Source organism: Perca flavescens, chromosome 4 (genome assembly GCF_004354835.1).
Source record: "Perca flavescens isolate YP-PL-M2 chromosome 4, PFLA_1.0, whole genome shotgun sequence".
NCBI classification, from domain to species: Eukaryota; Metazoa; Chordata; class Actinopteri; order Perciformes; family Percidae; genus Perca; species Perca flavescens.
The window spans coordinates 25,770,963-25,907,033 of NC_041334.1; the positions used below are offsets into that span (position 1 = coordinate 25,770,963).

A 136,071-nucleotide genomic window follows, 5' to 3' on the forward strand; every position below is an offset into this window, starting at 1 on the left:
AGTCAAGTCAAATCAACTTTATTGTCAATTCTGCAATGTGTGCCAGACATACAGATCAATTGAACATATGTTTCTCTCCGAATGACGGTGCAATAAGGACACGTACAACAAGTATAATATAAAAGATGAGTAATATATACAAATAAGATAAAAAGATAAGTAATATATACAATTAAAATGCACATGCAAGGCAAACCATTGCAATCCACACATCCGACACAGTGATTTCCTTAAAAGTGGACACAGGAGAGGTAAGTTGATATTAACCAACACTCCAGGCGGTTTCTGCAGGAATTTGTACTTCTACCCTGAAACACTAGAGGATCTCAGAGAGTTGTTGTGTTTATCCATTGGCTCTAACCCAGTTACACTGAAATGAGACATATGGGTTTCTCAGGAACTCCCGAAATGTTTGTTTGGGACACAGTGTGAGGATTTTCTTAGTCATCTGTCTGAAAATCAAAGAAGGAATTGTACATTCACTGCACACAACCCTTAAGCGTAACCTCAACATTTCCCACCTGTGACTATGAACGTTGATTTCCTTTGATGTTTCTGACTCAGTACAAGCTATTTTGCTTCAAGTTGCCCAAATCTACCATGTTCATTCACTTAATATTTGCTGAAATTTTACTTTTGCTGTATTGTTTACCACATCTACAGTCAACATTTTCTTTTTGATTTAAAGCTATAGTGTGTAGTTTCTGAGGCCCCCAAGTGGAATTCTAAGTAATGAACACCATTGTTGGAATGGAATGGAAAGGAAATGGAAATGTATTTATTTGAAACAGGGACAATGCACAAATAAACATTAAACTTGTAATACAAGAGGATATGTCTTGGGCCAGGTTATAGCAACAATTGCTAATTTCCACCTGTAGTTCCTGGGCAGGTATGACAATTATAAAAATAACAATTTAAAAAAGAAATTTAACAGGACTATAGATGACGTGGTGACCATAGCAATGAAAAACAAGCAGTCTAGCAAAAAACAGGAGCGCCAACAGCCCACTCACTTTCTCTCTCCCCCCTCACTAGCACACAGAAGCAGCAGCTTAGGCACATTTGAGTACAATCCAATTCTAGACACTCATACACACACGGACACACACGGACACACACACACACACACACACACACACAAACACACACATTCACATATACAGTATCTTATACAGTACAGGCCAAAAGTTTGGACACACCTTCTCATTCAATGCGTTTCCTTTTTATTTTCATGACTATTTACATCGTAGATTCTCACTGAAGGCATCAAAACTATGAATGAACACATATGGAATTATGTACTTAACAAAAAAGTGTGAAATAACTGAAAACATGTCTTATATTTCAGATTCTTTAAAGTAGCCACCCTTTGCTTTTTTATCAATAAGGGAAAAAATTCCACTAATTAACCCTGACAAAGCACACCTGTGAAGTGAAAACCATTTCAGGTGACTACCTCATGAAGCTCATTGAGAGAACACCAAGGGTTTGCAGCGTTATGAAAAAAAGCAAAGGGTGGCTACTTTGAAGAATCTAAAATATAAGACATATAGACAGTTAAATATAATACAGTTATTTCACACTTTTTTGTTAAGTACATAATTCCATATGTGTTCATTCATAGTTTTGATGCCTTCAGTGAGAATCTACAATGTAAATAGTCATGAAAATAAAGGAAACACATTGAATGAGAAGGTGTGTCCAAACTTTTGGCCTGTACTGTAGATGTGTGCAAACTTGCTTACTCAACAACCAACTCTTTGTTAGGCATGAGAAAGTGTGGGAATTTGTACATAAGATATATTCCATGGTGGTGGGGCAGCCTCTAGCTCACCCAGTAAGAGCATTTGCCCCATGTTGGCTGAGTCCTGCAGCGGCACAGGTTCAAAACTGACCTGCTGTCCTTTGCTGCGTGTCATTCCCCAGCTCTCTCTCCCCCTTTCATATATGTCCACTGTCACTTCATAATAAAAGGAAAAGCCCCTCCAAAAAAATCTTTAAAGATATATTCCGTGGGAAGGGCATTTCACTGCCTCATAGCCACACATTAGAAAGAGGAACTCCCAAATTGGGTTTTACGTTGGGATGCTACACTCCCCCCTTGTAACGCTTCGAGCTGTTATTTCTGAGCAGAGTGTTACAAACTTTTTCAGAGGGGGAGCAGTAGCACTGTATATGATTTTATGTAGTAAAGACACATTTGAGTGCATTATTAAATTATCAAAACTAAGTAGATCATATTTGGCAAGTATATGACAGTGATGATAATGACATGTTTTTTTTGTCAGGGATCTTGAGGCAGTTTTTATACAAAGATTCTAAGGGTTTTATGACTGTTTTACATGCCTGAGACCAGGATTTAATGCAGTATAGAAGGTGGGGAATGATCATTGCATTTAAGTATCCACATGACACAAGCCTTCCGTGACTGCGCAGGTGCCCTCACCTCTCCTCCACACAGTTACTTGTTGCCAAGGAGGACACGGAGGATTAAAAAAAACATGATGGACTCTTCAGAAGAGGTCATTATCTTTAAGTTTCTGCGCAAAAAAGTCACCGGACGACACATTGTTCTAAACATAGCCATACTAAGAAATACAGAGAGAGTTGTGTGAAGCTGATAGTCTTAATTAGCTTTGTATCAACTCATTTGGCAATGGCTTGAATGTAACTGACGTATACAAAAAGTTACGCACTAAAGCTTTAAGAAGGATACAGAGATTGATACAATTTGCAAGAAGATACATGTTCTGAAAAGTGTCTAATGCATACAGTACAATAACAGCAGTTCATATTCGATGAATACCTTTTTAAACTCTGGAACATTAGCCTTCACTATTATCAAGGACTTTCTATGATTGAACAAGATGATTTTTTCATTATTAAATAGTGTGTCTGTATAGCACAACAACAAATATACCGAGTGGAAAAGTTGAATAACATGCAACTAGGGTCACAGCTAGATTTGAACCTTATAACTTCCGGGGTCTCAGCTGGTTAGCTGGCAACTGTTCCCATCCAAGATATAGTCAGACAAATAACCACCTGTAAAGGACAAATGTTGTTTTTACACTTTTTGGTTGGATCAAACAAATGAGATTTGTGTTAATCAGTGAGTTATAGATGGGCTGAAATGTGGATTTTGTTACCTTTCAATAGAGCTTCCCCCTGTTTCCAGTCTTTGTGCTAAGCTAAGCTAACTAGCTGCTGACTGTAGCTTTATATTAACCGTACAGACATGAGAGAATCATCGATCTTTTCATCTAACTCTCAGCAAGAAAGTAAATATGTGAATAACCCAAAATGTCAAACAATTCCTTTCACTAAATTGATACTGAAAGACCCAATGGTAGGTTGTAAAATTAAAGGACGAAGTGGTGAACAGTCTACTGTAAGTATAGATAATAAGTTCATCTTTCATCCGAGAGACATCTGCATCTGCAGACACACACACACACACACACACACACACACACACACACACACATATATATACAAGCTCATCATTATGGTATTTGCAAGTCAACACTGACTTTAAAGCCTATGAACCCTGTTGTTATAGAGAGTTATGGAACGGTTTGAAAGGTAAAGTGGTATTGTTTAAAAAAGCTAAAGTAAAGTAAAAGCAGGACCACACCCAAAATGTGAAGGTATGCAATTCCCGAAAGAACAGAATAAAATGATGCACATGTTTATCCGTTATTAATGTTGTAAACATCTTCAACAAAATGTGAAAAGAGTTTTAAGGCTCAGTTATAAAGAGATTAAAGAGGAAAGGGAAGGTTGGTTATTTAACTTTTTCTTAAATTACAGTAAGGATGTATGGATTTGTCTAATCCTGAGGTTTGGCCTTTAAATCTTTTACTGTAAAATGTGTCAGATCTTCCAGCCAAGAGCAACAATGCTAAACTGGTGAATCAAAGATGGTGCCATTGTCTGCATCAGTTTGTCCAGACATGTTACTCTGTTATTAGAAACTCAGTATTAACATCAGCTGCAGCTTTCTGTCTGCTCCTCAAAGGTCAGTGAGGACATATCACAGAGTTGGGAAAGTCACGTTGTTACTGTAAATGAGCTGTGACCAGTGAAAAAATATCTTGATCTCTTAGATATCTAGCTTCAAAGCACAATGTGGTGTTTTGTAAACAATTTATTAAAACACAAGAGAGATCTATTATCAATTCATTGTTCTATTGCAAAATGCAGAGATTTTTTTTCATCTGAAATGGTTGCAAATGTTATTTTTAAATCCTAATGACTAGTACATGTATGCTGTATTTGTATTCCATTTGTAGTCTCAAGCTGGCATGTCAAGACTTTCTTACTGGCAATTTTTCAAATGCAATTTGGTGCGTGTGGGACTGTGTGTCACGCTGGTGCGAAGGTAGGCAAGGTTGGGACCCAAATGCAGTTTAAAGAGCTTTATTGACAGGAAACACTTACTGGGAGCAATAATCCAGGAAACAAGGACATCCACAACAGGGACCACAGGAACAGAACACACAGCAAACATAACTAAACAATCCAACAAGACAAGGGAAACACAAAGACTAAATACAGAGGGTAACGAGGTAACAAGAGACATGTGACACAAGGGCTGGGAAACAGGTGAACAACATCAGGCAATCATAAGAGCGGGAAAACACAAGACAGGAAGTAAAACCAGACAAGACTAGGGAGAAAAAATAAAACAGGAAGTCCAAACACAAAAAAACCCACAATAAAAGCGGGGCAGACATGACACTGTGAAGTTGGACATGGAAGAGCAGTTTGGTAACATAACATAAGTTGATTTGGTTTGAACCTGTATGTACACAGGCCTTATGCCAGGAGAGTAACATTTCTATTTCCAAAAGAAGATAACATAAAATATTGTAATAATGTAGTTTAGAATCATAAACAAGGATAAACATCAACATCTCCTGTACGATTTCTACATCTATATGATGCCACTCTGGTGTCTTGTGTATCCTATCAAATTTGAGATATTTGTAAGAAGGCCTTATCTTTCAAAGAATCAATATTTTCTTTATTATTAACAAACAAATCATTCTGCATTCTACAAAAAGTAGATGTACTTGGCCTAATAATAACCTTGACCTTAAAGGAACAAATCCACATTTTGCTTTCTTGCCAAGAATTAGATGAGAAGATTGAACCAATTAAGGGTTTATCCGCTAAGTACAAAGCTACTACTGGAAGCCGGCTAACTTAGCTTAGCATAAAGACTGGAAACAGGGAACCAGCTAGCCTGGCTCTGTCCAAAAGTAACATCGACCAACCAGCACCTCTAAAGCTAACTGATTAACAAGTCGTATCTCGTTTGTTTAATCCCTTAAAAAAACTAAGTGTAAAAACAACAATCAACCGTTTGATGGGGGATTATGTACTAAATTTATGTACTTACGTATTGACCTAAAGCCTGAGTTTACTGGAACTCAGGCAACTTTTGCGTGGCACATTATTGTGACTTTGAACAGTATAGCACTTACTTGGACTACCTGAATAAAGTGTGATGGACAGTTTGTGCACATTCACGGTACAAAGTGCAAGAAATAATTGAGGTCACGTCATGACCTCTCTTTCAGCTCCACCACCGAGCCAAAGTTTCAGTTTTAGACTCCCATAAACTTGCCTCATACACCACCATTGTGCCAACCTTTACATTTTTAAATGATAAATTAAATCCCCTAACCCCGTGGTTGTAAAAGCTCAACATTTTGCTGCACACATTGAAGATCCATACAGAAAGAAATCGCCACCAAACCACTCATATACTGTTTTCTTGGTAAATCTGTTAAATTGATCGAACATGTTTAATACATTCTTCTTGTCCAAGCATAACATTTTACATGCTTGGATAATTTCAGTTACTTTTTCTCTCCACTTTCCCCTATCACCTCTGTAATGAAGGCATGTGAGCAGGTCACTGGGCTATTTGTCACCTGGACAAGTGCTATTTGGAGAGAAAGCTGCAGGCAAAAACGTTTTTTTGCAGGATAAAAACAAGGGAGCGTAGCTGTTCATCCGCCTCTCTCTTCTCCAACTCTGCCTGAAAGACTGAGGTGAGAGCCTGTGAATTCCTGCCTTGTAATGAGATAAACCATCCCTCGTCATATCCCTGCAGCAGAAACACAGACAGATAACTCTAAGCAAACACACACTGAGCTTTGGTTCTGTCTCAGACGACATGAACGTAAGCCGATTTGTCTCTTGTCATCAGTCTGCACTCAAACATGTACACAGAATCACTGAAAAAACACCAAATCCACCCACACAATAGTATATTTATAAAGCTGACAGGGAAAATTACTCCCTAAAACTCTTCTGTAATCTCTCCTTTCCCCCGTGTTGTCACACTTCTTCAAATCCAGTTAAATCAGCTATACATGTAGAGCAACCAGTGATGGAGAAGAGAGAGAATGGGAAGATCAGTGCCAATCCCAAAAGAAAGCATGGAAGACAGACATCACGTCATCATTCAGTCCCTTTGCATTCCTCTCTCCAGCTTAAAAAAAAAACAGAACTCTAAAACAGCGAGAAAATGTGATAAATCCATTCATATATTTTCTGAACAACAAATAAATTTGAAGAAAACAGCAAATAAATTCACTCACTTTTCTAAATAATAATAATAATAATAATAATAATAAAGACTGCATATTAAAACAATGTTTTTGTTTTGAAGGACAGAAGATATTGTCAAAGAGATGACAATTATAAATGTCTGTGGGATATTGAGACATCTGCAATAAATTACGGAGTCTGAGAAGTATAGTGAAATTATTTCTTTTTCAACCCATTCCCTCACTAAAAAATGCTCACACCTGTTGAATGTTGATTGACAACAGCTTGCTGGTAGGGGGTTATTTTCACATATTACACCAAGCTTCACGCCATGCCTACTCTATCTTTTTTCATTATTTCTGGTTTGCTGGGACCTACTGCCTGCCTATCCACACTGAACCCTCGCATGAGAAGTGATAGTGCTGGCAGACAATGACAGATATTGCTCATTGTTGGCCTAAGTGTTTGTTGGAGATATTATGATATATTTTTACTGAAATCTTCTCCTGGCTACACATCTATGAAATAATACTGAGATAAGATACCCTAGAGATAGAGACAGAGATTTTTTCAGGTGGGTTTGCTGAGCATGCCAGTTGTCCAACTTGTCAGTTGTAGTAGTGGTAAAGCCATGGTCCCTATAACTACAGTATACAGCTGGCTACTGAAAAATCCATCAAAACAGTTGGGGATAACTGTGTTAAAGCAAAATGCAGCACACACTATCCTTCCTAACCTTCAGGCTGTTTGCTGTTATAGCTTGGCTGTGATTTCGACAGAGGGATGTCATGACATATGTGAAGGAGATTTGAATGTGGGAAATCGTGTGCAAAGTGCAAATTGAAGCAGTTTAAACCACAAGTCATCTTGTCTCTATTGTCCCTAGCCACACAGCAGAGAAAAAAGCAGAGTCGGGAGAAGACACATTCTAGTGCTGGAATGTTCTTTTATTAGTGTAGCATGCTGATGGTTATAGTTTTGTTGGTTCAAAAGATTGAGAGCTGCATGACACATCTGCCTTGCACAGATATCTTAAGAGCTTTTTCTGCCTGCCTGCCTGCCTGCCTGCCTGCCTGCCTGCGATATTTTCCGTGGCAATACTGTATCGATACACAGACACCAAGTATATCGATCTAATATTAATTAATTGGTCAGTGTCTGCTTGACAATCCCATTTTGCAGCAATAAAACTGAAGTGAGATGAACAAACAGAGAAATGTATCTTTTTAGATAAAACAGATGTTGACAAAGTTTTCCTTTGGGGACATCATTTGAAATTGGGAAAAATTTGAAGTTGTGAAAAAGGTAATAAATTGCAGTATATCGCAGAATATTATAAATATGTTTAAAATTGCAATAATATCGTATCGTGGCATAAATATTGATTATTGATGATATGTATTGTCAGGCCTCTGGTGATTCTCACCCCTACTATCTACTCTCTCTCTAAAAGTACAAACTTTAATTAATTCAGTGGCTTAGAAGCAATGGATGCCCAAAAAAATACACCATCCATCTGAACAGCAAGTGTGTTGTCAAGGCAGTTTCTAATCTTAAAATTGAGGGTATGAAGCATGATTGATAAAAGAATATTTTCAGTTCTACCTCTGACAAGCAGGACATAGCCATAGGAGAACATAAAGAAATACTAATGAAAGGTGGGAAAGTGTATGTTATTCATGTGACTTCACTTACAGAAGTTTTGCGCCAAAATGAATATTTTCATGAGAAAACTAAATGGCGCAGTAATCTAATCTCTAATGCTCGAGAGGCCTGAAGGAGCTCAGAAAACAGTCTGTGTCAAAATCTAAGACAGAGCTCAATCTAAATCATATTTTCATTTATCTACTACAATAAATGGTCACTGGTGGAGGCATATTAACGACCAACACAACCTCATAGCACAACGGACAGACACACAGCAAAACCCACAAAGAGTGCAAAATCGCAAGACAACGATACACAATATATAACACACAGACTAACAATCACATTCAGGCACAGTCTGGCATATAGCAGTTTGACACTGTTAACCTGAATAAAATGCATAAAATAAGAATCATACAATAGCCTACTAACATAGTACCACCATTGAGAGTAGAACAGGCCTGTGCGGGTATTACTATAGTAACATATGAATAGCAAACTAATTAGAGGTAACATTGGGAAGTAGTCTGTAAAGAATGGCGAGGAGTCTATATTTGTGTTGATTTAATTATAGAGGTTGAGCCTCAGAGAGGCTGGACAGTTTTTTGGAAAGAAGATAATAGAATCAAGGAGTGTATGTTGACTGACTCTGTCAGACTGATTCTTATCACAAACAGCAATATCTATATATTATATATTCATGAAGAATAGTTTTTCATAACCAGAAAACAGATTTTTTTTATAAACAAGAAGGATTCTACAGCCATACTAGCAGCTTTAGCATTTTAATGTTTAGCTGTATAATGTTTTATAATTAGTGAAGCACCAAATGAACAAATTAAGTGTTAAGAAAGGAGAAGTAGTATTTCCACTGTAACTGAGCTGATCCCACTCAACTCTAGCATTGCAATTTTGAAAAATAAAATGCAGCTTTAATTAATAAATAAAAACTTTTTTTTTTTTGAGAAATGTATGCATGCTAACCATAGACTGTGATGCTAACAGTGCAGTCATTTTTGGTATTTTAATTTTCAACCTCCAAGTTCCTGCTACTAAAAGTACTTGTGCTGACCATAGACAGTATATAAGAAGGTGCTGACCGTAAATAAAGGCAAGCTGCGTAAAATCATGTGACCCCGAGCGTCTTACCTGAAAAAAAGTAGCGGAATTATTCAGTTTCGCGCCACATGGTTAAATTGGTTGGTTGTTTCAGGGAGAAGCAGGGAGGGACAAGAGGCAAAGAGAATGAGGTGGGGAAAACAGCAGAAAGGGAGAGCTTAGGACTCCCACCCCTTCAGGCATCCGAACAAGTCTGGACTGTTCTGCTGCTGCTTGTGTTCAACTGGCAGCCTCGGGAATCAGAAGCAGCGTTACTGTCTCCTGCAGTGATGCAGCGTCAGGAGTTCAGTTATTAAGAGAACTGTACTGTACAGTGGATCATCGTGGAGTGTGTGCTTTTTGAAGCTGTGACACTGGACATCGGTGACTGGGAATACTACTGTCTGCACGGAGAGCTAGGGCTGGATATGCCACAGGTGGAAAGGTGAGAAGCGGCAGGCTGTGGCCCCGGTGCACGGTGCAGAGATCCCCAGGTAAGAGGAGGCAGAGGCGGAGAGATGAGGTCCTGCACCATGGGCTCTGTGGCGGCCCTTGTGTCTGGAGTGCATTGGCCTAATAAAGATACATGATACATGTATACATGTGGTACTCTGAGTTGGAGTTGTGCACAACTTGTAAGCTTAATTTCTGCATTAATTCTACAGGATCGAGACATAGCTTAATGATGTATGTCTGCGATATCATACATACATATATACATACATACATAAATTTACTCTGCATGTAGCCTACATGTGGGTAAACGATAACTCTTGTATGGAGAGCACTTATCTGAATTCCAGCCAATACACCACTCCTATTGCTTTCCCTGCAGCATAAGCCTTGATTTTGAACAAGACCGAGCAGAACCTACATCACCTCATTTTCACCCTTTCTGAAATTTAGTGTATCAGATGATTCCTCTGGGTGATTAGACCAAAAAAAAACACTCTGTCTGTGTCTGCATTAGTCTTCATTACAGTTGCACAGGACAACGGTGGGAGTATACAGCCACGTTGACCTCAGCTGAACTCATTTAGTTATAGGGCATTACTCCTGCTGCACATGTTGCAGCACAGAGGAAGACGCTCTCACTCCTCCGCTTCCTCCTCTGCCTTTGTGTCTAGATTGGTTTCAATAGTCTGTTCCTAAGCACATCCATGTCTTTGCTGTGGTTTGGCTCACGCAACTGAAAGAAATCCCCTATTGACATGGCATTTTTAATGTCTAGAAAAACCTTTTAGCAGGACTGATTAGACTCTTCCTCTCTGCCTCACCCTTACCCTCCTACGTTCTCACTCATCATTTTATCAACTGCATTGCTGCAGCCATACTTGGTTAAGTTCTGGCGTGCGACTGGTAGCGGATGGCTCTGGACTGATCCCAAGTGTGTCATCTATGGGGGACTGCTGCTAGTTACTGTGTGTTTGATGTGTTTATAAGGGAACCTTTTCTGTTGTTCTCAAGAGAACATTACTTTCAGATCTTTTTTTTTTAAAAGCAATACTTTAAATCATTTGATCAACAACAATGGGCCTTTTTGAGGAAAATCTCTGCAGCCAGAACTATTTTGAGTGTGCGTTTTTATTGTTGGTGCTTAAATGACTTTTAACTATGTTGGATTAAACTAGCTACAGGCTAGGGGATTTAAATTTTTTGTCTCCATTCATTCATATCTTTGAATGAGAATGAGATAACCCATTGGTGAATGCAGTTATTTCCCAGAGTTATTCCATCTGGCTTTTGTCAGTAATACAAAGCTTGTGAAATGCTTTAAAAGGTGGAAAAGATCAGTGCTTCTTCTGAAAGTTGTTTCAACAATGGGTCCCAGAAGATTTTCAAAATACTTTTGTTTATTTTAGATTAAGAAACAGAATCCATTATTGACGGATGTGCGACATGCTGTACTTGACCTGAGGGTAGAGGTCCAAGGTTTTTGACTCCCAGACAGCCTCAGAGTAAGGCTCGATCTGTTCTTGGCACCAGCAGCTTTTGGCATTTAAGTACACAAAATCATGGTGTCTGAGCAAATTTGCAGGAGACTTTGGTAATTTTCTGTGACACCCGCCCTCCTTTGACCCCTCCATCCCCTTGTCCACTTGTGTCACTGTCTGTCCCTGATGACTGATGTTCTACTGAGGGAGCCTGGCTCTTACACAATCCTGCACTCTGTCACATTGCAGTGGCCTGTGGCCTGCTGCCCCCCTGGGAGAATGGCATCTCTACTAAACCAAAACTCTGTGATCCTGCCTGAGCTAAGCTTTCAAAAAGCACAGCCCAGCCTCTGTACAACTCCTACCAGAAGCTCTGGGATGAGTCCTAATCTCTTTTTCTTCCTGTCCCTGAGAAGTCCTTTTCTTGTCTTGTCAATGCCGTTGCTTACAGGTTGTTGTTTTTCACACTAAGTCCACACTTTGTTCCTGTTGAGGATGGCTCTTAGCAGCACTTTACTACTAAGACATTGACCTTTTAACACATGTTTGGTTTGATTCCCAGGTGGCCTTTAGTGGGTGCGGCCATACCCATAAGCCACTTACTTCATCCTTAAAATTCCAGGTGTGGAGGACAAACAGGAATGTACTTGATGAATATCTTTACATACAGTATGCTGTAATAAAAAAGGAGTTTATTGGAGGAAGTGGGTTACTCCCAAAATTGGCATGTGATCTAACCCAGTGCATAATTTCCACAATTATTTGAAAATATATACCAGCAGGATTGTATGTAATAGGATTAGAATAGGGCCTGAAAATAGAGTCTGGTTGTGTTGTGGGAGTGGCAGGAAGAAGAAGAAGAAATCCGTTCTTTGTGATGCTTTCAACGTTTAACAACCACTTCTTTCAGTTCTGTCAGCTGGTGTTTTTAATTGCCCTCAAATCATTAATGCCTTTCAATTATGATCTGTTAAGTTAGCCAGAAACCAGAAATAAACATTGTTTCATTTGATTCTGTACAGGAAATGGAAAAAAACATCAAAAGCTAGCAAGCTGTGTCAGGTCTGGAGCTAATTGCACATCATTTAATTTTTATAGGTGTAAGTCTTACAATTCATACTTTGAATCTTGAAAAGGGAAAGAGGCATTACATTTGGAACATATTAAGCTTAATGTGGGAGTTTTTGGGTGGGACAAAAACTCTGAAACGGTTAGGTCTGTGGGCTCTGGATCGTACAGAGGGAACACACATTTATGGCTAATTATGAGCTTCTGGCTTTAGGATGAAGTTTTCATTCTTGAGCAAATTAAAAGAGGAAATGGCCAACAGATTTCAGTGTCTATTTTCAGTTATGCAAGTTTGGTTGCATCGTGTGTGCTATATACTCGGTATATATACCAGTGTATTAAAGTACTTAAGTATTGTTAAAGAAAGATCCAGTTCTCTTTAGCAAACTTTAAAAAACTTTAGCACCAATATTCTTAAAGGAATAGTTCAACGTTTTTGGAAATTGGCTCATTCCCTTTCTTACAGAGAGTTAGATTGGAAGATTGGTACCATTCTCATGTGTATAGGTAAATGTATAGCTAGACATTTAGCTTAGCTTAGCATATAGCCTGGAGACAGGGGGAACAGCTAGCTTGGTTCTGTCCTAAGGTAGCCTAACAAAATCTACTTGCCAGCATCTTGGGCCTAGGGCTGAAACAATTCCTTGAGTAACTTGAATAATTTGATTACTAAAAATCCTTTGTTTAAACAATGTTACAAACGTTGTATTGCTCACAGTGTTTCCACATGGATGATTATTACTGTTGCACACCGGTCTGACGCTGCTGGCGACACATGCCATGAAACTGATGCCGCAGTTTACAAAATGAACAAAGAGAGCGTAACTAGTGAGGGAAGAGACAGGCTGGAGAAAATGACAGAAAGTGTCCAAAGTTTGGAATCAGTTCAAATGTAGTTAAAACGAAAACTCTGTACTTTGTGTCTACTGCAAAATCAAACTAACTTACCACAATAATAACTCGACGTCAATGCTTCAGCATCTCAACAGAAAACATCAAGTCTAACTTAATCATCCATTCCACGAAGTGGACCAGACAAAAGTAAATCACAGAGACGTATGGACGATGAAACTACACCAAACACAACAACTACCAAATAAAGAAAAACATACGTAGTGGTGACCACAGTTTGATCTAAAGAGCCGACTTGTTGACTATCCCTTCGAAAAAACAGCTGATTGTTGTGCACCATTTTTTCTCTCTCTCTTCACGGAGAAACCGCTGATCAACGATCTACTAGCATAAGTGTAACAGAGCTGTGTGACATTGTAATCAAATATATAAATGAAAATAGGTTAAGTATAACTTATATATATAGTTATAGGCCTATATACAGATCAGTCTCAGGTTAAAACTTGTAGTTCTGAAAGTTAAGTTGCACATCTTAAGGTCATGTTTAATGTATGCCTTAGTTTGAGGTTGTTATTGCATTTCAGAAAATGTTTTCTTTAAAAACAGTGTAATATGGCACTTAAATGCATTTAACGTTTAGTTTTTTGAGAGATGATATTGTAAGCAATGTAGGGAATAAAAATGTTGCTTTTTGGGAAAATTAAACCAAACTATTGTATATTATTGCTCTTCAATAAAACAAAAGTATTTCTTATCCGATTACTTGATTAATCAATGGAATAATCTGTAGAATACTCGATTACTAAAATAATTGATAGCTGGAGCCGTATAATAAACATGTTATATCTTGTTTGTTTAATCCATACAAAAACTGAAGTGTGAAAATGACAAGTTGTGGTTTGGTGAGGGGTAAGGCCAACGGTGCAGGGATTAAAACTAAGGCTGGGTGTTGCCTACAACCTCACGATAAAGAGTCCATGATAGGATACGTAACGCAATACAAAAAAAATTTAAAATGGCCGTGTCCTTCGCAGAATTACTACAACAGCAGTTCTTTATTATTCTGTATAACAGCAATCGCACAACTTAAAACACTTAAAATCCTGGCCCACAGAGATCCTAAAAGTAAATTTAAATATTCTGTTTCTAATTGCAGAGTTATTAAAGGTGCTGTACTTGATATTAAACACATTACTATAGAAGAAACAATATGGTGAAATAATGGCGTCCTGAGCAAAGAATGGAATCGCACTCCCTTTTCTTTGTTTTGATAGCCACTCCAGCCGCGGGTCCATGTTAGTGTATGTGAGTGACAAACCGTCGGCATATGACGAGTTGGGGAACGGTCTGTTAGAGCCGTGTGGATGCAATTCAAGACCACTTTTATTTCTATAAACAGTCCCTATTTACAGTCCCTAAAAATAAATTATTCTTAAACTTATTAACTTATCATGCTTGAATAAATGTTTGAATTGAGACATGCACTGTTTGTGTAATGTGGATTGGCCTTGGCTGCCATCGGCTTTATTGTGCACTGCAGACAGGTGATGTTGCTTTTTCAAAACTGCTGACACAGCATTTGCTGCTTTATTGATTCAGTAGCGTCTGCATCAATACGCTCATCAGCAAGAAGTATGTTACAACATATTGCCGTATCGATGTTTCGAGCGAAGCCCTAATTAAAACCTGTTTCAAGTCGTTATGCTAAACCAAGCTAGACCAAGCTGGCTGGCTGTAGCCTTATATTTACCAGACCAATATGAGAGTGGTATTAATCTTCTCATCTAACTCGTAGCAAGAAGACAAATAAATATATCTCCCAAAATGTCAAACTATCTGTAATAGCTATTGTAATAGCCATACTAGTTGTAATACTACAGCAGAGTGGGAGCCCTTTAATGTAGTTTTCTGCCTGCGGGGAATGTTATCAAGCCTGTCTGCATGTATCAACTACAGCTGTCTGTAATGTGGGCTAGTTCTGGCGGAAACACTGTCAGCCGTTCTGGTTCAGGTCAGTCTTCTGAGTCCAACCAAATGCCAAGCAATAAAAACGACCAAATTCCAGATAATGTTCTTTGCATTCCTATACAGGCTCAGACAATCACTTCTGTCTGCTGTTGTCCTGCTGCTCTCACTTATGCATTTGGTTCCATCAACTTAAGTGGTTTGTTTTATGGCTTTGATCCCAACAATGTTTACTCTAGCTACTCTAGCTCTATAGCGTAGATCAGAGGTTTTGTTCGTTGGCTCAACATCTGTCAGCTATTTGCAGTAGCCGCTGTGTCGTGCATTACCTCTGTAAAAGTGAACGTGAATAGAGGTTTTCACGAAAAGAAGTGCTCCACATCCATATTGGATTTCTTTTATCATATGATGGCTGTCTCTGAAATTGGCTGAGAGTGATAGTTTTGTTCATAACTTGTGAGCAGCTGTTGGTGACATTGATGATGTGTAAAGGTGACACAAGCCAAAGATAAAATCTACAATGAGAAAGTCCTGCATGTCTCAAAGATGAGCAAAGATCTGCTGCATTTTTTTCAAAATGGTAGCTACATATTGTCCATAAAGTTCTGGCATCTGCATTCCAGACATACAGTAGTAAAGTTTGAGGGTGTTATGGGTCATGCTGTGGAGAGTGCAGCCCTGTTATAATGTAAATATCACATCAGTGGTGGTTAATGTTTGCATGCTTTCAACATAAGTTTAATGCAGGTTAGGACCAGCATTTGAGAAGTTTATCTTCAACATACACAAGTCTGCTATTTTTAGCAGTTTACAGTATCTTGTAATTTCAGTTTTGTCGGATTAACATGCACAGAGGTCACTGAAACACATCGGCTATTTTTCTTACCCCATTAATGCGTTCACCTTTTTTTAGTTAATTGAACTGCTTTTTATTGTTTTGTCAGAGATTGACTTCCATCTGTGGTTAAAATCATGGACCACACTTATTGAGAGAAAATGTTAAACATCCATTTAGTAACATGGCAGGGAGAATTTAATTTTCAATATTGTAAAGTGAAAACACTATACTATGTCTTAGGTATAAGCCACAAAGAGGCAGGATTTTGATTGACTCTTTTGTTTTATAATTCCACTTAATTCTAGTCAAAACAGGTTGGGCATGTGGGAAGAGATGTTCAAAACAAAACAAAAGTTCAGAAGTGCATAATTCTTTAGTTAGTACAAATGTAGGATTTTGTTTTTAGGAGGTTTCTGCAAGTAATGAATAGTAAAACATAAACAGATGATATATTAATCATGCCATTGCCCAATGTGTTTCCAATGTAGATTAATTACTATCAGGATGGACAGTAGAAAGGAATGAGCTCCAAAATGAACCAGAAATTTGATGTCATACTAGGAGTGTCTAATGATGTTTGCGCTGTTGTATTTTTTAAGTTACAGTGCTTGATAGATAATGTAATTATGTCTTCCCAGTTGCAGAAATATAATCTAATCACCATTAAAACAAAGTGTTAAGGGAGGAAAGGTCACCCAAAAATATGAGTGGTGCTGAGGATGTCCAATTTCCTGCTCATTACTCACAGACATGATTATTGAAGTAGGGAGACACAGGGCAGGAACATATTCTTCTGGGTTACACAATGTGGACTTGTTTTTACCATATTAAGACCATATTAGATCATAGTATAATTCACTTTATTAACTTGAGTTTCAGGGTTGCAGTTCAGGGAGAAGGAGCTGTTCTAAGTATTTGACAATCATTTTTGGAGTTTTGGAGAACATATTGTAGGTCCTGCATCCAATGTGGGTGTTGACACTGAGTTTTCACGATAAGAATTCATAGGTATTATAAGATTTTCTCTGACTTCAGTGTGTATATTGTGAGATCCTCATCCATGGTAATATTTAGGCCTTATAAAACACAACTCATTACATTTTAGCTTTCTAATTGCAGGAAATCAAACAGAACTTGGACCTTAGGAACAGTATGTAGGGATGATCTATTGGCAGAAATGGAATATAATATTCAGATAAGATTTCATTAGTGTACAATCACCTGAAACTAAGAAAGGTATTTTGGTTGGTTAGAATGTATCTACATAGGAAGCAGTCCTCTTCATGGATGTACAAAGAGAACTGGATACAGCGTTAGAGGCCGGGCCACAGTCTACGCATATGCGTAAACCAGGGTTTCTGGTATGTATCGGGCACCCACACGCAGCGCTGTTCCTGGGGGCTTGGTCCTCTACCATGTCGTTGTCCATGTTGCTACGCCATGTTTCTGCAGTAGCCCAGAACGAACAAACCAAACACTGGCCCTCATTTATGAAACGTGCGTACGACCTAAAACCTACGCAAAGCTCGGCATTTATCAATTTGGACGTGAGCTTAGGCTGCGATCAAATCTCACGTCTGGTCTGAACTCGTGTACGCAAGTTTTCAAGTCAGTGTGGACTTGCGGTGCAGCATATAATCAGTTTAACAGGAGAAGGAGAAGTCATCAGTTGATCACGTATCAGCAATGGCAGATCTGGCTCTTTTAGAAGACCTCTATGCGCTGGTCTGCAACATTGTTTTAGCCTGGGGGGTTCTGCACAACATCACACAGGAAAACACGGTGCCATAAATGTAGCGATGGAGCCAGATGACCCGATGCCCAGAGAGCAGTGTCCAGAACAGCCCCAACTGAGGGCTATATAAAGGAGACAGGATATTATTCCTCACTTTTAAAAGGTAGCCTATAGTGTTATGTTTGGCAATGATATTCAATACAGGAAACATGACAATGCACAACATTTTTATTTATTCTTCAGGTTTTTGTTTCTCTTTCAAGTGAATGATTTATTTCTGCCATTGACCAAGTTATTTTGGCTTGTTTTTCCAGCCAGTTATAAAAAGGAACGGTACAGCAGTAAGTTTACATTACCTGAAGGCCACTTTAGGTGGTTGATGCTAGAATGTAGTCACCGAAAGTCAACATGGGTATACTACCCAAATCCTACACACTTCTACTACTTCAAGCATGCCTGTGAAGCTTGACTGGTATATATAGACGCTAGGTGGTTCAGAACAGGTACAGGCAGGAACAATAGCTATAACTCCAAGGAAACCGAGAATCTGACAGATAGCAAGGCTGAACTACCCTCAACATATGGAATAAATGACTAATGGGATGCAGCTGAACAGAAAAGTGACAAGATCATCGGACTATCAGAAACGGGTAAATCGATGGGGATAAATAGTAAGTAGCTGAGGGATGGCAGCGTTTTATGTAACGGGATGCTTATAACACCAACTTAGATGACCTGAAGACACAAGAAAAGGAGGAGTAGTAGTCAAGACAAAAACAAGGCCCTTCACAGTCTGCAACCATGAATACTGAAAATGTAAACTACCAATGCTGTATAATATCACAATTTTGTAATGTGGTCAGACTGTTTTGTGGTGAGTTAAAATAGTTTTGGACATAATCAAAATATTGATCTGCTCTCTGTGTGCCCAGGTTGTGAAGATGTGGAGCTTGTTTTTCACTGTGACTGTCCTGCTGTCCTCCATGAAACGGACTGATGCTCAGGGTATTAATAACTTTAATTCTCCTCTGGACTACCACACCAGCCCCAAGTGTTCTCATGTGTTTGTGTGTTGGTTCAAATACAGAAAGTGTGTCTTTATGTGTTCACATGTATTATCCATCGCTTTGTATTTGCAGGCAGGTGTGATAACGTGCAAGCAGCAGATATTGTTTTCCTGGTTGATGGGTCTTCCAGTATTGGCCGAGCTAACTTTCTGCAGGTGAAGGGCTTTATGGCTGGTATCGTCAAGCCATTTGCCAGCTCTGTCAGCAATTCGGGGATACGGTTTGGGGCCATACAGTACAGCGACACCTCCAGGTGACTAATAGGATTAGATTTTTACCTCATTACTTTCCTGTGCAAGCGGTGGCAAAGGATCTTGCTGCAAGTGCAGAATTATGTATTTAATGCACATTTCTCTCCCTCCAGAGTTGAATTTACATTTACTACCTACGTGGTTGGCACTGAGCTGGTCAACGCTATAGAGAATCTGAACTATAAGGGGGGAAACACACGCACTGGTGCTGGTCTCAAGTTTGTCGCTGATAACTTCTTCAACCCTGCGTCCAGTCGTAATGTCCCAAAGGTCTGAGGAGCAGCCATTCTTTGGAGTTTCATAATTATAAAACATAACTTCACAACTTAACAACAACTTCATGTGTTTCTAATTCTACCTACTTTCAGATTACTATCCTGATCACAGACGGAAAGTCACAAGACAGTGTGCAGGAACCAGCACAGAAGCTGCGCAGTCAAGGAGTGCATGTTTTTGCCGTCGGTATGTGTCTTTCCTCTCTTACTCGCAGTATTTTGGATTTTTTCCCCCCTACTTCCTTATGAGACACTGATTTCTTTTTTGCTTTGCCAATTATGTGTTTTGATAGGTATAAAGAGTGCAGACAGGAATGAATTGGCTCAGATCTCCTCCCAGCCCAGTAGTGATTTCACCTCCTTTGTTGGGGACTTCAAAATGCTGAACACACTTCTTCCTCTTGTGAGCCCCCAAGTGTGTTCCAGAGCAGGAGGAGTCTATGCTAGTGATGGTATGTGGGTTACCTTAAATAACACAACATCAGTGTATTAAATACACACCGTAACAAATATGTGTCTGATATTATCTCAGACGTTGTTGTCAGACTGTAAACCTGCATTTAATTGTATTTATGTCTCATCTTGCTTCCATTCCTATTCTCTCCTTTTAGAGGCATTTTCTGGTCCGTCCAACATTCAGTTCACAGGCCAGACGTCTGATACTCTCAGGTTTCGCTGGAGTGCAGCAGGGGGGCCTTTGATTGGCTATGTGGTCCAGTATGTGCCACTTTCCGGCCTGGGTCAGCCAATCACAGCAGAACTGCGTCAGGTGAGTCCAAGTGTTCCTATTCATGACACATGGAGATGACCTAGATTGAAGTAGCTAATTGCTGTTTTAGGAGCCAAAGTCAATCCTGCTTTGCGAGAGAAACACATGCCTTCAGGCCGCGTAGAAACATGTCAAATGGGTGGATCTTCTCAGTGTAGATGTTGTAGAGATTAAAATTTGGCAGAACAAAGAGAAAAGTGAAATTCCCTTTCCTGTGGCAGACATGATGAAGATAGAAGAATGTCATGGCTCACCCATCTATTTCAGTCACTTGCAAAAACCTGTCTTAGGCTTTACTGTTTACAAAAATAACCTCTCCCCTGCAGGAGACCGTTCCTGTCACTCAGAGGACCTTTACCGCACAAGAGCTGAGGTCAGGAACCGACTACCTGGTGACTATTATCGCCCAATACCCCAACAGTGTGGGGGAGTCTGCTTCTGCCAAGCAACGAACCAGTGAGTAAAAAGTGAAGGATGCAAATGTTGGCAGAGAAACATCTGCCAAAAAGCTAACTCAACCTCTCTCACACAAGACAGATCCCTAAATGTTGAACTTCTCACAGCAATGTCTATTTTTTCCTCCTCATATAGGGTCATTGCCAGGGGTCACCAGTCTACGCCTGGTCCAGGCAGGCTTCTTCTCTCTCTCTGTGGGCTGGGATCAGCCTTCGTCTCCTGTGCAGGGCTACAGACTCACCTATGGACCACGAGGTCAGGCACACACACGCTAGGGCTGTCAACGAATATTCTAAATTCGAATATATATTCGAATAGTTTTAAAAAAACGAACTTCGAAGGTGAAAATTAATATTCGAATTAAAAACAACAAAAAACGCTTGCGGTAGCAGAGGCTGTCTGGCTGTCTGCTTTGCTAGCGTGCATGAAAGCCGTTACATACTGGATGCAGCCCAGCTGGCGCATACAAATGTGACATCATGAGATCGCCGTGACTATTTATAGCTGCGCTGGTGGTCGCGACACAACTGCAGTCTTCTCCTGAACCGCGGCGGCGCTAATGAGCAAAGGCTACCGACGTTGCCCTTTCTACGGACTAGAAGAAGAAGAAAAAGGTAAACAGAAGTGGCAGCAGCATTGCCGTCAATGGTTCGATTTGATTCAATGACCTACTTCGTCAAATCGAGCCTTTCATTCACCATAAAAGAACTCATCTTAACCCGGTAAGTTTACCAGAGAGACCTGCAGTCACTCTGAGAGTCCTGTTGTCTGCAAACTCAAAAAAAGAGACGTGCGCGACGTCGGCTCGGCCGGATATTGCATCATTTTGACGTCACGATGTCGCGCGCCACCTTGGATGCATGCGCAACCAGATGTTCGAATAGTTCGAATATTCGTTGTTATTTTAGAGGGAATATTTGAACGTAATTTTTAAGCAATTTTGACAGCCTTAACACACGCATACCTATTTCACTTATATCATATAATTATATCATTCAATATATATATATATATATATATATATATATATAATAAGTGTATACATATACTTATTATATTAGCAACTTGAAAAAAACAGATAATTCTGTGGCAGAATTATCTCGTCACAAAAACTAATTTTGGCTGAATGAATGATGATGGAGGAAAATAAGCTGCAGCTGTCAATTAAAGTTAACCTTTGGTGGCAAGTTAGAAACTTGTGGAATGTACAGCAGTCAAGGCTGAGTATGGGGAACATGAGCTTCTCTAACACCTCACCTCCCTCAGGCACTGGCTGTCAGTAAGGGTTTTTATTGCCCAATCATTGTCTAAAATATTAAATACATTGTATCATCACCAGACTTGAAATAAAAGTAGACAGTGAAAACCTTCAGTTATGTCACAGATTGTCAGTCATTTTGTCCTTACATTTCTAAAGACAGGGTGTGGTATGGCATCATAACAGTGTCAAGATGTTTGGTTAAGGAGAGAAAAGTGGCCCCTGAGGGCTGAACATGTGGCAGGAGTGCCAGTCTCACATGGAGCTCCTCTTCTGGGCTGGCACATGTGTGAGAGTATTTAAATGAGGCCAGTATGTATCCTGTAATGAGGGGTGTGATGTTTCTACCTGTTCCCATGTCTGCCGGTACTTACACTGATACTTCAAACAAAAAATACAGATAACTCTTGCTGCACATAATTTACGCAACACAGACACATGCACTTCTCTACTTTTGGCTTGCTGTCATACTCTGTGCTCCAAGGTCAAGTTAATGAAGTGAGGACACATCCTATATATATATTTTTTTTGTTTGTTGTCAGCTAATTTTCTAATGACATACTGTACAGTATAATTTGGGATTGCTATGAGAGCACTAATTGGTCATCTGATTGCCCTCCATGCCCCTGTTGCCTATTGTGTGGTTGGAAGAGCAGGTCAGCCAGCAGCTCAGCTGTCGGAGCAGTCTCTGTCTGCAGACTCCACATCGGTCACATTGGAGTCACTTCAGCCTGACACGGAGTACGTCGTCAGCCTCTTCCCCCTGTTCCCTCGAAACTCTGCATCCCCGTCCATCCTCAATGCCCGCACATGTGAGTCCACCCTGTGGCCCATTATTGGTACTGTGATATGATGATGGTAAATGCTTGTAGTTTGATCATAATCAGTAGACCCTATATAATACAGTTGTACATTTTGTAATAAAGTTACAAAATGAAGCCATATTAAAACAAGTCCTAGATACAGTATATGTATGTAGCACAGTGCAAATATAGTAATACTGTCTCCTTGTGGTTGGAATGGGTTTCAGTATATTCAGCCAATGTTATTTCAAAGTGTCTGTTCATGTTTTTGCATGTGTAAGTGCGCCTTGAGGCAGTGCAGCAGTTATCAGTGGAGACTGAGTCAGAGCGCAGTGTTCGCGTGGGGTGGAGAGGCGTCAGTGGTGCACGAGCCTATCGTCTGGTCTGGGGGCCATTTACAGGTCAGGACAAAGCAGACATCAATCAACATCTTACATTTCTGATGTCTATTTTTTTTTTAACGTACACATATCTTTGTTATTCTGTTCACAAAGGTCGAAATGTCGAGACGGTGGAGGTTGCTGGTGACAGAGAGTTTCACACGTTGTCCAAACTGCAGTTCGACACGGAGTACATCGTCACCATCATCCCGCTGTATGAGGGCAACACTGAGGGCCCTGTAGCAACGGCCAGGTTCAAGATAGGTAGGTGTGGTTTGAGTAGTTCATCACAACACCAAACCTCTCTCTGTGTTTATTGTACCCTTTTCCCTCTCAAAACTCACAGTTACACACACAACAAAAATGGCTAATTGCTACAATACACTAAATGACATTCTGTTTGTGCTTGTGCTTCTTAAATTAGTATTTGTAGTAACGTTCTTGTTGAATCGGTACTTGCCCTCTGTTGTGTCCTGCAAAGTACAGGGACAGGAGGCAGAGATGGAGAAGATGGCCTTCCAATCTTCTCTTGCTGTTTGTCTCTCTTCTGAAAACCTACACATGTAACTGTTTAGCTCTGTTCAAGGAACATTTCGAGTGCACCTACACACACACACACACACACACACACACACACACACACACACACACACACACACACACACACACACACACACACACACACACACACACACACACACACACACACACACACATACACACACACACACCATCTGTCTCTTGTGAGTAAGGCCATATGGTGTCATTTCAGTTGGCCAGTGTTATTTGAATGAAGACTGAGTCACTGTGCAGAGAGCTGGCAGAAAAGAAGGATTGAAAACCTTTGTGTGGCCTAGTTGCGTGAGATATATACACTGCTCTACATACTGTACACCAAAGTAAAACCATAGCTCAGCTTTTTCTCTCCTGTTTGTTCCTGTGTAAACCAGTAGAGTAACAACAATTTGTGATGTCTGGGGTTTGTGATGAGTTGTCCATTCCTTCTCATTAGGAAAAAATGTTGACTTTTTTGTTTTAGTGAGGACCACATTGAATGAAGCCTACATGTTTATTTGAAAATGAATCCTTATTATATTCAGCAATACTATTGCGTTTTCTACATGTAGGATGCTCGACATTAAGTTCTAAACAATATATAAAAGACTGCATTGCATTTAAATTTTAAGTTAAAAAAAAAAAATTGATTGAGTTCTGGTTATGTCTTCTTCCACATTTTGAACCACTTCAATGGCTTTGAGTGGCATTCAATCAAGCAAATATGGTATGGAGTAAAATGTTGAATTTGTTAGTGTATAGTCTGACTCTTGGGCTTAAAAGGGGACATCAGTGGGTGCCTCTTGCTCAGTAGACCTTGTTCTTTGACCCGTCTGCTCCCCACTGACACGTGGCACTTTCTTGTTGATTTGTTGACCTGTTCATCACACAAACAAGAAAAGACCTGTGGCCACATACAGAATCAGAGAGAAAGTGTTTGAGGGTCTTTGTCACAGAGCATTTCTTTGAACCAAGTCCATTACACATGTAGCCCGAGGGCATAGGTGTGAAATAAAAACTCAGAAACTGTAATTCATTTTGCTGTCAGTGATATAATATCGGCACCTTCTCAGAACAGTAGTTTTTGTATCATTTTGCAACAGATTCCTGGACCCCAAAGATAACCAAAGTTCTGGCATGAAAATGTGCAGCTTGTGTATGTGAATATGTTAAAATACTGCATCTGGCTGTTGTACAAATAAAATGTGGGTTTGGAAGGGTTTCAAAGTGGCATAGTCATGAGGACTTACTTGGTTTAGTTGTTCTCTGTTGGTTTGTACTGAGGCGAGTAAGATACTCAAACAGAAAAGCTCAGGTGCTTGAACCCCAATTCTCAAGATGAATCTCCACATCTCTTTACATATTGGCCAGTGACTGTTTCCCATCAGTCTTGTAATTGTCTACCTTCAGCGTAAGACATGATAACATACTAAGTTGGATGTGTCTGGGAGTGACATCTTTACGAATTACAGAAGGATGGGTATATGAGGATGTGAGGATGAGCCTCAATGAATGAAATCTAAAATTGTTAAGTAACTGCTCCTGTGACGTGTGTGGTGATTAAGTTACGTGTTTGCTTATGTTGGATGAGCCTAAAGAAGCCAGCAAAACAAAATGTCTTTATTATATACTACAATTAAATAAGTGATATGATATACATGCACTTTTTTCTGTTTGGTTTGAGAGCACATACTCATATTTCAGCCACATACAGTTTGTTGCAATTAGGACAATGCAATGAGTTCAGCAATGCAGTTCTATATTCAAAAGGATGGTTTAACATTTTCTCAAGTCCATCTTGACACAAAACTCTTATTCTTGCCCATACTGTATGCACTTTAAAAGTTATTCTTTTACTGCTCATTTCAGTCATTCCTCCTGTCCATACTGGCCACAAAAATATGCCTTTTGAAAGCAAAATTAATTTGTTGTGTTGTTATGAAGTGATTGGGGACAAAATGCACAGTCCTCAGTCTGTGTAGTTGTTGCCAAGTTCCCGCTTTGTGTTACTATGGATCAGCTTGGTAACCCTGCCTTTAAATCCTATACCGTAAATTTCATCAGTGTCAGTGAGCCAATAACCTGCTAACATAAGTTGTTTTTGGTCATTTCCATATGCACTATCAACATTCGCATTCTTAATGAAAAACCTTGTACATTACATTCAAATTAATTTATTGGTTATATTTTACTTCACTTAACCATGTTTGTTAATGAGCTCCCATCCACATTACCTGCTGGTCATCATGGATGCAAACTGGCAAACAGCCACTGAGAGCGTCTTATGGGCTTTATAGTATGGGGGTGGGGTTCTGTAAATGTAAATGAACTGTTCTTATATAGCGCTTTTCTAGTCTCAACAACTACTCAAAGCGCTTTTAACATTGTACAGGAACCATTCACCATTCACACACATTCATACACTGTGGCCGAGGCTGCCGTACAAGGTGCCACCTGCTCATCAGATAATCAGTCACACACATTTACACTTCGATGCACAGCATCGGGGGCAACTTGGGGTTCAGTGTCTTGCCCAAGGACACTTCGACACGGGACTGCAGGGCCAAGGATCGAACCACCAACCTTCCGATTGGCAGGCAACCGCTCTGAGCCACAGCCGCCTTTGTTAGGACAGTTACAATACTGCTTTAGAAATTGTTGTTGTTTTTAAAATTATTTGATTGTCTTGATTGATTAACTTTGATTTGTCTGTAGGAGGAGCTTTCAGTTTAAAAGCAAGGGGTAGAAGCTCCTCAGGGTTATAAAGTTAGTTAGTTCAGGTCAGGTGCAGACCTGCGGGAAGCTTGCTGCTAACTGCCCAATTGCCATGGGCCTAGCCTAACCTTTTGTTGTTGTTGGATTTCCTTATGTGCTTTTAAAATTTTATTTCTTTTGTATGTAGTTTTCACAACCTCACCAAAACCAGCCTGCTTGTTGGTGTTACGTAAACTACATCAGGTGAAGATCACTCTGGCCTCTGTGTGTTTTCCTTCACCACTTGGCCAGTCCTCACAATACCCAGTTGATTTAGTCTAAATAATAGACTGCGAAAGCCTCATTTTTTCCTTAGCTAAACTTTAGACTGAATTTTTGCTGCGAATGTGGATTCTGTCCCCTATCACTTACATTGAAACCACTCGAGGAAGGAATGTCTTTGTGGCCAGCGCAGAAAGAAGGAATGATAACAACAACCAATCAACCTTTTAGTATATCTATAGGCCTTTCAGTATTGTTTACAGACTTGAAACAATGTGAATATATCTAATCTTTAATATTTTTCATTAATGGGTTTATGGGAATAATAGAGTGTTACTTATGACATATTACATAATTGCAAACCGTACATATGATTGATAATGTCTTTCCCTCAGAGCGTCAGGAGCAGCAGTTGCTCAGAGCAGCTACCACCAGCCCCTCCACTATTCGCCTCACCTGGAGAATCATTCAGTCATCTCGAGGGTACCGCCTAGAGTGGAGAGAGGGGGAAGGTCAGATGTCCATGTCACGTGCACGCTCACACATTCTCTTGTCTCTTTTGTACTCTTTTTGTACATTACATGTAGCATTCTGTAGTTTTAAGATGGGCTTTGCAACATGGACAAGTTATTATGATCACAGGAAATTATTTTAAGATTTAATTTCAAATCTCACTTCGTGACGGATTTTAATTGACCTTATTTGTGTTAATAATATAGACAACAGTAATGTTATGTGTACTGTATCAGAATTACTTGTTTATTGTTTTATTATTATATGATTTGACTGACATATAGCCAAATAATGTATTAAATGCCATCCCCACTTTACGTTGCAGGTAGTAGGAAGTATATATTGATACTGTGACTATATTGAACATAAATCCAATGATTGTTGCTCTGTGTCCAGGAGGCCGTGTCCAGACCCTGACCTTTCCTAGAACCACTAGCAGCTATGAGCTAACAGGCCTTCAGCCCAACACAGAATATATCATCACTCTGTACACTCTGTTCGAAGGTCGGGAGGAGGCCACACCTGTCTCCACCACATCCAGAGGTCCGTAACTCAGCCTGGGGCCATGAAACTCGGTTGATTAATGGGTCATAAATGTGTTGTAAATTCCATCTGGTTCTCAATATTTTTTCCTGTAGATATGTTTAAAAATTGTTGTGCTTGTATCCATTTTTCATGAGTGTCCTAATCCTCTGGTGTTGCAGAGGAGCAGCCAGTGGGGAGGGTGTCCAACCTGAGAGTTGTGGAGTCTCTGGGCAGTACTGTGAGACTCGGCTGGACGGGTGTAGCCGGGGCCACACAGTACCGCATCATTATCCTGAACACAGAAGGTACACTGACTGATTTTTTTTTATTTAAATTTTTTTATTATCCACTGAGATTAATTGTGAATAACAATTATGAATGAAAACATGCTTGGGAAAATAGTGTCTCTGTTTGTTTCATGTCATGTCAGCGGGATCGGAGGAAATACGGATTATCCCCGGAAACCAGACAACCCTTGACCTCAGAGACCTGACAGTGGGAGTGTCTTATGGTGTCAGTGTCACAGCGCTGGTGGGAGAAAGTGAAGGAGACCCAGTTACTGTCTACATCAAACCAGGTGAGTTGGGCATTGAGACTGTGATGCTGTGAGCTTCATCCTGTCTGTCTGTCTGTCTATTGTTTCCCTAGAAGTGAAATACTCAGACTTGCTTTCTTGAATGAATGAATGAATAAATGCTTAATTTCGAACATTAAAAAAGAATAATAAAAAGTAAAAGAACAAAACAAAGAAACAAACAAAATATTAATTGAACATGTCCGAAAAGGAATAGAAAGAAGCAAAAGCTTATTTAATCCTACCCCCTTTTCTACTACTATATACTAATCCTCATTAATAGCTGCATGTTTAGATCATAAGTCAAGTATTTATATCATATTTAACACGTTCTTTACAATTTCCTACATATGTACACACCACAAAGAAAAGAAATGTGACCTATGTATATACTGACCATAAAAAATAAATAATGTAAGTAAACAAATAAATAAATCTGTGATAGTCAAAACCCTTCCTCCTCCCTGTATTTTGTGAAACCATATTTTTTTACTGCTTTTTAAACTGACTCATAAAGATTTATACATTGAATTTTGCCACACAAAGCCCTGTATGCTCTTCATTTCAGAGCAAGGTGCTGGCAGAGTGACTAACCTCAGAGTGACAAATGCAAACAGTCGGAGACTTCGAATTGCCTGGACAGGTGCTACTGGGGCAACGGGTTACAGAGTTTCTTGGAGACAAGGCAACAGTAAGTGTTATCTGTTGTAATGTGTTTGTGAGTTTATCCTTTTGAATCCTATATTATTGTATTCATCTTTTGCATCAAATTGAAGGTGTACGTTTAGATCTTATTTCATGATCCTTTTAAAAAACGGCAGCAGCAGACTTTGAAGCTAACTTTGTTTTATATCTTTAGTCAGTTTATCGTGTGCATTATTTCGGATTCCCTGACGTTCTACCTTGCAGAAGCAGAGCAGTTCCGTGATGTTGAGGCGGAGGTCACAGCCTTCACTATAGACGGCCTGCAACCAGATGAGGCGCTGGTTATTGGTGTTGCATCTGTGGTTGATCAACGTGTGGGAGAGGTGGTCACACTGTCTACTCGGACTAACCCCAATGGTGGATCAGTGTCTGGCCTTCGCATCGTTGAAGTCACATCTCAGAGGATACGCGTTGCATGGTCACAGTCTACTAGGGCAACTGGCTATAAGGTCACTTGGCGCCGTAATGATGGTAAGCAATGATTAGCATTAATACTAAGTATTTAACAGACACAGGATTCATCTAAATACATGATAACCGAGCAATATAAAGAATAGTAACAGTTTATCGTTTAGATTTGGGTAGTGATCTGGCCTCTTCTATCCTCGGGTATCTGTGGTTGGAGGAAGATACAAATTTCTATATTTCCATCTCTGCAATGTTTTGCTGGTGCAGGAGTTGAAACAACTCGTAACTTGCCCGCCGACGTCTCTTCCTTCACCATTGATGGACTACAGTCGGATTCAGCCTACAACATATTAGTTTCTTCCCTTATTGGCTCTCGAGAGGGAAGTCCGTCCACCCTGAGTGTCAGAACAGGTACCACACTGAATCTGTCAAATATACATTATTGCTGTTGTCTTTTGGGAGAACCTTGTCTATGAGTAGGGTTATACAAAATAGATTAACGGACTGATTTGTTTTCTGTCCCGACCTTAAGAGTCAGATCAGTCTGTGGTTGGGACTGTGACGTCACTGCAAGTCCAGGAGGCACGTGGAGAGGTTGTCCGTGTCACTTGGGTTGGTGTGCAAGGAGCAACGGCTTATCGTGTGTCTTGGAGGAGAACGGACGGTAGATCTATTGCTGGTCCATTTCTCTTTTGTGATAAAATCTTCTCATATACAGTAGATCTGACATCTCAGTGCAATGATCAAAGTTTCTTTCAAAGCTTTAATTTGCACTAAAAGGAGAAATACGTTTTTTTTTTTCTGTGATGAATTTTTTTATAGCAGCTAGACTGTGTTCCTCTACTCACTGTTGTGACTATGGCCTGCTGTAGGTGGTGAAGAGAGAAGTCAGCTGGTGGGGCGAGATGTGACCGCAGTGGATTTAGACCAGTTGGACCCTGGAGCCCAGTACGAGGTGCAGGTCATGGCTTTAGTTCAAAACCGAGAGGGACCCCCTGTGTCCGTCCGAGTCACCACACGTGAGTGCTGTCTTCCTATATTCTGACATTATTTAAGTATTAATAATCAAGTTTTAATAATCGTGGAGAAAATAATCAACGGATGTGAGGCTTAAAAAGTATTCTTAAAAGAATGGATGATTTAACAGTACTTGATGATTTAAAATAAAATGTTCACAAATGCTGAATATAGTAAATGCAATACTGCATATTGCATTATATCTAAGTAAGCATGGGAATAATGTCCTTCTTGTGCACAATAGTTTAGTATTGCACCATATACAAAACCTTATTTCAAAAAATATATTGGATAAAATATCAAATTTAATGTCAATGCTGTTTCTCTGTATCCATGTATGCAGCTGGTTCCCCCCCAGTACGTACGACAACTTTACAAGTGGCGGAGGTTACCCGGAATTCTGTGCGGCTTGGCTGGACTCCAGTACCAGGTGCCACAGGATATATTCTACGCTGGAGAGAGGAGATGGATAGAACAGGTGAAACATGTTATTATATGTGTTGCAATTTATTTCTTTAAGACTGCTTTACAGTCCTATAATTTTAACTGTTTATATCTCTCAGATGTTGGTCGAGGCTCATCTGTCACACTCCCTGCTGCGTCCAGCTCTTACCAGGTGACTGGGCTGCGTTTGGGCCATCGTTATCGCTTTATTGTGCAGCCCACCTTTGAAAGTGAATTGGGAACTGAGAGCTCTGTAGAGGAACGCACTGGTAACAAATCCTCTTTTTAATATATTTACCATACTTACAGTGTAAACACCTTTTTAAAATCGTACTTGCACCCACAAACTTCTCTGTCCGTAGTCTGTGTGGGCGGGCGTCTGGATGTGGTGTTTCTGGTGCCAGCATCTACCGATCGGATTAGCCTCGCAAGACCACTGCGCCAACTCCTCACAAGTGCAGTGGGGTCGCTCAATACTATCGGAGCCCGCGACTCTCAGGTACTGCTCTTGAAGAATAAGTGTCAAAACAGGGCGTGGAGAGGTACAAGGCTGTTGGCTCATTCTGGCACGGCCAGTTTTAGCTGTCTTCTGCCAAAGTTTTGATTATTTCCTGCCTGTTTCAGGTGGGAGTTGTTGTATACAGTTACAGACCCAAAGTATCGTTCCTGCTTAATCACCATGGCAGATCTGACACACTTCTTCAAGAGATCCGGTCCACACCGTTTGATGAAAGTCCCGGGAATAACATTGGTCAGTGTTTTCTCTCTGACAGATGTCTTAACTTACTGCTCGGTATGTGTCTGTGTGTGTGTTCGGAGTTGTGATATTGTCTGCCTCCCTCTGTAGGTGAGGCGGTGACATACACCAGGCAGTACCTTCTGACCCCCTCAGCTGGACGGAGACCGAGGGTTCCTGGGGCTGTCGTCATCATCGCTGACAAAAAATCAGCTGACAACCTGACTCTCGCAGCAAGCAGTCTCAGGGCTACAGGTGTGCTGGAGACAAGCAGTCATCTGTGAATGAAACTCAGGGTTTGCTTTAACATGGTTGGATATAACTACCTGCACCCTCCAGGTCAATATAGTTGGCTTCATCTGGACAATTTAGTCTCAAGATTTCAGCCACACAAGTATTTGTAAATTGATAGAAAAAATACTTTCCTATAAATTGTCTTAAGTCACTGGCCCTGTGACAGATGCCCCATCTGGAGCTAAAACAAGCTGAAAAACTTCGTATTACATTCTTTACACTGACAGTCTTCTTCGTATACTACACATACAAATTCTGTTCTGTTCTTTTTTGGTGCGTGTGTGTGTGTGTGTGTGTGTGTGTGTGTGTGTGTGTGTGTCTGTGTCTGCTAGGTGTGACAGTGTTAGCTGTGGGTATAGACGAAGCGAGTACCGAGGAGCTGCGCCGGGCAGTGACAGACGGCAGCACCCAAAACGTTCTGTACACTCGTGATGCATCACAGTTGGACACCGTACATACTGATCTGGCAGACTTGCTCTGTGGCATTGCCAGAATACCAGAGGTAAGAAGAAACCTGAAAAAAGCACGTTTTGTTTTATAATCTTGTTTTTTTCAAGCTAGGCGTGATATTCTGTATACAATTAAAATAACACAAATTTTTCCTATCTTAATTCAGCAAATTGACAAACAAATGTAACATTTGAACACTGGTTCCAACAAATGTTTTTCATGGTATTTTGTGACTTTTTTTATGGAAATGGCATGGCATGTAATTACTTTAATAAAGACGTATAAAATACAAAAACTCTCTCATCTCAGCCTAATGTTTCTGTCCTTGTTTTGTTAGGGTCCAGGTCCAGATCAGTGTATCATTCAATGCTCTGATGTGAGTTCTCTAACTGTACTTTCATACTGCTGTGAAACCTTTGAACCTGTGTTAATTATAACCGTTTATTGGACAGACTGGCTTTGATGAACGTACTCCTCCTCCTCCCTACTGTATGATTTCTAAGTTTAATCTTTCCAATTTCTTTTAGAGTCAGAAGGGAGATCGTGGAGAGAAGGTACAGTGCAGGAATTTGCTAAATGTTTTACCACTATCCTTGTAGTATGTATTTTCAGCTGTTAAGGTGCCATTTTTTTTTTTGTTTGACTCCACAGGGTGAGAGAGGTAGAGATGGTGTAGATGGACAAAAGGGAGATCCTGTGAGTCCTTCATTAACACTGACCTATTAACAGCAATGTACTGATTTTTCCAAATTCTATTGATTAGACATACAGTACTTGTCACATGATGAGAGGTGTGTGTGTGTGTGTGTGTGTGTGTGTGTGTGTGTGTGTGTGTGTGTGTGTGTGTGTGTGTGTGTGTGTGTGTGTGTGTGTGTGTGTGTTATAGGGTCGTGATGGTGTGCCTGGGAGGGAAGGCCCCAGAGGACCTGAAGGACGCCCAGGTCCACCAGGCCAAACTACCACTATTGACCCCGAATTGGGGGTGAAAGGAGAAAAGGGGGAGAGAGTGAGTACAGCTAAGGCCATACCAAAACTATACAAACTTCCCCAGTCAGGACTGAAGTAAGTTTGTTTCCCGTTTAGGGTTTTCCTGGCATTGATGGAAATCCAGGGTTGCCGGGACGACCAGGTTCCCCTGGAAATGCAGGAGTGCCGGTGAGTAGAGGGACCAGAACCCACCGGTGTTGAGAGCCACCGCCGCTGTGTCCGGAGCTTAGTGCAGCCCAAAACAATTGTGATTTGTTTAACGAAATGCAAACAACCCAGAATGTTTTTTTTTCTTCTCCTATCCCAGAATGTATGTGTTGTGTAGTCAGACCTTACTCCACAGCACTGTGGAGATAGCTCTTGCAATGTGAGACTAACATAGAGCCAACAGAATTATGTTTTTGTGTCTGCAGGGTTCACAGGGCCTACCTGGTATCAGAGGAGATCCAGTAAGTAACTCTGACCTGCAGAGTTGATTGGTGGATATTTGAATGTGAAGTACAATGCTTGTGTTTTTCTATTTTTCTAGGGTGAACCAGGTGTGACTGGGCTACAAGGGTCAAAGGGCAGTAAAGGTGAAAGGGTGAGCTAAGCGATCATTTCTAACCTTTTTCCTAACCCACCTCAGAGACAGAAAACAAAATGATATGGGAAGTGGGTTTGTGTGTTCATGGTGTTTTGCTGATGCTTCAGGGTGAACCAGGCTCAATATCAGGAGACGGTCTCCCAGGGAGGAAAGGAGAGGCAGGCATCCCGGGAATACCGGTAAGAAACAAACTGGAGTGACTTTGACCCCAATCCTAAATTTGCTGTATATGGCCATGTTTATCCTAAATCCCACAGTGGGACTTACTCGCAAAAACCCTGCACACTAACCCGTGTTTGTTTTGTGTACTAAGGGTACTCCTGGCCGGCCAGGCAGTGATGGGATGAAAGGTGCTGTTGGAGATCCAGGGACACCTGGTCAGGATGGTCGCCCAGGTTTACCAGGAACACCAGGATTCTCCACCAAGGTTAGCCTCCTCCCCTGCTTCTCCCCTTTCCACTTGATTAAGAAAGTAAATTTAGTATACAATACTATCAGCTCTTAAAGAGTTTCTTTTGAAAATACACCTGTCTCAAAGCCAAAAAGTGGGCCGGTAACAAAGGGCGTTCCATCACTCCTTATCTGAGATAAAATGTTTCACTCTACTAGCCCTGTTCTGATGTTGTGCAAGTGATGAATCAAAACTCACAATCAAAACACAAGCTGTTTTTGAAACTGCCGTGAGCATCTTTCTGTCCTGATAAAGCTGGATTTACCAATGTTAGATCAGTTGCTGCTGTCATCCCTTTGGCCTTTTTAGAGGGACATACGGACCAGCTGGGTAGGTAAACAGGAGTGTGCTGTGTTCAGTTTACTAATCTAATGATACATAATGGAAACAGAATTTTTAATTATTCACTGCCATTTGGTGCTAAAAACATGAAAACTTGCTTTGGCACCCTAAATATTCAGGTTTTATGCTAAAGTTTTTCCAGACATTAGATTTACAAGAACCCATTTTACAGTCTCAAACATAGACAATTCTGTTTAACATATTTTTTCGTCTCTCATTTTGTTATGTTAATGGTGTGATGTCCACTAGGCATCCACTGCACTCTAATCAGATTATTGTAGTAACTGATACAGTTGTGAAATCTTTGATAAAATTGCATCTCATTTAAAACTTTTAGAGACTTTAATGAAAGAGACTTTAATGAATTCTCAATGGAGTCTTTTGGCTCCAACCACTGCTCTAAAAGGAAACTGTAATTGTTAGACTAATGCACATGGTGGTAGCATTGAGCCACCTTGTTATTCCTTCAGTGGAGGCTCAATCATTTGCCATAAGTGCCAGAAAAGCTGAGATTTTAGGGGTAGTTTTTGTTACACAATATCATTTTTAGTGTATAATTTAAATTTCAAAAGGCATATTTTTCCTGTCAAATTTGAGAAAGAGGACTACATACAGACTTATCTCTTTCTATAGTTTCCACTGCATACACAAAATAAACAATTTTAATATTTAATAGTTGAGATGGATACTGATGGTATTTCTAGTACATATCTGTGAAGACAGATTATCTGGAAACTTGAATGAATCACAATTATTCTGAGTATTAATTGTCATTCCCAGCAAACAAGCATTACTTCAGTTTTTGAATTCCTCAGTAATGAAAGCAATTGTTTATGTGGATTAAAAAGAACGACCAATTACTTAGGTCTATCATGTGAATAATTTAGTTTTCCTCCTGGTACTGTGTTTTCATTGTGTTTTTCCTTTTCATTAATTTGCCTAGATGTTGAGATACTATATGGAGTAGCCGAGAGGCGGTTTGTTTGTGTATAAACCTGTGACTAAGCACAACAACGTCTTGGGTTATCATAAAGAGACCTTTCTCAACAACAATGTTCAGCATCTTCTCTCTCTCTCTCTCTCTCTATCTCTCTCTCTCTGTATCTCTCTTTCTTCAGGGAGACAAGGGCAGCCCAGGAGAGAGGGTTAGTCACACCATCGCCAGCTTGTCCTTTCACTGCAGAAATATCCCAAGAAGCACGCAAGCATAATGATTCTCAGCTCTTATCTCTCTCTGCCGACAGGGACCTCCAGGAGTCGGCAACGGGGAGGCAGTGAAGGGCGAGAAGGGTGCCCCAGTAAGCACTGTCAAACACTGCCAATGTGCTGACATGTTTAGTTTGCAGATGAATTCGTTGTGCATGTCGGGGGGGGGATGATTTTTGCATTTACTAATTGCATTTTTATTATCAGGGTCCTCCAGGGGCTCAGAGTCCTAGAGGGCTACCAGGACCACAGGGCAGCAAAGGAGACAAGGTAGCTGCAGATTGATCTAGTTTATTGAGTGTTTGAGCATGTGGGGTGTTTATCCCACAGTACTGTAATCACTTGTGGTTGTTTTTCAGGGCGCTAGTGGTGATGGGGCGCCAGGACCCCCAGGCAGGCAAGGAGAGCCTGGGGACAGGGTGGGTTGAACACACAGCAATTTTAGATTATTTCACGATAATGAAACAATTTTTTGCGCAATCTCAACTTCTGCTACGCTCGCACAATCCTCGTCGCACCCATCGCAATTTCAGAACTTTGGATGTGCGTCTGGATCCAGATCTGTATCGCGTACTAATGGTAGTTACGTTGTGGTCTTTTGAATTCATGATGCTGTAGCGCCACCTATAGGCGGAATGTCATCATTTTGCAGGATCTCACAAAGTTGCTTGATGTCAAATAGGCTATATAACCATTTGTCAAACAGTTACAGGAAAGTGCTGTGGAATAAAAAAAACACATTAATAACTTTTTCAGGGTCATGCACATAATGTATGCTATGTATTACATTTGTTAAATATAGATAAAGTGGCAGAATGCATGCTATAGGATCTGTGACCTATATGCATAGATACATACAGGCCAAGGGAAAAGAATTATGCTTCTTTTCCTCACAATTAAGGAGTTGTGAGCAAAGGTATTAAGTGCTTTTTAAATGCCCACATGGTGGCATGGTGGCTATCACAAGAAAAAAACATAAATTTCTTTTGTGGGCCATGGCCCAACTTTCCACCAGCTTGAACTGAAATCTGTCTTGTCACTGAATGTCATTTTTGAGATGTCCTGCTTACCGACACAGAAACACTAAAATAAACAAGACTAAAACATAACCTTGATGGAAGTAATACATTTATGATCAAGCATTTTGCTCATGTCTTTCAGGGTCCCCGTGGGCCTCCAGGAGAAATTGGTGGAAAGGTAAGATGAAGGTAAAAAAAAAAGTCACTTCTTTTGTAAGTTGTTAATAGAGGAATGACCTCTGTCACTCTCTATTCTGATAGGGTGACCGAGGACAGCCAGGTGAGCCTGGATCACAGGGAGACAGGGTGAGTTGTGTGTGTGTGTGTGTGTGTGTGTGTGTGTGTGTGTGTGTGTGTGTGTGTGTGTGTGTGTGTGTGTGTGTGTGTGTGTGTGTGTGTGTGAGAATAGTCTAAATGACTATGGTCCATATTTACAGGTATGGCACCAGTTTAAGTAGTACATTTTACCACAGGGAAGAGCACATGCAATTTCAACAAAATGAAAAGGTCAAAATGGAATGATATTAATAATCTTGCTGAGCCAAGTTTGCATCTCTTCAAGCTCACATAGGTCTGAAAAGTTTAAGTAAATAAATGTGGGTGGAGACACAGCAGGCTGATGATTTACTTTACTTTACTTTACTTTACTTTAATCCAATAAAGAATATACTGCAGAGAACTTGTTTTACTTGAACTGAAAAGCAGCTGTAATGTTTTTTTGGATGAGATGGATGTCTGTATGTACAAGAGTATGTTCATAGCTGTGCACGATGAGTGGTAATGGCTGGTATATACAAGGAATCCCTTGATTTTCCCGGCATAGCAGTTATTTGGAGAATACCCCATGCAAGTTGAGAAGCCCTAACAATCGCTAGCAACAAACCATCCCAAGTAACTATAGCACATTTACAGTGACACACATGATCATTTTACAAGCTACATACTGTACTATATATGCACTAAGATCAGTCACCCCTTTTCTGTAAGATTGAATGGAATAGAAAGCTTAAATACAGAATACAACGGAATTAGGAACGCTACTCCTGATCAGTGCAAGAAAAGACACTGGAAAAACATTGCAAAGACAAAAACTACTTAAGCAAACAAGCATCCATGGCCGACGCCACAGGTTTAAACATAATGAGTAAAATAAATAAATAAATCCAATGTCTTTGCACAGTAAGTCAGACAATCAAAGAAGGGAATTTTAGAATCTAGAACAAGACCTGTGGACAGACTCCAGTAAAACAACCACAGTCACAGAACATGCAATTTGACTTGAAAACAATCAGTGAATCTGGACATGTGTCTCTTTGCAGGGGGAGCGAGGACCAGCTGGTGAAACTGGGGAGAGAGTGAGTGGAGCAATGTTGGTTTAGTTTTTAATTGTAACGAGTTCAGCTGCTGACATCCTTTCCTTACAGTGGGATTGTGTGCTGTTATCTGAATAATGTTGTCTCGCAGGGGGACCCAGGGAAGCCGGGCCTCGCAGGAACACCAGGGTTGAGAGTGAGTGAAAGACTGCCATGCAGTAGTGGCCAATGACATCAGTGTGTCTTATTGTTTCATATTTGCTGCATGGTCTGACTGTTTATAAATGCATAGAGAGTGTCATGAATGAGTCTCCATTTGTCACCAGGGTTTACCAGGGCCCAGTGGAGCGTCAGGAGAAAAGGTGAGACTGATTCAATTAACTGCAATCACAAGAGAAGCAACAGGTCAATAGGAACGTGATTCCAACACGGAACATTTCATAATCTCATCCAATGAATTTCCGAGCAAAGATGAAACCACAATTTCACCGGTCTGTTCCCAGGGAAATGAAGGTGCACGCGGGGAGCCCGGCAGAAGTGTGAGTTATCAACCAGACATATAATAATGTATCTGTCCTTTCATTTTGGATATGCACTTAATGTCTGTGGCAGTCTTTTGTCTGTGATGACGAGTCCTTACTTTATTATTCAAATCATCCAGGCTCTTGGTTTGCCCGGGAAGAAAGGGGACCAGGTAAGCTATCGAATTCTGTTCTCGTGAAACGTTTCATTTTAACATTTTAACAGCGCCCACTGTTCCTTCACTCTGATGGGTTTCCTCTCCTTTGCTGTTCTCCCACAGGGGGAGCGAGGCCTGGCTGGTCCCGAAGGGGGGAAGGGAGACAAAGGAGAGATGGGACAGAGAGGAGAGAAAGTGAGCAACAAGGGGATGATGATGTCCTAGAAAATATGGAGTTGTTTGTGTGTGCAGTGCACTTACAGTCTGACATCTGTCTAAATGACGTTTCCTTCTTTATCATTTTTGCAAGGGGTCTTCAGGGTCGGGAGGGTCAGTTGTTGGACCTAAAGGAGAGCCAGGAGAGAGAGTAAGTTCACACTGGAGTCATTGTAACACGTCTTTATCACAACAACAAACGGCACAATGGCTCATCATGTTACAGCTGCTGTGATATATTCCAGACAGTAGCATCACTTATTCATGAAACATTCCCTTGTGCCACCTGTCAGTGTAAGGCATGCCCCATAACTGCTGAAACTGAAAATCCATAAAACATGTGCTCTTCCCTCAGGGACCTGCTGGTGTCAATGGAAGGCCGGGTGCCAAGGTGAGAGGCCTGTTGTGTGTTTTATTTGGTATGTTTTTAGCCTTTCTCTTTATTTCTGTTTATTTGATTGTCAAACTGGTCTTTTAACTGTTCTTTAGGGAGATCCTGGTGAACCAGGAGAGGCGGGGCAGAATGGGCGGCCAGGGACCCCGGGAAAGCCTGGTCCTCCTGGGAAAGAGGTGAGAGTGATGTATGGGATCTGTTAAAAAGTAACACAATTCAACAATAACTACTCCGCACACCTTTTTCAATATCTTGTTGTTAAAGGTGCTCTAACTGATGTGACGCGTTTTTTAGGCTGCAACATTTTTCGTCACATACAGCAAACATCTCCTCACTATCCGCTAGCTGCCTGTCCCCTGAACACACTGTAAAAAAAACGCGGTCTCTGAAGACCAAACCAACCTGCCCCACAAACCATAACAAACAATGTTCCAGCCAAGAAGGAGCTGATTGAGTCGCATCACTTAGAGCACCTTTAACATTCTCTACATACAGTAGGAAGTACTGACCCTGATTGGTGCATCTAAACAGGGAGCTGTGGATTTTTGCATATCGCACTAGGTGGTGCCAGAGGCCACCTTTAGTTCTTTTTTTAATTATCTGCTTCATATAGTTCTACTCAAACATAGGGGTCAGTTTCAGTTTTATAGACCAAACGATTAAGAAAATCTGCAGATTATTAATAATCAAAGGTTATGTTAGTTGCAGCCCGAGTGATCTTATCATTTTGTCATGTCTTTCTTTACCCAGTGAAGTAACACACTACATTGTACTATTGTAAAAACCTAGTCAAGCTGTTATTGTTGTTGCATGTTGCTCTCAGTATGCCTCTTAAGCTTTCTTCTGCTCCTTCCAACATGCATCTCTTTGTAATGATGCCCTTTAGAGGTAAAAACAACACTGTGCATTGCATGAAATATTCTCACAAATGATTAAGTATAATGTTTCTAACCCTCTACTCAGTCAATGTTGTACATTTAGAAAATGTAACCCCATTAAGATTTCCTCCCATTTAAAATGAATTATTTATACTTGTGTTTTACAGGGGGAGAGAGGAGAGAAGGGTGACGAAGGCACACCTGTAAGTATGATCTCTTCCTCTTTTTGATGCTGACATCGCAACGTCCACTCTCTGTGTGTTTAAGATAAGATAGACTTTATTAATCCCACACTGGGTAAATTCCCTTGTTACAACAGCTCAAAAGAAAAATTCACACACATCAGAATAACACAAATACCGGTACACATTAAATAGACATAGGAAAAAAATATACAAAAAGTATTATATTATTAATTAAAATAATAGTAATATTTACACTATAAACACTCTTATATAAACAGACTGTGTATATATACACAGATTATTTATATCGTTTATTTATAAAGATTAGTGTGTACATGTCGCTACAAATGTCTCTTTTGTTTTAAACTTGCTTTTCATTAGGGGGAGTCTGGACTCCCAGGGAAGTCCGGAGAAAGAGGACTGAGGGTAGGTCTTTGACACATTTTACGGTCAAGTTTTTAACCTAAAACTTTGAAACTATCATGGTACATCAATGGAAGGTTTTAACAGGCTTTTTTGATTGACCCCCAATAGGGACTGGCTGGTCAGCCAGGACGAGCAGGAGAGAAAGGAGACATAGGAGACCCAGGAGAGACCGGACGAAATGTGAGGCGAACATTTATGTATCATCATACAGATAGCTTTTTTTAATAGGCTATTGTGATTTTCCACTGAAACCTTGAGAGAAGAAACATCGTGGAAGGTCAGCTGCTTAGCATATTTATTGATCTGTGTTCGATCATAGGGCAGCCCAGGACCCGCGGGACTGAGAGGGGAGAAAGGAGACCTGGTTTGTTGTCTGCTTTATTTTTTACACAGTGCTTATATAACTTTATATCTATTGTTAGTGGTTTCACATATTTCACTCTTGTCTTCAAGGGACCCCAGGGGCCTCCAGGACCACCAGGGAAAGTGGTGAGTGTGTCACACTGTACTGTAAAATGAACCATAATGATAATTAATAGGCAAACTAGAGTTCGGAACTACAGTCTGCAGCATCTTCTTACCATTGAAAGAGTGTCTTACAACCCAATTCTGATACTACATGTATGTTCCCTTTAACAGGCGGACATCCAGGGCCAGCTGAGAGGAGAGAGAGGAGAGAAGGTATGTACTGTACCTGTAAAGAACTTCTGAGCTGCAATAAGTATCCCCCAAAATCTAGTCTTATTGATAGTTATTGCAGACACACTGTGGTAAACAAAGAACTTACTTCAATGTGATTCCCAGGGTGACGCTGGCGACCCAGGAGAACACGGTAGCAAAGGTCCGAAAGGAGAAGCGGGGACTCCCGGAGCCCCAGGCCTACGAGTGAGTTAGCCTCATTCTTGCAATTTGTAAATGCTTCTGTGAGCATCTGATAGCCACCGTACAGTATATGCATCTTTATGCACGCTGACCCCTTTCCCAGTTGTTTAGTATGCAAGACTGATGATCTTTGTGACTTGTTGTTCTTTCCCCGCTGTCTGTAAAGGGTCCTGAGGGACAACGGGGACCTGCAGGCACAAGAGTGAGTTTGCTTTCTGTCACAGCTTCTTTAATTCTCATAACTAGATATCTGTAAATACTGTACCGGAATCATTTCCTTTCGTCCACATTTACATCATTTTCACTTCTAATGTTTCCAGGGTGACACAGGGGAAAGAGGAGCGCCTGGAGAGAAGGTTTGAAATCAAACAGTGTGGCTGGTCCTCACAATGTCACCTACTCAACTGACCCTTCTCATTTCATCCATATTGAAAAATAAATAAACTGGTCCTTCATTCCAACGCATTCCCACACAGTAGATTCCCAGTAGAATGAAGTGTAGAAGGGCTGGCGGAAAGCTTTACAGCCAAAAGTTAAACTGAGTAACTTAAAGGTCCCGTGACATGGTGCTCTTTGGATGCTTTTATATAGGCCTTAGTGGTCCCCTAATACTGTATCTGACGTCTCTTTCCCGAAATTCAGCCTTGGTGCAGAATTACAGCCAGTCCCACAATGAGCTTTCCTTAGGATGTGCCATTTCTGTGTCTGTAGCTATTGAAGAGGAGAGGGGGGGCAAGGTGGAGGGTGGGGGTGTGGCCTTGACCAACTGCCACTTTGCTTGTTTGAAAGCCATGATGTCTCTCTCTCTCATGGGCGGGCCAAATTCTCTGGGCGGGCAAAGCAGAGAAAGGGGAGGTAACCTTGCTCCTTATGACCTCATAAGGGGAAGATTCCAGATCGGCCCATCTGAGCTTTCATTTTCTCAAAGGCAGAGCAGGATACCCAGGGCTCGGTTTAGACCTATCACCATTTCTAGCCACTGGGGGACCATAGGCAGGCTGGGGGAATGCATATTAATGTTAAAACATCTCATAAAGTGAATTTTTTATGCCATGGGACCTTTAAACTGTTCTTTTACTGTAGGTTCTAATGTAAATGTGGTTTTCTAACCCTAAACCTCTGTGTGATCAGGGAGAAAGGGGAACGTCCGGGTTAGATGGCCGTCCTGGTCTGGATGGTAAACCAGGTCCTGCTGGACCACCGGGTCAGAGGGTACTTCAGTTTATGCCATCTTCTCCCCAAACTTTAAAACATGTTGTGTGTAGAGCCTTACTTGGTGAAGAATGTGTAGCTGATACAATGTATTTGTTTCTTCTTTGTGTTACAGGGGGATCCTGGGAAACAGGGGGATCCTGGGAGAGACGTGAGTAAAAAATCTTTTCCTGTGTGGTTGTTTTAAAAATGCCATTCCCTGATTTGTATTAGTTATAAGTAATCCTATAAATAAAAATAAATGCTGATGTTTTTGTGTTATGTTCACTTCCATAGTGAGATTTGTATTTAGTTGTATTATCTGATTATTATCCTTATTGTCCTTATTCTGTATTAAACCCATTTTCTGTAAACAAGTCTGCCCCTGAATTGCAGTCACTAATGTGCACTTTATGTGTACGTGCTGCAGAGGGCACTGTGGAGGTGTTAAAATTCAGTCTTCGCTCCTGTGGCCAGTTGCATAAGCCGACTGTAGGAAGAGACATCTCCAGTTTACAGGAGACTATTATGTAATATTGACCATAATATTGATTCTGAAAGTCATCAACTGCTCAACCTGCAGTTGATGACTTTGATGAATTTGAATTTTTCCTATTCACATTTCAAGGGGCATGACAGCTGTTATTACTGCTGCTGTTCATCCAAAGAAATTGCAGTTGCCATTTCTGTCATGTCTGCCAAGTGTTACACTTCCAATCTACTAAATTATACATTTCAAACTCTCTTTTTAACTGTCCTTACATCCCCACAATACAGTGCACAATGTGAGTGCAAATCGTAATCTGTTTTATTTTAGCAGGCATTTATCCTGAATAAAAGTGAGATTAAACCATTCACTGTATTGTGTGTTGATTTGATTTACCAGGGTTTAGCAGGACTTAGAGGGGAACAGGGCCCCCCAGGACCTGTTGGGCCTCCAGGCACTGCAGGGACACCTGTGAGTACACACACACACATACACACACACACACACCCACACACACACACACACACACACACACACACACACACACACACACACACACACGCGCACACATGCACACACTTTTATTTTTGTATTTACATGTCTCTCCATCAGTCTCATCCATTCTTTTGTATCTTTACATCTCAGTCTCTTTTCGACCACATTTACTCAGTTGAGTGTCGTCATCCTTGTTGTTATATTTCAGGGTAAAGCAGGTGAAGATGGCAAAACTGGTCCTCCTGGCAAAATGGTAACTTCAGCATCTTGAATGTAATACCCACTCTCCCTGACATACTGCAATATGACACGTTGCGCATTTTATTAGTGATTTGACTGACAGACTTTGATATTTATTGTGAACACTGACGGTCAGAATATGAATCTTGTTTAATGCAGCATGTCTCTCCATCATTCTCTAATATGGTAATGGCATCGACAATAAAGCAGTGAGGACATTTATTTCAGGCTCTGCTGCATAATGGCTGTCTTGGTCTTAAGTGAGTCTCTAAAGCAGTGGCACTGAATTATCTTAGTGCTTCTGCAGCAGACCGGCCATTATTCGGTTTGTTGTTTGTTTGAGGCTGTAACACATTTTGTTTTGACTTACAGGGTGAGGATGGTGTGCCAGGTGAAGATGGGAGAAAGGTTTGTAGCCGTTTGTCAGTTTATACGATTATCTGGCACTGACCGGTGGAGGTTTAGTCAACTAGGGTTTTAGGATTCTTTTTTAATAAAAAACATTTTGCTTTTTGACAAATTTAGGTGACAAATCTATGAACTTCTTCCCCTGATATCCTCTTCTAAATGTTGTCATGTAAAATGGTCTGTTAAAGTGTAGCATCTTTGATCAAATACTAGCTATTTGTGAATATTATTTCTAAGTAGGGCTGGGTGTTATGGAGAAAATCAAATATGACGATATTTTTGTCCCAATACCTCGATATCGATATTGCGGCGAGATTGTAGGGTTGACATTTTGGTGCTTTAACAAAATATTCACACAAAGAGATTTGTGATAAATAATCATCAATAATGTGTGTTTATTGACTAAGAGGCTAAAGGCAAATAATAGAACAGCTAGAATATTCAGGTAAGAACTTCATGTTCCTGTAATGCAGCCTGTAAAAACAGAAAAAGACAACACCTTATGCCATATTACCATGTTACGATCTCCAAAATCTAATACGATATCTAGTCTCTTATCGCGAAATCGATATAATATCAATATATTGCCCAGCCCTGTTTTGAAGTGTCTGCAGTGCTTTGAATACTACTAGACACACCCCATGTAAAAACACCAAACAAACTGACTAAAAATGAAATCAAACAATACTTTAGCTAGGTAGGACGAGGGTCTTTTTAGAAAATTGTTTATGAAGATTGTGCTTATTATGTCTGTTTTTCTTTGTCAATCTGACTCTGCTGTCTTTAATCTGCAGGGTGATAAAGGAGAACCAGGAGCAGCTGGAAGAGATGTCAGTTTTTCCAAATCTTCTTTATATCATTATCTATTTGTGTTTTGTTGTCTGTATGTTTCTACACTGTGTCCTGTCCTGTCTCCCCCGCTTCCTGTATCGATCCTTGACTTTATTGTATTACACATCAGCTGTCCTCCCTTCTCTTCTATTCATCAGTTTCCCACTCAAGTGTGTATTTATCAACTGTAGTTTGCTCTGACATTGACATTACCATCACACGCTCACTCACTGCAGAATCAATAGGCTTCTCAGAAGCAGCTGTATGAATTCACTAGCCTCTAATGATCAAGCCTAGCCTTTAAGAGGGAGCCACTTCTGAGAGGAATCCAGGGAGGCACCAAATGTCAACGTGCTGTTTTCATGTGCAAATTCACATTAATTATCTCTAGAACATCAGTGGAGGGGTGGCAGCGGCCACCTGCTTTGATTTTATAGTTCAGCCTCCACTATAGCGCAAGTGAAGTCACCCTGTGTAGAGAGTCTCAGTTGTGCAATCGCATGTGTTTTCCAGGGCCGGGAAGGGCAGAAAGGAGAAAGGGGCCTTGCTGGGTCTGTCGGACCCTCTGGCCCTGCGGGGCCTCCTGGAGTACCTGGCAGCATTGGTCCTCCCGGACAGGTGCAAATGATGTCGACACATTTTAAATATATAATGAATGGGAATGATAGTCTGTCATCTTTACTAATCAATACACTGTCCCTGTTTCTCAGGTGGTGTATTTTAAAGGAGTTGAAGCGTCACCAATCCCAGGCCCGCAGGGGCCTCCAGGAACCCCTGTGAGCATGCATGACTTTGCAGCATTCTAACATTGTTGTTAATTACATTCATTAGATGCATATTACAGTCACTACTTCTCCTGAAGCATACTGTATTGTACTATGAATGATATGGACTTCCACAGGCTAATGTGCATTAATGGAAGATGAGAATCCTCATAAACCTAAATAAAATCCTCGGCATGTAATTATGTTTTCATATGATTGTGTTTCTTTTAGAAAAGTAGAGATGCACCGATTACAATTTTCTAGGCCGATTCCGATTTTCATTGAGTTAGGCCAGCCGTTACCATTTTTAGCCGATTCCGATTTCATTTTTTCTAACCACTTTACAGCACACGCAAATATTTATTTTCTATCTTTTCTTTAATAGAACATTTTGCACAGAACATAGAACATCTTTTGAACAGATAATGGATCACTATAAAATAGAACTATATAAATTACTCCTGGTGTGGGAAATTCACATACATCTAAAGTGCAATGTTGGAACCATATCCAACTAAAAAAATTAGATTTTGGTTTTTGGTGTCGTCCCTCCACGCCCTACTTTTTCCTTGCAGGTGTTGCATATTGCAAACTTGTTATCTTCTGCACACACACTGAAGAAATTCCAAAGAGCTGACATGTTGCAGGTTAATTCACGAGGTTCCCTACGTGTGCGAGAATAGCGCGGACACGCGCTTCACACCGCAAGCGGGTACACGTCACACACGGCGGAAAGGAAAAAGAGACCGTGCTCTCGCGTCCGTGTGTGCGTGCGTCCTGTAACTTGTATGACGTATGTTGTCAGTTAATTGTAGCATTGACCGGCGTGAAATCGGCATATGTCAGACTGACCTGCTGGTCGCCGGTCATGGCTGAACACGTGAAAACCGGCCAATTCCGGTCACCGGCCGGTCTATCGGTGCATCTCTATAGAAAAGGTCATTTTACAGAAACATCAGCTAGAAAGCTCAAGCTACTATTTAGCTCTTGTGTGATCATGTCCCCAGCAGCATCGCTCTCTCACATGTAGTAGCAAAGCTGTCTGTTTTATCTATATCCGTCGCCGCTCACACACACACACACACACACACACACACACACACACACACACACACACACACACACACACACACACACACACACAGTGTTATCTGTTGATGTTTTTATCATTGTCATTGCTCTGTCCTTCAGGGTGTACCTGGGATCCCTGGAGCTGTGGGAGCCAGAGTAAGTTGTAGATGTCTGTATATATATCTCAGTCTGCTTTAGATTAGTAACTACTTAGTTGTTTCTTTGACCTTCTAACTTGTTTTGTTCCAGGGGGAAAGAGGTCCATCTGGCCTCAAAGGTGATGCTGTAAGTTAATCTTCCATCCCTATTGTATTGCAAGTGTGACGTGAGTGAGGTTTCACTTCGTAAACACCAATGTTTTATGTTGACACCTTGATTTCCTGTTGCTGGCAGGGAGACCCGGGAGAGGACGGGGCGCCGGGCAAACCTGGGACAGCAATGGTAAGACGTCAGCACATCACCTGTCATGATTCAGCTGGGACTTGTGGAATCATTTATTGTTGATATTGTTCATCTCGTTTGACTGGTGTTTGTGTGTTTCTCTTACCAGGATGTACAGAAGGCTCTGGCCAACTTTGGCATTCTGGTATGTGGACTGCCACACAATTAAGATTGGAAATGTAATGATTTTTGTTTGTTGAGCGTTTCACAGAAAAGGCACCTATGGCCGAAAGTTATGAAGGTCTTGCCAACCATTTCCTCCTTTCCTCCCTCCACACAGATGTCTGATCTGAAGGTGGTTGTGGACAGGAAGGACATATCATTGACTCCTACAGTGCCAAAGGCAGCGAAAGGTGACAAAGGAGACGTGGGCGAACCTGGACCGAGAGGACCATCTGGTGCAGATGTAAGCATGACTAAGGGCATCTTGGAAGCTTACAGGAAAGATTTAAAAAAAAAACTTGATGAAGGCCAGCAGGAAGATCATAGCAAGTCCAGATGGTGCACTACACTTTGATGTTTATTAAAATGTCTAATCACCATAATTCAGTTTAAAAATTGGGTTTGTTTATCTCTGTCCGTTTCCTGTTGTGCACCAGGGTGCCCGTGGTTTTCAAGGAGAGAGAGGAGCAAAAGGGGATCAAGGGGAGCAAGGACCCGTGGGAGCAACTGGTCCTCCAGGTAGAGCCATTGTAGAGCGAGGGCCAGAGGGACCCCCAGGGCAACCTGGAGAGTCAGGCAAACCAGGAATACCAGGAGTTCCTGGGCGAGCTGGGGAACTGGGGGAGGCTGGAAGACCTGGAGATAAGGTGAGTTGAGGAGAGTTGGGTAAAAAAATTAAGATTTTTCATGGACTGAACATGATTGCTAATATGATGTGTCTGAATTTCAGGGGGAGAGAGGAGAGAAAGGTGACAAAGGAGTAGCTGTAAGTGTTTATGTCACATTGACATTGTTTGTTTTGGTCCTCCGCATCAAGGTAGTGAGAAAAAATTCATGTTTTATGTAAACACTTCCACGCTGAACTGTGAATTTCTTCTGTTTTTCAGGGTACAATGGGGCAAACGGGAGCAGCCGGCCCACCAGGGCAAAAGGTAAACTCCTTATCCTCGCTAATAATGCAGTGAAACCATGGAGATTCCAAATTTTGTCAATATAAGATACGCGGAACATAGAATGGAATTCAAAAGCTTTGTGTTTGTGTGTGTGTGTGTGTGTGTGTGTGTGTGTGTGTGTGTGTGTGTGTGTGTGTGTAGGGGAGCATCTGCTGACTCAGTACTGATTGGTCCACCTGGGGTCAGAGGCCCTCCAGGAGTTGTGGGACAGAAGGGAGAGCCTGGTGCTGCAGGATCACCGGGACCTCAAGGAGAACGGGTAAGATTTGAACATAATACAATGTCCTATTTTAATGCCATTCACTGCAATGTGTTTCTATATGCAAATGAGCTACTTGTAATGTGTATTACAGGGTTTTGCAGGATCTCGTGGTGATAAAGGAGACCGAGGACAGTCTGGAGAAAAAGGACGTGACGGCTCGCAGGTGAGCTGGCTCTCAGTTGTTATCTAGATTAGAACATTGTGATAATCACAGACTCCTAAAGTGATGGAAATCTGATTTTGCTCTGACTGTTACTATACTCAAGACATGTTGGAAAAACTTTTTTTTTTTTTTAAATGTTAAGAAGCAATCTGTGTTTTGTCATTTCAGGGAACACCAGGAGAACCAGGAAAACCTGGTCAGGATGGGAAACCGGTAAGTGTGAAGTACTGGTTACTGGAAGTTATACGCCTGAATGTGAAGGTGACAATATTGTGCTTTTTGTTTTTTTAATAGAGCATGATATAGTAATTACTTTCTTGGTTTAGAGACACTTTATAAGTAATTATTTAGTGAATATGTCTTTCAACAGACTTGGTAAGTGTGTTTTTTTTTTCTTCTTATGAGAATAACTATATACTGTATAGTCAACCATATATAGTCATACCTGCAAACTAGTCACTTTTCGGCGAAAATCGCGGAGGGGGTGCGCTAATATGGCACCAGTGCCTCAACGACCGTTATCTACCGGACCGAATAGCAACGTGGATTTTGGTGCCTTATTTAGGTGCCACTTAAATGCCTGCGCTTCTCTCTGATGCTCTGTAAACGGATGTTAGAGGGAACTGAAACATCGCCGCACGGGACGCTAGTTAACACTACACTCGGCAGCAGGTAATGCTAGCCTACGGTTAGCTAACAGCTGGAGTAAACACGGTTAAAATGCTGACAGCTAAACGGTGTAAAAGTGTGTCTGTATTTCACTAGAAAGGATTCCAACAACAGTCTGCTGCTGCCATTGTCTGAAAAACAACACAGATGTTGCATTCACTTGAAACTCGCCTTGCCAGCTTCGTGCTGCATTCAAAGTTATTGTAAAATACCCTTTTCCCATCCAGTGGTTGTTTTTGTCGTTTAACAGGAATTTACTGGTGAAATAAGTTATTATTATAAATTATTGTTATTGCAGTTTTAATAAATCATTTAATTTTGACCCTGTGGCCTTAGCAATTTTTTTTTAGATCAACTTTTTATAGTTTTATATTTTTGAACCTACAGAACAGACAAATACAATTGAACAAGGTGCTCCTTTTTAAATATATATATATTTCAATCTTAAAAGTATTGTTTTAGCACTGGGAAAATGTTGTGATTTCCCTTTATTTTCTTCTCGGGGATGTGTCACCTTTTTCAGCCCTTCTGAGTTTGCAGGTATGTATAGTTAATAATGAATGAATTCTGTTGCGTATTTGTCTTTTATTCATTTACAGTATTGTGATATGTAAATATAGGAGTATTAATTCATATAAAAGACGTAATGCATCTGCTCAGCGTTTTTGAAATATTAAACCAGCAGGATTCCAGTTAACATCAGAGGACACATTAAGGTTTCATCTTTTTCCTTACTGTAGTATTTGCAGTGATCACTAAAAGCCCAGACACAAATTTTGTGCTGTATGTCATGATTGCATGGTCGGGTGCAGGAATTGAATTTTAAGCAAGGAAAGGAGCGGTATATTAAGCACATCCTCACAGTTTGTGTTTTCCTTCCCTCCATGTCGGAGCAGGGCCAAACAGGGCCCGCTGGTCGTCCAGGTCAACCAGTGAGTAAGCAGTAACCAGGCAAAGGGGCCTCCTCTTAGTCTTGATCTTCAGAGCAAACCACTGGGTTGGCTGATGGAGCTCTCTTTTTCCCCTCTTGGGCTGAGGCTTCATAGATCTTTAGACCGTAACCTTTTGCAGCTGTGCGGCTAACACCTCACTCTCTTACTTCCTCTCTCCTCATTTCCTTTTCTGTGTTGTTTGTTCCCCCCCCACCCCACCCTACTGTCATCCACCTTCCTCTGTCTTTCATCCTCTCCAGGGCTTGCCTGGGTTCCCAGGAGTTCTAGGCAGACCGGTAGGTTCTCTGCTACTGGCTGGCATGCTTGAGCTGTGTAGGAGGGAGGGCTGGCAGAACCTGTCCCTGTGGTATCGGATCCAAGTGGGGAATGGACCAAAGCTTTAGAGCTACCAGTGGGCTTTAGTTTAGACAGGAAATAGCTTGAAAGATGTTTCCGCATTTAAAAACCGGAGACTAGAACAACCTATGATCAGGATCCACACATCGTCATGTACATCCCAGGCAAATGTCACCTCACTTTAATCTGAATGCATTTGAAACATCCTTCTGGAAGCTGGCGCCTGGGATAAGAGTCAGACCTTGATTGGCTCCTCCTAAAATATGAATCAAGACCACCCAAAAGCATCCGCGTCAAACTCACAAGTTGACTTTTGAAGTTGAATTTGAAACGTGTTAAACGCTGCTGATTTGTTGGAGGAGATGAAAGAAAGTCAGCTGACTGAGCTTAAGCTCTCGCCAGGATGCAGTGTACAATAGCATAGGGGAAGGAAATTGGGTATTTGGTACTCCAAAAAGTAGTGTGTTGTCTATTCGCTTGAGTATGCTTATCGTGCATGCAGCTGTGCCTGCTGTCTGTTGTGTGCTTATCCCTCTCCCAGCACTGATTTTTCAGAGCTTACCATGTGTCTCTTTGTTGATCCTCTGTTTGTATTGTCCTACCTGTTGTCACGAGTCAGCCAGATGTTGTTGTATATTTGTCCAACAGTGACAAGTATGTGTATTATTTATGTAAATCCATGTTGTCCAATTATGAGTACATAAGGGAATATATTTATTTATTTTTAAGAGCTAAATTTTTATAAACATATTTATGCATGAATGTGTTGCTTAAAGGAATAGTTTGACATTTTTGAAAATACAGTTATTCGCTTTTCTTTCGGAGAGTTAAATGAGAAGGCCAATACCACTCTCACATCTGTTGGTTAGGTATGAAGCCAGAAGCCAGTTAGCTTAGCTTAGCATAAAGACTGGAAGCAGTTAGCCTGGCTTTGTCCAAAGGTAACGCAGAATTTGCTTACCAGCACCTCTAGAGCCTACTAATCAACACGTTCAATCTGGTTTGTTTTGTGCAGGGGGGTTGAGGGGGATTTTATGATGAATATACTATATGTGACTTATATTTTGCTTCTAGGGAAACCCAGGAGACACTGGCATGAGGGGACCAACTGTAAGTATCACACGCTTGATGAAGCATGCGTACACATTCACAGACTCATAGCAGCAGCAGTTTACATGTTGTGTGTTTTCAATTAGGGCCCCATGGGTCCCAACGGGCCTCCAGGTGCACCAGGTGTGAAGGTGAGCTAACTACATATCGGTGTGCTACCGTTACGATGTATTCTGAAATTTTTTTGTTTGTTGCTTTCTGGCCAAAGTCCTAAAAGGTTTGTGTCTGTCACAGGGTAATCAAGGAGAGCCAGGTGTTGGCGTCCAGGTAAAACAACTCCACTGGTATTTTACATCTTTTAGACAATAGGTTCAATTGCCCTAATACCTTATCACTTTACAATCTAGACAGTGAAGTTGTAGAATAGTTCTGCAGTGTGAGTTAATTTCTCCTGTCTGCAGGGTCCTTCGGGTGCCCAAGGGAGCACAGGTCTGCCAGGACCACCAGGTCCCCCCGGAGTTGTAGTAAGTGTCCTTCTTCGCTTCTCTTCAGGAAAAAAAACTGCTTTCATGTTTTCTCATGAAATTCATCTAAAATCTCATGGTGTGTGTCATATTGTGGTCCTTCTTACCACTGTATTTATTTCTCCCTGCAGGGTCCACAGGGCCCTACAGGACTTTCAGGCCAGGTGGTGAGTATGCAATCCTGATCTGGCTGCTACTGTTGCTGCACTGTGGAGCACAGTCAGGAAGTGTACAAATGAAGAATGAATTTCAATGAATTTCTTTGTTTCATTGTTGTTGGAAACAGTTGGCTGTTATATATTAAAGGAGTGATAGAATGATTATATAGGGTATTTCACACTGTTCCTTAAGGTCTCCGTATACGGTATGTAACATTGGTTGGGCTGAAAATGGCCCGGGTGCTGTACTGTGCTCCCTAATGCAACCCTGTGAAATAGCCCTAGAATGAAACGAGCGGTTTTCTCCCTTATACGGTATGCTCATGAATATTTTCGGGCGTGACAAAGGTACAGACCAGAGCCAATTAAGGTACAGCCACCGAGTTGACGTCAAATATTAGCTTCGTTTGGATTCACCTGTTTTTAGCTGCAGTTTCAAATTGTGAGATTTGCATAGGAAAGAGGTGTCAATGGAACTTTGAGGTTCTCTGTATGCCCATTTTACCCACCGTCGTTATTCTACTATGACAAGGTAAACTCGGTTTTGCATTCTATCACCCCTTTAAAATATAGTATAAAATAAGTGTAAAACTGGTCCATATCAATTGATCATTTGTGGTGTTCAAGGTGAATTGGACACCGGATTGACAACAGATCTTTTTAGATGATTTTTAAACGTGACTGCACATGCTTGTGGTTACACATGTATTAAACATTGAATATTCTGCTCCTCAGGGTGAAGCAGGTAAACCAGGGGTCCCTGGAAGAGATGGTGTGCCTGGCAAAGATGGAATACCTGGATTATCAGGAAAGCAGGTGTGTGTGTGTGTGTGTGTGTGTGTGTGTGTGTGTGTGTGTGTGTGTGTGTGTACCAGTGTTTGTGTTCATGTATTGATTGTTCGTATTGACTGTGTATGTAGTGTTTAGCGTGCACTGTGCTGTTTTATCAGGTCCCCCTCGGTGTTGTCATTGTGTAATTTGTTCCTTAGGGCATTGCTGGACCTCCAGGCCTGGCCGGCTTAAAGGGGGAGCAAGGAGACAGCGGCCCCCCAGGGAAGGTGAGAACTTGTTGTGTCTAGGCAGAAGCCTCTGGCTAAGAGGACAGTCAATGCAATTGGTTTTGTGGTAGTTTTTTTTGGATATGATCCCAGCTACAGAATGATTTGCTGCCTGAAGTGATAAAAAAAAAAAAAAAAAAAATCATTTCTGTAGAGCTATTATTAGCTTCCTACTGTGAGAGTTTTCTTCCTTTAGGGCCTTAGTCGGGCTGCTTGTCCACCAAAGGCTGTCTGTAACTCAAATGGTGCTCCAGAGACATTCCCCTGCAATGTGTACACTTCTTAACCCCTTGACGCCTGAATTTATTCACAATTATATAAACAAAATATTATGTGTGTTTCTGGTTCCAAGCTGATGCTAAATTAAGTTGAGATTGTTAATTTGTCTATAGCATATGGAATAGATATAAATTTAGGTATGATGCAAATTAGCGACAACAGGCATTATGGTAAAATTCTTTACAAAATGGTAAAATTAATAAAACACATAGTAGATTTCATTCATGTCACAAAGTTGTTAGAACTTCTAAACTGTAGGTTTAGGGGTAGGATTAGGTGTAGGGGTAGGGTTAGGGGTTAGGGTTAATTTCGCTTCCGTGAACCGGATGTATCTCCCACTCCGACCGGTCCTACGAGAAACCAGCGCATGCAAAACGTTCCTAGGTAGGTATCGCATCTAAACAAACCGGTATTGGGGGGAATACACACGCTATCTCGCCTGCAGTCGGAATGGAAGGGGTTTGATGCAAATTAGCGACAGTCGGCGTTAAGGGGTTAATGTTGTCCAGGAGTCCCACTGTTAGTTGGTTATATGCTGCTGCTCGCTGTCTCTATGAACTGATATTGTAACTCTGATATTATGAGTAGGCTGCAGCAGTGTGAGCCAGGAGGCTGAAGGGAGAGGAACATGATAAACTCTCCAAACAGCTCACAAACAGAAAACATCAGAATATAGACATTTATTGTTGAGGAGGGGATCCATCAGTAACCTGTAGTTAAATCCAGTAAAGTCAGTACAACGGGCAAGGCAGAAATGTTCTGTGTTTAAGAGTCATTGAATCCAGAAATTGTGTTTCGGATTCAAACACACTGACATCATGCTATTATGGAGTTACACCAGATGGTCCCAAATGTAAAGCGTCATCATACGGTTTGAGTAGCCTTTTAATCATTATACTATATTTCGGTGATAATGTTGTTCCCCATCTTCATTGTCATTGCCACAAAGACCTAACAAAAGTAGGCTACTGCTGCCATTTTTGGTGGTAATTTTGAATTTAGGACAGGGTCTATTTCTATTTCTCTCCTTACTTAGGAAATCCCTTTAAGTTAGGATGGTTCTATTAATTGTTATCCTAAGATAAAATGGGATTCAGATCTGCTATCTGGCATAAATTTTACAAAGTGTATTAAATAACTAGTGTAAACATTCCTTGCCATTTGGTGGGTATTTTGAGCAGGGATCAGGCAGTACTACAAGAGCTCTATCCTCCTGTGCAAGCTGTCTCGGTGGGATTTCTCGGTTATACGACTGTTATTGATTGACATTCAAAGAGCAAATATTCTGGCACTTGCTCATCCAGTAATATGAGTTTTCACATCTGGAACATCTGTCTGCAGGTGGCACAAGCTGGTCTGGGATTGACTTGTGTCAGTTCATATGTATCTTGTAGTAGGTGACCTGAACTCCTACATTACAGTAGTACTCCTACATTCTGCTCAACCGTGATTCATCAGCGCCAAGTCAAATGGAAACTGCCTTAGCACTGACACTGAAATATTATTGCCTGCCAGTTGTCTGTATTTGAATGACTGCAGGCATCTGTTAATAGGGATTGGCTCAGCATGACAAAGTATGTGCCAATTCTGCTGATGAGGATCTCAATAAAGCCAAATTTCAGCTCAGTGACTGAAAATGACAGAGAAGGTCACATACATTCATAACTTTCATTCTGCAAGGCTCATCACATCACATACAGTCAAAATCATCTCTGTTCTTTTTATTAGACATGGCTCAATACAAATTTTGTAAATTTACAAAATCTATATCATTACACTGCAGATGTAACACCAATCAAACACATTTAATGCAAACTATTAGTAACCTATGAGTGCACCTACCCTTATCCTGTAAAACAATATGCACTGTACTTTAATTTGCTGTTGCTGTGGTGCACATTCCCCCTTGTCTGAGCCAGGAGCAATCAAACTTTTTAGTCTGGAGCGCAGCTTTTTGAAATGCAAAACTTGAGTCTATCAAGTTTGCTGCCTGATTTCATAATGACCACATTTACTAGCTGTTAACTGAAAACTGCAATGTTTTCTCAGCATTTTGATAGGAATCCAGTGGTTCGCTTGTACAGATGTGGAACAGCTGTTTCAGAGTATGTAGAAAGGCTTCAGCTGTTCAGTTAAGCATCCAAAGCACATGTTTATTCAACCACAGAAAGGGGCTGATCATCCACAACAAAAAACATTTTAACTATTCTAAACACCTATTTTCTATGTTGCTTTACTTTGTTGTCGTCTGAAAAGAGTTTCTCACACTTCTTTATTGTTTCCAGTAGTGTTTGTTTCTCTTTACTTCCAGACAATGTTTACTTGTAAAACTTTGTCATGTTCCTTTGCATGATTCCTCTGATGGGTTGTATTAAATGTATGGTAGCAGCCGGGCAGCTGCTCTTAAGCACACATGCTACATGCTAGAGTAGCTAGAGCGGCTTTGAAAGCATTTATATTATATTAGTCTTTTGTCCGAAGTTCTATCATATTGTAACTTTCATCAGAGAGAGGGGTATGACATGTAACAAGGTTCCCCAGCTGGAATTGAACCAGGGATGTTGCGATCACAATATATTGTATGCGTCTTAACCACTAGGCAACAGTTTAAAGTCTTCATTGCCAGGGGCTGATCACTGGTGTTGTCTTTTCCTCCAGACACTGTTTACAAGCAGAACAGTGCCTGGAGGAAAAGGCACAAAGATGGAGCTTGCTTGTCAGGTACTCTGTATTCGCTGCCATTCCTGCTGTTTCTACTGTTGACATGAATGAGTGTCTCGAACAGCTCCCTCACTGCTGACTGCTTCAGGTTCAGCACCTTGGACAGAGCCATTGTGACACTGTCAGGGAGTTCACTCGTTTGATGAATAACCAGGCAACACTTAACCCATCAGCAGCTCTGTATACACACACACACACACACACACACACACACACACACACACACACACACACACACACACACACACACACACACATTGAATATTCCAGCTCCACAGCGACAATATCAGCAGGGGCCTCATGTATAAACGTACGCTGGTTTTAACGGACACTTTGTGATTTATAAAAAATTAACTTGATGTGAGAATGTGCGGGCCATCCGCAAAGTCTTTTCTGGCTCTGTAACGTGGCGAATTCTAACTGAAAATTGCAGAAAATCACCAAACCTTACAAAATAAAGTTTCCACTTCACTTACTGGCATACGTCTGTGACGTTGTCTATGAAAAAACATAATTTTATCTGCCAATACTCCATAAATGTTTGATCATTTATGTGGATAATGTTTCACATCTTTCACACTACTAACTGTTTAATTTGCAGGCTACTTAAACTGTTAAAAATGAGGACGGGAAATGAATGATAAATCCACTTAGAAAATACTTTCAGTCATCCTCTGTATTTCCCATAGATGAAATATCTACCAACTGTTTGGCACGGAAAATACAATAGTGCCTGTGATTCTGTAGTTGCTGAGGCTCAGACATCCATGGCACACAGGAGGTGGGACGCACGGATCCATCTCCCCAGGAACAAACGCTGTGTCGGGTGGGCAAACTCATGTGATGCGTAATTGATCTTGTGGATGATTTGTAGGCTATGTAAGTGAACAAGGTGTACCCGGTCCACCAAACACTGGGCCGTCTTGACTGTCTCGATTCGGCACATATTTCTGTTACTGTAGTCCTATTTACTATTTCATTATTTCATCCATGCGTGGCGCAGCAGTCACCTGCCGTGGAGACGCTGGCCTCACTAACCTCTCCTCCTCTGAGTCGGGTCTCCCTCGCGCTGGACTCAGTTTCACTGAGTGAACTAACACTTAGAAAATAAATGGCATTACGTCAGTGAGTTCAGAATTGTGCGTAATTTGGACTGTGGCGCCGCCACTATTCTCTTGATTTCCAGTTTGACATGCCATGGTTCGGTGCATTCACCGCCCGGTCACCATTTGCCACTCTGGGCATTTTCTTTTATTGCTTATCCAAGATGACAAAACTACAAACAAAAAATTCTCGCCTACACCCCCATGATCAGCACCTCAACCTCACAGTCGGTGAAGTTTTTTTTCCATCTGCAGAGGTATTACCCGTTGTGATTGGACAAAGAATGACGTCGGGGGTGCATTTATAGTACTTTCCATATTAATTTATGGGAGGAGGCAAGGAGGGGTCGGTGGGTCGTTCACGTGGATTGTCATGTATAAAGGAAAGGTGCGCAGGACCTGGCATACGCCCGGTTTTATACATGTGAATATTTTTGTGCGTAGGTACTTTTCAAGTTTTGGCTGTATGCCATCTTCTGGTATGTAAGCTGCGCAGTCTTTTATACATGAGGCCCCAGATCTTTCTTTGATTTGTCAAATGCAATTGAATAGGCATATTAATAACACAAGACTCTAGCAAGTTTTCAGTAAGACATTTGCCTCTTACAGAGAGAAGAAGTCTGTCATTGCCAAAGACATTAGGGCTCTTAATCCTCCAGAGCTGGAAAGGCTAATGGTTGGGCTAATATGATCCTTGAATACCAAGGCTTTTAAGTACACATTTACGCCTTTTCACGAACAACCCATACCATGCTGCACAGGTAATTGCTATTATTTTCTCCATTATTCTGCACTCTTACAGGCTGTGGCTGGACCCCCTGGACCAAAAGGAGAGAGGGTGAGTCACTGTGAAAGGCATTATAGCTAAATTGACTTGCATAACTTTTCCCCATTGAATGTAAGTGGGTTACATATTCAATAAATGCAGTTGTGTCCAGAAATGGAAGACTAAAAAAATATATTTGAGGATTCAGAACAGAGTAGCTGAATGCAGCTGACATCACTTTCCTGGTTATGATTAATGCAGGGTCTTAATGGTCAAACACTGCCAGGCACGGCTGGAGAGAGAGGTCTACCTGGAGAAAAGGTGAGTCTGACCAAAGCATTAGCACTGAAGGCTAGTCAGCCAGCGCCACGAGACAGTGTAAAATGTTAAGTGCTTTTTCATCAACACGTATCGTATAACTGATGTCTTTCAGGGTAACAGGGGAGACAAAGGTGCTGTTGGCAACAAAGGAGAGCGAGTGAGTACCATCATGCTGCAGAGCAACACATTCTTCAAGTTCACACAACAACTTACTCACATCCTGTTATCTGTTGTCATACTAGGGAGTGGATGGTGAACCAGGGGAGCCTGGAGAGGATGTAAGTAATCAGCTTCCACTGCCACTGTTTGTTTTCTGGAGTATTTTTTTTAAAACAGACTCTCATGTGTTATATTACTGAATGTGTTTTTTTTTTTTGTGTACCTTGTGTATCTTCACATTGTTCCCAAAGCTCTAACGCTATCATCTCTCAGTGAAGGTTTAATGCCAACATTACACTACCATTAGTACTGTGTAATTTAATTTAATCAGAATGTGACAAGCTGTCTACTAATCAACAGATGGCTTATATTTGTACTATAACTTTTAACAGTGTGTAAAGAGTTAGCTTCTCGATTATATCTATTTTGAATTGAAGTATTCAGGAGAACTATTATTAATCAGTTATTGAGCCAATATGTCCTTTTATTCAAGGACATGGTTTTATTTACTTTTTCATGATCTCGATGAAACACTAAATAAAGTACTCTTGACAATTTCTTTAACATGTATTTATTGGTATTTTAAAAGCCAAACTCAATTGCACACACATTTTATTAAATGTTACAGAAATGGTTTTACAAAAACATTTACATACACAGACAAGAACACAACAGGTCCTGTACAAAAAGATAATCAGATTAGATAATAATGAGAGTACAAAGCTGCTCCACATACTTATTGACGTCACACCTCAGGTAGTTATTATAGCTAAGAGTTATGGTAATAGCCAGGGGGATATTTCTTTTTAACAATTTTAATGAGTTAATGAACATTCTTGATAAATATTTAGTGAGCTCAATATGCTGATACAGCCATAAAAAAGGGGTTGCTTGTTTTTAACGTATTGACGCGAGTAACTGCTCAACAACATCCAGCGCAGAATTTTTATATTAAAATCAAGTGCAGCATATTGATATTTAGCATCTTTCTGCTTCTGCCTGTGCAGTAATCAGCTTATTACTCATCCTAGTTATTTTTAGTGGCATGACACACATTTTAAGCTAGTATTATTTTTCTGAACTCTTTTTCTCTTTTAATATCAGCCCAATTATTTAATTTATTTAATTTATTAAAATGGTTGATATATTGATTAACCATTTTTCTGCAGCAGTGTTATTAAAGTCTCTAGACCTATCTAAAAGTGTCAACTGTTATTCAGACCAGTATCCTCTGATGCTCAAGGTTTTGATTATTTGTCGTCCTTGAGGTTAACGCGGCATGTTTAGTGTAATGACAGCCAAGCCGTACTCACCAATACTGATGGTGCGTGTCTTCACCTGCATAATACTGAATGCCAAACAGATATTTGGGGGACAGACTTTTATAACACATTTAAACAAACTGCAACTGCAACTGCAAAAAAAAAAAGTTTATAATAAATGTTTCTGTTTTCATTCCAATAATTTATTATTGATATGGATATTAAAAAAAATCCCCACTTCGTTATTCTTATTTTCACACCCCATATTTGTTTTTCACACAGGGGGCACAGGGACCCCCTGGGCTAAAAGGAGATAAGGTATGCTATGTTTGTTTTATTTTTAAAAATTTGCCTTAAAAATCAAACTCAGTACATGTGCCAGTTATGACAAAACGTGTGTTGCAGGGAGAGAAGGGCATAGGACTGGCAGGTCCTCCTGGTCGGGTTGGGCCTCAAGGTTTAAAGGTGAGTAACAGCATGTGCTGAAGCATAGGATGATCTATGTGTTTACCTCTCTGATCGGTTAGTGTGATTTATCAGATCTGCCACAGGTCAACACCTAACTCTTGACTTAATTTCAGGGAGATCCAGGCCTTCCTGGTCCAGCTGGTCCCCCGGGGCTGCAGGGGAAGTCGGGTGATGCTGGGCAACCTGGCCTGAGAGGAGAAACTGGACAACTAGGACCTCCTGGACCACCTGGAGAGAGGGTTGGTGGAGCCGCTGATTACACAATACTGTATGCTTTCTGTGTTGATTATATGTGGTTGATTTTTAACTATTGACGTCTCATTTTCAGGGTCTCCAAGGCTTTGCCGGCCGTGCAGGAAATGTCGGACCCCCTGGTACTTCTGGACCTCCTGGACAGCCAGTGTGTTTAGATCCTGTTTTTATTACACTGTGATTTAGTAGCTAGCTTCATCTAAAAGTAGGCCATATTTAGGCTTGATTTTGACCCTGCTGGACTTCTGGGTTGTTGTTGGGTGATTGCTTATGGATGGTTTCCTAAGTTGTGATATGTAAAAAATCAATTTAAAAAAAAAAAAAGGTCTGACAGAGAAAGGGAAACGGACAAAAACGGATGAGTGATGATTTATATGATCAATGCTTTGTTTTCTAGGGCTCTCCTGGGACCAATGGTGTCAAAGGGGACAAGGTGATTATCCAAGCCAACACATATTTCTGTCTACTTGCTTTGATGTTAATGGATTTTTTTTGAAGGGTGTACATATTACTTCTGTTGCCAGGGGGAAGTTGGCGTCGGAGTCCCCGGTCCCAGAGGAGAGAGAGGAGATTCAGGGCCGAGAGTAAGACATTGTTACACCAGAGTATCATTGAAGATGTGATCTAATATGAATCAGTCTCTGTATGATGGAAACCGGGGTATTGAGTGCCTTTTTCTGTCTTTCATGTCTTAGGGAGAGGAGGGCCGTGCTGGCTTGGATGGGGAGAGAGGGGCAACGGTAAAAGTGTTTCCTTTTTTATCCATCACTCATGAACATAAACACCAGGAAAGCCGCTGAAATCTATTTCAGTGTTGTATTTTTCTGAAGAAAACAACTCACACATCCAAAAATTCTTCTGTGCAGGTGCGTTGGAAAAAACCATCAACTTGGCACAAAAGGAACAAAACCCGCACTCTGCTCTTGCTATAGCATTTTTTTTTTACAAACAACTAACGTTTCGGTCCCTCCTTAAGAGTATTTTGAGAGTAATAATTCTCTTGATGAAGGTCCGGATGGACGGAAACGTTAGTTGTTTGTAAATAAACGGTGATGCTAGGGCAAGAGCAGAATGCAGGATTTGTTCCTTTGTGCCAAGTGTTGTATTTTCCAAAATGCCTAACTCACCAGGAGGCAGTCTGTATGCAGGCATAAAGGGAAAAGCACATATTTTTAGAATGGGATAGCTGTTCTTCATAAAGGACACAATGTATTATATTTTAAAGTCATTTTTCAATAGGCCTTGTCCTCCCTTATAGTGTTGCAGTGCACATTATTGTAAAGCAAGATCAACCTGTGCTGACCATTTAATTAAACTGTGCACCCCGAGGAGCCATGACATCATTGTGATTTCAGTTTTATTGTTTGACCAAGGAAAACATTTCATAGAGTTAGAAACATGCATGGTGGGTCTTCTGTGTCGAGCCGTATATAATGAAAGTGTGCGTTTGTATGTCTGTGTGTTTGTCAGGGTACCCCAGGGATTCGTGGTAGTCGGGGAGAAAAGGTAAATACCACTAGTCCTTTTCCCATTTTTGTGTCATCATGCTAGCTGTGTCCCCCGAGCGTTCTACTCATGTCAAGCGGTGAATAAAATTGACACGCATGAATAAAATAAAATGTTTTTTTTCTTTTCTTCCAGGGAGACGTGGGGCTGCAAGGTGACAAAGGAGAGAAGGTGTGTGAATTTGAATACCTAATCAGCTCCACCACTGCTCGCTCTCTTTTTCTTTCTCTCTTGCTTGTGTATTTATTTATTTTTGTAAACAAATACGACACAAAAAAGGAGAAAGGGGAAAGCAGACACATTGTATCGGTTTTGAAGGAGCTCTTTTTTTCGTGAAAGAGCAGGAAGAATATCTGAATACACACAATGTAAATGAGCTGTGATACTATAAGTGACACCGCTTAAGAAAAGGTAACAGGATGTTTTGGCTTTGGGGAGAAGCCAGATGTTTACAGCTGTACTGTCCCTCACAGGGGGACACTGTGCTGGTGGGAGGACCTGCTGGAGAAAAGGGCAACAAAGGAGAAACAGTCAGTGAACACCTGGATGGGTCCAAATGTTGATTATAGTAAAATGTGTTCTTAAGGTGTATATTTGGTTTTGCTTGTTGTGGATGTCACCATTGTTTAATTTTAGGGTGACAGGGGACCCAAAGGTGTGCAGGGAGAAAAGGGGGTGAAGGGTCAAGAGGGTCCTGTAGGGGAACAGGTACGTTTGTTTCTTGACAGAACATAATGTGATAGTTTTATGAATGCCACTGTTGATCATTTTTATTTATTTATTTAATTGTTTTTTTCTGAGGAATTGACTAAAATACTTTTTGAAGGAAATTTCAGAAAATAGTGAAATATGCCCTCCTGGTTTTCCAAAAATCCAAGGTGTCATCTTCACGTTTCTCAGATGTTCAATTTCCACTGATATGAAGCAGAGAAAGCTACAGGATTTGTTGCATTTTAAAAGCTGAAATCAGCAAATGTTGTTCACTTTTGTTGATTTTTGCTCGATAACAAAATAAAAACTAACCCTAACCCATCAGAATTCATGTCAATTAATTGACTAGCTGTTTCAGCATCGTCAGCCTTTTAACAGTATTGAATCTAAATTAGTGGTGGATGAAATATTGTCAATAGTAACATGGATTTAGCATCAATTGGTTATTCAACTCGGAAATATGAATCACTTAACTGTAACACAACCAGGAAAAGATGACATTTAAACAATATTCTTATATTGCAGTAGCCAAAATCTTTATAGTTGTCATTGTATTGATATTACAAAGGATCAATATGCATATTTCTGTGTATGTGTGTATTTGACATCAGGGTCTGAGGGGAGAGCCCGGAGAAAGAGGATCCACTGGGTTCCCGGGTGCCCGTGGCCCTGGTGGACAGAAGGTGAGATGAGCATGGATGATCATGCGGTAACGTAAACCAGTGTCATAATTAATAGCAAAGCCAGACGCAGTCAGTACACGAAATACTTTGACTGCGCTGATTACTGCAATTCTGTCGTCTCTCTGCAGGGAGAAGCCGGCCAACCTGGAGTACCTGGTGAATCGGTCTGTGATTTTAATTGCATCCAAATACAGATTTAACATTTCCTATGTGTAGTTTTCTCTCTTTGGTGGACAGAATGAGGCATGGTTTCTGTTTTCACTTCCAGGGTTTATCAGGTAAAGACGGGCTGCTGGGGCAGAAGGGCGAAAAGGGAGAACTTGGCATCATCGGACTGAGAGGAATCAAGGTGTGTGTGTGTGTGTGTGTGTGTGTGTGTGTGTGTGTGTGTGTGTGTGTGTGTGTGTGTGTGTGTGTGTGTGTGTGTGTGTGTGTGTGTGTGTGTGTGTGTCTGGGTGTGTGTGTCTGGGTGTGTGTGTCTGGGTGCGTGCGTAACCTTGAAGCATCATGCAGGGGTGAGTGATCACGGTCACAACTTGATAATAGCATTAAAATGAATAACATTGCAGAGGATGAATACAAATTGTGTCGTGTTATGTGCCAGACTATTTCTTGGCCTGGATTACTAACTTCCTGTTTCACTAACTTCCTGGTGAAACGATATGTTGGCTGACCATTTTGTATCTTTAGTTTCTAAATGATGTACAATGCTCAGACTCCTACTGTCACTCTGTAATAGAGTTTTTAAGAATTACTAGCCACCTTTAGTCTACAAAGAAAAACTGGGTTGAAAACTTTCTGTCCGTCTATCCAGGTTCACTGTGTCCATTTATGTAGATGATACCAGTGTGCTATCATATGCAGCACACTGGTATGCTATACCTACACATGTAGGTATAGCAAGTTGGACCGGACAACATCGGCCACTCTGAGTCCTCTGCAGCTGTAATAACATGTGTCTTAACCATACTCTTTATAAAGGTCTCAACACCCGTTATCAGGAGACGATAGCACCCACACAATTCTGCGTCATATCGGTCGCTGCTTGGAACTTGCTAGACAAATTGGGTCATGTTCACTGTGTGTGTAAGTGCTGGAGTACTGTCTGTGTCTATGGATGGGCTCTCTGTACAGCTGGTTCAGAGCATTTGTCCCTTTCACCAGCATCTTCATGTGCCTCTGTCAATGATGAACTTATGTGTTTCCAGGGTGACCGAGGACCCAAGGGGGCTTGTGGAGGCGATGGACCTAAAGGAGACAAGGTGGGATTGAGGCAGACAGAGAAAATGTGATTTGGAAGAAGGAAGAGGAGAAGAAATGAGCACGAATGAAGAAATTGTACAGTGATAATTTCATGCCCCAATGGGATTTATACACCGTGGGTTTTTATTCTGTCCAAATAATGAACAAAGAAATGGAGACCACAGAAACAGAAGCGTGTTCAAATTTCACAATAGCTGGTTGTGTGTGAAGCCAGATACTGTAATACTTTAAACTTAAATACATTAAATGAGTCAGACATGTATGAGTCACGTGTGATAAGTACTTGAGTACTTAAGTACTTAAAGTAATTGAATGAGTGTTTGCTTTCAGGGAGATGCTGGTATTCATGGACGATCAGGACTACCAGGAAGAAAAGGCGAACAGGTATGAATAATATCTGTAGAAGAAAAATGGGTTCTATGTGGTGTATTTTATGCCTCTGTGTGCTCCTTAAGAATGGGCGTCTACATGCATGCTCTGTGTGCATTTCCAGGGTGAAATCGGACCTTCTGGGGCCCCAGGGACCCCCGGGAAAGAGGGACTAGTCGGTCCCAAGGTATGCACTGTAGAAGTTGTTCTTAACTAACTCTAAATGTGTTCAAATATGAAGTGTAACCACCTTTTTTTGGTCTGTGCAGGGTGACCGTGGTTTTGACGGGCTTGCAGGACCCAAAGGAGCTCAGGGAGAGAAAGGTGAAAGGGTGAGTTTCTAACTTCATCAGTACAGTGTGTGCATACATGCTGTACCTAATCACCATGTTATGTATGTACTCAGAAGCACAACATCTTCACAACTACAGGAAACCTTGAGAACCGTAACTAACTGTCCCTGTGCTTTATGTAGGGTACGCCTGGTGTACCTGGTCCTCCTGGTCCCAGAGGAGTGGATGGGGTCCAGGGCCTGACTGGCCCTCAGGGACCAGCTGGTGCGAAAGGCCCGGAGGGCCTCCAAGGACAAAAGGTGACTATCCTTACTTTGGCATGATAGCAGCTCATTCTACACTTTTGTCACATGTATGGGGGCACACACCAGCTGATGGCAAAGAAAAATGATGTATAATGGAAGCAAGAATAGACAAAAGTGTCAATTGCTTAAAGGGTAGCTACAGTTTTTTCAAACTGGACCCTATTTTCCTAGATGGGAACAACAATATTTGAAATTGGTCCAGTATTAAGCAAGATCACTGCAGTTGTCAGTGGCAAAACAAGCTACAAGGTAATTTAAGTTAATACGGCAATTGTCCAGCTTGTATCTACCTTTACAAAATGCTCGTTTTGCCACTGACAGGCTCAGATTAATATTCTAAGTGTCTGACAACATGATGGAAAGAATTTCTAAGGACGTCGACCTTTCTGTTAAATAATAAGATCCACTTTTACAATTATCACAACTCTAGTTTTATTTGAAATAAACGCATAGTTTACCGATTTACAAGGGAAAATATGTTGGCTCTATGCACACTAAAAGTATTGTTTTGAGTCTGGTGGGTTTAGCGCTAGCGACTTCAGAGCTGTTTCTGGTTAAACAGAAAGGTCTCAAAGAGGTTTTAAAGGTCTATCTCTGAAGGGATCCTTTCCATATTGTTGTCCGACATTCAGAATATTAACCTGAGTCCGTCAGTGACAAAACGAGCACTTTTTTGTGAAGTTAAATACAAGCTGGACAATTGCCATATTAACTTAGATTGTAGCTTCTTTCACCGCTGCCGACTGCATCGATCTTGCTTAATACTGGACCAGTGTCAAAGATAGCTGTTCCCATCGGTCACTTAGACACAAAGACACATATTTTGTTTTAGACAAGAATATGATGCAAGACTTCTATAAAAAGAAGTCTTTTTGTATTTCTGCATAGTTTGTTCTTTCTTCTTCACCTGACTGCTAGTTTCGTGTGATTGCTGTGTATTGCTTCATGATGATTGACAGTTTGATGGGCCCTGCGTTTGACTGGCTTGTCTGCTGCATCATCTAGTAAATAAAGTAAGCTGGTGACAGGAGAGAAGGGCCATATGGATTCTCTTTGATGGGCGCACCTTTTGTTTCAAACTGACAGTCCCTAGAGTCAACCTAGTGTTTACCAAAACCAGTATTTTTCTTTTCTTTTCTTTTTCATTTATAATTTTTTGGGCTTTTATTGCCTTTGTTAATAGGACAGATTAAGACAGGAAAGTGGGAGAGAGATTGGGAATGATATGAAGCAAAGGGCTGCAGGTCAGTAAGTGAACCTACGGCCGCTATGGCAAGGACAGAGCATCCGTACATGGGGCGCACACTCAACCAGGTGAGCTAACCAGGCGCCCCCTAAACCGGTAGCCTGAAGCCTGAAAGGACAGCTCAGCCTCTGATCTGCTAATAAACCTATAATAACACGATATACCGATACAGAACTGCGCTAGTATGACATATTTTTGTATTACAGTTGTACTCTCTGTAGCTTTGATGTCCGCATAATTGTTAAATCACTTTTAGATAGTGTGTGTGTGTGTGTGTGTGTGTGTGTGTGTGTGTGTGTGTGTGTGTGTGTGTGTGTGTGTGTGTGTGTGTGTGTGTCGATTGAAGCAGCATAAGTACAGTAAATACAGTAGCAATTGGACTTATTTTATATTTTATATACTAACTTATTTGGAGAAAAGATGCCAGTGCAACATAAACACTTTTTTTGTTTTTACTGAAACTATGCAGCCAAATCACATCTGTCCAGAGATTATGTATATAGAGTCAGTGGGACATTTAAAAATATGTTTTTTTTTTAATGATTAATACTCAGACATGTTGTAATGTTGTTTTGCTTGTGTGTCAGGGAGAGAGAGGTCCAATCGGTCCCTCCATGGTTGGTCCACGCGGTATTCCAGGGATCCCGGGGGAACGAGGAGAAGCGGTTAGTGTCATACTTGTCTCCGTGTTATTTTCTTACCAAACCGTTTGACCAGGTCAGGAAATCCTTGAGACCCTTATCAAAAACATCACCATCACACAGCACTGAATCACTTGATGAACTTCAGTATTACACATGCCACAGTGTGCCGGATGCATAAAATGTTTCAGGGCGACTGAATTCCCTTGTTCAAGTGAGCTCCTCAGCACCAGACTTCATCATTTAGACAGTTACATTTGTATGGACCAAAAACTGGTTATTTGAAAATGACAATCACATATTATTAAAGCTTTTCCCAACTTTACTTAATTTTGGTTCCTCAAAGGATCACGTACACAGGACGTCACGACTGACAAAACAAAATATACTATATTTCTTTATACATCTGTAAAAGTCACGATTGCTTATTTTAACCTCTCCCTTGACTTTGCATTTGTTTGCTGCACCTGCTCTCAGCCTAATGAATTAATGTGCTGCAAGCCTCTCTGTGGGTCGTGTGTGTCTCAATACCTATCCATGTTGCAGGGAGAGTTGGGCCCAGATGGAGCCAAGGGAGACAGAGGAGAGCCAGGCATGACGGTCAGTGCTTGAGCCTTAACGCGGAGCTCAATCTAAAGACGCTGACACAAAACAGCACCACACACACACACACACACACACACACACACACACACACACACACACACACAAAGAGTTGATATTAGGGTTATGTTTGTAAGTTGTTGTTTTTTGCTCTGTTCTCTCTCTTTATTTTGAATTCAGGAGTATGAGGTCAGAGAGTATGTTCGCTCAGAGATGAGTCAGCACTGTGGTGAGTCTTTCATGCAGCCTGCATTGCTAATTTATAACAGTTGTCCCCAAGTTGAACTTCAGATGGTAATCACAGCATATGCGTCACAGCCTCAGCTAAACTCTATGAAAGTATGATAGAAAAGAAGCTGCAGAGAATTACAACCGTGCCATGACTCTTTAAGCTGACCATTTTTATTCTCTGTCTTTCTGCTTCCTTCCTGTCCATCTGTCTGATCCTCAGCATGTGGAGGTGAGTGAGCCATTCGACTGCAGCAGAAGTGGGCGGACAGAAGGGCTGTGATTTAGCATGAGTCACAGCGGTATACTATACCACATATACTGCTGCAGTCTTTAGTGAAAGCAGTCAGTCCCATATATTGTATATCTATTATAATGCTTTAGGGCATTTACCCACATTAAGCATTTGTGTGGTTTATATAATCATTAACCTCAAACAGTTTTATTACCTGTTTGGTTGCATTTGTTTGAAGAATGTAACAAGGTGGTGTAAAATACGCTATCTTTTTTGACATTCATTTACTTATTTTTTTAGTCTGAAGTGCCTTTATAAATAGTTTTTAAATGAAATTGATCTTTATGTTAAACGCCTTTGAGTAGACAAAGTGCTCTGACCAATGCAATGGTCTTTGATTATATTGTAATTATATAAACATGCTACACTTAACAAACGTACTTTCTCCGATCAGTGAGAAGAGATAGCATTAAATATTTAAATCTAAATTCAAAATCAAATGATTAACTTTCCCAAAGTTTGAACTAATGGGTTTGTTGTGAGGCAGCAGTTAAAGGGTCATTTTGGTATTTTTCAACGTAGACCCTATATTGAACTTCTCTCTCCCAACTCACTCTTAAAACATCCACGGTTCCACACCGCTGTCTTCCGGCAAGTCACCAGACTTGACTATCTTTTCATAATGTAGTCAGACACTTATAATAACAATCTGAGCCTGTCAGTGGCAAAAACAAGCACTTTTAGTGGACGTACATTGACGGTGCGCATTTTCCCTATAGGGTTACATTGCAGCCTGGTTTGCGGCTGCCAGTTACAGCGTTCATGCTTAATCCTGGACCAATTTCAAAGATTTCTTGTTCACATTAGTCATTTATACACAAATGCATGGGAAATAGGGCCCAGGTTGAAACATACTGAAATTAGAAATAGATTGAGGCCAAAACAAACATTTTACTCATGCTTAATGTATTTACCTAAGAAATAGGTCTGCAGTGTTTAGTTGAATCAGCACTTTGATTTTGACTCAAGTCAAAAAAAAATTGACTAGAGTGCGACACAAGCAGCGGCTTGAGTCCTTAAAGGATTACAGCCAGTCTTTGGAAGATTGCCTTATGTTCGACCAGTCTTGCAAAAACTATGTTAATCCTTTTAGCTGGTGTGTATGCTGAACGGTGGAATGATTTTTGTGGTGCTTTGGGGTTGTTGTTGGCTCATGTGTCTGAAGGTTTTACTACCAGAATGTTTGGCCCTTCCTTTTTTTTTCATCATGTTACCTTTCTGGCCCTCCTTTTCTCCCTCCTGTAACACTTACCTGGTCCCTCTCGCTCCCTGAATCCTATCTCTGCCTCCTCGGTGTGTCCCTGATTGCTCCTCCCTGTCCTATCTGGCTCTCTCAGGTTCAGGCCCAATTAATCGGTCCCAGCCCCCGGTCAGGGCTCGGCCTTCACCAGATCAACAACTGGTCCTGAAGGGGGAGGAGGGTGAGTGTGTCAGTCCAGCGCTCTGACTGTCGGACCTTGATCTGTGTGTCTGTCTGCGTGTCTGTCCCTAACAAACAGGTTTTTAGTTGGTGGATCTGCATCTGGAGACCTCTGAACATTGAGTGGTTTTCCGAGGACTCCATTTATGTTTATGTTCCACAAAATGTATTCCATATCACACGTAGCCTATCCAGACAAATACTAGTGTATATGCTCTATTTCACTAACTGTTCTGTACCTGTATTTAGAGGCTTCTTGAGTTGAGTTAATATGGTTGACAGCCTTCCCTCTATCTGAAACTTGAAGGTTTTCAGACGGAGGTGAAGGATCTCTGACCTGTGTCACGTTGCGTTTCTCTCAGGCCGTGAGCTGCGTGTGGTGGTGAACACCAACGACCCGGACTACGAGCATGTCTACTCCATCGAGGCCTACGACGACCCCTTGGACGAGCTGCTCTACTTCACTCCCTCTGCTAACCAGAGCGATGGTACTGTGTTTCATACTGTTTCCAATTCTACAGTGCAGTGAAATAGCCGACACACTGAGCATCACCCAAACCAACCTGGTCTCGCATGTAATTTGTGAAATAAGCACATTGTCTGAAAAACCTGGATGTGTTCCCTGCTTGCCTCCCAAAATAAAATACATAAGGTACCTTGTCTTTTTCTGACAAGCAGTTTAAAAAAAAGCATACTGGCACCTAATGGCCTAACAAAGGTGTCAATAAAACATTTTTAAAGCTGATTGTTCGATTTTAAATCAACATTGCTTATATGTTTGCTTTCTTGTTGCCTGTGTGCACGCTTACATGCATGTGTGTCCTTGCAAACGTACAGGAGACACAGACATTAAATAACTGCTCCATCAGTAGAACACTGGTCAAAAACTCAACAAGGTACCTTTTTAATCAAACCTTAACAGCACAGTGGAAGTTTGGGTTTTGTAGTTTTGAGAGGCAGAAGGGTATGTACTGTACATCTGACCTGACGTGATGGCGTGCTAAATTTGTGCTCATCTCCCATAAATCTGTTTATTCAATCAGCACACAAACAAATTTGTGCTGGAGGAGGTCATTATGTTTGTGCATTTCGCTTTGTGCTAATTTCATGACGTTACGAGACCGCATTGGCCTTGCATATTTTCTCACACAAGCCTGCTGCAAGCACACACCATCCTGAGTCTGTGAACTTTCACGTAGATCATCATCATTAAACCTGTTATTTATTAATGTATTTTTTTCTCTTTCTTTTTCTATTTATACTGAATATGTCTATTGTGTGTGCGTGCGTGTGTTTTGACAGGTGAGGTTGTCAAGGATGAAACTGACAAAACAGTCAAAGTTGAACCAAACAAATCATCCACTACTGACGTTAAGAAAACAGCAAAAGTTACACTTCTGAAAGCAGTCAAGCCCAAATCAGTCAGGTCCAAGAGGAGAGTCAAAGGGGAAGGTAAACCAGCACATGTGCTGTTCTGTTTTTGGGATTTACAGTATTAAGCGTTAAATCCGTCATCCTGCCTGCCTAGGGTCTGGCCCTCTCTGCATGTCTCAGGCTGCATTGGCTGTTTGACTGTTGACTTAAACATTGTAATTTCCCCAACTGGGGATTAATAAAAGTATACATTATTATTAATTATCGTTATTATTAAAGCCATCAATTAATCCAGTAAAATAAAATGCAAAAACGAAGAATAATATATCCGTATGTATTGGAATAAACAGGTTGGTTTTGCTTGAGTCATTCAGTGGTCATGAATGCTTGTTTTGGGTCCCCTTGCTGCTCTGCCTCTCCTCCTTTCTGCCTGGTTTGCCCTTTTTCTCATTGTCTTTTTCTATTTGTGTCTCTGCGTGCACACTCTTAACGTGTGTGTGTTGTGTGTGTTGTGCAGCTCCAGCAGACTTGTGCTTGCTGCCCATGGAAGAAGGAAGCTGTGGACGATACACTATGCGCTGGTACTTTAACAGTCAGGTTCAGGCCTGCAGGCCCTTCATCTACAGCGGCTGTGAAGGCAACGACAACCGCTTCCTCCACCTGGAGGAGTGTGAGGAGCTCTGCCTTGGGGAGGCCGAAGGTACACGAATACATATATACACACACACACACACACACACACACACACACCAGAGTATGTCAGGTATTGAACATATGCGGACTAACGACTGATCTGTTGTGCAGGTCCTCGTCCCTTGAAGACAGCGCGATGATTGAGGCCAAATCCTCCTCAGCCACTGGAATGTTAGCCTTTATATAGATTTTATAGATCATTATTTTGTCAAATGTCAATGGTCAAGATTTGTTTTTGTTTATTTATTGTTTCTGTAAACCCAACCAAACTTTAGCCCAGGTTGAGAGGGGATACAAGAGTGCCTCAATGCTTTATGTTCTCCAAACCATGCAAAACAAAATAGTTATAGTTAGCTATAGTATAGTTTTTTTAGGTTAAAAAATACTTTTCTTTTTGTGCACTAGTACATTTGCACACTATAGAAGTGTCTTTGCATTCACCCTGATTTTATCAGTTTAACTTTACCACACTATTGAGGTACTTCAGTACCTTTATCCATTTCATGTTGCACACAGATAATAAAACTTAGGACTGCATACAGAAAGGGAGTGGACGAATTGCCTGACTCACCTTACAGTGTAATGCAATAATTATTGAAGTTACAATCTCGAAGACCTCTGTTTGTTTTTGTCTCACTTCCCAAACATCCAAACAGTGTTGACTGTGTGTCGTTTACTAGCAACACTAGCAGAGACCGGAAAAAAAACATGCTTCACACACGTTGGCTCCGCCTACCCTCTCTGGCAGATCAACCATCGCTTGGGATTTTCCTGGGAATGTTGCCGCAGACACCCAGTTGGTAATACTGCAAATGCAACAGCTTCCATCAGTTGGCATTCATCTCTATAAATAGATATCTGCATATGAATGCAGAGTCTCTAGGCAACGGGACAAGATTTTGGTATCTGAAGCAATCTGGTTTCAATTTCTAGTCCGAGTAGTATTGACCAATCACGTTTGAGTGGGCTTTGGTTGCATGCAGGTAAACGGTCCATGTGGAGAGCAAAAGAAGTGGAAAGCATTGGCCGAAATGCAATCTCATAACCCATCAGCTATTGGCTAGTTTTTTTTTCTTCCGATTTAAAAAAAAAAAAAAAAAAAAAAAAAAATCTGCATTCTTATGCAGATTTCTGTATAGAGACGACAATTCTCAACTCCAACTCTGCTTCGTTTCTAAAATGGCTATTCAGACCCGCCACACGTAAGAGGAAGTCTGGCCCGGATATCCACTGGCTACACCGGAATCCCCGAAATATTTGCCGTTGCCCCCAGAGGCTAGAAATCATCGGCAGGCCGATAGCCGATGGGTTCTGAGATTGATGGGCCATAGGCTCAATCGCCACTGTGTTACCTCATTCGGCAATATTTAGTGGCTTAACAGACATTTGTTGAAATTAAAATCTTCGAGATTGTTGCTTCAAGTAAATACCAATATGGCAAAGTTCATGATGTTTTAACGGATAGCACAAACTTCACCCTTTATGAACTTCACCGAACTGGTATATACTGCAAGGACAGACTGATCTCAATAAGTGGCGTATGTATGACACGGCAATTCATATGACATTTTGGCGTGTTAGCAAGAAGCATAATCGCTTTTTAGCGTGTTTATCAAACCCGTTTGGCCTCCATTGACTTACATTACCTTGCGATTGCGTGTCAATTTACGCCAAGTTCTCCTGGGAACAGAACTTCTGTTTGTTTTTTTTTCCCAGCAAAATTTTGCACGTTTTTTAAACTAATGTATTTCAATGGGAAGCATGTTTCGTGATCACAGCACGATTCTCACTAAGAAGATGTCGTAGCAGTAAGAGCGACAATGGTAGTGAGTAGTATGAAAGCCAGAAAATCCGCATAGAGAGGTTGGTTGGGTGGTGGATGGGTCAAACAACACAGGACTTTCACCCAGGAGACCGGGGATCGTGTCCCGCGTATCACGTTTCCTAAACACACCCGTCACTTTCTTCTTTTACTTAACCCAGCCGTCCAGTTATTGTTTTCCTAAATCTAACCGTCCCGTTCTTCTTTTCCTAAACCCAACCCGTCCGCTGTATACGGCGTAGACATACACGCAGATAGCTCAAAATGCGTACAGATAACACGCCACTTGGCTTTAGAAAGTGGCGTGTATGTTTACGCGAAGTCGTGATGTCACGTTGGCAAGGATGCTGTGTTATAAGGTGTTTTAATTATTTTGTTCACTCCTTAAATGTGCAGACTGTTTAACTGTCCATACTACTTAGTAAAGTAGCAAAGTGGGCAGTGTTGTAGTTTCTGGAAATATTTTTCACATTGTAAACAAGCATTTGGATGTTTTCTTCAAATGATAACATTACTGTAATGTTCCTAAACATAGAAGAATACTGTAGTCACCAGGATACAGTAACTTTTGGGTTAGTATTTCAGCTTTGTCTTTTGGGTCAGTTTGGTTAGTAAATGCAATAAATACTGTAGTATTTAGTAGCAGCCTCCACAGACATTGCTATGGAGAAGACAAAAGCCACTGAAAAATGAACCCAGAATCTAACAATAATTAATTAAAAGTGTTAAATTAATTAACAGGTTTCTACAAAGCATAAACTTTATACCTTTTTTTATCCTTATCAACAATAACATTGCATTGCAAAGTACAGAAAGTATGTAAATCTAGACCAAAAGTAGAAAATAAACTCTAATTACTTTAAACAACTAGCTTCAGCAGCCCTTAAAAAGGCTCTGTGATTGTTTTGTTTTTTTTACTACAGTGCTCATTGGGAGTCGAAATTGACTTCTAAAAGTTTTTATGTATTATTTCTTATCAAAGACGAAGATTTTTGTTTGAAAATTATTGATTTTTTTGGAGATTTCCATCCCCATAAAAGCCTTAAAGCGTACTCTTAACGGCAAGTCACCTAATACAATCTGCCGAGAATAAACAAGACTTTTACTTCCAGAACCCCAGGTGCGTGAAATAACTTTACACTACAAGCAAGTACATATACAGTATATTGGGTTACTATTATGGATATAGTTTTATCATTTGTATTAAATATGAAGAATCAAGCACAATATTCTGCCAATCTGTTGTATATAATGTATTTCATTGTTTGAGGGAAGTTGTTTCTTATCACGACTGCATGTTTACCTGCCAGAGAAAAGGTGCTATTTTTAAAGGTATTTTTATAATGTGTATTGAAGATGGAAGCGTGTGTTTCTGTGTGGTGCTGTAAACCATTCTGTTTTTGTAGAATAATGGAACATTTTAAAAGGCATTTCTAATAAACTAAATGTTTGAGTAAAATCAATGTTGTTGTATTCTCTGAGTTTATCTATTTTAGCTTTACATACTTGAGCAACACTTTGAAAACGCATAGCTTTTGAACCTGTCACCTTCTTCATTAGCAAACAGTCTGACAACAAAATGAAATAAGGCCTCAATGATCTGCATCTGTGTGCACATAAAATTTAATATTTCCAATCATGGAAATTTACCACATAATTCGTCGATTGAGAAGATTAAAAGAGAAGAAAAAGTGTGTGTAGGTGTGTCTGTGCGTGTAACTGATCATGATGTTCTAATTTCATCAGCAGATTTTATTAATAAGAGGATTTTCTGCTTGTTGGCCACGTCTCCTCCCCCCTTGGTTTTTCCATGCTCTGCCCTCGATTGATTTTCCCTGAGGGAAAACGCAGCGACTCCATATCCACTTCATCACACTCCAACAGACCTCACGCAGCTTCATCGTCACCTTGTCCTCTTCCTTTTACGTGACTTCATTTTAAACGTTATTTCAGTCAGCATCTTATCATGCTGTGGGCTTGCATGTGTTGGCAGAGACTGTGTGACATCTTTAACAAATTATGCACGTTGTGGCAAGGACAAGATCATAACACACTGGCAGTGATTGTGGATGTAAAGATAATGGGTGGAAAAGGCTACAAATTGCTCAGGTGATGGACAAAGACAGGCCACTGCTGTGGGCATTAACATGCTGCTATGACAGCCACCACTCTACTGGGAAGGTTTTCCACAAGATTTTGGAACCTGACTGCAGAGATTTGATCTAGTGTGGCACTGATGCTGGGCCATATGGCCTGGCCAGTGTTGGATGGGGTTTATGGACTCCACTCTGTGCAGCCCTGTCAAGTTCTTCCACACCAATATTAGAAAAACATTTATTTTAGATTATTGTCATGCTGTGACAGGATAGGGCCTTTCCCAAAGACAAAGCTAGAAGCACCATGTTGTCTAAAATATAACTGTATGCTGCAGCCAGTGGTGGAAGATACTGTATATTGCACCTACCGTACAGTAGCGCCTCCCGAGTTTTCTTATCTTTCAAATGTGCTTAAACACTGTGAAATTTCAAAGCAACAGCACCCTATGATGCCACAGCATGAGATCTGCCTCCTCTCAGTAACAGTTACCTGTGCTGAGCCTAAAGCACTGCAGCTTCATCAGCAAGGCTGACTTATGTAATGAGCTGTTTTTATCAACTCGTAAACATAATATGACCTACACTGGATGTAGTGGATAGAGTTAATCAAACACGGATCTAACGTAAAATGGAAATACAACCCTGCTTGTGTCGAACATACATGTATGAATTTGTTTCTCACACATCTCTGCTGCCTGCCTTTCCTTCAATCTTCTCGATTCGTCGTGTGTGTGTGTGTGTGTGTGTGTGTGTGTGTGTGTGTGTGTGTGACATGATATGATTCGTGTATTGGAGATACATTTCACATATCCTAAAAATAGTAGCCGCCACTGATTTCAGCAGCCGTAACTAGTCAGCTTTACACAAGACACCAAAACCCTTTAAAACAGTCCTGTCCTGCAAGTCTTTCAAAGGACGTGATGAAAGTAGCTGTGTGAGGGTGTGAGAGAGGGGGGGGGGACTGACTGAGAATTTAGGTCTCTATGAAACAAGGGGAACTTCAATAACTTAACTAATTTGATATTCACTCTCCTACTTCTGGGACTCCTAAGGTCTCTCTGTCTAAACACAAGTGCACACACACACACACACACACACACACACACACACACACACTTACTTTGGGATTTAAAGTTGTCCTTCACAGACTAATGCTAATGTGTGGATGAATGTTGGCTACAACTAAATTATAATTTAATACAAACTAAGTTCCCGCCTCACTGCATTTATGTGCTGAGCGGTATTTGTGTTGATGTAATTCCCACCACAACAGCGGTACTGCTGCCATGAAAGTTGAATTTAGAATGGAACATTATTGAGATGATGAGCTTTTGCATACAAAACAGGAAGCACATTCAGGACTGCTTGTATATGATTTTGGTGGTTTTTCTTTATTACATTTAAAAATGTTACAAGATAGAGGCATTCAAAAAAGGTAAAATAAGGATTATTATCTGTGACCCTTCAAGGGTATTTCACAGCCACCATGATCCTTCTGTGGGTATGTAGTGGGTCTTGTGGAGGACAATCATGCACATGCTGAGAGTACAATGGTGGCTCCCCCTGTCTGTGTGAGCCTGAACTGCTCCTTGTTGCCTCCCTCGGATGTGGAGTATGCAGAAACACGTTTAGGAGTTGATCATTTTTCCCTTTTCAGTGACCTTGACTGTTATAGCCCTAGGGTCTTGGGTTGGCAGAGAGCTGGATTGGCAGAACCTCGGCAAGAGAGAGGAGCAAGCCAAAGTCTCTCTCTCTCTCTCGCTCTCTCTTTCTCATCACTCCACTCACTCTTGCTCCTTTTTCTGCCACCCACTTCCCTCCGCAAGTACAAAGGCTGTTGCTATAGCAATGAAACATGCTAGATATGTGCTCAATCTCACTTTTACCCTCAGCCAGATTAGCATATGATCCGTATCACTTCTATCTTTACACTTGCTTGCACATATTGCTCATTAAGCAAAACATAGGAACCATTTGTGTGTGGGTCCTTTTAGGGTGCATAATACACTTCACTTCATCTATACACATGAGTGTGAGTGTCAGGAGAAGTATGAAGAAAAAAAACCTGAGGGATTACTGTAAAGCCTGTGTGTGCTGTTCACAGCAGATTCCCTCAATGCTTTGACCCCCATGTTTTCTCTTTTTCTATCTCCTGGAGTTTGTGAGTGTGTACAGGGCATCAAAAGTTTATTCTGTCCTGTAAGTCACTTGAGCACTCAGAATTGTGCCAGTCTAAGCATTTATTCAGTCTATTGATCTGAGCATTTGGGTAACCTCTCCAGGCTCCTGGCTGTACTGAACACTTTTACACAAAGCATTTTCAATTAGAAACAGGTATCATACACCAGGCACGGCGCCAGGATTCCAGTTTTGGATGGGCCAGACCAATTGTGGGTGGGCCTTAAATTAAAAACGTTATCAAATCCCTGTTTAACCTAATAACAATGACTGGCTAATATACTGTTATATTATATATATTATATGTGCTTACATAAAAAAGATTGTAATAGCTTGATGCTATTTATATGTTGTTGCATTGTAAAAAGTTTCGGTGCAAAGGACGGACCTATCCGCGATCGCTCTCCTTGGTTCTGCCCAAAAGAATAGCGCTTTGGAATCTCCGTTACGCACCATAGCTGGCTGTGCTATAGCGCATCTCTCCTAACCTAAGGCCTATAGACTGTAAAAGTGGTCAGGAATCTAATATTTCCCCAAAACATAGTTTAGTTCTGCTCGTATAACATGAGGCCGAATATTTCACAATTCTTTTCAACTGTTTTAAGTTTTCAACAATACAGATCAACAACACTGCCCGACAGTTTCAATCAATACTCGGCCACAGAACGTGTTCATTGACAACGTCATCTGTCATGTAAAACAAGACTCAAGTTATTTCCTTACTTTAGTGTGATGATTCATGTTATAAACATGTTTAACAAAAATAAATAAATCGCATTAATAGCCCTAAAGCATTATTGGACATAACAAGAGAAAACCATGAGGGAACAACAACTTGACAACAGTAACAAGCTGTTATAGAAATAGAACTGCGCCTGCAGCTTCTGTAGCGGGTTATGAATTGATTATTTTAATCCATATATCTCATATAACAACATAATACAATACAAGCAGAGTAGCCACATACCTGTTATCCTCTGGCGGTCCTACACAATTAAACTCAGCAGAAGAAGTGACCGGATACTTTAGCACTGGTTGAGTTGCGGGCTCATCCACGGAAGACCGATCCACAGGGCTATATCCATAGGGGCTATATCATCCACTCGCGAGGCAGAGGCAAAGGCTATAGCACCGGCGCTGGTCGCGCTAACCGCGTTAGCATCCTGCGGTGGCCGAGACAAAGATGTGCTCGGCGTTGTGGATCTCAGCTCTCCTTCATCTCCTGGTTGCAGCGATGACTCTGAGACCGTTCGTGCACGTTTAAGGTACCTAAACAACGACTGTTGCAACCTTGTCCTTTACTGGAAATGATTTTCACACTCTCAGATCACAGGGAGCTGGCCTAGCATACCGACAAGCTACATCCGATCCGAACCTCACTGTCTGCTGAACTTGCGCAGAAACATAAAAATAGACATGACCAGTTTTTTTTAATTGTTTTTGAAAACTAAACATTTAGACCATTTTAGCACAAATTATGAGATTATTTGCCGATTTTTAATAATTCTTCACCAAATTATAATATATTAATTAATTAATGTTTTTTGAGGAAATGTTTTGGGTGGGCCTGTTGAAAAGTGGGTGGGCCTAGGCCCGTCAGGCCCACCCATAACGCCGTGCCTGTGATACACCAGTCTGCCTTGGCTTACCTCATATTTCACTAACTTTGAGTCCAGATTTGTATGCATGGCAGATTTAATGATGTGTTTCAAAAATAATTTCAAGATCTAAAGAGCCCTTTAAAAATGCTAAATGAATCTCACAGATGCATTATCTGTACATTAACTGTGTCTATTTGTGAGATTTTGCATGGAACAATTTATCGCCAATGTCAGGCAGCAGCTCCTCCCTCCATCCCATTCGTCTCTCTCCCTCTATGAGTCTTTCTCACTTTGTCTCCTCTCCTGTCCATCTCCTCCATAAACTAACAGAGAGCGGTGAAGGTGTTGTTTACTTTGTTTAATTCTTCCTCCAGCAGATGAGTCAGCTATTAGCATATTCTCTTCATTATGGCAGTGATGAGCACGGGCCACCTGAATGTCAAAATGCCTCAGCATTATTAAAAGCCTCTCATGGGATATTTCAGGCGCATAAGCCTAAATTAGCATATGCCATTTCTCATCTCTCCCTGCTGTCATTCAGCAGCCCATTCTCTATTTCAATGTAGGCTAAAAACTACTGATGGCCTGAGATTTTTTAGTTTTCTCAGCTCTCCCTATCAATTACTTTCTCCCTCTCATCTTTTCCTCTCTCTCCTTCCATCTCCCCCCCACTTCCCTCTCTTGACTGTAAAAAAAATCTGTTATCTGTAATTTTGCAGCTGACTAGGAAGCAGAGAGTGGTGGAAATTGTTGGGTATTGCAAGAGAGGGGGAGATAGGAAGATAGGATCCTGTAAGGCACTTCCTGCTCGTCGGAACTGGTGCATGACCTAGACCTGATAGTGCAGCGGCAAGATGGACCTATAGGTATCCATGGTTAATCCATGCAGCTTGATCCCACTGATGATACATTTTCTTATGTAATTTCAGTCAAAAACACTTATCTCAGGAGATTAACCATTTAGATGGATATACAGTTAGATTTGGTGGGGAAGATTTGAGGAAGATTTCAAAGATTCAGAGCATTATAGGGAAAACTACTGTAGTCTCCCTTGAACAAAAATCTTAGTTAAATCAACAGTTACGCTGAAAGTGGTGGTTGAGGTGGTGTAGCGAACTGCAACAGCAAACACCACATGAACACAACCGCAGATAGATAATGAGAAGGGTCAGGTTATAATGGCCACGTTGTAACCTACACCTCTATATTTGGATATAACTAGTCAGCTGGTAGCCAATAAGCCTGTTATTGTGAAGCATGAATGAAGCCACCGAGTAAGCTAATGCAAGGGCAACTTTAGTGCTCTGCCTGAACTAAGGCAATATATGACAGTGTTGTTTACCAGAAAGTTGACATTTCTTTTGTAGCGATGTGGCTCTAGGGATGGCAATGCAGATCTGTTTGTAGATCGGTCCACTGCTTTGGTCCTCACTGAACTATCTCAACATCTGTAGGATGCATTGCTATGACATTTTGCACAGACAGTCATAGTTCCCAAAGATACATCCCACTGATCATGTTCATTCCCTGATGTTTCCTCTCCAGCAGGTTGACTTTTTTTTTAAACAACTATTGGATGGATTGCCATCACCACTTGGTACAGATGTCCTTACTGCCCAGAGGCTAATGAAATCTGTGATCCTCTGAATTTTGATCTAGCGCCATCATGAGGTCAAAATGTCTCTCTGTTTAACACTTTGGTTTGTGACCAAATAACTACAGAACTAATGACAGCCTCAGCTGTACTGTGTAATGTTAGAATGCTAATGTAATGTGATGTAACGGAGATCAAGCAGACACCACTGAAAGTGCCTAGTGAAGCAACCCTTTGCCTCTGTGTTGTGTTGGGTGGACGAGCCATCGCCAGGGTGCCTGCTTCTATTTCTGTGCTGCATTCATTGTCTGGATAGGAACAGAATATAAACCACTCAGTTATACAGTTGGCTCTCCATGGTCCGGTTAAGACATAGCACCCTATTAGTCATAACTGGTGTTGTGCTCATACAGAGTACATATTGATATGAATTTATTACATTTGTGCTGAGCCCTGAGCTAAACAGGGCATAACTCTCGTAAACTGTTACACAGCTACAAGCAGCATTTACTTACTGAGAGAGGGCACCTGTGAACCTCTGAACCTACAGTACACTACTAGATATACAGTATGGCAAATGGAATCACACTGTACAAACCCTGTTACACTAACATCTAAATTAAGATGGTTAACATGATAAACTTCAGCATTGTTAGCCATTAGCTCAAAATGCATGAGTACAGACCCCCAGAGCTGCTACCACGACTGTAGACTCTGTTACTGTGACACATTTACGACACTCATACTTCCACAAACCTTAGCCTCTCAGTTTGTTTGTGTTACCAGTAATGTCACCCTACTCCCTCAGACATGGTAAGCAGCGCAGCGTGTAGACCTCTGACCCCACTTAGCCAGTACCGTGAGCTGCCAGACGTCCTTGTCAGTAAGATCCTTTTGCAGCTTACAGCTCATATTTCACTTTCTATTTTGGGTAAGTAAAGTTTGTCCGCAGCTTTTACTTCACTTCTATATCCATTCAGGGTTAATATTTTTGAAACACTATAATCTTGGATCTAACTATTCATTCCCTTAATGACTCAAATAGTGCTGTTGCTGTGGACCCATGGGAGCAACCATTACCTGAATGACTTTTCTGGTCTCTGCTCTCTAACTGACCTCATGCGACCACTACATCTTCCCTAAGTAATTGCTTATTGATTCATTAACATTAGGGTAAAGTAAGGCTCCCTTTGACTAAATATGTTGCAACAACTCAACTTTAAAACCCATAGAGAAAGGGAAGCGGATGTAGAGAAATTGTTCAGTGGAAATGGCAGAAAGACTGGTGAAGTGAGACAGAAGATTATTTCCCCCTCGTCTCTGTAGATGGATGTATACAAGGTGTCTGTGAGGATGTATCAGTTTGGATAACTGGGCTCCAGGGCTCTGTCTCTCTTATTTAGAATATTATCTCTGACAGGCTTCAAGTAATATATTCACCCTGAATCAAATGGCACCCTAAAGAAAACAGATACCACTTTGTAGTGGCTTGTTTAAAATGTTTGAAGATGATGACCTCAAGCCATTATCAAGTTTGTGCAAGCAGGTGGGCCCCTGCTGTTTCTGGAGAAGTGAAGTGTAGCTGAGTGGGGATGGGAGAGAAGTGACAGGGTGTACATGTGGACGAGGAACAGGATGGCTGAGCTGAAGACAGGGCTGAGGATGTCATATGCTGCACAGGCAGGGGTCAGGAAGGAAGGGGCTGGGGGGGGGGGGGGTGAAGTGACAGGTCAGTGCACGTCTCATCTTCCATCAATCACACAGTCCCTTTGTGGTTCAATCAAATTCTAAATCTGACTGAATCTGACTGCAAGAGCACTGGTGAATGTGTAGTCATGCAGACACCTGTGCCCACTTGTCCGTACCAGACGAAAATATCAACAAATCAAATGAAAATAAATCTTTCTCCCTTATTGAAACCTATACACATTGTTCAAATGTGTTATTTTTTAACTAAAGCACATATATGTAAATTGAGGATAAGAGTGCTTTTGTATAATGGCTAAACTGTAGCTATGTCATTTAGAGTGAAAATGCATTTTCCAAACCGGCCCTTAGGGAAACTCGATAGTCCTGAATTGTTCTGTAGCCATATTGTGTGCAGAGATAAAACTAATTTCACAGCCCATTACACTTATTTGAAACGCAGCAGCCGTTAGACTCACAGTGGGGCATGTAGCATCAAAAAAATTATAGTTTACAGTCACCACAAAATACCAGCTAAAGTTGACTGGCCAGCTTCGGTGGGTCACACAGTTATGGTGACACGGTTGACATTAGACCAACTGTGCAGGTCCACGGCTACTTCCTGTGTACACTAATGAGAGGGTAAACCAAGCTGTCAGTCAACCCCCTCCTTAAGCATGGACACCATGAGCTTATATACACTTCAGAGGTGGCATTTAGTGAACCGGCCTCTGTGTGCCCTGCTTCCCCTTCTTTATGCTGGGAAAAGGTAAATGTGTCTCTCCTTATTCATGATGCACAATTGTAATTGGTTGGATTGTGATCAAACAGCTACTGCAGATCTTCTTGTCTTTCTCTCTTTCTTTCTTTCCCTCACTAGCTTTGTCTGTTCTCTCTCTCTCTTTTCTCACTCTTTCTCCTTCTCTTTCTTTTTCTCTCTCTCTCTCTCTCTCTCTCTCTCTCTTTCTCTCTCTCTCTTCAGTTCTCTTTATTGGCAGTCTTTCTTATTCCACCTCACCCATAATCCTCTCTGTCTGCCCCGTGCCCCTGGCTCAGCGTTTGCCTCCCTCAAACCTTGGCTCAAGGTCATTTTGTCAAGCTACAATGGTTTTTTTCCCCCTTTCATTGCCTTCTTCTTTTTCATACCATCACATGCACACAGTTATCAGGTCACACAGTTTAATGGTTCGTTTTCTCTTCTCTTGTGTCAGCTTCCTTTGCTTATTTTTTAACTTGTCTGCATCAAAGCACTTCAGTCCGCTCTTCTGTATCAGTTGTAATTCAGTGAATGCAAACTCCTCGTTCATGTTTGTCTTATTGCTTCCTCTCCCCTCAGGTTTATCTGATCATTCTTACTTATGGGGGAACTCCAGCTGGCCATCTTGCTGTCTGTATGACTTTAATAAGGCCACCTATATTTATGTGTCCACAGCATGTTTCTGTCACATTCAGGGCATGCCTAACCTGTGTCTGAATATAAACGTATACCAATTATACTCTCAACATATTTAATAACTGTTTTAAGAGGTTAGACCTTGGGAAAGGTGACTGTAAGCTTTATTGGTAGCTCCCCGGTCTTTACTAGAAGTTTAGAATGGTGATAATATTGGGAGAGGGGTAATACTAGGGGAAATTGTAGGCTATGTAGGATTTAAATGACGTCTGTGCATGACACGACAAATACAGGTTGGATTGACACCACATTTTGTACCATTTTGTATCCTTTTGGTGACTCTGACTTTTCTATGAGGTTGACATTTAAATATCTCAGCAACTATCAGATGGATTACAATAACATTTTGTACATTCATGGTCCCCAGACTATAAATTGTAAACACACAAAACTTTGCTTTATGACCAAATACCTTCTAAATGAATGACATTCCCATCAGCCTCAGCTGTACTGTACTTTGTGTTTAATGCCAAACAGCCAATTTTAGCATGCAAACAAGCTAAAGTAAGATGGTAAATAATATACCTGCTAAACATGCTAGCATTATCATTGAGAGCATGTTAGCGTACTGATGTGAGCATTTAGCTCAAAGCATCGATGTGCTTAAGCCTCACAGTGGTACGTCTGTAGAATCATGTTTTTTTTTTATACTGTTTTGCTTCCTTACCCCTCCAGTGGGTTAAGATAACTTTAGATAACATTTGGGTATAGCATGCATATGTGTGAGCTTGTGTCTGTCTCTCTTTCAGTGGGGCTGAAGCCAGACCGGGTCCCAGGTCTTGACATGTGTCCATGTTTACCAGAGGTTATGCCGGGGTCTTTGATGCCACGCCGGACAGACGGGGACAAAGACACCCTCACTGCCAGGCATGCTTTGAGACAGGACACAGGAATGCACTCAATTACCCACACCACAGAGTCTACAGTACATACACATTATCACTCCAATAAATATTTAATTTCCACATTGATCTGGAAACATGACCACAGACTGATTACATTCACTACCTTGTAAAATGTTAAACTAATAAAGCCACAGGGAGAATACTGATCTGATGCCTTATTCACACCTATAGGGAAAATCTCTCTCCAGGGGTGAAACAGGGTGGTACACAGTACTGTACCTTATTGGCTACAGGAAAAACATCCTTAGAACTAGAAGTAGGGATTCTCTACGTTACATACTAAAAAAGACAAAAACTAACAAGAACTTGTGGTTTGGTGGTGTGTTTTTTTTTTTCTTTCTCATTCCTGAGATGTTTCCAGTGCAGCTCCAACAAGGCTTAACAGAAAATTTCACTGCTCTAACACATCAGAGAAAAGGTCACATTTTGATATTCCCCCCCAAAATCAAAGAGCGAGGGATTCTTTTTAACCTCGGTGCAGCATTTTGTACTGACATTTAACGGAACAAATCATCTGTAGAGGAAGGACATGTATGAGATTCTCCATTGACTCAGTCACATCAGACATCTTTAACACCTCACGGGAGACATGCCATTTACTCGGCTGCTTCAAGTCACCCCCCAACATCCCTGTGCCCCCAAAACAAGGATCACCTGACTGAATGACTACAGACCCATCGCCCTGACCTCTGTGGGTATGAAATATCTTGAGCTTCATTTCATCATTGTGGACTCCAGCTCTGCCTTCAACACCATCCTCCTGGCTCTGCTACAGGACAAGCTCTCCCAGCTGCATGTGCCTGACTTCACCTGCAGGTGAATCACAGACTTCCTGTCCGACAGGAAGCATCAGCACTTGTTCCCCTCACGGATGCGTTTTTTCCCTTCTGCTCTTCTCCCTGTGCACCAACAGCTGCACCTCCAGTCACCAGTCCGTCAAGCTCCTGAAGTTCGTGGACGACACTACTTTCATTGAACTCATCTACAAGCGGGAGATTGACCATCTGATGACACAATGTAGTCAGAACAACTTGGAGCTAAACGCTCTGAAGACAGTGGAGATGGTTGTGGACTTTAAGAAGGACGCAGCCCCACCTGCCCCCATCACGCTGGGTGACTCCACAGTCAACATTGTGGAGTCCTGCTTCCTGGGCTTCATCATCTCCCAGGACCTCAAGTGGGAGCTGAACAACATCAAAAAAGCCCAGCAGAGGACGTAGTTCCTGTGGCAGCTGAAGAAGTTCAACCTGCCAAAGACAATGATAGTGCACTTACACTGCCATCATTGAGTCCATCCTCACCTGCTCCATCACCATCTGGTACGCTACTGCCACTGCCAAGGACAAGGGCAGAGTGCAGCATATCATCCGCTCTGCTGAGAAGGTGATTGGCTACAATCTGCCGTTTCTCCAGGACCTGTATGCCTCCTGGACCCTGAGGCAGGCAGGAAAGACTGTAGCCGATCCCTCTCACCCCGGACAAAAACTCTTTGAACCCCTCCCCTCTGGAAGGAGGCTGCAGTCCATCAGGACCAAAACCTAATGCCACCCTCTGCAGTCAGCTTAGGTAACAAGGCCCCGGACCCCCACCGACATTGACTCTTTATCCTACATCCTGGACTATACCTGCCAATTGCACATACTATATATCCTGAACTTTTGTACATCCCTCAACATTTTTGCACATCCTGCACTTATCCATACAGCCTCTTTACAGCTATATTGTACATATTTATTTCTGTATTTATTGTTTATTCCATATTAATGTTTAACATGTTTATGTATGCACTAACCACCAAGACAAATTCATTGTAAGTGTTAATAAATCCCTTTCTGATTCTGATTCAGAATGTTGCATTTTGACTTTATTGACTGGAAAAACTTGTGCTCTGCTGTTGCTGCCACAAGTTCATACCCCTTGTCATAGTGTTGCTGAAAGGCATTTTGGGAAATATAGTAAATCAGTAAAATAGATGAGGTGATGGAGTACACAAGGTAAGAGAAGGTTTATACATTGAAATAGTTCATACAGCATCTACATAAAATAACTGCTGGAATACGCTGAAAAATTTCAAATTATGCATTACAATGAAGATAATTCTTGCTGTGACTAGTGTTTGAATGTGGGTCCTGCAGTTTTTTCACTGTCATCTTGCTGTATAGGCTGAAATCTCAGCACATAAATGTTTAGTGTATGTGTATGAATATTTTGCATGTTTATACAGTATGTGTTTCCTGTACATGAGTCATTATGCATGCTTTTATTTGCTTTCTAGTATTGCGTGTGCATGTCATGGTTTTTTCTGTATTTATCCTTGGCTAAGTGACGCGGGCATATGGCATGTGGGTGTTTGGCAGATGCTCCTAATCACTGGCTAGTTTTACATTTGTATGTGAATGTTTTCACAAGAGATTCAGATCAGTAGCAAGGGCAATTTGCTGTGTTTTAGTGTTTGTCGAAATAAAATAGGCGACTGCGTGGTCACGGGTGGGCGGTCGGGGGGCTGTCCTGTAAATTGTGTGGCGCAGTAAAAGGGAAAAGGTGGGCTACATAAAAAGTATGGTGACTGAGATGGTGGGGTGTGAAGTGGGTTGGGAGGGTGACAAATGTGGAGAAAAACTGCTAAAATCTTTGTTCTGGGACCACGAGGTGTTCAGTACAATCTGTGAAGTATCACACAAAGTCATTATGTTCCACTGTCATTTCCTCCTAAAATCTAAGTACTTGCAGTCCCTTTACACACATTTCTTTGTTTCACACATACACACACACACACACACACACACACACACACACACACACCACACGAAGCACAGCAGTAAGTCAGTCCACCCTGAACCAAACATGGGCCTGGATGATACAATTCATAGTTAAATTATAGTTACAATATTCTGTATTTAATGGAATAGTTTGACATTTTCGAAATATGTGTAGTCACTTTCATGCCGAGAGTTAGATGACAAGATAGATACCCCTCTCATGTCTGTATGGTGTGTGTATATATATATATGGCTACAAATGGCAGCCAGTTAGCCTAGTTTAGCATAATGACTGGAAGCATGGGGAAACAGCTAGCCTGTCCAAAGTTAAGAACATTTGCCTATCGTTTCTAAAGTTCACTAATTATCTCTATCGGGATACTTCAGGAAGTTACTGCTCCCAGCCAAGAAATAGTCTGCCACATAACCCCCTGTAAAACGGCAATTTGTTATTTTTACAGTTTTCATATGGATTAAAAAAAAACTAGGTATAAATAATTAGTGAGCTTTAGAGGTGCTGGTAGGGACCTTCAGACATAAGTCCCTTTACGACCGGAGGGATTTTTGCAGTTCCTAGAATATAACGTTCCTAGAACCCTTTTTTTCTCGTGTTCCGACTGGACCAATTTGGGGATTATTAAGTTCCTCTGACCGCAGTTCCTGCAACTCTTTCAGTTCCTACTTCAGGGCAGGGTCTTTTCCCTTTTCCCTTTTCCGCGTAGGAACCCTTAGTGACCTAGCAACGTCTGAAACACAAACAGTACATATTCTTCACTGTCTGTTGCAATTCGCCTACGTATGCTAACTCATAAGACAAACATCACGCATTCAACCAGCTAATCTAACTGCATTTCACTGTCTTTTTACTGCATTTCGCTGTCTTTGTACTTGTACTCTGCACAATGACAATTCAGTTGAATCTAATCTAATCTAATCTAATCTAATTGTTAATGCTAGTTAAATTTACCCATTGTTTCCTTTGCCTGTTGCGCTCTGCTCTTCTATCTTCTTCCATCATATAGGATCATATTACGCTGGAGCCTTCGTCTTCTGTGTTTCTCTGTTAAGTACTCCAGCCTAGTCTTTAAACACAGCTGTTCAAACTCCGTTATGAGGATCCAGCTAACGGGGCTGACTGTAGTAGTGGATTTACCGGACAGATATGAGAGTGGTATCTATCTTCTCATCTTACTAACTGCAAGAAAGCAAAAAAGTGTATTTCCCAAATTGTGACACTATTGCTTTAAACAGGAAAAACACTCTATAGATAAAAATTGAAGGACATATAACTATATATAAAAATGATGATGATGATACTGATACCAACAAGAAAAACAAAATCAAGATTAGGATGGAATAAAAAACCTATGGAGTGGGTGATGGGTAGAGGTGCTACGTTGTTTTTATTTAGTTTTAGAGGCATTATGTTTCTTGTTCAAGGTTATATAAACAGCATTTATTCCACCATCTGTTTATTAGCATAAAAGGGGTCAAACATGAATCTTCAGATGCAGGTGTAACAGGTTTTAGGAACCATTTACCAATTCAAAATAAGTGAATGAGGTTTTTTTTTTTTTAAATGCATTTGGGAAAAACAAACATTTAAAAAGTTCTAACGGAGGATTCTTTTCTTTTTTTTAAAATGTTAGCACACATCCAACTATGGGAATTTCTGAACAGTGAGCAGCTAACATCAGCTGCCGGGACTCTCCTCAGAGACCCCAGGTGTTCACACCTTTTATCTAAATCTCCCTCTGCGTTTAGCTTACATATTCACTAGCACAGTAATTTACACCGCTCGCTAAAACAACCGTCTGTGAATCAGCATGAGAGTTGCAGTGACGGGGACCTCATATTTATCGTGTGCCCAAGGTCACAAATGTAACAGTCGGTGACCTTGATCCCTGCACACAGCTCATAGTGACCGAGAGATCACAGAGGGATGGTAGTACGGCAGATAGAAGGATGCCTCTATACAATGAGATGATAATATCAGGTGAAATATGGCAATGAAGTTGACACATGGAAATGTAGAGCCTGATATGAGGGCAGACACTCACTGTACAGCCCCAAGTGTGCAGCAAAGCATAGACAGAAGCCTTCACAAGCCGGGGGGGGGGGGGGGCTTTCAAGACAATATTATCGAGTCAAGTTGGAATCCAGTCATTTTCCTTTGAGAGACAGCTGAAGTGTGTGTAATATGTTTTGAGAGAGAAAGAGAGAGAGAGAGAGAGAGAGAGAGAGAGAGAGAGAGAGAGAGCTGGGGAGGGAGAAGCAAGTAAGACTTACTACAGAGGAGCGTTCACCCTTGAGGAATCTCAGGTCGTCCTTGTGGAAGAAGGCTACCCATCTCACACACACACACACACACACACACACACACACACACACACACACACACACACACACACACCCCCCAGCCCCCCACTCCTCCTCACGCATCCCTGTCTCCTCCCCCTTCCAACAACAAAAAACCCTCTCCTCCCCCTCCCTCCCTCCCTCCTGCGCTTGCAGATCACCGTATTGGTCGCTGGAATGGAGCAAATGCGCTCCATTGAGCGGTTAGCGCATATATGCGTTTGGCCGGTCCGTGAGTGGGATGCTGTACAAGTCTGCTTGAAAGTGGACAGGTGTAGCGCGTCGTGTTAAGTGGGGAATCCAAAAATAAAAAGCACCAAACACTGTGATATTACCTGATTTTTGAGCCACTGCTGCGCGTTGCATCTGCAGCCTTGGAGGGTGCCCCCCCCCCGCTGTAATATTTATGACAAAACGGAGGCAAATTATTCTGGTCACGTTTTTGGCTGACAGCCGGCTGTCCTGGAGAGTTCGGGAGTGAATCGGGGTCCAGTGTTGGCGATTGCGCAGCGCACCGACACCTGCAGTACGATGTAAAGGGATTTCCCACTCACCAAACTGGTAAGTTTAACACTCGACTACAGCGCTTCTTCTAATAAGATTCAAATGTTTATCTTTAGGCCTAATAATAAGTAAAATCATGATTGTGATGTCTTCACAAATACAATATGTGAGAATTAATTTAAAATGAGACAGTTGGATTTGTAAGGGATCAAAAGGGACAGTCTTCTGCAAAAATGAAACAAATGGTGGGCTGTCTTGTGGAGGGACAAGACAGTCCAAACCTGTTTTGATTCCGGACCGGAGGCGACAATAACAAATCACCTCATTATCAGAGCAGCACTTAGGAGGGGTATGAAAACTGCCTCGGGACATATCACGGGCTGGTTTTAATCGCTTCTTTGCATTTTCGGACATGAAGTGATTACCTGTGGGACAAAAACAAAATCCTTCTGGCTATTTGGGCTTGTTTTTGTTATGCGCTGCAACAATCAGACAACACTTGTCACAGAGAGGGACAAAACATCTAATATGTTGGCTAGAAAAATATCTGAAGTGATTTCATTTGATTCAAGTGGGCTTATAGTAATTGTGTTGCTCCATGTGTCCCATTTTCTATGGACCCATATGATTGTTGATTTGTTTCAGTGACAATGATGCGCCACGCTTGACATGAAGGTGACCCGTTTGATCGTTTTTAATAGCAATGGCTCAGTTCACCAACTACATTTAATGCTTAATTAAGATAACATGATTCCATAGTGCACATTATTTGTTGATCTTGAACTGGCATAGCCCCACGATAGCATGATTTCAAAGGATTGTTTTAGCCTCTGCATTTGTCCACCTTCATTAGAAAGAGGCAAAACAGTCAAACGTCGAAACAAGAATGTCTTTCTTACTTACTTTTACTTCTGCTTTTATGTGAATTTAAAATCTGACATGATTGGTCACACAGTAGCAAAGTGTTGGTAAAGCTCTCTTTTAAAAAATAGTTTCCTCCAATATAATCATATAGGCCTACTGTATGGTTTTAAAATCTACAAATTCTAGGCCACTGAATTATTTGTCATCCAGCCCTGTCTTGCCATGTGTTTGAATATGGAGCCATCTGCTCTCTTGTTGATGAGATGTGAAATGGGAACATGTGTGATTTGAAGATGGTGGTTGAGTGGTGATGGGTTTCTCCCAGCTGAATACTAAAGCAACATATTCTCCAGTTAAGGTCCCAGTTCCATTTAGTTTAATGTCAAACTGTTGTCTGTTTGCATTAGTTCATAGTGCTTTCCCTTACCAATTACAAATCATATTGTTGGGATCAAATGCTGCCAAATGTTTTGCCTACTGGCACAAGGTTTTTGTCATGAAAGATTTTAACATTACTTATTAATATTCATTTTTTTGGTGTGCTCACATTACTTTTATGTTCCCACATCACTGTGTTCCCCTGCAACATGTCATGCTCTCACATTATTGCTTTCCCACGTTCACATACCTTTTGAATTCTCTGATTTATCTTATTGTCTTGTAACACCCAGTATGCCACAATATGTGGCAAAGTATTGAAATTTACTTTCAAGTTGGCCAAAAATTCTGATGCAGTGTTATTTTTTCACAAGTGTGGTTGTGTAGGCTAATTTGTGAACAACTGGTAGGTTATGGAGGCTTTCTCAAAATAAAGAAATACTATAATCTGCAGGATGTAGTTGGTCACATTAAAACTAAATTAAATGTTGACAATGCAGCTTGAAAGGAAGATGGCAACCATATTTCACAAAAAAAGACCATTTTATTCTCTTCTTAATCTTATCAAACAATCAGTCTTTTTAACTCAAGGTAATTAATGAACTTTTTTGATGAGACTGCAAACATGCAGAAGATTAAAAAGATAAAAAATGAAAAAGAGTAAGTTAAAGCCCTGCACCTTCTCTGTGATGTTTTCTTGCTGCGTGTGTGTGTGTGTGTGTGTGTGTGTGTGTGTGTGTGTGTGTGTGTGTGTGTGTGTGTGTGTGTTTCCCTCTCTTTTCCATGTAAAATCCCAGAGGGATAATTGTTTTAACATATTCCCATTTCCATTCACTCTCATGGTGGCAGCCCGTGTGCTTGAATTGCATGTGGTTCGTTGTGTGTTTGCATTTGTGTGTGTATTTATAGAGAAGCTTTGATGCTGCTGGTTGGGAAACATTTCACCACACATGTCACTTTCCTGCTAGATGCCACAGCGTAGTTGAGGGAAGCTGTCATATTTTGTTTCACCGTGATGACATGGAAGTACTGTATTCTCTGATCTGATGAGTCTTTTTTTTACCTTTTACATAACAGCGCTGGAGAAGAGATGGTCAGAGGTTATTATGAGACAACAACAGTGTGGGAAAAGCACATAAGATTTATGTAAGAGCTGCTCTATTGTCATTAAAAGGCTCCAATAAAGCTTCTGTCCCGGTTGGATTTGTTTTGAATATCCTTTAATGGCTTAAGGAATCTTTAGGTTTATATAAACACAGCTACATTGCTGATTTCCACACATTTTGAAGAACTAAGAACAGTTATGTTGTAACACAGATAGTCCCAAAAGTTTATTTTTTTTACTGACAATTCAACTGTTGATTCATTTTTATTGTATCTTCTATAGACTGTAAGCATGGCAGATGTTGAATGAGCTTGTGCAAAATGTCACTGCAGTAACAACAAACAATCATATTTACTGCTGTAAAATCCTCCAGCAAAAGGCTTTCATAGCAGCAGTATTAAAGGACAACTGTATTTAAGGACTATATTTGCATGTTCGTATTAAGAACAATATTTTGACTGGATTGGCCACATCCTCTTTTAATCGTCCTAGTTGATCCAAGCCATAGAAACAAGTTGTCAAACCCAGTCTCTGTACTAACAACCGAATTGAAGTCAAAACACGATAAAGATGCCTTACACAAATTGTATACTGGCGGCTGAGGTTGCTCATCCTTCCTGTCAGCATGCTCATGTTCACCGTGTGAAATTAAAAGCACACTGCACTTAATTCCCTAACCTAATAACACTAAATACAGTAGCAATGTTCCTCGAAGTGCGTGAGTGCAGGGAAACATAGAGGGGGAGCAGATCTCAGCACCAGACAGGAGAAAGGCAGAAGGATGTTGGTGGAAAAAAACGAGAAGCATGAAGAGCAAATAGAGAGAAGAGATGGAACATTAAATCGTTATAAGAGCAGAATGGAGTGAAAATAGATTATCAAGAGGTGGGAGACGGAGGCAACATGGAAGAGAAGACCCCCACACAAAGACTGTTGCCACCCGTAGATACAGGAATATAGCTGCTTTCTTGCATATTTATTGGATATTTTGGTATGTTTTACATAATGGCATATATATTTTCATACATAAGTTGGAATCTGACAGACATAAGGTGCATGTGTAAATTAGGTTTATTTGACACCTGTGTGTCAAGTATTGAGTGTGCGTCTCATGTACTTCGGCCCTCTTCAAACGGGAATAGAAAAAAATCCCTTACTCTTCACTCCCTCAGGTTAGATCTCTGTCTGTCATTGTGGTGTGAGAGCACAGATGCCTGCAGTGATGCTCTCCCCTATTGGCCAATGATGTCCTCTCTGCAGGAGATAAATGGCATTAATTGAGCTCTAATTGCCTTCTGGAGTGATCACTTAATCACTTTAACCTGTCACAGACAACTTCCGTCTTTTTTTCTAGTACCCCATCAGTTTCACTTACTCCTTTGCTCTTATTCCATTTCCTTCAAATCCATTTTTCTAATTTTCTGACCTCTTCAACTGCTCTCCACTTCTCTAAAGACTGATCTGAGCATGAGTCTGTTTCAGATACCTGTAAAAAATGGTACATAGAGAGATTCCTGTCTCTGCAGGCACTGATCTGCTGAAGAAAGGTTTGATTGAATTCAAGCTGAAGGTGAACACTACAAGAATGCAAAATTCCTGATTCGCTGTTTGCATCTTGTTAAAGCAGCCCGTCCTCACCCAGAAAATGACCATATGGGTCGATTGTGCAAGCAGCTTATAACGACCGACAATTATGTTTCTAGTTAGGCGGTGAACTCTTGTGTCTGTAGTAATTATCAAAAGCACAGGATTTCACTGAGGAGACAGGGGTTTGTGTCCCATGTGAAACTAAAAGTCAACTGTCATTTTGAAATTAACCAAGGTATTTAAAAACTGAGGCCGTTACTTTAAATAGAACGACGGTCACATGATTAAACTGCCACTGTGTGGCAATAAATAGAACGGTCATATGTGTCTTTTTGGGAGTCTTTGGATATCAACCTATAATGCTGTTTAGGTATAAAGCTGTGTTGTGTTAAATGCATGCTTTGGAGTTTTTGACCACCAGTAGCGCTATGGAGCAATATTTTTATGAGAGGTCCCCGTTTTGTTTCCTTTTGTGCACACGGCTATGTAGGGGTACGACACAATACACAGTCCTGCCAATGGCCTCACACTATTCTGCTGATCTGCAAGTGGATGTAATGTGCCAAGAAACATAGCAATGCAACAAAAAAGGCAGGGAAGAAGAAGACTGTTGGCAAGTAAACATGGATGTTAACAGCGCAGATTTTAAATTTCCAAATGTTCTATGAGGAAAGAAATGAATTCTACACATTTGTTAGGCCTCAAGCATACAAAAAATGCATTTCACTAATTTGGTTACAAGAAAAGTCCACAGGGCACCTTTTAAGAATGAAATGTTTTCATCTTTCCATCCGGTGAAGGAAAATAATCAAAGCAACGGCGCATTTTTCTTCAAATCTTTTAGGGTTTTAAAATAACCACTTTGTGTCATTTCCTCTCAGTCTCTCTGACTGGACCAGCAAATTAATGAAGAAAAAGTTCTACTACTGAGGAAATATCACCTTTTATTCTGTGAACTCTACTCCAGTATAGTGTAACAAAAATAGGTTTCAAGATTAGTAGTAGTTTACCCCAAATTCCTACCATACTTATGTTATTTAGCCTAACTTTAAAATAGAAACATCAGACCATTTCTGCCTCTTTTTAGGTATCAGGAGTGAAAATGATGTTTTCCTAAATGTTGTACAGATTTTTATCAAATATCTTGATAAAAAGTGCATATAGCTGTTGTTAATGGAGATAACATCTCTCCCCCCAGGTCTGGGCTCAGCCCCGAATGTTTACAACATCTGTCTCCGCCCCTGTTGTCGGAGCATCTTAAACTCAGGGCTTTGACAATAAATTGAGTACATGTAACAATATAATAATTTTATATAATTGTAATAATTTGATATCTTTTCATTTAGACTTTTTTACATTCTGCAGCTTTTAGACTTGTTTAGTATGTGGTTATTCTGGAAATGATCTTTCCATATACACCTACCTGGATCCTACACTTCCCATATTGCAACTCAATAGCCTTTATTGGGTTCACCTCCCCATGTCTTTCAAACTCCATGCCCCAAGGTTGTAGCGAAGGCTTCCTGTTAAAAGTCTCAAGCCCTTGTGGCCTGGTGGCCGGGTTGGCTCAGTGGGTAGAGCAGGTGTACATATACTGAGAGGTTTATGCCTCGACACAGAGGTCCAGGGTTAAAATCTGACCTGTGACAATTTCTGGCATGTCTTCCCCCTCTCTCTCACCTAGCTGTCCTGTCAAAATTAAAGGTGGAAAAGCCCAAAAATTAATCTTAAAAAAACAATAAAGGCTCAAGCCCAATTTGAGGCAACTCTGATTACATCATTAGGGCTTTTTTTCTCAAATGTTGTAAAGCTTTCTCCAGAGCCACAGTAGACATAATAATAAAGTGATTTTACACACTGAGTAATACTCATAACGTAAACTGATCTTCACGTTAGATTGGTGGGAGTGCACCTTTTTTAATTGTAAAATTAAATTAAACATCCACCACTATAAGTCAACTCCCGTGTTTGTGAGCATGGGTCAAAGCTTTTTCTTACTAATGAAGATCAGAGTCAGGCCTTTCATCACATAATCAGCTGTTGGTTTGGTGCCTTGTCACCAGAGCAGCATTAAAGCCACCGCAAACCTTCCACTGTGACTTGACGATTTATTCACAACACTACCACACAAATCAGCATACTTGCTATTTGACTGCATTCAGACAATCCATTAACTCCTAATGACAAGAGCTGTTGAAATGGAGAGATTGCCAATCAGAGACATTGCTAATCACATCCAATCACTTTAGGACACATAAGGGATGTACGAGTAACTACTGGTATAATAGAAACACGATGGACATTGTTATATCTCTCCAATTTATCCTTTTATTTTCTTACCATCATTATTACTAATCATTGCTATTCTGTTGGATGGGCCAGTAAACAGCCTTCCAAAGCACTGATTTACGTTAACAGTCTCCACTTGCTCTGACTCAGTTTTACTTCATTTTGCCAGCTTTCCCACTTGATTTTGATTTCTTCTTGTTTTAAAGAACTGTGATTGCACGGTAGCCTTGATTAGTGCTTATTGAGGTGGTGCTTGTAATAGCAAAATGACAGGCTTGGAGCGTATGGTATATAGGATACCAAGTGTCTTTAATGAATGTGTGGTGCCAAATGAAATCCAGTGACATGCTGTCAGGTAATAATGATGACTCACACCCTGTGGACCAGAGCTGTAGAGTCCAAGGTCTTCTTTCTGTACAGAGCTGTTCCTATAGATGGAACAGGCTGCAATAATTAACCTGCCTACTATAGCTTTTTTATTGATGTTCTGGTAGCAGCCTGCCAGTATTGTGGGATGATAGTGACTGGACATTTGAGTCTTTATCTCTGATGTGGTGACAGCAATCTGTAAGTTGCATTTTAATATTCAAAATCACAGAATAGTCTGTCCAGATGATCTGCTTGGATTACACAGAGAGATTGCACAGTGTAAAAGCAAAGACCCATCTGCTGGTTGTAAGATGGATGGTGAGGGGAGGTAAGGCAGCGCAACTGGGACTTTTCAAAAGAGAGATGGATAGAGGTAGTGAGCAGGGAACAAACATTCCCCTCAAGCGAGCACACAAATCAGCATCCATCTACACACCCCTAAGCCTCCCTCCCATCCATCACTACCTCATTGCACCTACCTCCCGTTTTCATCTTACCTCCCGTTACGACCGTCCCTTTCTCCCTAACTTGTCTCAGGCATAAGTGCGGATGGGATTCAGCAGTTTCTTAAGTACACAGGATGTCATTCACCTCAGATGGCAATCCATCTTCCACTGAATCTGCAGGGAGCATGCGAGCAGGGAGCGAGTGCAGAGACGCGGGCTGGCGGTGGGTGGCTGTGTGGGCGGAAGGCAGTTACATTGTGGAATACATGGTGTGCTTGTGTGTCTTCAGCGAGCTTGGCAGGAGTTATGAAAACCCATTTTTTAATTTTACAGTATTAGGTGTTGCTTGGCCTCACATAAGGAGTAGCAGTGTTAGTTTAAACAGTTCTGGAGTTACACTCACACCTGTAATATACAGTATTGAGTTTGTTGCACATTCAAACTGCATGTCACCCGAAGTTCCTAAAACTGTCCTGATCAGAAACATATCAGATAGGGTGGGATGTTGTTGCTCTAACTGAGCAGGTTGTGTTGTTTGCCTGTCCAGGCTGGTTTGCTGGGAGCCTGCCAGTAATGCTGCTGCCCAGCTGATGGTTGCTCGCTGTTAGCGCTGCTGGATGCATCGAGTGGGAAAATGAAGCCTTTGATCGATTGTCTCACTGCGGACATTAGGAATACCTAAGACAGCCATGAGTCAGCGGGCTGCATGCGCCATCATCCTGTTTGCCTTCTCTCGTTTCCCTCTTTTTCTCCATTCACCTTTCCTGTCTCTCTCCTCTAAATTTCCCTTTTTTCTCTAAATGTCAAGGAGCAGATGCTCTTTTCTAGTTTCACCGTTTTGTACTGACATTTTCCTGTTTTAAAGGAAAAATCCATCAAAGAAGAAACATACAATATTTTTTAAAGATAGTAACCTAAACAAACCACAATACAATTAAGCTATACAATTACAGCTTTGTGGATCTGCAGTCAGATACAATGCCCTCTTGTAAACGTCTTTTTTTTCTTATCTGAACAGCCAGGCACTACTTACTACCACTGCATTTTTCCAATCTCATTTGGAGAGAAAAAAAGTGACACACATCTACTTTGATTGTTGTCCTGATGTAAACAGCACTGCTGATCACCGTCCCTGAGGTGGATGCAAGTACAGAGCCTCACGGAAGAGCTGGATCATTTCCAACTGCTGAATATAATCCACAGCAGCATGGTAAATGGTAAAAATAAGAACTCCTGCCAACAGGGCAGAATAACTAGACTAACTCAAAGCAATCTTGTGTGCTCTACTAAACAAGACTTTTCAGATAACATTAGATGGCCTTAAACATCAGTTTATGGAATTCTGAGCTGCTTATCTGTCATCCTTAAGCGGTCCTGCTTCCTTTTCAAGCTATTATACTTATTTTGTCTTACCTACAGCCAGGGGCGATTCTAGGATCAGACCTTTAGGGGGGCTCAGCCCCTAATGAGAATGTGACACAGATACAGTGCCTTGCAAAAGTGTTAACCCTCCTGCTAAATCAGTAATTTCATTAGCCGATAATCTCTGAGCTAGCTACTGAACAACAACATCAGCTAATGTTTTTTGACACTATTTACACTATGATGGAACTAAACCTGACACTTTATAAGTCACAGTAATAACGACCAATTTGACACAATGTTCTAATATTCAGCAATTTTAGTTGCTTACATTTCAGTTTGGGTTCTAATCTGAGCCATGAAATGACCAACTTCTTCTCTGGGGACTACCAACTTTAAACTTCACAACCACACTCCTGCTCTCCCTCTGACAGATAAGATAGAGACTCAGCCAAAGGCGGGAGTCTGGCACAACCACCTCCGATTGGCCAAAACTACGTTTCTGTTAACCCTTTTCTTGACTGGGTTACAGGTGAATAGCATTAGCGACAGCGACACAGGATATTAAACCTGTTTCAAGCCCTTTGAACCTGTAATCAGAGATAAAATGGTCAGAGAGTCTTAAAACAATGAACTAGCTATACCTACACTACCTAACCGCTATACTAACACAATCACCACACAAATAATTTATAACAGACAGAGATATCTTCTGTGGAAAGTTGCTACAGCCTCAGAAATATGCAAACTGACCCCATAAAGTTTTATAGAGGGCACAAGTGGTGCTTCCTCAAATAATTAGCAAACTGAATTCTCACGTGTAGCGGCAACCGAAAATAGGCGAGTGTACCCAGCCTGCAGCAACACAACGGACAGCAGTCATGACACAAAGGGACAGATTTCATAAACCTTTTCTGCCTCATTTCAGACATCACAGGAAACGTGTGTGTGTGTGTGTGTGTGTGTGTGTGTGTGTGTGTGTGTGTGTGTGTGTGAAAATAAGAGAGAGAAACTGAACTTTTCACTCTTGACAACAGGATATGCTTGAGCATTTACCCTCTGATATTGTGGAAAGAGGCTTGACAACCTGTCGTCTAGCCTACTACCCAACACCTATAATAACTCTGACAGCAGGCTCCAGGAAGGTGTGCAGTCTAGGACACTGTCAGTTTTTTGTTGTTGTTTTGGAGCAAAGCACATAATCACACAGTAATTAAGACACCAAATTTGATTACATATTCTGCAAAGCCAAAGGAAAATCTGTAGATGACAATTCTCATTAGAATCCACACTAAACCAACCAGACAAATTATTTAGCTTTCAAAAAATCATTGGATGGATGCACTTTTTAGAACCAAATCATTATTATTACAGCAAACTGCAATGAGTTCATAATGAGGACCATAAATTGTATAAGACTGATGTCATTTGAGGCTAAATGAACCGGAGTATTTACAATTTCCACTGAAAGACACCAACACTAGGAATCATTAGAAAGTTCACCACCCTGCCTACACATCTTAATTTTCTTCTTCCCCCTCTCCCTGTGAATTCTAGAATAGTGTGACTGTTCCTGCCCGCGAGTTAGAGTCACAGCTGTTCATATTCAGGGCTGATGACATTTTGTCTTTCCCCCAAACCACATGCTTAAACAGACTTCTTTTTCTACTCTTTTGTTTGTGACTCTTAACAGTTAATCCCACAGTACTGAATATTCGTTATCACACAACCCATGCATCACAGGATTGATAATGGTTTAATGTTTATCTTAGTCATAGAGTAACATAAATGACTCTTGTTGAAAACCATTCAGCCTGCTCATTTCACCTGTATATAATCCTCCCCTTGTATTTATTGGCAGGACTGTTGAGAGAAACAGATGATGGGCTGATGTTTGATGAGACTGATCAAATCAGTGACTGCAGAATACCATTTTACTCTTGTCAAAAAGAACAAATTCCTCCATTTTTTTTTCACATTATCTGTGAATATATTAAAATTCAGATAACAGTTGATTTTTTTTGTGTTGTATCATCCCATTCTTTGTCAATCATGGTACGCTTACATTTACAAAATTATTTATTAGGTTTAACTTCTATGGTAGCACACAATTGAGTTATTCTCCTGACATTTATTTACTGTAGTGCTTCAAACACATGCCACAAACGCATTTGAAAGAGATAGAATACATTGCTTGGTTAATGCTGTATTGACATGTATGTTGCCTCTTTGATTGGTGTAAGTGATTGACTGTCAAACATAAAGTGTTATAAATTTGTTTGCTCCTTATTACCTTGGTGCCCACCATATTGAACAAAGACTGTAAACACAATTGATGTAGATGACATTATAAGATCATAGCACACTGAATATTAAGTGGTAGACACTCAGTGTGAACAGTCTCAAACAGAGGGTGCATCTAAATAACTAGTATATTTTTTAACTCGTAGGGCAATGTCTGTGATTATGCTGTCATTTCATTATCCAGGCCAAATTTCGATTGTCAGTTCAATACTTCTTTGTTTTTGGGATAGGGGAAATGCTGCAAACACTAAAGTTACATCCAACATTTAAAACACACAACCTTTATTCATACAAATACTGTCACCTGTGTTCAGGTAAATTAATAAAACAATGATTTAACTGCAGGTGGAATGGTTAGGGTTAGGAATGAATTGGGACAGAGAGAATAAAACAAATTCGCTCACAACTATTTCGTGCAGTGCTCAAAATGAGACCTCAGGTCGCCGTGAGAGGTGGAGACAGGGAGTGTGGTTCTGTGTTCTCTTGCCCCAGGCTTGTTAAATTGGCAGATCGATGATGCTTTAAATCAATGTTCCAGCAACACCGCAAACCCCATGAAACCCATTAGTGGATTAAGATAGACCATTGTTCCACACGGAGTCCTGTTCTGCCTGCAGGTCCTTTTCACATGACAAATGGTAGGAACTGTGAAATAAAACAAAGGGAAAAGGGCAAACGAGAGGGTGAGAACAAAAGGTGTGGCAGAGGAAAGGCTGACAGCAAAGGAGGCCAACGATGCCAGTCAGGACACACCATAGCTCATCGTTCAGAGACGCGGGGAATATTTCTTTCTTACGGTATATCAACCAGGTATCTTATATCTAATCAGCCAACACTTTATATGATTCCTTCCCAAGCACAGGAGAGCATCCAGTCAGCCATGAATAACATGATCTACATGCAAAGTAGTCTGTCTCAGCCAGTAAACAAAATGGGAACAGTGTAGGAAGAGATGTGAGGGATGTAGGAGACCAGATGAGACCGAGGGGGTGTGGAGAGAAGATGCCAGGGGAGCTGGTTTTTCTCTGATAGCATTGTTTATGTGCCACTGTCTGTGGATCATTGATCCATTCGTCTTTGTTATGTCTCCCCGTTATTCCCTGCTATTAACTGCTGCCACCCTCAGTTGGGGGGACTGCTATGTTGACGTGCACTGCACGGTCTCTCTACCAGCCCACAAATGTCCCTGCCACCTCTTCTCTTAGAGGTAGAGGCTGACTGCTTGTGGAAAAAAACAAGAATTAACAAAAGGATGTTTTTTTTAGTTAGCATTTATTGGATTTGTACAGGCATTAATTCATCTTCACAAGGTGGGTTGTCGATGGAGGAACAGGTCCGGGTATATCTTACTATAGACAACATGTAGTCACTGCCATCTTAAAAGTACAGGTGTAGTTGGTTTATATATGTTTCCACATACCTTATTCTGCAAGCTTTGTTTCTGACCCATATAATGTATGTTGCATAATAATGAATCAAACATCCACCCACTCATGAGAAGCATGCTTCCATCTTTGTAACAGAATCTAGCACAGTATATGAATTGTAAGCACCGTCAGAAAATAAATCCCCATTGGTTTGTTAAAATGTGTAGACTGTTCGGGGATCTTCCGCTGAGTCCCTGCTTAAAGCACTCATACTTGCAAATTTCCCCCAAGAGACTTCCTGCTCCAATTCCTGTCTGAACTGTTACCATTGTCTATGAAAATATAATGGGTCATCAGCAGCAGGTTGAACTGCACCCCATGACTCTAATCGCCTGACAAGATCACTTTTACCTCGTGTCAACTCATAGCTTCTCTTATTTTTGAGTAAATATGAGACAAGCTGACTGATAACTGCTTGATCTTTCTCTGTCCTCTGTCTGTCTTTCTACTCCTCTTCTCCTTTCTATGTCTCTTTTCTATTTTGTTTTCACAGAATCAAGGAACAGATCTGGCCATCATCCTTCATCGCTGTCTCGTTTGAGCCAGAAGAAAGACAGAGCATGGTCTGGCGTGGCAGCTGCTGTTGCTATGTGTGAGGGAGTGCTGTGGCGTCAATGGAGACCGAAGGCTATCGTGACCTCCTGGAGACCAGCGATGGTCAGGGGGTAGGCCTGCTGGATGTAGGGGGCGAGGTGGGCGTGGAGGAAGGCTGGAGCACACCCTACCCCCTGGGCTTCCAGGTGTCTTTGACCACTGTGCTGATGCTGGAGCTGGTTTTGGGCTTCAGCAGCAACCTGACCGTACTTGTGCTCTACTGTGCTCAGTCCAACCTGGTGGATTCAGTCAGCAACCTGGTCACAGTCAACCTCCATGTGCTGGACATACTGGTCTGTCTGCTGTGTCTGCCACTGACTGTGGCTGTGATCCTGCTACCAGCTAATGAAAGTGGAGTTGGCAGCCTGGCCACGCTGTGCTGCTTTCATGAAGCCTGTGTCACATTCACCAGTGTGGCCACAGCGGTCAATGTTCTGGTGATCAGTTTGGACAGATACGACATCTCAGTGCGTCCGGCCAGTCGTCTACTGACCCCCAGGCGTGCAGCACTGCTCCTGGCCGCAGTGTGGGCCGTGTCTTTGGCTGTCTTCTTCCTGCCCTTCCTTGAGGGGGATTTCTTCTCTTCAAGGGTTGAGGACAGTGAGGATGAGGAGCCTGAAGTGCAGAACAATGTCTCTGAGCTCACCACTGGACGGACCCCTATTTTTTCCTCCATCTCTCCTTCCTCTTTACCCCCAACTCATCCTTCCTCGCCTTCACACCACCTGACTCCAGTATGGCAGAACAGGACACTGTTGTGCGTAGGGGGGCAGGGGTATTACACAGGCCTGGCTATGTATTACCACTTGTTACTCCAAGTGCCATGCTTCTTCATCGCAGTGGCCGTCATGTTGTTCACCTACTCCAGGATCCTGCAGGCCCTCAACATTCGCATAGGCTCCCACATGATGAGGGGTAAACGTGCAAAGGACTCCACTTGCAGGATACGCTGCAGGAGGAAGAGGAAGAAGGACCTGAGCCTGCCCACAGAGGTAGTGTCCTCCAACCAGAACCAGAACCTCAACCATCCTCCTCTCATCCACTCCCCCACCCCTACACCAACATCGCCCCCACCGCTCCCCTCCATGTCCCAGGTGATGTCTGACAGTGGAGCAACAGTCACTACTGTCAGCACTGCTGCCACCACCCCAATAGCCACCACACCGGCCACCCCTGCTTCTCCAACCCCAACCCCAGCTTCAGCCTCAACCCGGACCCATGCCACCTCACCACTGCCTGCCTCCACCATGGGTGTACAGGCCTCAGTTTCTGCCATCATTGCCTTGAGGAGGGCAGTGCGCAGGCACAGGGACCGTCGAGAACGTCAACGTCGGGTCCTAAAAATGTCCCTACTCATCATATCCACCTTCATGGGCTGCTGGGCCCCTCTGTCTGCAGTCAATATTCTGATCCTGTGTATGGGTCCCAGCGACAGCCTGGTGAGACTGCGCCTCTGCTTCTTGGCGATGGCTTATGGAACCACGATTTTTCATCCTCTGCTCTACGCTTTCACCAGGCAGAAGCTGCGGCGTGCCCTCAAAACACGTGTCAAAAAAAGGGTAGTTACCCTTCTGCAGGTGGACCCGGCTCCCAGCGGGGGGACAGTTATTCATAACTCCTGGGTGGAAGGAGGAGGCCAGAGGAAGAGTCGCAAGCCACGGGTGGAGGCCAGTGACGGCACTGATCGATGCCTCACAGAGGCAGTGAGGGAATGAGACTGGTCTGGTGTGTTTGCATGTGTGAGTGTATGGGTGTGAATTTGAAGAATTGTATGTATCTTACCAACTTGCTAGAGGTGGATCATGTGTATATTTGTGCACAGGTGTGACAATACCAGTAAGTCTGCAAAGGTCAGGACAAATCCCGTGACCACTGGTTCGATGCAAACGTGGAGGCAGGTGAGTCCTGAGCTCTAATTAGAGCCTGCTTTCTGCTCTCCTTACACAGGCCGTCGTTAGTCCACTTTCTGACTGACAAGGTGACCACCGAGTCTCCATGACAACACTGGTCAATCATTATGACAACATCCCATGGATACTGGAAATACTGTGCACCCCACTTGTACGATAAGGGTTAGACAACAAAGTCCATACATTACTGCTCCTGTGTGCAGTTTCAACTTGCATGTGCATGTACATATGTACATATGCACACACACCCACACACACACACACACACACACACACACACACACACACACACACACACACTCTTAAAATGCACACTGATCTATATTTAGTTGTTATCTGTGAAAGCACACCAATATCTACCTGCACAGATATTCTCAGTGAGTAAAAATATTAATTAATAATTTCTCTTTCTTTCTCTCATTTGTTCATGCCTTAATTGAGTTATTAATATATTCTCGTGGTGCTGAATGTCCTGCTGTATGTTTACAGACAATGTATCAGAGTAAAAGTGTTTGCACATACTGTATATGGTATAGCAAATTACTGTAATGGCAAATAAATACAAGCATTCAGATTTAAAGTTTACAGGCTCATGTGAAACTATCAGGAAACTGCAAAAAAACTGATTCTAATATCATTTTCAAATTAAAGCTAAAAGGCATGACTTTATTTTATTTTTTTAAATAAACCTTAAGAGTAACAGTCATGATGACGTATGCGAGGATGTGTGATTGTGTTTGTATGTTTGCATGTGTGCATGTATGCATGTGTGTTTGTGTGTGCGGTTGCGCAAATGAATAAATGACAAGGGTGTATGTGATTATGTGCAATAAATTATGAGAAAAGCAATGACCCCTATGTCAACAAAGAGAATGTGAACAAAGAATTGTTGGTTTTCTATTTATGGTTTACATTACTGGGGAAACAGAGTAGAAAGGGGATTTAATCTTCTAAATAACAGGCCACTGGGCATAATATAAAAGCAGAGCACTTGGAGCAATTGTAACTACACAGGCCACTGTAATACTACTGAAATTGTATCACTTTGATTTAAAGTGGAAGTTAAAGGGCAACATTTTGTGAAAACTTAAGTAAAACTGTCTATAGTCACTGCAGGTAAACTAGCATCTTCTACCGGAGAAATCCCAACATGTGGCAAAAAACTTCTGACATGGGACATCTGCTCGTGTTAGCTGTTTGTTGCTCTGGAGGGCAGTGTCACTGCTTTTGGACAGCACTTTGAATGACTGCGGAGGCAGAAAGGCCTCTGTCAGCTTCTGGACTGAGTCCTGGACATGTTAGACTATATCTGCGTCGCTCTTTCTCCTCAGGGCTTCATGTCTCATTTCCCAAAATGCTGGATATAAAACAATAAACCAGCCCTCAATCAGCTGTTGTATTATGGGTGTTACAGTAGGTAAACATTTATGTCAGTGAGTAGATAGAGTACACTTTAAACTTTATATGGGCTCTTGGAGAGCGTCTGGGCTATCTCCTTCATCCTCACCCCTTTTACACTATATGTGAGCCAGACAGAAGACAATTACTTGTGTATTCATGTACATTTTTCAGGGATGTAAATATTGAAGTGTCTGTTTGGGGTTTTAGTCAGTTAGTTTCTTTTGATCACAATCATCTGCCGGACAGAAAATCAGCCATTGTGATAAACTCTGAGTGAGTTGGAAAGTAACTGTAAAGAGAAGATACATATGAGTGTATTTGTGTTAATACTGTATGTGTGTACACTGTACTGTACATTTATGACCATGTGTATAGAGAAATACATAGTATTGTACAAGATTTATATTATGTGTTATTGTATAGAACAGAGCAGAATCTGTATTAAAAAGATGATCTATCTAAGAATCGATCCATCTCAGTGTCAGTTCATACAAGATTTATGTTCAATGTATTGTTTGTTGTCTATTTTACTTGTCAGGAAATTGAATTACATTGGAAATTGTATTTTATACTATGTCTGCGTCTCTGCTAAAATACTAGAAAGAAAGAAAGAAAAATTTGTAAATGGGTGGCTTCTTTTTTTCATGAGCTTTTAGACACTTAACAAAATGGAGATGAAAAAGAGAACAAAAGTAATACAGAGGTAGAAATTATGCAGACTTTGAAGAAATGTTATTTTTTTTCCCAACATGTAATAATTACAGACTAACAAAATCACCTTTTTGTATATGACGTCTCTGATCATTTGACTATTTAAGAATCCACATGAATCCAATCTGTAAATGAAAGAATTAAATATGACCATTTTGTTATGCTTATATTATAAGTAAGAACCCTTTTACATAAATTGACAGTTTGACAATGGGCTTCCATCACAGATTTATTTCTACCGTCTTAACAGGAACTGCCTAAATTCATCCTGCTCAGTGTAACTTTGGAAGTCCACCATCCCTCTTCCAAATCTCTCACTCCTTTTTCCAGCTGCCCTTCCCTTTCTACAGCTCCTGTTTCCATTCCCCGTCTCTCTGATCCCTAAATTTAGAAACTCTGTCCCAGATACATGCAGTATTTAAGGCTGACTGTAGGGAACCCTTGCTGTGATGTGTCAACTGCGCTAATCGCAAGTCCTAATGAAGATGAAACTTGTTAGTCAGGTAAGCATCTGTCAAGGCAGTTTAATCTCTTGATGTCGAAACTTCCTTTTTTATTTCACCAGAAAAAAAATCTGTGTGCGTGCGTGTGTCTGATGCCTTAACTGATTTATGCAGTGAGTCAACAACACTTTAGATTCCTACATTCTGCTAGATAATCTCATCATCAGACCCCTCCTCTTTCACACCCTCATTTCCTCCCTTGGTTCTCCTTCTCTTTATTCCGCCGGCCTGCATCTCTGTCATCTCTTATCCCCACTCAGGCCTTCCAGAACAAAGCGAGGAACAGCTGCAGTGTCTGTGAAGGAAGGAAAGTCACCTTGGGGGATGACAGAGGAACAAAAATGAGAAAGAGAGAGAGAGAGAGAGAGAGAGAGAGAGAAGTATTGAGGGGAGATTAGGGGGGAAGGAGAGAAGAGAAGGGAGGCATAGAAGCTGGCATCGGGACATCATAGCTATATGACTAATAAAGGGACAGCACTGCATCACTGCAGAGCCCCATTAGAAACAAGGGAAAAACATAGTGTAGGATTATAAGAGTAGATAAGCTCTACTGTTTTCTACCTGTGTTGGCCCAGAAGAGTCTTGCAATTTTGCTCCTGCCCTACATACTGTGAAAATGTCTTCACGTTTGGGTGTCGTCCAAAAAACACACTGAATAGCCAACAATTATGAATTCATAGTCTCCCCCCTCTTTTGTGATTTATGGCAAAACATTCATCCAGTAGCCTACTGAGCCTGAGTTCAGGAATGACAATTCCAGACGTAGTTTTTACAAACATGAGAACTCACCACAGGCACTTGCCTCGTCATGGACTCACGGCGGTGGGCTGCTGACAATAAATAGAAATACTGGAATGGATAATTGGCGTTATTTTAACAAATGGAAAATACTGATGTATGAAACTGCCAATTAGGCTTGATTCATTTACTTGTTAATTGAATGTGCCAGAACGCCATTCCTGATCGTTCCGGCCCACTTTAGGCCTAACCCCTGGCCCTAATATGCCGTCGTGACTCGTGACTCCCTAAAAACAGGGCTTCGCGGCTCTAGCATATCTTCCATCGGGCTACCAGCGATAACTATGCCTATATGGAAATGAATACCTTGATATTTCACAATGTGGGTTTCTGACCGAGCACATTTGGATATCCTACAGGTCAAGAACATCTAACTCTGCCATTAAAACTTGTGTTTAAGTTGCCATACTCTAACGTTACCGCCGTCAAAATACCTCTTCTATTTAAATCCATGTTTTAACGTTACTTTATAAGATATAGCCTACATCCATTACTTTATCAGTGGTTCCTGCAAAAAGGGTGGAACAGTATCAAACAACAGTGCTACTCCCATGGATGTATAAGACCAACAACTGGCAACTCCAGAGCTAAGACTGCCTGCATGCACATAACATTACACAAACACATGGTAGATGCATGCCCAAGCTCTTGGTCTCGGCAGCACGCAAAAAACCCTACAAATTCACGAGGCCCTTTGGTAGACAAGGCCTATATGACGCAAAGCACAAGTCTGCCATTCAAATTACTTAAAGTGAAGAGAGTCATAATCAGCACAATGTAATTACATTGACTAAATACCTGTTCAAGGATATTTCAACTCTAATAATGCTGGATAGTTTAATGAATAATTATGCATCATATTTTAATTTTGATATAAATTAAATCTAATTCTGCAATGTAATTAACCACTTTACATTTCTCTGTCAGGTAGGCTAAATGTAGTAGTGTTTTCCTCTATGGGTGCTTTGGGGGCTTTCTATAAGTTATTTTGGGGTAAATGGTTCAAGAGAAAGCTGCAAGCAGCAATACAGCCAAGCAAGCTTTCAGAGGTCCACGCAGTGAATAATATGCCATCGTCAACCAGTATGGCAAGTGTTAGTAGTGTAGTAGTATTGAATGTTAGTAGTGTAGTAGTATTGATTGTTAGTAGTGTGTAAGCCATTTTAACACAACCAGCGTTATATGGTGACCAAATGGCGCCATCTTGTGTCCAAACTTAGCTAGTTATGTTTACTCTAGCTGAACACGGCTAAATGTCAAGACAGGAGTTTGTATTTCTCCACTGCTATTCTCCACTGGCTTTGCTGCTTCGTTGCAGATAGCTATGTTTTTCATCTTTGTCGTATCGCTTTTTCTTCGAAAGCCAGGGTCCTGTTGGAAAAGAAACCTTTGTCGGTTTCCACCATGGATGTATTAAGAGAACGGTGTCCACACTTCAAGAGGATCGTTACACAGAGTTGTGTAGCTAACGTTAGCTAGCTAGGTCCGGCTAGCTAAGTTGACGTTAGCTCTTGGGAGAAAACATACATTCAACATTACAGAAAGTTCGGTCTACAACTATCTTTAAAGTATTTATATATGAATTTATCGAGTCTTGAGGTTTATGTGCGCCGAAATAGCTCAGTTGGGAGAGCGTTAGACTGAAGATCTAAAGGTCCCTGGTTCGATCCCGGGTTTCGGCAGCAAATGTGGATATTTTCGTTTTTAATAACGTCACGTTACGCCATTTTCAAACACCATTGCTAATACACAACTGATAGGAATACATTCACCCAAACCACTGATCTTCTGGGTGTAAAGTAAACATGCATACTAGGCTACTTGTTATGGTGTTGCATAAACAAAAATATTTAAAGATAAGTTTAACAAAGATGTTTTAAAATTATAATTAGGTGATATGATTTTTATAATTGCATTACATAGTACAGGTTTTGAATGCAAGCAAACAAAACTATTACATAAATAGTGGAATGAAAAATAGGCTTACAGCATTTCCATCTGAAACGTGGTTGAGTAGAAGTACAACGCAGAAAATACTCAGGTAGGCCAGGGTTAGATTTGGGCTAAAACGTAGCGTCCAGGATGGACGTTACATAACGTTAAGTTAAAAAAAAGTAGGCCTACAGCATTTCCATCTCAAACGTAATTGAGGGTTAGGGTAAATGTAAATGTTGGCCTGACAAATACAGTTAGAATACAGCCATTTCCAGAACATAGATGTGCTATAGATTGTATCAGGGTATGTAAGGAGGCTAAGTAAATACAGTTTTATTTCTATAGCACCTTTCAAAACCTAGGTTACAAAGTTCTTTAAAAAAGATAAAAGGTTAAAAGAACAAAAGACATGTACAACAAAAACAATATAACAGCACCAACATTACAACAGATGTCCCTACAACAGCTATAGTAAAAGAAAACAGTTCACACTAATTTACACCAGGAGGCAGTGTTGTTCAATAAATCATAAAACTGGAGGGCTTCAATTAAACCCTTGTGTTGTCTGTCAACCTTGAAAAAATAAAAATTTTCGACGTTTTTGATGCCTTTTTTTGATGCCTGCTTGTTTTTGCTTTATCCAACGTTTTAAATTGTTAAATTTTTCTTCTACACATTTTCAGTGCTTATTTCTACGTCCCATATTTTCTGATATAAAACTAAAATTTTAAACAGGTCAATGTCACCTGAAGTCAACACAATGGTTCCCATGGCATCAAAATTTCACTTTATGAGTTTTTATTAACATTAATGTGAGTTCCCCCAGCCTGCCTATGGTCCCCCAGTGGCTAGAAATGGCGATAGGTGTAAACCGAGCCCTGGGTATCCTGCTCTGCCTTTCAGAAAATGAAAGCTCAAATGGGCCGATCTGGAATCTGCTCCTTATGACCTCATAATGGTCTGTTTCTCGTAGTATTTTCAAACTAAATGAGACTAGCTCGCCCCTCCCTCCTCCTCATCCCACCCCCTCTCCCTCCCTTTCGTGTTTCAGCAAACTAATTAAGCGCCCTAAACTGGACGGCCTGGTTTGTATTTTATCTTCTACTCTGCTTAGTTATCCCATTGTCTTGTTGGTTCAAAGGAAACATCATTGCGACATTTTTATAGATACTCAAAGAGTATGATGTCATAGTTCAATTCAATTCAATTTTATTTATAGTATCAAATCATAACAAAAGTTATCTCGAGACACTTTACAGATAGAGTAGGTCTAGACCACACTCTATAAATTCCAAAACCCCAACAATTACAGTAATTCCCTCAAGAGCAATCATTAGTAGTGGCTATTGCGACAGTGGCAAGAAAAAACTCTCTTTTAGGAAGAAACCTCGGCAGACCCAGACTCTTGGTAGGCGGTGTCTGACGGGCCGGTTGGGGGCGTGATGAACAGTGGTGATAACAGTCACATTAGAAGTCACATTGACTTCGAAGGTTATCGTGGAAGTTCATGTCATAGCAGGGCACATCGTGTCATACTGAGTAGTGCAGTCTCCTATACCGGATCCTGACTACTCTGTGCGTATGAACATCACAGCAGGGGGCGTTGCGGGATGTAACGTGGGCGCTGCAGAGCACGGGTGGAGGCTGCGGATGCAGCAGGACGCAGCAGGATGCAGCCGGGAAATGCAGAGAATCGCAGAGCATAGCTCTGCGAAGAAGAAATATAAGGACTCCGGGAGTAAACTCCCCAGAGCTAGATTAGTAACAAGCATTTCTGGGACAGGATGCATACAAAAGTAACAAGTAGAGATGAGAGAGCAGCTCAGTGTGTCTTAGGGAGGAACAGCCTCCCCGGCAGTCTAGAATTGTAATAGCATAACTTAAGAGAGGCAGGTTAAAGAGAGGTGCCTGGTCGGGCTAGAACTCCCCCAACCGGATCGGGCTGTACTGGCCTGCCTCCCTCTACTCTCGCTCGATTATTAATTATACAGTATAGAAAAAACTGATGACTACGAGGAGAAGCAGTGGGCGGGTTAGGTGGGCGCTTCAACTCCTCGTCCCCTAACTATAAGCTTTATCAAAGAGGAGGGTTTTCAGTTTACTCCTAAATGTGGTAACGGTGTCTGCCTCTCGAACCCCGACTGGGAGCTGGTTCCATAATACTGGAGCCTGATAGCTGAAGGCCCTGGCCCCAGTCTACTTCCAGAGACTCTAGGAACCATAAGTAGCCCCGCATTCTGGGAGCGCAGTGCTCTAGTGGGACAATAAGGTACTATGAGCTCTTCTAAGTATGATGGTGCTTGACCATTTAGAGCTTTGTAAGTCAGGAGGAGGATTTTAAATTCAATCCTATATTTCACTGGAAGCCAATGCAGAGAAGCTAATACAGGAGAAATATGATCTCTTCTCTTAGTTCTCGTCAGAACACGTGCTGCAGCATTCTGGATCAGTTGGAGAGTCTTAATGGACTTATTTGGGCAACCTGATAATAAGGAATTGCAGTAATCTAGTCTAGAAGTAACGAATGCATGGACTAGTTTTTCAGCATCGTTTTGAGACAGGATATTCCTAATTTTGGCAATGTTACGAAGATGGAAAAAGGCTATTCTTGAGGTTTGTTTTAAGTGGGCGTTGAAGGATATATCCTGATCAAAAATAACTCCTAGATTTCTGACAGCAGTGCTGGAGGCCAGGGTAATACCATCCAGAGTAACTATATCTTTCGAAAACGAAGTTCGGCGGTGCGTTGGTCCTATCACAATAACTTCAGTTTTGTCTGAGTTTAACATCAGGAAATTGTGGGTCATCCAGGATTTTATATCCTCAATACACGTTTGAAGTCTTGCTAACTGACCACTTTCATCTGGCTTAATTGACAGATATAATTATGGGTATCGCTGCGTAACAGTGATAGTTAATCGAGTGTTTCCTAATAATATTACCTAGAGGAAGCATATATAAGGAAAATAGAATTGGTCCAAGCACTGAGCCTTGAGGAACGCCATGGCTAACTTTAGCGTGCTTGGAGGGTTTATCATTAACATTAACAAACTGGGATTGTTCAGAGAAATAGGACTTAAACCAGCTTAGTGCGATTCCTTTAATGCCAACTAAGTTTTCCAGTCTCTGTAACAGGATAGTATGGTCAATAGTGTCAAATGCAGCACTAAGATCTAGTAGAACAAGAATGGAGACAAGTCCTTTGTCTGCAGCAGTTAGAAGGTCGTTAGTAATTTTCACCAGTGCCGTCTCTGTGCTATGATTCTTTCTAAATCCTGATTGAAAATCATCAAATAGACTGTTGCTATGTAGAAAATCACATAACTGATTAGCAACCACCTTCTCAAGGATCTTGGATAGAAAGGGAAGGTTAGATATAGGTCTATAGTTTGCTAAGACCTCAGGATCTAGGGTGGGTTTTTTTCAGAAGAGGTTTTATCACAGCAATTTTAAATGACTGCGGTACATAACCTGTTAGTAAGGACATGTTGATCATATCTAATAATGAAGTGTTTACCACGGGTAACGCTTCTTTGAGTAGCCTCGTTGGGATGGGGTCTAAGAGACAGGTAGACGGCTTTAGCTGAGGATATCTTTAACATTAATTGTTGAAGGTCTATAGGATAAAAGCAGTCCAAGTATATGTCGGGAGTCGCCGTTCTTTCTAGCGGTCCTGCATTTAAAGATGAACTGTTAGAAGTTAAGGGCAAAAGGTGATGAATTTTATCTCTAATTGTTATAATTTTATCATTAAAGAAGCTCATGAAGTCATCACTACTCAGAGCTAGAGGAATAGATGGCTCAGTAGAGCTGTGGCTATCTGTCAGCCTGGCTACAGTGCTGAAAAGAAACCTTGGGTTGTTCTTGTTTTCTTCTATTAATGATGAGTAATAGTCTGATCTGGCCTTTCTTAGGGCCTTCCTATAGGTTTTCAGACTGTCTTGCCATTCCAAACGGGATTCCTCCACTTTGGTGGAGCGCCACTTACTTCGATGTTTCGTAAGATTTGTTTTAATTTGCGAGTTTGGGAGTTATACCAAGGAGCTAATTTCCTTTGCTTTATCGTCTTCTTTTTTTTGACAGAGTCTAAGGTCGTCCGTAGGCAAGTCGTAGCACCGTCTACAAATGTATCAATTTGAGAGGGACTGAGGTTAACATAGAGGTCCTCTGTTATGTTAAGGCACGACATAGACTGGAATGCTGTAGGAATATTTTCCTTAAATTTAGCTATAGCACTGTCAGATAGGCATCTAGTGTAGAAGCTGCTATCTGGTTTAGTATGGTCAGGTAGCAAGAATTCAAAAGTAATTAAAAAATGATCTGATAATACCAGATTCTGCGGAAATATTATTAAATCCTCAATTTCAATACCATATGCCAGCACAAGGTCGAGGGTGTGGTTAAAACAGTGCGTCGCCTTGTGCACACTCTGACTGAAACCGATTGAATCCAGTAATGAGTTGAAAGCAGTAGTAAGGCTATTGCTGTCAACGTCCACATGGATATTAAAATCACCAACAATATAGTGTGACTAACTAAAATGGTAAATGCTGGGAATTCACAACCACGCACTACTTCTGAATAAATAGTTTGTGGTTTGGACAGTGTGTGTGTGTGTGTGTGTATGTGTGTGTGTGTGTGTGTGTGTGTGTGTGTATGTACAAAGCCCAAATGAAGGCAAACATATTTCCAAAACAGCTTCACAATAACCAAGACCAAACTGTATTATTATATAGCTTGCTATCATTTCCATATTTCATATTTTGCACCCCATTGTGCAGTAACTCTCTCTCTCTATTCTCACTCTCTCCCTCCCTCTCTCTCTCATTACTTCCTTAAACAAGGGAGGTGTTTTTACACCATGACTGGTTTTATAATTATCAAATCTTGCACACTTGTTAAGATCATTTGTCTACCTTTCACAACACAACTTTAATCATAATCTAAACATTAGTTTCAGTAGAAATGCTATTCCAGGACCTCCTCACTCTGGTATGGCCTGCTCTCCATCTACCGCATGTGCCTGTGTATTTTGACCTTTGAACACAGTAAATGTTATCTATCTCTGTCCATTCACCATCGTTTATCTTTCTGTATTTTAATTCTTCCCAGACCTGTTTGCATGTGACAGTCCTCCAAACCTTTTGCAGGGAAGACTGAATCTGGTGCACTCCTAACATGAAACGTGGCGTGTTAGTTTTGTGTATGTGTCGTTGTGTTTGTGAAGCAGACAAAAGGAGAGGCTGTGTTTGAACTTGTCTTTGATTTGCAGAAATTGTTTACATCTATTGTTTTATATTTAACACTACAGGTTTTTTTCTCAGAAGATGAAAAGTTATGCAACCTTCATAAACAGGATGTTGTTTCTTTGTGTTTGTGTATGTTTTTTCATGAAAAATGTCAAATTCATAATGCAACACAGTTGTTTTATATCAGAAAATATGTCAAACCAGTCAGAGTCCTGCCATCTTCAGAAGTTTTCTGATGACTCTGCGGTAGTGGAGAACTTTGTCACATGGTGCGAGGACAATTATTTGCAGCCCTGTGACAAAAACAAAGGAGCTGGTAGTGGATTGAGAAGGTGGAAGGCACTGGTGACCCCTGTCTCCATCCAAGGTGTCAGTGTGGAAATAGTGGAGGACTGGATTAAGAACTGGAGTACTTTACAGGAGGCTAAGGTCCTTCAACATCTGTCAGAAGATGCTGAGGATGTTTTATGAGTCTGTGGTGACTAGTGCTCTCCTGTATGCTGTTGCATGCTGGGGCAGCAGGCTGAGAGTGGCAGCATGGTGGCCCTATGGTTAGCACTGTGGCCTCATAGCAAGAAGGTTCTGTGTTCAAATCCAGGTAGTTCCGGGGCCTTTCTGTGTGGAGTTTGCATGTTCTCCCCATGTTTGCATGGGTTTCCTCCGGGTGCTCCAGTTTCCCCCACCATCAAAAACATGTACTAGGTTCTCCAGGCAGTGCCCTTGATCAAGGCACTGGCTCAGATCTGGAGTTGGTCCCCAGGTGCTGTCATTGCCTGCTCCCTTGAGGGATGGGTTAAATGCAGAGAATGTATTTTGCTACGTGTATGTGACAAATAAAGTACCTTTACACTACACTACAACACAACACTCAACAAACTAATACAGAAGATGTTCTTGGTGTGGCTCTGGACTCCTTAAAGACAGTGTCAGAGAGGAGGATGCTGTCCAAAATACACTTCACACTACACTTCATCCTGGACAACTCCTCCCATCCACTCCACAATACACTGGTCAGACTGAGAAGCACCTTCAGCGACAGACTCAGACACCCACGCTGCAGCACAGAGCGCCATAGGAGGGTGATCCTGCCTGTGGCCATCAAACTATATAACTCCTCCCTCTGAGTGTCACACGTTTAGAGTTAAAACTGGTCTCACAGCACGCATCTCCACATCACATCTCAATATTCTTGGACAATTATGTACAACAATTAGTGCAATAATTATCATCTAGAATCACATTAAGGGCCAGACATGTATTTATAAATATTTTTATACTGCATTATTGCATGTCTCATATAGCTTTCTCCCTTAGAGCTTGTCTAAAAAAGCACCACCAAAGGTCAGAAAAATGGGCAAAAACGTTGGAAAAAGTGCCTATAGCATTGAAAAAAGCACCAAAAATGGGTCAAAATTTATTGTGAACCTATATTGAAATAACAAAGGGACGGATTTGGCCCTCGGGCCTTGAGTTTGACACGTGATCTACATGAACAAAGGTGTTATTTATTTATTCACTGCTGCAACTTATATTCACACTGTACTTATTTATGTTCGTACTGTACACTGCACTACAATAGAATTTATGCAATCCATTGAAACAATCTTTTTAACCTAATCTTACAACGTTTTTATTTACGTCTTATTGTAGATATGTTACTTTATTTACTTTATATACTTATTGACTTGCTCTTTTCTTACTCTTATTTGACAACTAAATAATTTACCTGTGGGGATCAATAAAGTATTCTGATTCTGAAGGAGTATGCTGCAAAAAGAAGTGTAATGTTGTATTATTCAGAATAATGTTGACTAGCATATCCAGTTCAGTGTTAATAATTAGCTAACATGCAGGCGTTGAAGGACTAGATTGTCTATACAAAACATTTTTGCTATTCGTCAAAGTATAACTCCTCATATGTAACTGTAAGCTTATTATGTAACAGACTGTGACCATAGAATGAAGCAGTGATTGCAAAAGTCTTGCAATTATCCCAAACCACGTTGTTCTTTAACAACCCAGCAAAACCTGAAAACAAAATGCATGTTTTGTGGTACTGTAACCCATAATTATTTGACTGTTGTATTGACAATTAAGGATAAAGTCATGTGATCTGGTCTTTGGTAACTGCATCACTTGGATTTAGTGGTAAAGTTGTTTTAAAAATCATTTGTGAGTTTAATGACAAATGACACATGTGGGATTCATGATTCAGATACACCTCACCTGTTCAACATCATTTTGAGTCTTTGTGGTCAGGCAGAGATTTAAGAGAGTGTGTGAGTGCGTACGATTTTTTTTCATAGTGTATATCTGAACAACATGGAGAATGGGGCTTCCATTGTGTGCACACTACTTATTCCCACTAACAATCCCGCAGTGCTCCGCATTTTATATTTGACACCTGTTTGTCCAGTCATATGATTTATACGAAGATAAGAAGACTCAAATGTTGTAGACTAAGCGGTTATGTTGAGTTTGTACGTCAGCACTGCAGGGAGAGAACAGGATGAGCGCCTTTGTTTTGCTGTACAGATACTCAAAAGACGCCCACTTCCTGTATTTACCCAGCCCCCTCCCAAGTGCACTTCCTCTTTTCAAACCTCAGATTGCACTTCTGTAGCCTTTACTGTGCTGCCCTAAACATGTCATTTGGCCATTTAACATGGGTAGGAAACAGGATGACTGGCGCCCCACAGGAACTTATGACCTGAAGTGAGGAAAAAGTGAGAGACGGGCACAGAAGATATTGTTGCTTTCAAAAGTGCTGTCATCAAGTGCAGACAGTGGTTTCTTTGTTAGTTACAGGCCTGGTGCCAAATACACAAAAAATAGTCTGATCCCTTGATGTCAGAAAGGAATCAGGCCTCTCTACCTGTTCCAGTCCCACCTGTCCCAGACAGCTTACAATCATCTCCTGCTTTTCTGCATTCAACAGCTCCCCTACATTTTCCCGTGTTATTACTGACTCATTTAAGAAAGTGTCCCCCATTGTTTTTTGTAGAATATTTGAAGAGTTCGAATCTATGGAGATGTTCTTCACAGATTTTAATCCACACTCCATCTTGGAAAAGCATGTATCTACTGTATGTGGTTTGCCATATCTTACTGTGTAGTTGTGACCTAAATTCTGTCTTACATGATGGCCAAAAACAGCAATTTGGTTTATTTTACAAACCACAGGAAAATATTATGAGGTCCTTCAGGTCTGTGGAATTAGATACATTTGGTCCTTTGTTAAAATACTTGTTTCTTTCTCATATGTGTTAGATAAGAAGGCAGGGGAAGGCATGGGAGATCTTGGTGTTCTTCCAACCATTATTGTCTGTTGTATTCTATTCATCCACGACAGCCACAAAAGTAAATATAATAATCTGTTGTCTGTATGCAGAACTCTGTTTCCCATTTCCCTTTCAATTTTGCTTTCTCTTGAATTTCCCTTTTAAGGAACTAATTTCAGTCTAGTTATCAGCAGAGTGCAGTTCTTGCCATTATTTGAGTGTTTGACCTGAAATGTGAGTGCATAAAGATGTCCTTTGGTAGAAAGCATTTAATGGGTTGTCTCTGCTATCATCTCCTCTCTTGTACATTGAGTACTGCTTTATTTTGACAAACAAATGTCTTTTTATATATTTTTTTATGTTATGAATTGTTTTTAATATCAGGGTGTGCAATCGCAGTTTTGTTGTATTGTTGTCTTGCACAGCAGTATAATGGCAATAATGTTTTATCTTATTTCATCTCTTCTCTTTCCAGTTGTTGATGTACAGCAGTGTAATGCTATCCAGGGAGACACATGTCACAATTGAAGTGGACTCTTCACTGAGAAGGGATTGCAGTACGAGGCCTTCTATATGAGGGTAAGAATTCCCATTGACCAGCTCATTGGAAAGTCTCTATTTATAGCATGGAAATGAACCTTCAAAGAGTGCTGGCATGAGGGGTTTCTGCAATGTGTCTGGGGGATATAGCGCGTTCCATTTGTACTCGGAACTCAGATTTTCCCGAGGTCAAAGTCGGAAACACGCCCCCTAACCTCGGATTTCCGAGCTTGGAAATCAGTCAACCAACCACCAAGTACCCCGATCTCAAAATATAACATGGCTGCTCTGTGCATTAACAGTTGTGAAAGCTGTAGTAACATACAGTTATAAACACTTCTGTGTTATTTGTGTCTCTCTAAATCAATCGTACGCGCAGCTCTGTCCATATTCTATCTGTGGACAATTTTGTTACGCTGTTTGTATGCACAGCATTAAACTGGCATTGCTAACAATGGCTAACCTGGCTAGACCTAATGAAAACAATGAAAATCCAAGTTTTAAAATGACGTGTTTGCTCAGATCAGTAGGGCACAGGGTGTTGGCAGTGTGCATGTGCACATCTTCATGAGACAGTCACAGAAAGAGTCTTACGCAGCACTTACTCCAGCAAAAAGACAATTATTTTCCAAGCCCTCACAGTACTGCACATAAACTGACAGCACACAGATACATGGTTGATTCCTCTAAGTCCTCTGATGATAGGGAACCTGGTCCAGCCAAAGCCCTATGAGACTCACAGGGGTGTCATCTGTTAAACACCTGTGGCCAGCAGGGAGTCATGTTTGGCATCGCCTTTGTCAGGTGACATTAAGTGTGGTAGGACTGTCAGCTCAGCAGATATGAGGTTTTATAAACACCAGGAGATCTTTGCAAGCCTACCAATCATCCTCCTCCCTGTGTGTGTTTATGTAGACCTAATGTTGTGTATTCATCTGCCCTGCCCGCTGTTTACACATATAAGACAGTTTCTTGAGCCAGGGAAAGAAGGAGAGAGTTGGCTCAGTTATGTTTGGCATTAAGCATTTGACTGCACTGCTGCAGTAGTAGCAATGTCTGCAATGAAACACAGCGACAGGCACTAGACTGCACTAGTTAATAAGTTGTTATATTAGTTTGTTAATATCTCAGTCCCCCTGCAAACATTTGTATGCTTCTATTTTTAACTGGCAAAACATCAATTCCAGCCAGTGAAATTCCTGCACTTTTTGCTTCTATTAACATTTTGACTCTGAACTAGATGTTGATCCATCTCTTTTGAAATAAGTATCCTCTCCTAAGATCGCTAATTGACAGCAGCGATGCCCCAATTATCAGGATAATTGTCAGACCCTCGAGGTCTTTTCGTCCGTCGCACGTGTCGGAACATGTCGGTGTGAGATGAGATCATTTTAATCTATTCTTACCGTTTCTCTCGGGAGCCTCAAAAAGAGCCCATTGGGTCAGTATTATTATCTCTGTGAACTTATTCCATCTTTCTCTCACTGGCGCACACGCACATAGTAGTACACAGGCATATTGATCATGTAGGGTGCTCTGTGGTGTTAAGTGGCTTGCTGGATCCATTGAGCCATCACACGTAAGAGTTTGCCTGGTGTAAGATTACCACGTCCCTGCGTATCAGAACACAAGGTGAAATGGGTTATGTTGAATAAGTGAAGCACTCAGGCCCCGAGGAGCCCTGTTACAGAGACACACATTATCATGTAACACCTGCAGCACCACAGCTACTACTGCCAGTCTAAAAAGCCTTTGTGCATTTGACCAGTTGTGATATAAACATATGAAAACATTTGGGGCTACTCGGAAATGCATTGCAACAAAAAAAATGAATTGTTTCATTTTATACGTTTTAGGTTAGAATATGTTACTTAGAAGCACTATTATAATGGTTATGTCCCTTGAAGAATATGCCGGCACAGAAGAAATGAGTTTTACATAACAGGGAGAAAAATAAACCTCCCATGGAACAGGTCTCTGAACCCACCTGCCTTTGTTAGAGAGCTCACAGTGAAGACAATGAGGATGGAGATGAGATATGACAGGGGTCCCAAGCTGAACTCAAACCCAGTATATCACAGGTGTATAATGTGATGGACTCTTAAAAAGTTATTGTCTGTTCATGCCACTGTAGTACAATAGGTTTATTAGCCCAGTTCATAATCATTATCTTCAAGCATTTCAGCATTAGACAACCTTACATATCTTACACGTAATTATCCCATTCAAAGAACCTCTCACCCTCCACTGTAGAAACAATAAATATTACTCAGCCCCTGCGGCAGCTCTGTCTTTATTCTTCTCTCTTAAGCCAAGTCTGTGAAGAGTCAATGGTTTCCCTTAGTGTGTTTGCCTGGAGCTGTGCAGATCTACCGTGCAGACATAGATTGGTTTTCCTGAATCTTATGCAAGCAGAAGATCTCTGTGTGGCACATGTCAACAGTGTCGCTGACCCTTCGTTTCTGCTTACGTTTCTGTTCCTATGTTTTCTTCCTTGTGGCGGTGCTTGCTAAGCTCTGCTGACACACAGAGAGATAGATAAATGGCTGATAGAGCTGTTCATGCACACACTGCACACACACACACACAAACACACACACACACACACACACTCACTCACTCACTCACTCACTCACTCACTCACACACACACACACACACACACACACACACACACTGTGTTTTATTTATTGTCTTCTAAAGTAAGGAGAAGTTGAGTGCTGGCTTTGGCTGGTGACAGGATATCTGACATCTCCCTTTTCACTTTCATCATATGCAAGAGAGACTTGAAGGAACTCTGTGGGTCTGAGTGTGCTCATTGGAAGGAAGGCGTGGCATGGAGAGAATGAAAAAGGAAGATACACTGACTTAAAGATTAGAAGTCCCATTAACGTGAACACCATATCCCAGTAACGCCTTGAGGGAATTTCTTTACATTTGGCACAAACGTTAACGTGGGAAAACCCTGACGAACTTCCGGCAAATTAAAGATTTGCTCTGCAAGTCAGTCTGGCCAAGAGCCCATTCAAGCCCATTTCCAATTTTTCCAAATCGACGCACCAATCACAACCGTTGAGGCGGGCTTTACACGATGACGATAGCGCAGCGACGTTGAGCAGCTTCTTGTTTACATTCAACAGGACGGCTACCGAAGCGCAGCAACCCGTTGATGCCGCTGTCGCTGCTATGTCACCCAGATCATTGGTCTGATTGGTTGAAGGACTATCCAATGCGCCCAAAGGCATTAGAGGGATGTTGATGCCCCTTTGGAAAGGAGCTTGGTCTGGTGTCAACCAGGCTACACAAACGTCAAACAAAGGAGGAATTAGTGAGATTTTAGAAGTCAAAGCTCAAGTTGACCTCACAAAATGCTTTTTGGCCATAACCCTAATTCCTACGCTAATTATGACATTTCACACAAATGTCTAAAAGGATAAAGTGATGAAGTGATGACATTTCTTATCCAAAAGATCAATTATTAACTTCACTGTGACATCATAATGGTCTGCAAAAACACTATTCTGGCCCTTATTCAATGCCAAAACTCCATGAAGAGACATTTGATCTGATACTGAATGGGTGACCCTAATCTTGGGTGCCTACCTTGAAAATGATATTGAATATATGAGTCTGGACAGACATGAATCTAAACAGCAACATCCCTGGTTGGCGGAGGCATACAACTGCAAGGCGGTAATTCTAGTTAATATCTGTACAAATCCAACATATCCTAGTGCAGAGGTCTTCAATGTTTTTTAGGCCAAGGGCCGCTCAACTGAAAGAGAGACAGAGCAGAATATACTACATATATTGTATAAAATGCAGTTACATTATTAAACTTGGCCAAATAGATGAAAATGGATGGATCAATATTAATTTATTATTTACACAGCATGTTGTAATGTTAAACATACACATGGAAGGCAAAGTGAGTCCTATGTATGTTTTTGAAAAAAAAAACTTTAAATAAATATCAAAAAATAATTTGGCACCCTCCCTGCAGTAACTCTGAGGACCGTCTAGGGTTCACGGACCCCCTGTTGAAGATCTCTGTCCTAGTGGATCTTAGTCCACAAGGATCATATCATGCATTCACAGTATGGTTCAGTGTTTCCACCAGGGTAGGCTATATGTGTAAGTTCACTGACACTGGATATGAGGTATCTTACTCAGGAGCAAGGATGGAAAATGCTCCAAGAAATATATGGAGAGAAGTGATTGCAATCTCTTAAGGGTTCTGTCTCAACTCCCCCTTCCTTCCGGCCTATATTTAAGCTGTTCTCGTTAAGAGCAAATCTGTCCTCTTATGCTCTGGCACAGGCTATAATTTACTTCTCTTTCTCTCCTACTAAATGGCTGGGCTGTTTTTAGCATTGTCTCTGAAGGTTACTTCCACCATCCCTACCTCCATCTTGCAAGAACTTAGAAGATTTCTGGGTGGCTCCTTTTGCTTTTTTCCTTTTCTAACTTTCCCAGATACTTAACCTTTTGCCCAGGGAGGCCTGTCCCAGTTCCCAGCTCTTTTTTTGGCAGAACTTATTTGTGAAGACTGCGCACCCTATCGACAAGAATAGGTGGGAAATAGGTTAGAAAATCTCCTGACTTCTCATCTATCTCACTTTCATTATCTTATACTAGTTAAGCTCCTGCTGGCATAATTAATGACAGCACAAAAGAAAATGGACGTGGTGCACTGTACATTGGGAGTTTGTGTTGACATATTTCTTCTGGCCACGACCCCTTCTATTTCATCCTGTCTCTTCATTGTTCATTCTGCCCTTCTTTTGTCCGATCCCTCTCTTGATCTCTGGGATTTACTACTGTGGTGGTAGTGGTGGACTCTGGAGTCAGGGTTATGTAACCCTAGGATAATTCCATGGGACAAATTGAGTCAGACAGGCTGAAACTAGAGTACATAGGCCAGAGGTTCAGACACATTCCTACAGATCTGGTTAGAGGAAAGAATACACGTCATATTAGAAGCTGTAAGATTGAGGCTGTGTTAAAGAGAGTGTCTCATGTTAGGGTGCTTTATTTATCTATCTACAACCTTTCTAGACCTTCCTCCTCTTCTCTTTTGGTATGGTTTGTTTTGACAGTGCCCCATGGCTTGTGCATACAAGGACAGATGAGTGGCACCTATGGCAAGTGGCCTACTCTGGCCCAGGTCCCAGGCCTGTCAGGATTCCCATAAAACCCCATCTGTCACTAAGGCTCACTGGGTCTAGTTTCCTTTGGCACCAAAAAGTGACAAAAACAAATGATAGAAGTATTCAAGGTGGAGTGACTGAGCTTTCTCACACGCACATTCATGCTGGCTGCTGTTTGTTACCCAGGATATACGTATCTCATATATGTCAAACCGGCTAAATGAATGTGTTGGCCATCACCTCTAACTCCATTCCCTGATATATTCACAGGCTGGGACTGGGCACCAAGTGATTACACTAACATTTCCAATCCAATTTTGAGTGAGTTTTATATTACAATAATATAATATCCCCAGAACCTCTTACTCCACTTTATGTTGCAGAATTCTCAAAGTACACTCACTGCAAAAACATCCATGCAGGTTCATCATTGAGCCCTATTTGTCTAAAATAAGTGAAAGTAATTAGCCAGTAGGGTGAAACTGTTTCACTGGTATGTAGATTAGTTATCCAATTACCTGTGCGTGATCCATTCAAGCAAGAGTCCATTTTACAACACTGTTTACAAAAGTGAAAGTGAAAAAGTAAAAGAAAAGTGTTATTTGTAGTTAGTTCAGCTGTATACAATGAGATGGGAGGTCTTGAACAGTCCCAGTAGCAGGGTAAATGCTGTCGTGTCCTCCACATCACTAGTGACACAGGACAATGATCTATGTTTCTCTTCACTTTCCCTCTCTCTCTCACCACCATTTACAACGTCATCATTCTGATACTGTCCCAACACACTGCAGCAAAAACCTGCCTTAGTCATTTACCCACAAAATGACCTTAAACTGCAGCCATTACCACAGTACCGCAGAGGCCCATTGCCGCGCAGTCGTCACAATCACAAAATGTCATTAACACATTTGCAATCACCTCCTCCACTTTTTCACCAAAAATGCTTCAGTCTGACTGTGGCATGACTGTTTTCTTGTAGGGAAGTTTGTCAAACCCGCTAGGAACCATTCGTCCTTAACAACCAATCTATCTACTGCTGAGAATTATAACACGTCCTCCACTTGCACTCTGTATTTTCTGTTTTATTGGTAATCTGTAAATGGTCACATTCACTGTACTGTACTTACAAGAGAGCCTAGTCTTTTTTTAGACTGGCCATCAGAGACTTATGAAAATGCTCATAGGAACTGGAAATTATTTCTCCATCAATGTTGGGAAAATGTAGGCCCATGATGTGAGAAAGGGATGTTGTCAAATTTATCTGAAAGCTCTCAAACAAGCATAAAATAATGCACATCAACATTGAGGGATTGATGGTTAAAGTAATTATTATTACACATAACAGAAAGACAAACCTTGTCACAAAACCCAGAAGTCAGGAAGAGAAAAGAATGTTTTTCTGACCGGTGAGACAGACAATGCATCAAAGTTTCCTTAGATCAAGACCATGATTGTCTATTATTATAAAATAATATGATCATGTGTACATCATTGGGCATCTCAATATAAAATATACGTATATTATGTAGGAAGAGCACATGACATCTATCCAGCCTATTCAAGTCTATACCATACACCATGCAACTCCATATGACAGTAGTCGTCTGTTTACATCCAAGTGAGCAGAGTATCAGTAATCATAACTTGAATACATTATAAAATGTTTCATGCAAGTTTACTTCCTGCGTAAATAAACGTGCAAATGTTTAAGCTTATTCCATGTCACTGCTCAGACTCCATTGCAAAAGGTGGAGGTGGGAATTTAGCAAGAAAACATGCAATTGGTTGTAATTGCTGCAAGTAAAATGGACAAATCCATGATTAAATGTGCGCAATGTAGATATAGATGTATGTAGATTTATTGATTTATTCCCCTAAATGTACTTACTCTGTTGTATATTGTTAGTTTTTTTTGTGGTTTGCGTTAAGTAGCTTTCACCCTTCATTCTGCCTCCTTCCTCCCTCTTTTTCACCTTCCTTGACACCATCACACACTGCAGCGCTCGCTGTGCTTGGAAAATTCCACACTGCAGCAAAGAGAGGGGTGGCAGCAGAGAGAGAGAGACGCAGGTGGGATGAGGGAGGGAGGGGATGAGAACATGATGTGTGTCTTGAATATGTTGTAGGAGGAGGAACACATTTACACTTCGATTGTCGCAAACACAATAAGTAAGATATGTAAGATAAGAGAGAGGAAGGGGGGGACGTGCATCTGCAATTAGAAATAAGTGCATATGCAGACGATGAGGGGAAAACATTACACAGCACTATGCATTAAATGATAAACAATTTTTGGAAGATTTTACTTCTACAGCATACTATAAAAATAAAGGACAGTGTTATAACTTAGAGGAGACACAAATAAAAATGTGCTATTTACATATAAGCTATGTAAATATGTTTGAATAGGAAGGAGGCAGGGCTATATTTATGCAGAGAGATGGTGACAAGTGAGAGATTGAAAGCATGCATCTTTTTGGTCAACCTCTGCAGAAACGTGCATCCATCACGCTATGAGAATAAGCAGAAAAGCACTGCAGTGCCCTGATACTACTGCTTAAAGCTGGCTCCCACAAAATCAAAGCAGCAGCTTTAATCCACACCCCCACTGCCAAACATATACTGCTTTTAAATACAAATTATGCTAACAGGACTTAAATTACTCACACATGCTATATATGGAACTGTATGCCATTAACTTTCTTTTGTCTATTCAGACACAAAATTGCTAATTATAAGTTGGTGTATAACCCACAACTACCTGGCACAGGCTGTGTTTTAATGCCCTGAATATATCGTTCAATGCGTTAAAATAGAAACTTAAACATGCAATAACTTATTTTTTGGCCACATTGGTCAGCAGAAACAAGTTGTGAACGCAACATTGACATATCATCACCTGTTAAGATAATATAGCGAACTTGTTAGCAAACAGTTGCTTATTATATTTACACATCCAGTAGTTACATTATCATGTGGAATCGTGTTTCTGGCCACCTGGTGAATTCCCATCCAATACTTATTCTTTTAGCTCTGTTTTTTGTTTCCACCACCTCCTGAGCAGCTAAACACTCCACTATGTTAACCAGTTAGTTGCTAACTTGTCTGTCTGCTGAGCATAGTGTACAGTGGGTTTTTAGAGCTTTTCCACTGAAGACAGCCCCTGCTGTGGCCAAAAACAACACTATGAGAGCCGTGAGAGTGAACGAAAACAGTAAAGTTGTGGGCCGGACAGCTAAACAATCAGTTGAAACTTACTATAAAACTCTGTGCAGTGAGGGGAGCTACAGATTTGAATAAAAGCATTTGATATATTGTTATTATAGAAAATATGGATTGTAATCGCTCTAACTATACTTAATTATTATGTATTCAAAGTAAACATCACAATCCCAAACAGACTATATGGCAATGTCACATTGGAAACACATTCTGGGCCAAGTGCCACAAAACAGACGTCAAAATGTTACAAATCAATCAACCTGCCTTAGGGATCTGTTCCATACAGATAGATTCAAAACAGTTAGCCTAATGCGTTATTGATCAACATTTGCACACGGAACGACAACTGGTTGGAAAGTTAGGGAGAATTGTGAGCAGATGGATGTGCTACTAGCCAGGCGCCATCGTTGTGTAAATGTGTGTGAGTGTATCTGATGAGCAGGTGGCACCTTGTATGGCAGCCTCGGCCACAATGTGTGAATGTGTGTGAATGGTGAATGGTTCCTGTACTATGTAAAAGCGACTGGCCAAATGCTTAATATTTATTATTATTAATATAATTATTATTATTATAACCATAAATCGTGCAAGCGATAAAAAACCATCCTATGCGCCGTCGGCCTGTAAAGACAATTTATTTGTATATTAAAAAAAAAACATCTGACCGGCCACATTTAAAAAAATGGTCCAGCCCCTCTGGCATTTGCCAGAATTGCCAGATGGACAATCTGCCCCTGCTACTAGCACTCATTATATTTAGTCCACATTCTGGACACTTCTATTTATAATGAGGCTAAGTCCTGAGTGCAGTTTAATTCAGTTTCTAGCAGTGGGTTTGGTCTCATTTAATTTGTGGATTGATTTGTGCTGCAGGGAAGTTCAGGTCTGCTTTTTAAGTCAGCACTTTCATGTTTTGTTCAGGGAAATAAATACACTTTTTGTGATGCTACTGCAGGAACAGAGCAGCATCTATGACTCAGATATAAACTGAAAATATGAAGAAAAATATCTGCAGGTTTATGATGTTGAGCTACAAAGGTTTACATGTTCAGGTTTATTTTAATTTTCAGTTTGAGTCATCGTTGTTGAAGTGCGGGTGTGAACCACTTTCAGGTACACTTATAGGTGCAACAAAATAAATCCTTAATATTTAAGAACTGACCACTCGAGCAACTCAAAGTGTGCCAGATAAAAAAAATATATATTTATCTAAATGACTACCTGAATATTATAAGACATTCTTTAGAATGTGAGCCTATGTTATGTTGCAAGTTGAAATCAGATCCAAAAAAGAAATGTTGAAATCCAATTGTGGAGCAATTTGTGTGTTTATTTTCATAATGGAAGTTGTGCTCTGCCTCTAGTTTACTGCTGTGAATTATTCAAACTTCAGTCGTTCTCTGAAACTTAAACAGCCAAGCTCATGTTACAGTTAACCTCCACAAACCAATCTTATCAGTCTGTCTACCTTTTTTCAGAAATGCTCAGTCTGTTAGGAAAATGGTTTTATTAGATATTGATGTCATTGTGTCTTTCTGCATGGCCTCTGATTAATGTCTGGAGTCTAGACTGGGCCACACTTGGGTCTCTCACATATTGTCAGTGTAGAGAAGTCTAAGCAAAGCAGTGTGCTATGCAGGCTATTGTAGGCAATCATACTTTAACTTGTTTACGTTTACCCTGATGTGAAACTAATAAGCATGCAGCTCTGGATCACATACACATACTGTATCTCAATAGCAGTTCTAAGTAATGTACTACTAGGAACTTGACGTCAGCTCCTCCTTTGGACCAGAAATTGTATTTTGGGGAATGCATGATAGCTCTCACAGCAACCCCCCTATAACTCTTTCCTGTCAGCAGGCCCTGGGAACGCATGAAGCCAGACCTCTTTCTTCCTCCTAACTCACACCAGAAAACTCTGGCATGACATTTTCAAATATATTGCTGATGTGACTGATATTGGCAGTGAGTCAACAAAACCATCTGGGCAGTGTATTAAGCAACTCATTAAAAGGTCTCAGCTAAGGAACAGTGGCTGCATAGGGCGCCAGGTTTATGCACAGCAAGTTTAGAACAAAGCTCTCCACCCTGATCTCGTACACTGACCTGTCTCACTGCTGTTGATGAATATCCACTTTCTCAGAACAGAGAGTGCAGCAGCAGAGTCAATAGCTGCCTAGTCTGAAGTGCTTCCGAGAGTGGGAGATATCGATGGTTTCTCACCATGATAGCACTAATCAGTGGTATTGAAGTATTGACTGGTCAGGGCGCTGATTTAAAACAATTGCAACTGGTGTGGTGTTTGGGTTTGTCTACAGTAAGTTGGTACCATAGTGAAAGCTGTGGTGGATATTAATGATCCACATGGCAAAACAGCCTGAGTAAAGTTCAACGCTTTGTGAGTTGTTCTGAAAGCTGACTATAATCCAGACCTCGCCTGTCTGCATAAACCAATGCCAAAGTATCTGTGTGGGAGTGGAGACGAGGAGGCTAACACAATGTCCCATGCTGGAATACAACAAGGTTTTATGGCTGAGTCAGTATTTCAAAACTCTCATTTACATTTGTCTTTATTTGCTCAGACAAAGCACCTAACAAACACTGAAATGCTTTAGGACTTTAGTAACATTACCATAGTCATCCAATAGCTGTTTGCTTACATCAAAACACAACTGCTTATTAGTTTTTTAGCAGCAGTCTGACAAAGTAAAGCGCAGCTACATTCAAGCACCATTTTTGTCTGGTGCGGCAAGTTAATGTGCTCATCCCACATTGGTAACAAATAAGATCCTCATTTCATTTCCATTGAGTTGTTAATCAATAATTAGCAGAATTTAAGCTTTGTGCACCGTGTTGTGACAGATATACACAGTGCACCAGATACCTACAACACAACAAATACTGTTTTTACCATTGGGAATCTGATTGTCTTAGACTAACTTTATGCTAGTAATCACAGTATACCGTAATTGCAATAACCTTTCTTCTCAGTGTGCACAAGGCCGTAGCTGCCTGTCTACGTGGAGGTACTTTACATTCTTGACTCATAACCTCTGTAATTCTTAATACCATGGTACAAACCTAACCATGGACAGCGCTGCATGTCATAAGACAACAAGTGTTTGTTTGAAGTTAATTTACCATGAATCGAGTGCATTTCTGTTTACTGTATGCTGCAGACCATTTATCAAAGTATGACCTAGTTATAATTTTTTTGTATTTCCAAAGCAGTTGGTTACATTCCAGAAAGGTATAAAAAATACTGAAAGAGACTTGAAACCTGCATGAGATACACTGTAGTCAGTCTATCAAAGTTAACATTTCATTTATTCAGTTTTTTTAAGTTATTGAGGTCTTTACCTGATGAAGGTCAAAGATTGAGATCAAAGTTAAATTATCTTTGGAGTGTTTTGGTGGCTTAGTGTTCTAAGGCCACCTTCACATTGGCACTTGCAATCAGCTCCAATACGACTACGAAACGACCGGAAGTCATTCATTTCCTATGGAGATTCGCAGACCGCATGCGATTGGGTCCGAACGAGTGCGGTGCGAAAACAATTGGGTCTGTTGGTCATCCGGATGCGTTGAAAAAATTAAACTTGTACGACAGGCAACGGACGGTTCCTATCCGTCAATCCGAGCGGAAGTTAGCGTTGCTATGGTACCGATAAACAAATCTGAATTCTTAACTTTTAATAAAATAAATATTGATTTCATAATGATATGTTGTCATATAATCCTTTTTATTTTCATGATTTCCTAACGTTATTAGGGCAGTTAATACAATTGCTCGCGTTAGCTAATCAACGCTAACTAGTTAGCTAGCTTTCAACGTTGTAGTACAACGTCCACTGGGGGCGCGTTGCGTATTACGGAGCTGATTTCAAGTGCCAGTGTGAAGGTGGCGTAAGACACTGACACTATACATTAATTGCCCCATCGGATCTTTGTTGCATGTCTTTCTCATCTCTGGTATTTGAGACTTGACAGGCAAATGCAAGAAGCAACCAAACACATTTTACTTTTCACAGCTTTTATGTTTGCACATGGTTTGGGTTCCAATTTTATTATTCCAACAATATGTAAAATATGAGCTACATGCTTAAACTAGAGTCTCCTTATTTTGATGGTCAGTATGACATTGGTTGTGTGCGTTTGTGTGCACCCCCTCTGAACAGTCTGTACTCAGGGTCAATATAATGTCATGGGGTTTAGATACAGTCAGGTTGGATACACTTACATAATGCAGCAGGAGCACACAGGACCTATATTCACTTCTTCCTATCTTTCGAACATCTGCACATGCACATACACAGGCTATGCACATACACGTCTAGGTCACATACCGTACTCACTCAGTCACTCACACACACACACACACACACACACACACACACACACACACACACACACACACACCCCACTGATATGTGAGGGAACTCCAAAAGCCCTTACATCTGCAGACTGAAAACAAAAACACGCTCTCAATGTCCAGCCAAGGGAGTCTTGATTCTGAATTTTAACAGATGATGTTTACCCCCACGTTTCCTGGAAAAAGAAAACGGGTTTAAATTTGACAGTAAGCCATTGCACACTGCGGTGAGGACATTCATGGTCATGACCTTGCACCTAAAAAGGATCTTAGATGCACTTTTCAACAGCCACTAGGGAAATTTTGTGTCAGAGCAAAAAACAAGCAAACAAAGCCAGCATTTTATCTCCACCACATTAGTCTAAATTGCAGGGACAAGCAGTACTCTGTGTCCAAGATGCAAGACTGAACCCCTGACTTAATTATTCTTCCACTTTCCACTACATTGTCTTAAGGATATGCAACAACCTTAAAGGAATATTAATATTTAGGCGTTTAGCTACACTGTAGAAAGGGAAATAGAAATTGTAAGTGGCGGTTTTAAAGCTCATGCCCCTTGGTTTAAAAGATTCAACCATGAGTACTTTCATGTGACCCAATGAACTTCAGATTTTAATGGAAGTCCTTGAATGGTAAATGTCCCCATGCTCTGTTTGTTTTGGGCTGAATCTCCAGCATGCACGAGTGCATGTCTGTGCGTGAAAATCTAAACATTATGGTTCTAGATTTTGGCAGTCCTTGGCGCCACGTGACATCCTGCGCAACACGTGGAGTGCAGGAGGAGTGGTTTTGTTATGTAATATAAATTAAACTTTCTTTGCTCACTTGGTACACTTTTGGGTCATATGGAACTCATTGATGCACAGTGAGCTGCAGGGAGAAATGCAGAGCGGCCAGTTTTGTTTTCCTCAACAGTCTCCATCCACCAAGCTTTTCAGGCATGCAAGACTCTGCTGCATGCTCTCTGTCACCACTAAGTTGCATCACATGAAAACAAATATATACCCATTACTTTGTTAATGAGCTGAATGAGTGTTTATTTAACCACCGCAAAACTGTATTTTAGTAAAATTTAGTTTGTACTGTGTTTCGTCCATTTGTTCTGTGGTAGGCCTTCTTTAGTTTGGCCGCGTTGACTGGGTTGAGAAGCACAGTGTTCCTCGGCTTTAAACTTTTTACCACAGTGTTGGTGCTGAATGTTGATTGGCATGTAGTTGATATATACATCAATAAGGGTAAAATATGTTGATTTTCAGGAAAGTAGCCTACGCTCTTTGATTGAAATGCTTCAATTTAGCCTTGTTTTTTTTATATTCATTTGTACAAAAGATGGGACTTTTGAGTTTACATCTTGCTTTGAGTTATCCCTGTATCTCTGTGTGTGTGCATGTGCATCTGTTACTCTCAGGAAACCATATGAGTTCTGCATCCTGCTCCTAAATAGTGGAGGTGTTGACAGCTTGTTGGACTGTGGATACAGTGAGACGTCACAGAACAAGGATTACTGTGGCGACAGGGGAACTTTGTTCAAAGTAATAATAATCTGTGTATAGCAACAGACTTTCTTTCTTCAACTATGAAAGATTTGTATACTTTTTTATTTTATTTGGTGCTGGTTGTTTTAATGTTATTTATATAAAAAGACAAATTAGGACAATGTGCATTCAGATGAAGAAACCTTTCTTTAATCTTCCCCTTGTTTCAAAACGTTGGCAGTTAACAAGTGAACAAGAAGAGACTAATTCATTTTAAAAACATGATTTCAGGAAGATTTTAAGGCTACATAACTTATTAGGATGGACATTGTTTGCAATGAGCTGCTGAGCAAATTTACAGGATGGCGAAGGGACAACAGTGGATAAGATGTGTGAAAGGTTGCAATAGCCATATATATATATATATATATATGCTCAGTTATTGCCAGCGTTGATTTGTTCTTGTCCACTTGTCCAAGAGTGACACCTACTATGCTTTGACTTTGGCAGGAATTAGATGTGACAGTTGGCCAGACAGGATGTGGGGCAGCAGGGGGCGGAGCTGTGGGCGTCTGTCCGAGGCCAGGCACGTGGATAAGACTTGGTATGCCGGCTTGGAAAGTGCCCAAAGGCCACATGCAGACAAACACCTCGCTCCCAAATCTGACCCAATATTGCCTCCAGGTCTGGGGGAAATCAGAGCTCGGGAGCCAGTATTAATGCATAGCATTCCACTTGCAGTTAACTGGCGGAGGTCAGTAGTCAAGGGTAAGGTTTGGGAAAGGGGTGGCCAAGTTGGCAGAGTGTATGTGTGTGAAGTGTGCCAGCACAGTTAAAATAGACCGCCAGACAGGAGCCACAGCGGCTATATATAAACTGAGGCAGAAGTGTAATATGTGCAGGGGTGTTGGATTGGAGGGTCTGAGTACCCAGGGCC

The 136,071-nt window shown here is 41.0% G+C and overlaps 2 protein-coding genes and 1 non-coding gene across 4 annotated transcripts; all 3 read left to right on the top strand.

Annotated features, from left to right (window-relative positions):
• The first annotated feature begins 9,399 nt into the window (after positions 1 to 9,399).
• col7a1 (collagen, type VII, alpha 1) lies at positions 9,400 to 74,931 on the top strand. 2 transcript variants are annotated; one of them, XM_028575452.1, is made up of 119 exons: positions 9,400 to 9,809; positions 18,640 to 18,712; positions 18,847 to 19,027; positions 19,139 to 19,295; positions 19,394 to 19,487; positions 19,594 to 19,752; positions 19,912 to 20,069; positions 20,396 to 20,525; positions 20,661 to 20,780; positions 22,440 to 22,595; positions 22,868 to 22,987; positions 23,081 to 23,230; positions 26,893 to 27,009; positions 27,407 to 27,553; positions 27,715 to 27,840; positions 27,966 to 28,112; positions 28,678 to 28,800; positions 29,019 to 29,285; positions 29,490 to 29,633; positions 29,755 to 29,886; positions 30,095 to 30,241; positions 30,583 to 30,717; positions 30,803 to 30,952; positions 31,046 to 31,182; positions 31,308 to 31,434; positions 31,531 to 31,674; positions 32,046 to 32,215; positions 32,501 to 32,539; positions 32,691 to 32,717; positions 32,815 to 32,859; positions 33,050 to 33,169; positions 33,247 to 33,318; positions 33,564 to 33,599; positions 33,680 to 33,733; positions 33,844 to 33,915; positions 34,050 to 34,163; positions 35,648 to 35,674; positions 35,774 to 35,827; positions 35,943 to 36,005; positions 36,095 to 36,154; positions 36,897 to 36,932; positions 37,016 to 37,060; positions 38,074 to 38,109; positions 38,219 to 38,263; positions 38,394 to 38,429; positions 38,571 to 38,606; positions 38,729 to 38,761; positions 38,870 to 38,941; positions 39,057 to 39,113; positions 39,318 to 39,353; positions 39,452 to 39,532; positions 40,402 to 40,437; positions 40,801 to 40,845; positions 40,954 to 41,025; positions 41,165 to 41,209; positions 41,299 to 41,334; positions 41,485 to 41,526; positions 41,650 to 41,730; positions 41,894 to 41,929; positions 42,048 to 42,083; positions 42,859 to 42,939; positions 43,055 to 43,090; positions 43,805 to 43,876; positions 44,109 to 44,153; positions 44,513 to 44,548; positions 45,343 to 45,378; positions 45,893 to 45,997; positions 46,090 to 46,155; positions 47,335 to 47,370; positions 47,464 to 47,499; positions 47,608 to 47,655; positions 47,765 to 47,800; positions 47,936 to 48,061; positions 48,255 to 48,464; positions 48,548 to 48,583; positions 48,705 to 48,749; positions 48,913 to 49,029; positions 49,124 to 49,195; positions 49,364 to 49,408; positions 51,057 to 51,092; positions 52,228 to 52,263; positions 52,350 to 52,394; positions 52,498 to 52,530; positions 52,665 to 52,727; positions 52,859 to 52,894; positions 53,621 to 53,701; positions 53,875 to 53,943; positions 58,849 to 58,884; positions 59,074 to 59,133; positions 59,246 to 59,290; positions 59,376 to 59,411; positions 60,837 to 60,872; positions 60,960 to 61,019; positions 61,136 to 61,261; positions 61,351 to 61,422; positions 61,672 to 61,707; positions 61,799 to 61,858; positions 61,970 to 62,014; positions 62,745 to 62,780; positions 62,916 to 62,951; positions 63,254 to 63,310; positions 63,417 to 63,488; positions 64,103 to 64,174; positions 64,303 to 64,338; positions 64,443 to 64,523; positions 65,383 to 65,436; positions 65,768 to 65,821; positions 65,931 to 65,993; positions 66,076 to 66,138; positions 66,282 to 66,398; positions 68,238 to 68,315; positions 68,838 to 68,891; positions 69,075 to 69,123; positions 69,346 to 69,354; positions 70,755 to 70,838; positions 71,200 to 71,325; positions 72,140 to 72,289; positions 72,729 to 72,911; positions 73,016 to 74,931. In XM_028575452.1, the coding sequence occupies exons 2-119, from the start codon at positions 18,649 to 18,651 to the stop codon at positions 73,042 to 73,044; spliced, it is 9,225 nt and encodes a 3,074-aa protein (XP_028431253.1). In that variant the 5' UTR covers positions 9,400 to 9,809; positions 18,640 to 18,648; the 3' UTR covers positions 73,045 to 74,931. The 2 variants fall into 2 exon arrangements, with proteins under 2 accessions (XP_028431253.1, XP_028431252.1); XM_028575451.1 differs by having other exon boundaries at positions 9,400 to 9,760.
• A 16,619-nt stretch (positions 74,932 to 91,550) lies between these two features.
• Positions 91,551 to 106,741, top strand: LOC114554620 (G-protein coupled receptor 22). Its single transcript, XM_028576564.1, has 2 exons — positions 91,551 to 91,917; positions 104,485 to 106,741. Exon 2 carries the CDS (start codon positions 104,606 to 104,608, stop codon positions 106,298 to 106,300), a length of 1,695 nt encoding a protein of 564 aa, XP_028432365.1. The 5' UTR covers positions 91,551 to 91,917; positions 104,485 to 104,605; the 3' UTR covers positions 106,301 to 106,741.
• A 4,776-nt stretch (positions 106,742 to 111,517) lies between these two features.
• Positions 111,518 to 111,590, top strand: trnaf-gaa (transfer RNA phenylalanine (anticodon GAA)). The gene has a single exon. It is a non-coding gene; the product is annotated as a tRNA-Phe (tRNA).
• Positions 111,591 to 136,071: the final 24,481 nt, after the last annotated feature.

Bases quoted from the DNA above. Each gene is read 5' to 3' on its own strand.
- col7a1 (XM_028575452.1), top strand. From the start codon at position 18,649: ATGTGGAGCTTGTTTTTCACTGTGACTGTCCTGCTGTCCTCCATGAAA. The intron at 36,933-37,015 runs GTAAGATGAAGG...CTATTCTGATAG, and splicing joins CAGGAGAAATTGGTGGAAAG to GGTGACCGAGGACAGCCAGG. The intron at 46,156-47,334 runs GTGAGCATGCAT...TCTGTCCTTCAG, and splicing joins AGGGGCCTCCAGGAACCCCT to GGTGTACCTGGGATCCCTGG.
- LOC114554620 (XM_028576564.1), top strand. From the start codon at position 104,606: ATGGAGACCGAAGGCTATCGTGACCTCCTGGAGACCAGCGATGGTCAG.